Source organism: Populus nigra, chromosome 6 (genome assembly GCF_951802175.1).
Source record: "Populus nigra chromosome 6, ddPopNigr1.1, whole genome shotgun sequence".
Classification (NCBI taxonomy): domain Eukaryota; kingdom Viridiplantae; phylum Streptophyta; class Magnoliopsida; order Malpighiales; family Salicaceae; genus Populus; species Populus nigra.
Window position 1 is genome coordinate 14,692,246 of NC_084857.1, and position 144,179 is coordinate 14,836,424.

Consider the following 144,179-nt stretch of genomic DNA (forward strand, 5'->3'; position numbering starts at 1 on the left):
ATTATTCACTTTAATTAGTGAAATCAATGAGAATTTAAGTAGAAAAATCACACAATTCTTCCCCCTCTCTTTGTTTAAAGCTCACGGCTAAAAGAGAAAAAATAGAGCATTTATAGTCTAACTTTTACTTATTTACACATTGGCCCTCATTTCTTCTCATTTCTATTTTTGTCACTCAACTCTTCTTATTACTTAATTCTCACCTTAACATCTTATATTTTATTCTATTGTATCCAATTACAATACTTGAAATCCTTTTATTTAATCTAAATGATACTTTATTTATTTTACTCAAATTATAATTTAGCGCATTTTCACAGATTACCTCAATGTGCATACTACCTTATTAGTAAGATAAATATAAATAAATAACATTCAACTCTAAGTAGACTTATCCACTTAGTAAGATTAAAAGTTAATTTGAAATGAAAAAATTATACAAGCGGTGTTAATTTTTTTTAACATCATGAAATACTTAATTATAAAAAAGAAAAACCAATGTGTATATTTAATAAAATAAATTAATAATAATCTATACCAATAAATATTAAAAAGAGTTGTTAACAATAATACGAAAAAAAATCTAGAAGTTCTGAGGTAAATTCACATTAGAATATATGATCTTGTGTCACAAAAAAGCTGTTCAATTTTTCTCATTCAATTATATGTTAATATTTTTTCTTAACAAAAGTAATAGTTTATTGAAATAAAATAATATGCTAGCATAATCCCTTGTTTTCTTATTAAATGTTTTTCCAATAAAAAATATAAATTTTTTGTTCTATATCCTTTATTTAATAAAAATAAAAAAAACAACCAAAAAAATATAAAAATTATTTGGATGATGTAAAATCAAAATAAGATATTCTTCTTAATCTGGATTTTTTTAAGCATAATGCTTTCTTAGAAAACATGTTATCATAATTATAAAATAAAAGTAAATTTAAATTATATAAAAATAATAATGCTTAGATAATTTTGATGCGAATGTATTAAAAAATATAAAACTAATACACTTCTCATGCATTGTCTTGGAAAGCGTTTTGACGATGTTATTCAACTTAACCTTGACTGCATGATCAACCTAAGGATCTCCTATCCTAGCTCTTCTCCCATGCTTCAAATTAAACATGGTTTAAGTTGATTTTATGTGACTTGATTGACCGAGTAGGACTAAACGTGACTAGGTCAGCCCATTCAAAAAGTGATCTGACCCTAAAAAAATATATACGGTTTTGTTTTAGCATTTAAACAAAAAATATTGAATCGATGATATTCAAGATTGATCCAAGTTAAACCAGACTAACTCGTCAAATCCATGACCTGCACCGCTCGTCTGGCTTGTATATATTTTTTTTGTTAAATTGGATAGACAACACATCATCTAACAGTTGACGTTCTAGTCACTTTGAATGGTTGGAAAGTCAAGACTAAATCTCAGGTGCCAAAAAAAAATTCATTTTTAACCTTTTTTTTTCCAATTGAAAACACCAAAGAAACAATTTAGAGATCTCAACAAGTCCATTTTGATTCTAAAATCAACATTCAATCAGTTAAAAAAAAAAATAAGTAACCTAAATCCAAAATAATTTTCGAGTGCCAATCTACTTTCTTTGAACAAAATGACGGTTCTAAAACACCTATATGAAAATTCTCTTGTTGAATAGAACTCATTGACACAAAAATTGATCTATTTGTTATTAGAAAGTGGTCACCAGACAACTTTCTCTCTCTTTCATTATTTTTTAGCACTTTCTCCCTTCTCACCCAAACTAAGAAACTAAAAAATGAACAAAATGAATTTTCGGATCAAAAGTAAAACTCAAACTAAAGTGATTGTAAAAGAATAAAAAGGAAAATTTGTGAACTAAAAAGGTTTGTTTTATGTGAATAGAAGATCGGTTAGGTGGCTGTCTTGTTTTACAGTTTGATCATTTTTTTAACCATTCCTTTCCACTACAAATGAAGATTATAATTCATTAAATTGGACACCAATAAAATTTAAAAATATGAAAAAAAATCCCTTTAAGTCAACATAACACACGAATATAAGGGACAATTAACTCACAAATGTCCAAAATAGCTCACAAAAAATGCAATAAATATTTTTTGATGACTAAATTGGAAAAAAAAATAGCACTATTAAAATCCATAGTGAAACATGAGACAATATACATACATCCTATCAATAAAGTTTTTTATTTTTAATATTGTATAAGAACAAGTGATCGTCATATATTGAGTTTTTTTTATATTTTTTGCATTTATCGACAAACAACATTGTTGTTTATAACTATCTATTGACCGACTATTCTTTTCTTTTAATCTTGATTTACTTTATTTTGTTAACCATTTTTTTTTTGTCTTTTTCTTTCTTTCATTATCATACATCTCTTACAAGAATTTATATTACTTTCAACCTATATTTGATTAAGTGATTTAAACGCTAATCCTATAATTTAGTATCATTGTTTCTTATTGTCCTTAGAATCACAATTTGGAGACCCTTTTTTATTATGACTTTTATGGCAATTCTCTTGTTTATAAATTACTAATTTCATGTTATATTTTTCAAGATACAATCTCTTGTAAAATTTGATTTGGATTTTTTTTTATGATCTACAAAGAGTTAAATATTTACTCATAAATTATTTTTTCTTTGGTTGTTATTGGCTGCCTTGGCCTATTGAGGTTATTTTTTAAAATGATCATCAAAATTTCAATATTATCTTTAAATATAAATATCAAACTCATAAAAAAAATTGTTAAATCTCTAGAAATTTGAAGGGGTGCATTGAAAAAACAAATCAAGATTTTACATTTTATATTGTAATACAATTATTGATTAAAAATCAAGTATTGTCAAATAATAAAATAAAATAAAGAATTGAAATAATTGAAATTTATTTTTATAATCATTTTATTGTATTCTTAGGAATATGATTGTAATTACATGTATTATCAATAAAGTTTTTATTTTTAACACTTATCTCTTTTGTTACTATTAACAAAAACTAAAGCTTATGGTGTTTTCATCGTACATAAAATCATTGTTCAATTTCTTACAAATCACCGTGGATTAGAGCAGTGATTTAAAAAAAAAAATTAATTTGATCGTCAAAATTTTTCTTTGCGCAATTGAGACTTTTTAAGCCAAAATTAGCACCCAATTGCATTTTTCTTGAGAGAGAGGATTGAATTGAAAGGCAGGTGACTGAAGTAAAATACACAGGTAACATAAGTGGCACTTTTAAATTTGTTTGTGAAGTACATTTTAGCCCTCTAATGTTTTCTGTATAAGGTGACCAGTCCTTTTAATTCTTAAAAAATACATTTTGATACCAAATTCCATTCTCCTTATTTTTTAGTCCTTTTTTTCATGGAATGAGAGAGAAGAGTTGCCGGATTCCAGTGAAAAGAGAGAAAGCTCTTCGTTGGTGACGATTCCGACCACCAAACATGTTAAAATTAGTGTCAACAAGTTTCATTAGGTGAAGGAAGGCTTATGGTGGTTGTTTTAAACCTCAATATAACCTAAAAAACCAAATCTAGGTCAAGGATGCAATATTTTTTTTCGGTTTGATTTAGTGGTTTGGATCCTTTTTTGAGTTTAATGAGTTGATAGGTTAATTTTTTGGTGTTCTAAGAGTATTTGTAGGGTGTTGAAAAATGAGTTTTTTGTGTGCAAAACCTTAGGCTTTATTTTTCGTTTACTATAGTGGTGGCTAGAATTTGGACTAGCAAACAACGCGTTATCTATCATAACGGGTGACATGTCGTCTACCTATTTTTTCTTTAAAAAATAGGTTTGCCACTTTAAAAAAGAACAAAAATAGCATGTCCACACACGTGTAGGCCTAGACTTTTCCTTTTTTTGTATTTTTTTGTTTTTTAATTAATACCCCTCTTATTTTATTTTTTTAGCTTATTTAATCTTTTTTAAATAATAATTATTTTTTTAATTATATTGGGTATCTTTAATTTTCATGAGGTTAGTATAATTTATCTGTAATTTTTTATATATATTTCATATAAACTAAATTTATTTTTATAAATTAAAAATATTTATTTTTTATGATATTTTTAATATGTGCAATTTTACAGAATATTTTTTTATTCAATAAATTTTATATGTCTGTTAATTTCTATTAAACACATAATTTTTACTTATTTTATGTTGGTATTTTCAAATAGCATTATATATATATATATATTTTACAACGAAATCATAACTAAATGTAGAGGTTCGAAGCTTATGGATGGAATGTGACAACCTTAAAGTTTTGTTTTAACAAAATCACCCTCCATTATTCATAAAAATTCTTTCTTTCGTTTATTAAGTCACTGGTTTACTTCACTATGCAGGCTAGATTATTATTATTTTTAATGTTAAAAATAATATCTAAGTTATGGAAAAAAAATTTATCATTATTATTAAATTTGGTCCTCTAAGTTAAATTTTAAAATTTTTGACTTTGACTTCATACCTAGTGTAAGTTTTAAATTAAATTATTCGGAATGCAACATAATCAACTTGTTAGGTTCAAATACAAAAAAAAAATCAAAAGACAAAAAAACTAATATAAAAAAATACAAATACAAAACTCGTTGGTTTAAAGGCAATATAGATAATTAGTAAAAAATAGTTTAACTTAAATAGAACAAAAAATTGAAGCTAATATCTTTATTTTTTAACATTGAGACGATGGAGTATTGGATCAATTCTGGTTAATTCAGGTCAACTTGTCAAACCTATTATCCATTTAATGAACTTTAATGGGTGCAATGATTTTTTTATTTTAATTAACAAAAAAATAAAAAACTAATTCAAAATTAAATCAATATTAAAACATGAGATTGAATAAATGTTTTTTTTAAAAATCATCATAAATCCAATATAAAGATAAAATAGAAAAAGAAGAGGTCAGATTAGGCACGTGGACCTGAGTGGCCCAACGTGTCAAGACCTTAAAAAAGACCAAGTTTACAGGCCTAGGCCCCCCCCTCGCGGCCATATTTTTTTTTTCTTTCTTAAGAAATTTAACATGTTAACTACCCTCACTTTTTAAAAAAAAACAAAAACAAAAATAGGTGATGTGACCTAAAGTTGCCCAGCTCAGAGTGCAGCTTTTATTGTGATGGTCGGAAAATCATGAAGTAGGGTTTTTTAAGTTGAAAATCAATTTTTCAACTTATCCTTAACCAAAAACTCCTAACACTATCACAAAAGCCTTCCTAAACCTTATACTAAACTCAAAATACCCCAAAATTACCCAAGAAAACGATCAATTGAACCTCAAAGATTAAAAAGAAACTCGATCTTCTTTTTCATACATGTTTGTAGGGAAAACTCATTACCATCGAACTCTTATTGTTGAATGGAACCCGTTGACAATAAATTTGGCAATTTTTGTTGTTGGAATCGCGACAACCAATTATTTTTTCTCTTTTTCGTTATTTTCCAGCTATTTTCTTTCTTCTTTATCTAGCACAAGGACTAAAAATAAATAAAATGAACTTTAAAATCAAAATAAAAGTTGTCATGAATTTGGGGTGAACCATGTATTTTCTTGGTGTTTTACATTTCAGTCCTTTGCCTTTTAGCTTTGTAATTCAACTATAATTTAGAATCTAATTTTATATAATTAGATTGTAAAAGGATGCAGTTAAAAAGAAAAAAAATATTTGACCATTATTTTTTAATTTTATATTTTTACTGTAATTTGAAACTTAACTTTAATTAGACCATAAAAAGATGCAATTAAAAAAAGGGCAAGAGGTTCACTGTTAATGTGAACAATGACCACCTCCCAAGTTTTTTTTTTAATTTTTGTTAATTTATTAACTTTCATGTATTGAAGAGAAATTTCAAATATTAAAATCTAAAAAAATAAAATAAAAATAATATATAAGTTTTATATTGTAAGCAAAATACTTATCATGTCGACTAAAAAAGTGACTAGGAAATATATAATTTTTATTTGAATAAAAAACAATTTAGTGTTAAGCAGGGCTGACCGATTCCCTCTTTAAAACTTTGCTTAATAGATGGCTTAAGAGTATGAATTGGTATTGCAATCATATTTTTATTTTATTTTTTAAAATACTTTTATTAGGTTGAGAAACATGAAATAAATGTATTTTTTACCCAAAGTGATTGTAAAAACTATTTTCAATCTTATGCACAAATCAAGTAAAAAAATCACTCTACAGTTTATTATCGTGAGTGAAAAAAAAATAATAGTTTTAGAACTTAGACATTAAAAGTTCTTAAATTATTTTTTATTAAATTAAGGTATTTTCGGGATAGCTTTTACATATGATCAAGCCTCTCCCTATTTAATTAGATCTTATACATGTCTTTCTAGATTAATAATTTTAATGTGTTATTGTTAAAAAATAAAAAAATAATTTAAAAAATAAATTATTTAAATAAATTTTAAAGAAAAAATACTTTAAAAAAACATGATATATCACGATACTAAATATAAATAAATACTTAACTGAAACTTATAACGATAATTTTAATATTTTGAGAACTTTAATGTACGCAAGTTGGAATGATTTTTTTTTTCATTAAAGCCTTCATTCACACAATAAATAATATTGTATCTCATTGATATTTAAACGGCTGGTGAGGAAATTATTTGCAAGAAATATACATAATATTTAGTAAACTAATTATAATATTGTACGTATGGACTTCTCATTTCGTTTATTTATTTATTTTTATTTTGAGATAAAAATGATAAATCGCAACATCATTGAAATAAAAATACTGCAAAAACAAATGAAAACCCAAAATTAAATTACTTCTTTTTTAAATTAACATAAAACTATATTAATTAAAGTTTATAGATGAACTTCAAAACATAATAACTTACATTAAAAAAAACCGGATCCTCCGTCAAAATGCAATGTATTGACTTAAAATAAAATTTAATAATTATTCATTTTGAGAAATACTTTCATGCCAAACAAAAATAATAAGAATTTCTCCTCGAAAATAATAAAAGTTGTTATAACATGTGTCGCACGTCGGAAAACACCCCGCGCGCGCGGCGTCGGCCCGTCCTGGCGATGGCGGTTTTTGCTCTCTCTGTTAATTGGAATTGATTTTGTTGGGAGTCGCCACCTAGTATTTAATTGAGGGTTACTAGGAAACCCGGGTTGACTGGTCTTGTCAGAGATTCGCGGATAAGGGACTGATTGTGGCTAGGGAAGGTATTAGCACCCCTAACGCACCCTACCTGAGGTAAGCTGCTTCGTGACTTTGATGTGTTAAAGAAGTTTTAAAAATTTTGTTTTTTCATCGGATTTTAGAAATACAACTTCCGTACAAGTTTGTACCTCTACACCGTGATCCAATCAAAATATTAAATCCTTCTTTATTCTTTTGCCGTCTTGTTATAAAAAGATCCCTGAAATAAATACAAACATGCATTTTTTATTCTTTTCTTTTTCTTGTTTTTTTTATTTTTCTTTTTTCTTTTTCTTGTTTTTTTGTTTTACATCCACAATACAAATTATAAAATTCAAAAATCAATAAAAATTACATCAAATAATTCCAAATTTACAAAACAGTACTAAAAGCTCCAGAAATTGCAAAGGAATCCACGCAGGAACAGCTGGCGGCGCGTGTTCCAACGCGCCACCGTCACTGGCGGCGCGTGGGCTCACGCGCCGCCGCTGATGGAGACCAAAAATCAGTGGATCGGGAACGTCTTCTTCTTCCCTGTCTTCCTCCGCCGGCGGTGAGAGTCACCGTCACCTGCAACAGCAAGAAAAACACACACAAAGCAATCGGTTTTAGTTGTTCTTCATTTTCTGTTCTCGGGTTCTTCCCCTTTTTTTCAAATCTGTCCCGTTTCTCTGCCTCCTCTGCAGATCGATCGTCCTCTTCTTTTTTCGGTGGCAGATCCGTCGTGGAGGACCCGGCGTCGTGGATGAGGAGGCGGGTTGATTTGGCTTCGATGGAGGCCGATCTGTGGGTTCTACTCCGTTGCTGTTGATGGTCGGTTGAAGGAGGAGCCTGGTGGCGAGGCTGGAGAGATCGGTTCGGTGAGGAGGAGCTGCTGCTGAAGAGAAGGCTTCGGTGCTGAAGGTTGAAGACGCCGGGGAAGACTGTTCAGAGGGAGAAGGAAGGAAAAATGGAGGTGGACGGCTGCGGGTCGACAGGAAAATGGAGAAATGGGGAATGGTTTGCAGCCGAGAGAAAAGATGAGAAGGAAAGGGAGAAGATGATGCTGCCGTGGCCGTCTAGGAGAAAAAATGGAGGCTTGTGCAGGGAAGGGAGTCCGGCTGGAAGAGAAGAAGGGAAAAATTCTGCAAAAACAAAGGAGGGAGGGGGGCGGCGGCTCCCCTTTGAAAAATGAGTTTGCAGGGTTAGGTTTTTTTTTTTAGGGTTTGTTCTCCCTTTTTTTTCTTGTCAAAAATGCCCCCCCTTTATAGCTGAAAATGAAGACTATTTATAGGCAAAATAGTTTTTCGGGCTTCAAAATTGGTCCCTCAAGTTTTGTGTTTGGCCCTTGATTTCAATTGATTCACTTGGTAAAAATTAAATTGGGTCTCTTAAAATTCCGATCTTTTCAATTAAGTCCAAATTAAGCCCCCAAACTTAATTTTCACCAATTAAGCCCTCCAATTAATTTTGACCCGCTTAAAGTATAATTAAGTCCTTGCACTTAATTAAATCCTTCAATTGGACCCAAATTAATTCTTGAACATAATTAAAATTCAATTTGGCCCATGATTAAATCAAATTGGCCCATTAAAAATTTAATTATATTATTGGACTTAACTTTTATGCAAATTCGTCCAATACTCAATTAATTTGACCTTTGAATTTGCACTTTTCTATTTTTGGGCATAATAGGGTACAATTAGACCTTGAAATTCTTCCGAAAATTGCAGCTTGATTTTCGCCTATTTTTGCAGCCTTTCTTGGTCAGCTTTCTCCGCATTGCCAGCCTTTATTTTATTTTATTTTATTTGATTTTTTGATTTTTTGATTTTTTTGATTTTTTTTAGGAATCACCCAAAATTGGGTGATGACAGTTGCCCCCCTCTTTACAATTCTTACGGTAGAAAGTCTCGTAAGAGACTTTAGATAGTAAGTATTGTAAAGAAGAAAAAAAAGAGATGAAAGATGATTGACTCACCTTGTTGAGGAATGATGAATCCTCTTGAGGGTTAGAAAGCGCATTAAAAGGAGGTAAGGTTAGAAAAACACACTACCTAAAAGGTTAGGACTCGAAGGAGCTCTTAAAAAGAGGCAGGGTTGGACAACGCACTACCTAAGAGGTGAGGGCTCGAAGGCACATTCAAAAGAGGAGGCAGGGTTAGAAAAACACACTACCTAAGAGGTAAGGGCTCTAAGGCACACTAAAAAGGAGGTATGGTTAGGAAACACGCTACCTAAGGTGTGGTGGCTCGAAGGCACATTAAAGAAGAGGCATGGTTGGAAAACACACTACCTAAGAGGTAAGGGCTCTAAGGCGCACTAAAAGAAGGTATGGTTGGGAAACACACTACCTAAGGTGGTTAATGGCTCTAAGGCGCACTAAAAAGGAGGCATGGTTGGAAAACACACTACCGAAGGTGTGATGGCTCGGAGGCACACTAAAGGAGGTATGGTTAGGAAACACGCTACCTAAGAGGTAAGGGCTCTAAGGCACACTAAAAGGAGGTATGGTTGGGAAACACACTACCTAAGCTGGTTAATGGCTCTAAGGCGCACTAAAAAGGAGGTATGGTTGGGAAACACACTACCTAAGGTGGTTAATGGCTTTAAGGCGCACTAAAAAGGAGGTATGGTTAGAAAACACGCTACCTAAGGTGTGGTGGCTCGAAGGCACATTAAAGAAGAGGCAGGGTTGGAAAACACACTACCTAAGAGGTAAGGGCTCTAAGGCGCACTAAAAAGGAGGTATGGTTAGAAAACACACTACCTAAGATGGTTGTTGGCCCTAAGGCACATTAAAAAGGAGGCAGGTTTGGAAAACACGCTACCTAAGGTGTTTGAAGGCTCTAAGGCGCACTCAAAAGGAAGTAGGGCTCGAAAGCCCACTCGAAAGAGGAGGTAGGGTTAGAGGACACGCTACCTAATATGTGAGGGCACGAAGGCCCACTTAAAAATGGAGGCAAGGTTAGAAAACACACTACCTAAGAGGTGAGGGCTCGAAAGCCCACTCGAAAATGGAAGTAGGGTTGGAAACACACTACCTAGGAGGTGAGGGCTCGAAAGCCCACTCAAAAGAGGAGGTATGGTTGGAAAACACACTACCTAAGGTGGTTAATGGCTCTAAGGCGCACTAAAAAGGAGGCATGGTTGGAAAACACACTACCTAAGAGGTAAGGGCTCTAAGGCGCACTAAAAAGGAGGCATGGTTCGAAAACACACTACCTAAGATGGTTGTTGGCCCTAAGGCGCATTAAAAAGGAGGCAGGTTTGGGAAACACACTACCTAAGCTGGTTAATGGCTTTAAGGCGCACTAAAAAGGAGGTATGGTTGGGAAACACACTACCTAAGGTGGTTAATGGCTCTAAGGCGCACTAAAAGGAGGTATGGTTGGGAAACACACTACCTAAGGTGGTTAATGGCTCTAAGGCGCACTAAAAAGGAGGCATGGTTGGAAAACACACTACCGAAGGTGTGATGGCTCGGAGGCACACTAAAGAAGAGGCAGGGTTGGAAAACACACTACCTAAGAGGTAAGGGCTCTAAGGCGCACTAAAAGGAGGTATGGTTGGAAAACACACTACCTAAGGTGGTTGAGGGCTCAAAGGCGCATTAAAAAGGAGGCAGGGTTGGAAAACACACTACCTAAGATGTGAGGGCTCGAAAGCACATTAAAAAAGAGGTATGGTTGGAAAACACGCTACCTAGGATGTGAGGGCTCGAAAGCCCACTAAAAAGAAGGTACGGTTGGAAGACACGCTACCTAAGGTGTGATGGCTCGAAGGCACACTAAGAAAGGAGGCAGGGTTGGAAAACACGCTACCTAAGATGTGATGGCTCGAAGGCACATTAAAAAGGAGGTATGGTTGGAAAACACACTACCTAAGATGGTTGGTGGCTCGAAGGCACACTAAAAGGAGGTATGGTTGGAAAACACGCTACCTAAGGTGTGATGGCTCGAAGGCACACTAAGAAAGGAGGCAGGGTTGGAAAACACGCTACCTAAGGTGTGATGGCTCGAAGGCACATTAAAAAGGAGGTAGGGTTAGAAAACACACTACCTAAGGTGTGAGGGCACGAAGGCCCACTTAAAAATGGAGGTAGGGTTAAAGAACACACTACCTAAGATGTGAGGGCTCGAAAGCCCACTCGAAAAGAGGTGGATAGGGCTGAGGAGAGCACGCTACCTAAGGTGTGAGGGCTCGAAAGCCCACTAAAAAGGATGATTGTAAGACACTGATCTGTCAAGATGAAGGTTATGCATCATGATCAATATGCATGTATACTTACCTGAGAAATGTAGGTCCCCTTTTCTTCATGGTGTCCTCCTTTCTTCATCTCAAGAGTTTGAGTCTCTGATAGTAAGCTTTGATGGCTCCTCTCGCTCTTGCTTACTCGAGTCGTATCTTGTGATCTTGACCCCTAGAAAAGACTTGATGTCATTATACTTCTTTGTCCACCGCCCCTTTATCTCGAGGGTTGCCAATTTTGCCCAATAGTTTCTTAGAAAGGGGATCATGGAGCCAACTCTACCAGATGTTTTTTATTGCACTCCAGCTTGATCATGCCCCCAAGCATTCAATTTGGGTTTGGGGATAAGGATATGTGAAGGAAGGTCTGGTTATTTACAAGGAGTTGTTTTCATGCAGAATTTTTGGAATTTCAAAGTTATTCCAGACACAGAAATCATTTTGACATCGATTCAAAGCAGAACTCATTCTGACAAAATTCAAGTGATTCCTATAGAGAGGTTTTCAGAAGTGATGAAAACTTTTGGTTTTGATTTTGGTGAAAAATATGAAGTGACATTTGGATGGTCACAAAAGTTTGGAATATCAATTTGAGGGTTATTGAGAACCGTCTTTCGACGAAAATATGAAGAAGTGACATCTAGTTGGTCACAAAAGGGTTGAAATGTCAATTTGAGGGTTATTGAGAACCGTCTTTCGACGAAAATGTGAAGAACACGAGGTGACATCTTGTTGGTCACAAAAGGTTGAAATTTCAATTTAAGGGTTATTGAGAACCGTCTTTAAAGCATTCATTTTGTTTGCATGAATAATGATTTTGCTTGCATGAGAAAGCGCTGCCTACCGATCCAGATTGCTTGCCTTTGATCAGAAAGGGCTTGATTAGGCACGTAACGTAGGCTTTGGCTCTTGGCTATGAAGAAAAGGATATTTGTAGGCTCAAAAGGTGTTTAAGGGACTTTAAGACTAAGGATCACAAGTGCTTATATCCCAACCTTTTTTGTTCATACATTTCTGGACCTTGGAATTTGATTTGTAAAATGGTCCACGGTGCCCCCCAGTGTTGGAATTGGGCTCTTTCTCATTTTTTTCTTCATTTGATTTTGAGCATCATTGTATTTGCTTTTTTTTTGCTCAAATTTTTTTGGATCCTTTGGATTTTTCTTTATGCCCCCCAGTATTGTTCGGGCACTTTCAATCATTGAGGACTTTTTCGTACCCCCCAAGAGTTATTCAGGCATTTTTAGTCATTAAGGATTTTAGCACTTGCCCCCCAGTGTAGGGTGTGATCCTAGCCAAGGTTATTTTTCAAGAAAAATTTATTAGGCTCAAAAGGGGACTGCAAAGGAGATATTTCAGCCTTGCGAAAGGATTATCAAAGATGGCCTTTCTTCATCTCAAATGCATGCACTTAGGATCGATAAGCCTTGCTTTCATGCGAGTATGCAGAGTGATTTCTCATTATTCATGCAAATAAAACTCAGCTTTAGAGTCACTTCATGGTGTTTTTTTTTTTTTGGTTTTTTAGGTGTATGGTTACCTCTCTAAGGAATCACCTGAATTTCCAAAACTTGTTTGTTTGAACAAACACCAACAGGATTTCTGTTTTTTGTACTAAACTTTGATTTCCCAAAAATCCTTGTGAAAACATGGGGTTATGCTGCTTGTTTTGGGAAAAAGGAAAAACACGCCCAAAGATTCTTGGCGCAATGGTTTTGTAAGTACAAAGGTGTGCTTAGTATGTTATTTGCATGAACACAAAAAAAGAAAACACATGATTTTATTAACAGGAAAGGCTCATTTCACAAAGAAATTCTTGTGGCATTTTGAGCCAAATTACCGACAAAAACTGGGATAGGTTGAAACAATCAAGAAATTTTTAAAGGCATGATCAAGCAGGGGTAGCAACTGGCTCGCCATTTTGCGGTGCAACTCCCCTTCGGATTGTGTCAAGGCTTTTGATATATATTTTTTTTGGGGCAGAACAAGAACAGACTCCATTCTGCCACAGATGTGCAATTCCCCTTCGGATTGTGTTTAGGCTCTTGACCATGTTTGCCCCCCAGTTTCTTTGGGCTGAGTTGTTGCTGGGGTTTGAACAAAGATGATAGGTCAGTTGGAAGGAATCAGTTTTTGCTCGAGTAAGCTAGAGGCGAGTCAAGCTTTTGTTCAGAGACTCCAACTCTTTTTGAAAATGAGTGTCGCGACGAGCACATTTTTTATCTCCCATGTTTTTCGCTCAAAATTGGGTGTTGCAGACTCATACGGGACCCACCTTTTATTCTGGTGCATGCATGAGAAAAAGTATGAACATGCAATCTATATGATGAACTTGCCCTTCGAGGGGTGACATATGATCATCACTTTTGTATGATGAAACAAGAATATTGATTCTTGCCCAAACTCTACAATGAAAATTTTCGGAGTGACGATCATTCTGTCACCCACAAGTCTTGAATTCAAGATGTTTCAAGAAGGGTTCGCCCCGATGCAAATAAATGATAGCACATACAACCTCAGGACAGGTTCTATTCATTATGTGAACATGGGTAGGTTTTCTACCTGGTCTCAAAAGGGTCTATGAACCGCCCAGTGACCACCTCATGTGAAGGCGGTATAGGGGTTTACAAGGAATGGTCAGGGCACCCTGTGACCGCCATTACCGAGTAAACACTCAGCTCATAGTTGGATGTTTCACAAATCTGAACCCCGACTGAAAGTCATGAGGCAGACCGCTACTCCCCTCCTAACTTAGAGGTTTGTGTGTGCTTTCAAAAATACAGGTGATGCATGAAAAATTCTAAAACTGCATGGATAAAATAAAGCAAGACACAAATGGAAAAATTTAAACACATCAAATACACAAAGCTTAGTCCAATGTTGTTAGAAACAGTACCTCCCCAGTGGAGTCGCCCACTGTCGCACGTCGGAAAACACCCCGCGCGCGCGGCGTCGGCCCGTCCTGGCGATGGCGGTTTTTGCTCTCTCTGTTAATTGGAATTGATTTTGTTGGGAGTCGCCACCTAGTATTTAATTGAGGGTTACTAGGAAACCCGGGTTGACTGGTCTTGTCAGAGATTCGCGGATAAGGGACTGATTGTGGCTAGGGAAGGTATTAGCACCCCTAACGCACCCTACCTGAGGTAAGCTGCTTCGTGACTTTGATGTGTTAAAGAAGTTTTAAAAATTTTGTTTTTTCATCGGATTTTAGAAATACAACTTCCGTACAAGTTTGTACCTCTACACCGTGATCCAATCAAAATATTAAATCCTTCTTTATTCTTTTGCCGTCTTGTTATAAAAAGATCCCTGAAATAAATACAAACATGCATTTTTTATTTTTTTCTTTTTCTTGTTTTTTTTATTTTTCTTTTTTCTTTTTCTTGTTTTTTTGTTTTACATCCACAATACAAATTATAAAATTCAAAAATCAATAAAAATTACATCAAATAATTCCAAATTTACAAAACAGTACTAAAAGCTCCAGAAATTGCAAAGGAATCCACGCAGGAACAGCTGGCGGCGCGTGTTCCAACGCGCCACCGTCACTGGCGGCGCGTGGGCTCACGCGCCGCCGCTGATGGAGACCAAAAATCAGTGGATCGGGAACGTCTTCTTCTTCCCTGTCTTCCTCCGCCGGCGGTGAGAGTCACCGTCACCTGCAACAGCAAGAAAAACACACACAAAGCAATCGGTTTTAGTTGTTCTTCATTTTCTGTTCTCGGGTTCTTCCCCTTTTTTTCAAATCTGTCCCGTTTCTCTGCCTCCTCTGCAGATCGATCGTCCTCTTCTTTTTTCGGTGGCAGATCCGTCGTGGAGGACCCGGCGTCGTGGATGAGGAGGCGGGTTGATTTGGCTTCGATGGAGGCCGGTCTGTGGGTTCTACTCCGTTGCTGTTGATGGTCGGTTGAAGGAGGAGCCTGGTGGCGAGGCTGGAGAGATCGGTTCGGTGAGGAGGAGCTGCTGCTGAAGAGAAGGCTTCGGTGCTGAAGGTTGAAGACGCCGGGGAAGACTGTTCAGAGGGAGAAGGAAGGAAAAATGGAGGTGGACGGCTGCGGGTCGACAGGAAAATGGAGAAATGGGGAATGGTTTGCAGCCGAGAGAAAAGATGAGAAGGAAAGGGAGAAGATGATGCTGCCGTGGCCGTCTAGGAGAAAAAATGGAGGCTTGTGCAGGGAAGGGAGTCCGGCTGGAAGAGAAGAAGGGAAAAATTCTGCAAAAACAAAGGAGGGAGGGGGGCGGCGGCTCCCCTTTGAAAAATGAGTTTGCAGGGTTAGGTGTTTTTTTTTAGGGTTTGTTCTCCCTTTTTTTTCTTGTCAAAAATGCCCCCCCTTTATAGCTGAAAATGAAGACTATTTATAGGCAAAATAGTTTTTCGGGCTTCAAAATTGGTCCCTCAAGTTTTGTGTTTGGCCCTTGATTTCAATTGATTCACTTGGTAAAAATTAAATTGGGTCTCTTAAAATTCCGATCTTTTCAATTAAGTCCAAATTAAGCCCCCAAACTTAATTTTCACCAATTAAGCCCTCCAATTAATTTTGACCCGCTTAAAGTATAATTAAGTCCTTGCACTTAATTAAATCCTTCAATTGGACCCAAATTAATTCTTGAACATAATTAAAATTCAATTTGGCCCATGATTAAATCAAATTGGCCCATTAAAAATTTAATTATATTATTGGACTTAACTTTTATGCAAATTCGTCCAATACTCAATTAATTTGACCTTTGAATTTGCACTTTTCTATTTTTGGGCATAATAGGGTACAATTAGACCTTGAAATTCTTCCGAAAATTGCAGCTTGATTTTCGCCTATTTTTGCAGCCTTTCTTGGTCAGCTTTCTCCGCATTGCCAGCCTTTATTTTATTTTATTTTTTTTGATTTTTTGATTTTTTGATTTTTTTGATTTTTTTTAGGAATCACCCAAAATTGGGTGATGACAACATGACCCGATCGACTTGATAAATAAAAAAAAACTCGAACAATTAGTAAAAACATAATTTAATTTTAAAAATATTTTTAAGATTACATATTTTCTTAAAAAAAATATTGAAAAGAGTTGTTAACAATAATACAAAAAATATATATATACTAGAAGTTCTGAGGTAAATTCATGTTAGAATATATAATCCAGTGTCATAAAAAGTTGTTGAATTTTTCTCATTCAATTATATATTAATATTTTTTCTTAACAAAAGTAATAGTTTATTGAAATAAAATAATATGCTAGCATAATCCCTTGTTTTCTTATTAAGTTTTTTTTCCAATAAAAATATATAAATTTTTTCTTCTATATCCTTTCTTTAATAAAAATGAAAAAACACAACCAAGAAAATGTAAAAAATATTTGGATGATGTAAAATCAAAATAAGATATTCTTCTTTATTTGGATTTTTTTAAGCATAATGCTTTCTTAGAAAACATCTTATCATAATTATAAAATAAAAGTAAATTTAAATTATATAAAAATAATAATGCTTAGATAATTTTGATACGAATGTATTAAAAAATATAAAAATAATACACTTCTCCTGCATTGTTTTGGAAAACGTTTTGACGATGTTATTTAACCCAACCTTGACTGTATAGTCAACCTAAGGACCCCCTATCCTAGCTCCTCTCCTAGCCCAAACTTCAAATTAAACATGGTCTAAGTTGATTTTATGTGACTCGATTGATCGAGTAGGACTAAACATGAATAGGTTGGCCCATTCAAAAAGTAATTTGACCCAAAAAAATAAAATATAGACAGTTTTGTTTTAGCATTTAAAAAAAATATTGAATTGATAATATTTAAGATTGACCCAAGTCAAACTAGACTAACTCGTTAAATCCATGACCTGGACCAACTCATCTAACTTGCGTGTGTTGCCCTTTTTATTTATTTTTTTTGTTAAATTAGACTGACAATATATCTAACAGTTGACGTTCTAGCCACCTTGAATAGTCGAAAAGTCTAGAATAAATCTCAAGTGCCAAAAAAATATTATTTTTAACCTTTTTTCCAGTTGAAAACACCAAAGAAACAATTTAGAGACCTAAACAAGTCCATTTTGATTCTAAAATCAACATTCAATCAGTTAAAAAACAAAATAAGTAACCTAAATCCAAAATAATTTTTTAGTCCCAATCTATTTTCTTTGAACAAAATGACAGTTCTAAAACACCTATATGAAAATTAAACAAAATGAATTTTTGGATCAAAAGTAAAACTCTAATAACTAAAGTGATTGTAAAAGAATAAAAAGGAAAATCTGTGGACTAGAAAGGTTTGTTTCATGTGAATATAAAATTGGCTAAGTGGTTATCTTGTTTTACAGTTTAATTCTTTTTTAACCATTCCTTTCCATACAAATGATCAAAGATTATAATTCATTAAATTGGACTCCAATAAAATTTAAATTTGTTTGTGAAGTATATTTTAACCTCTTCAATTTTTTTTTGGTGTTCTAATAGTACCCGTAGAAAAATGAGTTTTTTGTGTAAAAAACCGTAGGCTTGATTTTTCGATCACTATAATAATGGTTAGAATTTGGGCTAGCAAACAACACGTTATCTACCATAACAGGTGATATGTCATCTACATTTTTTTTTCCTTAAAAAATAAGTTTGCCACTTAAAAAAACAAAAATAACATGCCCAAGCATGCAGGCCTAGGCTTTTTTTTGTTTTTTAATTAATACCCCTTTTATTTTATTTTTTTAGCTTATTTAATTTTTTTAAAATAATAATTATTTTTAATTATATTAGGTGTCTTTAAATTTTTATGAGGTTAGTATGATTTATGTAATTTTTTATATATATTTCATATAAACTAAATTTATTTTTATAAATTAAAAATATTTATTTTTTATGATATTTTTAATACGTGTAATTTTACATAATATTTTTTTTATTCAATAAATTTTATATATTTGTTAATTTCTATTAAACACATAATCTTTACTTATTTTATGTTGGTATTTCACTTGTTAATATAACTTTACACATAATATTTTTTATTATTATAATCTTTTTTTTATCAAATTAATCATATCCCAACTAAATTATTAAACATCTTTAAAAGCATGAGCGAGCCACCGGTCTAGTTATTATCTGTCTAACGTTCTCATTCGGCACACCTCATGCTTGCAACCCCACTACATAAAGTTATGTACAACAGTATCCTTCGACTCCCAAATTACCAGTTTCTTCTACAATCTGATAATTAATAGTAATGGAGCTGCCCAGCTCAGTCTCTGTCGTCTCTATCTTTACTTTGTTACTTATTTCGCAGTGGGTGGCGTTTGCCACTTCTCCATGTCATTTCCCAGCAATCTTTAACTTCGGAGACTCAAACTCAGACACCGGTGGATTGTCTGCAGTCTTTGGCCAAGCTCCTCCTCCGCATGGAGAGTCTTACTTCCACCACCCCGCTGGACGTTACTGTGATGGCCGCCTCATCATCGACTTCATCGGTACTTCCTGCTTTTCTTTATTCTTACTAGTTACTCCTGATCCTAAGAAAAGAAAAGAACTTGCAATATTTATAACCAGTAGTGTGAACTCCAGAAATATTTAGGAGTAGAATAGATCTTGAATCATTTATTATCAATCTTGCATACATACATATATATGGAGGTTAACAGCTACAATTTACTTCATTGATGATTTGGGGCCTGCTGTCTACGGAGGTTAACTGCTACTTAATTAAAGAGTTGGAGTTAACTCTCTGACAGCATGCATTCTTTAGCAGATTTTATTCATGTTTAAGATAATAAAATTATACATACATACGAAAATACATAGGGTTTATTTTATAAAATATTATTATTATTATATATACATAGTATAAATTTATTAACACTGAATGATTAACGATAATAAGTAAGATTTAGATATACGAGTTTTGTCAAAATATTTAGGTTTCTTTAATCCAAATTCGACTAGAAACCAGGTATATACTTTCCTTTTTAAACATCTATATATTTACGATTGGGCAGAATTTTGATGTAGAGAATAAGGTGAGATGACAGTAAAGGTAGTTTCTTTAAGAATTTTTTATTTTAAAATATATTTTTTAAAATCAAAATATTTAAAAAAAAACAAAAAAACTGCCAAAAAGAATCAGACATCGTACTGCGTGTAGAAATGAACACGTGAACTAAAAACTTATCAGTACTGTAATTGTTTAATTAAAAGTAATTGCCATCCATTAATTAATAAACCTAGAAAGACGAGTCCCGTGGAAAAAAGTAAAGAAAGAAAGAACACAGGAAGGAATAAGCTAGGCTTAAAGAAAAAGAGAGGAACAGAGGGGGGACAAAGATATATATGCCGCAGAAAATAACCTGACGTTTCCTGGATCACGTGAAGAATGGTCTGGCAGACATCATTATTGTTTTTTGTTTTGCCCTTGGAAGGTGGGCTGCTGCAGTATCTGAACGAAACCCACCGACGGTCCGAAAGGGTTAAATAATTAAACTAGTTTGAGAAAGCGACACCACGCTAGGTAGCTCCATCATACAACTAGCTATGGGTCAGGCACCCCATGCACAATCGCACATTCTGACGTGATGTTGATAACTGTTGTTTACAACTGTTATTAGAATATCGGTTATTAACTATTTGAGGAATTCATATTTGAAAAAAATTTTAGGAGGCTAAGAAAAAGTCATATTAAAAGAACCCTACTAAGAAAAATCCTTAAAGAAGTTGAGGAGAACCCATGTAAGAGCCCATAAAAAAAAAATTAAAAGGTCAAGGGAGAATCATGAAGGAGATGATACTTAAAAAATTTCTAAGATATTAAAGAACTTATTGAAAAACCAATACTTAGAAAATCTTTTAGAAGGCTAAAAAGAATCTATATTTAAAATTTTTTAAAAGAGGTTAAGGGGAACCATAGAGGAGCTCATACAATGAACAGTTGTTCATGATGATTGCTTGAGTCACGGAAGCCCTTTAAAGAGTCGAGCTAATCAGAGTTTGTACTAGAGAGTGCAAGGCTTATAGCCTTCCTAACGATGATGTAGGGGCATGAAAGCCCTTCATTAGAGAGTAATCACAGTAAAGAGAGATCTGAGATCATACTTAGAGATATCGTGAGGTCTAGAAGTCCTATTAGAGAATCATACAAGTCTAAGAATGCATTGAAGAACATGAGATTCGAGATCTATCCCTAGAGATGGTATGAGGGTCAGAAGCCCCATTAGAGAGTCGTGTAAGTTTAAGACTGCACTGGAGAGCAGGAGATCCGAGATCAATCCCTAGAGATGATGTAAAGCCTAGGAGCCTAACTAGAAAGTTGTGCCAATCCTAATCTGCATTAGAAAATAAAAGATCTAAGATAAATCCTTGAAGGTGGTGTGAGACCTAGGAGCCTCACTAGAGAGTCGTGTTAGTTTGAGACTGTACTGGTGAGCAAGAGATCCGAGATTAATACTTGAAGATTATGTAAGGACTAGAAGCTCTACCAAAGAGTCGTGTTAGCTCAAGACTGCACTAGAGAGCAGTAAATAGAAAGTTTATGTTAGAGACAATACTTTTATTTTAGAAATAAACTTTCATTCCTATCGAGGATAATGCATCCTTAAGTGATCTGAGTGCTAAGCACAAGGAAGATCTTTTCCTTCCATATCTTAAAGGTGGTAGGTATTTGTCTTGATTATCCTGATAACTTTGAATGAGGCATCCTATTTTGATTTAAGGATGTAACAAACTTTTAGGATACACTATGGGTTAAATCTTCCTAGTTCTTCCTTGAGCTTTCCAACCTATTAGGAGAATAATTCTGCTTGAAAGGTTTTTCATGTTGATTATCCTTGTAAAAACAAGAAGGTCTATGTTGTAGCATACTTGTCCCTTCCACCTGTATATAATTTTTCATGACTTGTTTTACTTTGAGCAATCTTCTATCTAGTAAGACATAAACTTTCTCCATAGAGCACACTTCTTTACCCCACTTATCAAGACCTTTAAAATCACTAGTTTAACCAACTCTTTCACTTTGAGCATTTCCTCATCAAACCTTTTCAAGTATACCCGCGTGGATTCACTCTCCAACTAAGTAACACCAAATAACTTCATTGAGCTTTTCTTGATGGGTATATTAGTGCTAAAATGTTTCTCTAGCTTGACATGGAGGTCATTAAACCCTCTAATGGAGCCTAGCCTTAAATTGTTATACTAGGCACGCCTAGACCTTTTAAAGGTTATGAGGATGATCTTACACATCACATCACTATCATGGATGACCAGCTTCAAGCTATTACGCATGTTTTGCACATGCTCTCTCAAGTTGGCGAGGCCATCATAGTTGTTTAGGTTTATTTTTCTAGAAATATAGTCCTAAAGGATTCGAGTATTCAAAACTCAAGAGACCCTCGCACTAGATGAGGTTTATCAATATTATTTTAGAGTGTTCAAATACAAACTATCTTTTAATCCTTTATTAGTGGGGATCTAAGAAGCCCAAGGAGTTTGGCTTGGAATGACCGGTTCGATAACTGATGTCAATCTCATGGTATCCAATAAAAGTACGTTTATAGTGCTTATTCTGAGCATAAGTATGGCGCGAACGACCTTTTAAGGCACTTGACAGACATTGAGGGAAAAAAAATACTCTTATAAATGTCATTTCACCCAAACTTCTTCGAGTAATGCAATTGTCTATGGGTATTGAGAGCGATCGAGGGCGATGGCATTGAAGTTTTGTGTTGTTAAATGTGCTAAAACTTGCTAGGGTGACAAGGCTTAGTTTTTCCCTTGGGTTGCCAACACAGCTTGAGTAAAGACTTGCACCTAATTGATGAATTATTGAGAATATAGTTGGTCAGAAGTGCTTGTGGTTACAAGTAGATCTGTCACGTATTCTGCCCTAGGTGTGTCTTGGTTGTCTTCCATGAAATAACCTAGAAATGTAAAAAATGAGTACTAAGGAGAAACTAATGGGTTTTTTATTATTATTATTTTCCATAGACAAAGCCAATTAATGATATTTTAAAATCCAAGATGCTTGGAAATAAGACTTATGCAGTTGGATAATAAGTTGATCATTTAGTTCTTACAATCTGATCCATTATTCTTAGCCAAAGTAGGTGGTAACTCGATGTGGGAAGCCAAAACGGGTGGTTACTTAATGTGGAAAGTTAAATATCATTAAAAGGTCTCATTTAGTAGATGCGAGGACTTTCATATGTTTAAGAACTTTTGTAGAGAAGGAGAAAATAATGATATTTTAGAGAAAAAACTTTGAAATATTTATGCAAATATGTAAAAAATAGAGATTGACAACTTTTATCTAGGTGATTCATAGGGTATTTATAGTTCATAAATCTTGTTCTTTTGTTTGAGTAAAGGGATTAAAGAGTAATTTTTCCTTGATAACATTAATAAGAGATAAATATCTCGTACATATATATTAATAAGGGATAAACATCTCTTATACAAATATTAATAGGATGTAGAGGTGGTAGGCCATGCAAGATTTTTTTATACACCTAAAGTGTAGGGAAAATGGGATCCAAAATCTATTTAGTCAGTAAAAAATCTTGAGGAATTTCCATGAGGTCCCAAAAAAATCAAGTTTAGAGTGTTGGGCTTAGACGCGTGTCCTGAGCCCATTAAGGGCAAAAAAAAGCTCAGACGCGCTACTTGGGAAACTACTAATAAATTGTTGTAAATAATAAAGACTATTTTAAAAGGTTTTTATCTCCAAAAATAAAAATTTTATCTAGTGTTTATATAGTGAACTTTGATATGGAATAATGACCAACAAGGAAAAGATAGGTGGGCTCACGCGTATAAAATTGAGCCGAGCAAGAGAAAACCCTCTAATTGCACCCCCTCATGTGCGAGGCAACACCTATACTTTCTGAACCTTTTTGTCTACTGAAACCATAATTTTTTAAACACTTGAAATTAATTTTCTAACAATCACAAAATCCTAACAACTAATTTATTTTAAAACTTTTTTAACAACTACAACTCTTTAATTTTCTAACTTTTTTATTTTTTTAACTGTTGTAATAACTCTTTAATTTTTTATTTTATTTTCTACTTTGTTTTTACATGTTAGCAGCCTATATATCATGCACTTTTATAGTCAAAGTGTGTTAGAAAACCATAATGTTCTTTTTTTTGTGTTTGCAAGGCTTGCTAGTATTTCCTTTTGATCTTGGTCTAGCTATTTTTGTAACCCTCATTTTAGAGGAGGAACTTGTTGAATCCTGGATGATAGTCTTATGATGAGAAAATATCCTTAAAGATAGTGTTTGTACACGCCTCAAGTTATATTTTGTTTTTATTCTTCATTGTATTTTTTCACAACTAACTTAAGGATATTTGAATAACATGGATGGAAACACTATTGGTGACAACATTGTTGCCCTTGACAATGTTGTTATTGAGAACTCTGCAATTATCATCTCTCTTGTCACTAATTTTGTTGTTGTTGTCGCCATTGTGTCATTAGCTAAGTCATTCCTTGATATTTCAAAGATTGAGTTTTTTGCTAGAGAAAACTTCAGAAGATGGCAAGAAAGAATTTTTGGTGTCCTTGACATGTATAAAGTTGTTTGGGTTCTTATCGATCCCAAGACCAATGACAATGTCGAAGCATGGACACATGAGAACAAGGTTTGTAGACAAACCATTTTAAGCACCTTTTCCAATTAGTTGTGTGATTTATATTACAGCTATAAGGAAGCAAAGGAGATATGGAGCAATATGGTGACAAAGTATACTGTTGAAGATGTGGGAAAACAAAAATTGTCATTGGAAAATTTTACCAATAGAAAATAGTGGATAATAAAGATATCAAAACTCAAATTAATGAATATCATAGACTGCTAGAGGACATAAAAGTTGAAAATATCAACATTCTTGAAGGATTCGTTGCTGGAATATTGATCGAAAAACTACCCAACTCATAGAGTGACTACAAGAAACAACTCAAGTACAAGCATAGACAATTATCTTTAATTGATCTTATCACCCATATCGTCATTAAAGACATAAATAGAGAGGAATTGCAAGCTACTAGGAAAAGGGAGATGACCACCGAAGCAAACTTAGTGGAATAGAGTTCACATTAAAAAATATATGACCATAAAAGATGTAGAAAAAATGGTTTACCTTGGAAACTCAAGAACTACAAATGTTCTTGGTAAAGGCAAAGTCCTGAAATTGACTTCAAGTAAGATGTTGGCTTTGAATGAGGTGTTGCATGTCCCTAATATAAAAGAAAATTTGGTCTATGTGGCTTTGTTGAGAAAATTTAACATTAAAATGTCATTTGAATCTGACAAGATTGTAATGACTAAGAATAATATATTTGTGGGGGAAATGATATTGTAACCGTAGACTTTTTGTACTTAATATTACAAATGAAATGAATGCTAATGCATCTTCTTCTGCTTTCTTGCTTGACTCTATTGATTTATGACATGCTATATAAGGACATGTTAGTTTATCGTATCTTAAGAAAATGAATTCTCTTGGTTTAATTTTTTGCTTAAATTCTTTATCTATGAATAAAGGTGAAATATGTGTAGAAGCTAAAATTACTAAGAAAATATGTGCATTTATTAAAAGAGAAATTGAATTACTTGACTTAATATACATAAACTTAGGAGATTTAAAACAAACTATGACTAGAGGATGTATGAAATATTATGTGACCTTCATAAAAGATTTGTCGAGATATACAAAATTTTACCTACTTAGAAGTAAAGATGAAGCTTATAACATGTTCTTATTATAAAAAGCAGAAGTAGAAAATTAACTAAATAAAAAAAATCAAACGAGTTAGATCTGATAGAGGAGGTGAGTATGTTATTGTCGCATGTGTGTGGCGTCGCAACAATTATCCTCCTATATCGAGAATGGTATGGTGGAAAGGACAAGGAATTCTTGTTCTTTATTAGTAGAAAGAGAAAATGAGAGTCACCACCTAATATTTTGGTCACTAGGAACCCTAACTGGTCTTAGGTTTCAGGTAAAGGGATTGATTGCGTAAAAGAAAGGTATTAACACCCTTAATATGTCTTACCTAAGGTAAGTTGTATTATTTATTTGTCTGATATGAATTAAGAAAATGTTGTATTTTCTAACTGTTGGTCTATTTATGATTAAAGAAAAGACCTTCTAGTAAGGAGATCCTTATCTTATCAAATTAAAAACCTAATCATTCTAATGTAAAAAAAGAACTATCTTTATATTAATATCACAAATACGTCCTACATATAACTTTATTATCTTGGATACTAACAAAAAACAAAACAGATTTTTTTTCAATTTAATATCAGAAAAAATCTTACATATAAGTTTGTAATCCCATGTATTAAAAGGAGCAAAAGTAATTTTTTGTTATTTTTTGAAATGTAGGTTAAGTTCTCATGACTTTAATAAACTAGTTATTAAATAAATAAAAACATGCCAAATAAAAAAAAATATTCTCTTATGACTTTTTAATGTGAGGAAATTGTATTTTTGAGACACTTAACCATATGCAAATTAAAATAAAAATTGTATTTTTGAAGGAAAGAATTTTTGTGTTATTTTTTTTGTGGGAGGAAACTGATTTGTTTAATATCGAAAAAATACCTCGCGTGTATGTCACAATTTCAAATATTAAATATGAAAGGGTGAAAATATGAAGAACTCAAAATTAATTGAAAAAATGATTACTATGACCTTGTTTGGCAAAACACAAATAACATGTTTTTATCAAGATATTTGAATCACGATGTCATTTCAAAAAAAATTATCGTTTATCGACTCAAAACCAAAAAATGCCAAACATCCACACAAAATTTATTAATGTCACCTACTTGTTTAAATTTCATGCTAATCCAAATAAATCCATACCGACCTTAAAACAACTCATGCACCAATATGTAACATCCATAAAGTAATCACAACCCTAAAAATAAACTTATAATTCAACACAAGTAATCAAATTATTTCAAAAATCCAAACACAAATCAAACCAAATTAATAGTCCAAACATTACGCAAAATAGTAAGTATTTGATTTCAAAAAAATCACAATGTTATATCAATTTATCAAAAAAAAGTTTGAGTTTATAGATCGACCTTCCAAGGCGTTTATCGAGTAATTAAAGCCATGAGAACTTGGTTTATATTTCAAATCGACCAGCTCATTCCAGCGAACACTGACTTTGAGGAGAAATCCTTTCCTGAATGAAGGTGATGCTATTTTGATCGAAAAAATTAATTTTATTTCCTTAATAATATGTGGAATTATGAACTTATATTCCTTATATTAAATTAAAAAAACATCAAAAATATATTTTATTTTCTGTTGATATATGAGATTATGAACTTATACATAAAATGTATTCCTGATATTAAGTTAAATGATAGTTCCTATTATTTTTATATTGGCGTTAGAATGGTTAAGTTTTTAACCTAATAAGATAAGAATTTCCTCACCGAAAAAGACTTTTCTTCAACCATAAACAAACCAACAGTTAGAAAACATAATATTATTTTAGTTTATATCAGACAGATAAACAATGTAGCTTACCTCATGTAAGGCGTATTATGAGTGCTAATACCTTTCCTTTACGCAATCAGTCTCTTTACCCAAACTCCAAGACCAGTTAGGGTTCCTAGTAACCAAAATACTGGATGACAACTCACATTCCCTCTTTGTACTGATAAAAGATAAGAATTTCTTGTATTTTCTTCCCATACCATTCCCAATCCAGAAAGATGATCGTCATGACGCCGCACACGCACAATAATTCTAATGAATGATTATTGTGAAAATGAAGGTAAAATACATGAAGTTACTTCACCTTCTTCACTCGAGTTTAATAGGGAAGCCGAAATAAAAAAATAGAACTTTAAAAGAAATGATGAATGTTATGTTAGTTAATTCTTCAACACCTAATAATTTATGGAGTGAAGCTATTTTATTTGTATGTCATTTACAAAATAAAATTTCTTATAAGAAAATTGGTTTAACACCTTATAAATTATGGAAATATTATTCTCATAATTTAAAATATTTAAAAGTGTAGGGGTGTCTAGTTAAGGTTATGTCACCTGACAAAAAAAGACAGATAGGTTCAAAAACTTCTGATTGTATGTTTATTGGTTATGCTAAAAATAGTGTTGCATGTATGTTTCTAGTTTTAAAGAGTGATGTGCTAGATTAAAATACTATTATTGAAGGAAAAAAAATGCAAAATTCTTTGAACACATTTATCCATTAAATGAAAAGATTTCTCATGCATCTGTTAATGATAATGAAGTTGATGAAACTCACATTGAGGAAGTGAGGAGTAAGAAACAAAGAAAATAAACTTTTTTTTTTAAATGATTTTTTCACTTATCTAGTAGATAAGGATCCAGTGACCTATTCCGAAGCTATCTTTTCTTCTGATATTTTTTTTGGGAAAGAAGCAATTAAAGTTGAAATTGAATCACTTTTACAAAATCAAACTTAGAAGATTGTTGATGTGCCCTCAGGTGCAAAACCTATTGGTTGTAAATGGATTTTTAAAAGAAAAATATTTTCCTAATGGTTTTATAGATAAATACAAAACAAGATTAGCTACAAAAGGTTTTACTAAAAACAAATATGGATTATTTTGATACATTTTCACATGTAGTTAGAATTTCTTCAATTCAAGTGTTAATTGCTTTAGCTTCTATTTATAACCTCTTTTTACATCAAATGGAAGTTAAAACTGTTTTTAAAATGATGATCTAGAAGAAGAGATGTATATGTTACAATCTAAAGGTTGTATAGTTCCTGGTTAAAAGAATAAAGTTTGTAAGTTGAAAAAGTCTTTATATGACTTAAAGCAAGCTCTTAAACAATGACATTAGAAATTTGATCAAGTTGTTTTAAGTGATGATTTTTCTTCAGTTAGTGTGGATAAATGTGTGCATACACTATGATGCTAACACTCAATTAAAAAAAAATAAAGGTGAACCGGTTACTCAGCTTGAGTATGTTTTGATTATTAGGAGTTTGATGTATTTGATGAACTTCACTCAACTCGATATAGCAGGCGTTATGTGTAGATTGAGTAGATATACACAAAATCTCAATCGTGAGCATTGGACGACAATAGTCTGACTAATGAAACATTTGAGAGGTACCATAGATTATAGTATTCTATATAGTGGATTCCTCATTGTATTAGAAGGATATAACAATGATAATTAGATTTCAGATTCAGATGAGATTAAATCCACTAATAGTTATATCTTTATTCTTGGTAGTGGTGTAGTGTCTTGGAAATCATCCAAGCAAAGTTTAATTGCTCGATTTACTATACAGTCAACATTTATAGCTTTAGAATCAATATGAAATGATTCTAGTTGAGGAATTTCTTAACTAAGATTCCAATTGAAATGAAACCAATACCTTCTATATCCATGTATTATGATTGCCAAGTAGCAATAGTCATTGCTAAGAATAAATCTTTTAATGGTAAAAATTGACATATTCGATGAAGACATGATGTTGTAAAACAACTGTTAAAAAATAAAATTATTTCAATTGATTATGTAAAGTCAAAAATGAATTTGGACAATCCTTTGACTAAACCACTTGGTAAAAAGATAATATTAGAAACATTAAGAGAAATGAGACTAATGTTTGAGTAAAAAATCAAAATGATGATAACCTAACCAATGTGATTGGAGATCCCATGAATTAGGTTCATATGAGTAATAACATAGTTATTTATGATTTTGTAGCACTATAAAATAAGTCATTTTCTATTATATGAGAATAATGCTAGTCTGCAATTGAAAAGAGGATGAGCTACAAAGTTTTTAATGAGTTCCATATTCCTTATAAATAGTGTTCAAATTACAATGTACACTTGATACAATCACCTATATGAGTGTGGAGTGGGGTCGGTCTTATAAGATATTAGCAAAATCTCTAGAGCATTCATGAACAACTAGGCATGTGCATGGCCTATTAAGCGTAAAATCGAGTCAAACAAAAAAAAATAATGGGGGTATAATGTGAATGGTGAGATACCTAACTTACAATATAAAAAAAATTATTCATAGAAATTAAAAAAATTTCACCAATTATTTAGTAAGTTAAATCCCATTCTTTAAATGATATGATTCATAGTCTAAAAGATGCTAGATTAGATTAGATGTATTACACTCAATATATAGAAATCCAGCAGGTATATTTTTATTTCAAAATTCTTTTGAAATATGTGGGGTGTTGTTATAAATAATGAAGATTATTTCAAAAAACTTTTATCCTATATTGAAAAATAAAACCTTTATCTAATGTTTATATGATGAACTTTGATATGGCATAGTAACCAACAAGGAAATAATAATGAGCTCGAGCACATAAGATTGAGTTAAGTAAGAGAAAAACATTTGATCCCCCTATATGCGCATAAGATAATACCTATATTTTTTGAACTTTTTTGTCTGATGAAACCATAATTTTTTAAACACTTGGAATTAATTTTCTCATAATCATAAAATCCTAACAACTTTTTTATTTTAAAATTTTTTTAATTGCTACAACTCTTTAATATTTCCCTAATAGCTCTTTTTTTTAAAATTATTGTGATAACTCTTTAATTTTCTAATTTATTTTATGCCTAGTTGTTACATGTTAGTAGCCTATATATACCATGCATTCTTATAGTCAAAATGTACTGAAAAAATCATAGTATTATTTTTTTATGTTTGCAAAGTTTATTAGTATTTCTTTTTGATATTGGCCTGACTATTTTTTAGAGGAACTTGTTAGATTCTAGAGAATAAACTTGTGTTAAGAAAATATTTTTAAGGATAATATTTATATACGTTTTAAATTATAATTTATTTATGCTCTTCGTTGTATTTTTTTTCCTACACATTTTAGTTTTGAAATTTTATAGTTATACATACAAATCCTTAAAGTTGTCTTTTCTCTTACAACCTTCATAGAACTACATAGGTAACAAGTACGATCCGATGCTTGAATTTAAAAATAAACAACCATGTCATTATTTATCCAAATTAGAAATACTATTACATTATTAGTATTATTATAAAATAAAAATTAAAAAGCATGATATGATAATTTCTTTTTTATTCACTTCCATAAGCTTCATCTCAACCGGCATTATGTTGAGTTGATTGTACCCTGTCAGGTATATTTGCCATGCACCTGAAAGCTGTGTGGTCGAGATATTTATCACAATACAAAAATAATTCTGCTATAAGTTAAACTGTTTAATTTTAATTGAGTGATTCCATATACCTCATCAGTATTGAAATATCTCGTCATGTCTTTTATATGCTCTTAAATAAACATATTCTTATATTGTGATTGGTTAGTATGTATTTTATGATAAAAATCATATATATATATATATATAGAAAGAAAATAAATATTTTTATTGGAAAGATATAGATAAAAATATAAAATAAATTTGTTTCTTAAACAATTTTAGAATAAATTTTTATCTTTTTAAAATAAGAGATACATGTTTTATTTATATCTATTATCTTTGTATCTTGTATGTATATATCAAAATAATAACCAAATGCTAACCAAGCATTTTTTTTATTAAAAAAAAATCCAATTTATATATATAAAACAATCAAAATAATAAGAAAAAAAATTAATCACTTTTTCGTTGTCTAACCATGAAATCAAAAGAAAGTAATAAAACCAAAATAATTTGTTTCCTTTGGAGTGCCTTACATTTATTGATAATTAGATTAATACTGCTGAAATTAATTCTTTAACCATGAACTTTCAGCGAAGAGCTTTGGACTACCATATCTAAGTGCTTACCTTGATTCAGTGGGTAGCAACTTCACTCATGGAGCCAACTTTGCAACGGCAGGATCAACCATTAGACCCCAGAATTCAACTCTCCATCAAAGTGGTTTCAGTCCTATTTCCTTGGATGTTCAATGGAACGAATTCTATGATTTTCACCGCAGATCCCAGATTATCCGTAGCCAAGGTATATAAATATATTTGTCGACACGCATACTGATAATGTCTCTGTGCAGTACCTTTTACATTATTCAATCAAGAACATGAATCCGAGTTAAGTTATTTGGTGCAGGTGGAGTTTATAAGAAATTGTTGCCTAAGGCTGAGGATTTCTCTCATGCTTTGTACACATTCGATATTGGTCAGAATGATCTTACCAGCGGTTATTTCTCGAACATGACTAGCAGTGAAGTTAAAGCATATGTCCCAGATGTGCTCGACCAGTTCAAAAACATTGTTTCGGTTAGTATATTTATGCATCTGCTTGAAGTTAATTTTATCAATTGTTGTTGTGGGGATGATAAAGGAGAGGAGACGTAAAATTAATATGTTTCTAAAACAGTTTTATAATACTTTCAGAAGAAAAAATATAGCGAAACATGTTATATTTTTGTCTCTATTTTTTCTATCTTTTATATATCATCTTTTATGTACGAGAGAGTAACGTTATTATTTGAAGTTTTTAGCATGCAGAATCAGAATTTAAAACTGGTTAATCTAAAATAAATGTGCTTTAATTTGTTGATATTTAAATTCACAGTACATATATGGTCAAGGAGGAAGGAACTTTTGGATTCACAACACAGGTCCATTTGGGTGTCTAGCTTATGTCTTAGAACGCATTCCAATCTCAGCTGCGGAGGTGGATAGGAGTGGATGTGGAACTCCATTTAATGAAGTGGCTCAATATTTCAATCGTGGATTAAAGAAGGTTGTCTTCCAATTAAGGAAGAAATTACCACTGGCCGCAATAACATATGTTGATGTTTATTCAGTGAAGTACAAACTCATAAGCCAAGCAAGAAAGCACGGTGAGGACAAGTTCAATCAACTCATTCGATATCTTCTGTGTTTCTCGTTTTTATTTTATGATTGTTTTTGAGAAATTAATATATTCTTGAAAATGTGAGTTAAAATAAAATCGCAGGGTTTAATGAGTCGTTAAGAGCTTGTTGTGGGCATGGTGGAAAGTACAACTACAACAGGCAGCTTGGATGCGGAGCAAAGAGAACTGTGGGTGGCAAGGAAATATTAGTGGGTAAATCCTGCAAAGATCCATCCAAATGGATTAGTTGGGATGGGGTGCACTACACACAAGCAGCTAACAAATGGATCTTCGACCGGATCGTCGACGGCTCCTTTTCCGATCCGCCAGTTCCATTGAAGATGGCATGCCAGAGGCAGCCAGTCCATTGATGTGTACTCTCTCAGGAATTTGCTGGTTCGTTCATTTTTAATGTTTTTTTCTTTTGAATACAATCCAGAGAGTGAAAATGGATGGAGAATTAGTATTTTTGTTTCGCCATGATTGGATTTTTAAGAGTTAATTGATTAAAAAAGACAAGCAAAACAAGTTAACGTGAGAGATTATTGGTTAATTGGAGAAGAGTTTCTTAAGCTCAAGGAGTGGGTTTAATGATATAAAGAAACAACAAAGAAAAACGTTCCCAAATTTGAAAATTTGAATTTGTAGAGAAAGCCTGGGATAGTGCATATTTAGAATCTGTGGCTTCAAACTTCAGCCATGGAGCCAATTTTGTCACTGCTGGGCCAACCATCAGGCCTCAGTTATCTCTTCCATTTCCTTTGACGTTCGATACTCAGTTTTCAATAAAATATCCCAGAGATACCGTAGCCAAGGTGATCGATGCCATCAAATGCATATCTCCAGTTCTTACAATTAATGTTTTGGAAAAGGAAAAGGAAAATCTGAAACTATTTCTGCTGAATAATGTGTGAGACAGGAGGGATATTTGAGACTTTGCTGCCAAGGAGGCAGATTATTTCTCCAAAGCCAGCTTATACACCATTGACGGTGGCCAAAATGATCTCACTGGTGGTTACAGGCTTAACATGACCACAGAACAGGTCGAGGAAAATGCTCCCAAAATGTTAAGCATTGTCAAGGTGAGGCAAGCCGGAATCGATGGATCACCTTTTCTCTCTGTATACGTCAGTTAATTCATGTTTATACGCAGATACTCACCTTCTTTGATTTGATTATAATTTATATATATACGGGCAGCAAATTTATGCTGAAGGAGGAAGATGATTTTGGATAACATAACACTGGATCAGTGGGGGCCGGGTGCCTGCCATGCATGCTCTTTGGACAAGCTTCTAAGCACACAGACAAATTATATGGGTGTGGCTGGCAGCCCATTCATTCAATGAAGCATCTCAGTTTTTCAACCAAAAACTAAAAGAAGCTGTGGTTCAGCTCAGGAAAGATCTTCTGCAGGCTGCAATTACTTGCCTTGATATCTATTTACTCTAATCACCCAAGCTAAAGTACGTAAATGCTATAATTAATATACATAATTTTTAAAGGGCAGGATTCGGACAGCCTTTTGTAGCATGTAGCGGTCAATGTGGGAAATATAAGTATAGCAGTGCGAGAAGATGTGGTGCCAAGATCACCATGAATGGGACGGAGTTGGTGACAGCTAATTCATGCAAAGATCCATCAAGATCTCTACATAGTATTGCCAGTTCTATATAAACCACAACGTAGACATTATACAATTACTTAAATAGCCTGCCCATTTTGCCCTTGACAAAAGCACTCCTATTGGTTGCCTTCGCAACAAACAGGGGTAACATTGTCATTTATGGGATACAAACGTCAAATGTATACTTGTCGAAGGGTCTAGATCTTATATCTAAAAAGGTCATATAGGGTTTCAGTTTTTCTATTTACAGATCTTGTATTTGAGGATGAGATACCAAAGTTTTAGCATCTTCAAGTGTTCTGGTGGAAAAGAAAATAACTAAATCTGTGCAAATTTCATTGCTAATCATCTAGTACTCCCTGCAAATCTTGCGTGCGTTGTAGGTTCGAATTCACCCAAACTTGTTGAGGAACACCATCTTTTCTTATCTTTTTAGCATACGTGGATTTGATCCTTGGACACCTTTTCAAGATTAGTTTTTTATATTTGTTTAATTTTTTATTATATTTTAAATTTAATAATTAGGTTGTATGAGTGTAATGTTTTATATATACTTGTATTGCCTTTATATAATATTATCTTTCTGATAAAAAAAACAAAAAAACTACATTTACCCACGTATTTCTAAATCATAAAATTGTTTTATGTCTTGTTTGTTTCCGGTAAAACATATTTCTATAAACTATTTTTTTTATTTTTTTTATATTTAGTAAACATATAAAAAGATAGTTAAAGGAAAATAAATTATGATCAAAGAAAAAATTAACCTACATCGCATAAAAGTGTTTTTTTTTTCATAAAAAAAAATATTTTTTTTCCTTTACAAAAATCATAACATCATCTCAAATGCGTTTCTCTCTCTCTCTAATCTCTTTACAATCTATGCTCTATTTATTGACTAGTTATTGAAATTAATAGAATAAGACCACATATCTTTTTCATGTAGTGTTAATTAAATCATTTTGCAAATATAAATTATTAGAAATAATTTTCCTTTTTCTTGAAAAATCTCATAGCTTTTCTTGTCAATCATATTAGAGAGTAATTTAAGCTTGTTTTGTGATTATAAATGAAGAAAATCAGTCCACTTTTATGGTTATAAAAGAAGAAATGCCCAAAACCTTCGTTAGGCCATCACCACATGAGGCTAGCATTAAACGTTGGCCATAATTTTTGTAATCTCTAGTTTTATAGCTTGCAGCCACTTAGAAAAATGACATTGAAGGTAGACTGGAAGGATCTTATTAACATACCTGAATTCATGTCAGCTCGAGGAGTTTTGCTTCTGCTGGCTGCTCTGGTAAATTGCTTGACACATTTAGTGGCAGCTGTCTTAAAAGTTGGTGAAAAGAACTCGCGTAGCACCAATATGCATGAATACTAAAACTTAATGAAATGGATGAGTTAGAGCCTCTCATATGTATCAATATGTTTTAAAATTTTAATTTTTAGTTTAAATTTATATTTAAAAGAGTTAAAATCACCCAGTATTCTTAGGTTTAGTAGAAACTAAGGCCTAAATAATATGAGTCTAATTTGCTTTCAAACTTAATATCATTAAGTTTAGTTAAGCGCTAAATTCAAGTAAATATGGTCTTACAAGCTATCAGACCCAACATCTTGGATTCAGCTACACATTGCGTCTAAGTACATATGAATTTGGTAAGCTATCAGATTCAATATTCTTAAGTTCAGTAATGCGTTGAGCCCAAGTACACATAGGTATAAGGAGCAGGTGAACTATCAACCCAACATCATTTGGGTTAGCAATGCACTAAGCCCACATACACATGAATTTTAGGAGTTGCCTAACACAACATCCTTGGGGTTGGCTATGCACTAAGTCTAGGTACATATGAGTCTGACAAGCTGCTAGACTCAACATCTTGGATTCAGTTACGCGCTGAGCTCAAGTAAATATGAGTTTGACGAGTTGTCAGACTTACTGCTCGTGGGCTTTGGTATCATACTAAGTTTAAGTGGATATGAGTCTGATAATCATTATAGGCCTCATGTTGGGTCATAAGTCTTCGTTTGTTTATTCTTATGACTTTTAATATAAAATATTAATGTCAAGAATACTTATCTCTCTATACTTCTAGGTGCATAGAAATCTCTTAAGAACCCATTATATTTTTATCGTCAATAATATTATGTAAGAGATATTTATCCCTCATCCCTTATTTAATGTTGTGTAAGAAATATTTATCTTTCATTAATACTATTAGAAAAAAATAACTCTTCAAACCCTCCATCCCCATAACATGACAAAGTTCAAGGATATAAATACCTCTTAAACCATTCAAGTAAATGATTTACAACTTATATTATCTAAGTATTCATAATTTTAATTCTCGGAGTATTTATCATTCAAAAACAAGAACAAACATTTTTTTTTTAGAATTTAAACTTTATTCTCTTATTTATTATAACCTCTTACTTAAAAGTCATTAACTTTATCATTTTATGGTCTATAAATCCCACCATAACAAATTGTTTTGCAGGTATTGAACTTTCTACACCAATCATTTACTTTCTAAACTCCAAAGACGATAAGTTTAACATGAACGTGTAATTACTTATCATCTAAACACTAAAAAATCTCATGAACTATTTTTACTTTTCTATAAATGTGTTTTGCTAGTGTATAACATGAATAATCCCTTTAACATAACATAAATTATATCATCTATTATCGCTATTATCTTTTAAATTTTACCATTGAGTTTCACAATAAATAGAAGAAGTTGACTTATCTTTTATATCATCTATTTTATTTTTAATTTTTTTAAAAAAATTAGTTAATCTAAATTAATCTATCTAATATGTAACTCAAATTTAATCTCAAGTCTAATTTAATATAAACAAAACTTGGGTTTGCTTTATATAACCTGCTGAATTTAATTGAAAGTAGAGTGTAAAAAGAATGGATCTCTAGTTCCCTTAATTGTTTCTTCGAATCACCAATTCTCTCGTACTTTTATATTAAACTTCTAAAGAAGTTTTTCGAAAAGTTAGAAAAGGGGGACATCTTTTCAGTTTTGGGACAACATGGTAACGAGAAATAGCTGTCAGCTGTTCTGCTGGGCCTGCTTCTATCCACCCAGAATGTAGCCTGTGTTTGGTAGTGCATGGTCCACCAACCAAGCCCAAACTATGTAGTGGCTCTTTATGCCTCTGAGGTTACATGCATTCACGTGGCATGTCTGCAATGAGCCAGACTGATCAGCACAGGAGGCGTTCTTTTTTGACATCTTTTTTATACTATTTGGAAAACGAAAGAACTAAATAAACAATCAAGTTAAAATTCAGACACAACAAGTGAAACTGAGCTTTACATGTAACCATGCTTATGAAACTGAATGGATGAAGACCAGCAATATTTGTTGCTTTTCATGGTAAGCACGACAAACACTAGCCAAAAAAGATGACACCCTTGATGTGATATTTCAATTTCTTTCGAGGACAAACGAATGGTGCTGAAAAAGATGTGTCAAAAGGAGTTGGCATGGCACAATTTTAATCAAATTAATATTAATCATGGAATATAATTCAAAATAAATGAGCATGATTGATTTTGACACACGCAAAGTAAAAGTATAATCATACATTTATACTCTTTTGAGAACATTAAACGGCATAGTATTATTAATTTTTGGTATAATTTGTAGCTAAAGCTTAAAACTATAAAACAAACAAGAAAATACCATTTTAATCGATGCAAAAACTAATACAAACCCTCTGGAGAGTCGTTAATGGTCGAATCATTCCTAGATAATGAATGTCTGGAAAAACCAAAGTTAGCAAGTTAAAAATTCCAAAATAATTTTATGAATATCGAATAACCCATGATGACCCATAACTCAAGCACTACAATTATTACTCATAACTCAGCACAAGCTTAAGTATAAATCCCTCTATTTAATATCAAACCTTTAATTCAAGAATCCAAGCAGTCTCTTAATTAAAGGATATAGTATTAAGTATTAAGAAAGCAACAACATTGAGAAAAAGGTAGCATTAAATTATCAAAGATTACAGTGCGCACATATATCTACAGAGCAGAGGCTCTTGATTAATTCGTTGCATGATTCTATCTCCATCAACTGCCTAGCATCCCAGGCATCATCTGCCTTGGCTGGACTCAGTCACTCACACATTCCTTCATGAAAACAGGGTTGACCCTTCTTGACACGCACTCATAGAAAAAGCAGGAAAGGAACCAAAAGTAGGGAAATTATTAGGCATTCATACATTATCCAATCTGGCCTGTCCATTCTTGTCTGCATAGCTACGACAGACTTCCAGCTTTAATTGGACCCGCTTGCTCTTCTCCAAGCCAACCTCTAACCAACCTCCCTCTCTGTGACATCTGCCTAGCGACCTCCCCTTCTTGGAGCTCAATCTAACTGATTACATTCCCATTCCAAAATGATCAGTGATAGATGTGACATCCTTCTTAATTTAATCCTGAGCTTGGAGATCATGGACAGATAATTTCAGGGCTGATATTATATTGGTGTTGATCATGCATGGTACTAGCTAGTAGGCAGCTTATGGATTCGTTATTCTTCTTTCCAAGCATGCAAAAACAAGCTAAAGCTGGATGACCCACCTGTATTATCATTCTCTAGTACTGAGCCGTAATTCTCTTCTTCTTGAGTCAACAACAATGATGGAGATGATGATGATGATGATGCAGAAACTGCCTTAAATATAAATAGACCTTGCCTTGGGCCTGAACCAAAGAGCCAGTCATGCACATCCCAATAAACATCCACTCTAGTGCTTTTATTCACGTGGATGGACTCATTTCCTCTAAACTTCCACTGAAGATGCTTTACAAGAATGGCTAGTTCCCCATCTACCTTTATCTCTAGTCGAGGATCAAACCGGTCACCAATAATATCGCTGCCACTGCTACCGCCATTGATGCATTCAATTGAAATCCCATGGAACTTTCCCTTCTCAATAAACTTAACTCTAGTCTTGAATCTCTTCTTGCCAAATACGTGTTCCTTCCTTGACACCAGCATCGGCTCAATAAGAGCAGGCCTACAGCCTGTCTTTCGGTAGGCATCTTTCTTTAAATCTCCAACAAGTAGAACCACCTCTTCTTCGCAGACAATAGCAACATAGTAGTCTGATTGTGGCTCCGTCTCCCCATTGAACTTTGCGGCCTTAAGGTCCCAGACCACATCAACAGCCCTACCATCTACTATGAATTGCTTTGAACCTTGTTTTCTCCAAAAGTTCCATGGCTTAAGCTCGACCTTGCACTGATGATGCTCGCTTCCATTCGTTGCTTGAACAGAAATAGACAAGCCATGCATCAAGAGATTCTTGCACCATGTAATGATGATCAAACGGCAGAGACCAGCTAACTTTGTTCGATACACAGACATAAACACACTCTGGCCTGACCTGGTTACATTAGCCCCTGGCTCAACAATTTGCCTCTCACCAGAGGAGAAGCAGGCAGGGAAACCTAATGAATCAGGCATGGTATATGCTCTCTATACACTACAAATAATAAGATAGAAACGGAGAATAGATTCAAATGCTTGATTAAACTAACTAGAGGGAGACAAGGTTCAAGAGATATGGGTTTGATCAAGATCTCTCAGTTTCACCTCAAGGTCTGTTCATGGATGCAACTGGTTAGTTGTTTTCTTAGAAGAATGTTAGATATCAAGACTCGAGAGATCGTCCTTACTGCTTCAATAACCAATTTCCAAACTCGCAGTTATTTTGAAGATAGAGGAGTAAGAAAGAAGGAAAAGCAACACATTTTATAAGCCATTATATACTACTCGTGCAAGCTTTTCAATCTCTCCCTTTTGCTTTTACTCCTTTCTGTTTCCAATCAACTTAACTTTTTCCCCGTTCTTAAAGTGGGTTTGGCTTCAATCATAGGTTTCTATCATATTTTTATTTTATGTATGGTAAAAAGGAAGAAAACCCTTTTCCTCACATTTGAGGCTTCTGATGAAAGTGTACTCCGTAAAGAACAGAAAAAGGTTGGTGTGGGGAAGAGGGTCAAGCTACTTTCAATATGGGAGCATGTGGGAGGAGTGAAAAGAGGCTGCTAAATAAGATGTGGAAATATATTTAGATTTTCCACACACACACACATATATATATATATATATATGTGTGTGTGGGGGGGGGGGGGGGGGGGGGGGCACGCGCACGCGCTTTTCTACCTCTTTACCTGTAGTTTTCCTTCAGTCATTAACTTCCCCGGAAGAGTTATTGCAGGAAATTAATTAGACAAGGAATCTAGATTCCAGAAACAACAAATGCTGAAAACCAGAGGGATCTAAGGCTGGCCCAGCTCTTGGTTGCCTCTCTACCTAGAAGACAAGCACGCAGAGAGCAAAGAAGCCTATATGATGCGTAAGGAGATAATTACTTGTCAAATTAGAATTTGAATAATAATTTCCAGACTAGAGAGCTTAATTCACCCTTATGCCTATATTATGAACTTGGGTAAGACCTGATCTGTCTCCAAGGCTCTCCTCTTGAACCTTATTAATTTCATCAAATAGGACTATTGTGATTTCTGAAAATAATTTCAAGCAAATTTTAGGCTTTTTGCATAACCAGGTGGAATCATGATACAAATTAATCCTTTTGGATTGATTTCATCTCCTTTTACATTGATTTCATTTACATAATACATACCATCAGTGTTTGTTACACTGGGGTCTGAAGCATGCTGTATGATCTTTCAGCCATACCTGGAAACAGAGTATCTGGCAGCATCCGCATCCTCATCCTCTGATCCCGCTACAAACAAAATGCTCAGACAAAAACTTCAAATTTGATCCTTTTGGATTGATTTCATCTCCTTTTACATTGATTTCATTTACATAATACATACCATCAGTGTTTGTTACACTGGGGTCTGAAGCATGCTGTATGATCTTTCAGCCATACCTGGAAACAGAGTATCTGGCAGCATCCGCATCCTCATCCTCTGATCCCGCTACAAACAAAATGCTCAGACAAAAACTTCAAATTTGATCCTTTTGGATTGATTTCATCTCCTTTTGATTTCATTTACATAATACATACCATCAGTGTTTGTTACACTGGGGTCTGAAGCATGCTGTATGATCTTTCAGCCATACCTGGAAACAGAGTATCTGGCAGCATCCGCATCCTCTGATCCCGTTACAAACAAAATGCTCGGAGAAACACTTTAAATTTTATTAATGTAAATGGTGATCTGAAACAGACCCTGAGAATATTGAAAATTCCAAATGGCTCATCCTAATTCATGGCAGTACAATTAACTCGTTTATTAGACAGCAAGATTGGTGGCCCCGAAAAAAGCATCAATATCAGTTGCTAGCATACCATCACAAGAAGTTCAACTGAGCTGGAAAGCAGATGGAAGATAAAGACTGAGCTGGAAAGCAGATGGAAGATAAAGGAAAATACTAATGGAACTTGCTGCCTCATTAGCAGTTCAAAGATACTTCAATTTTCTATATGGACTTTTACAATTAGGAGTCTCAAACCTAGGCAGCGCACTTGCAAGGTTGCAGGTGTTATAGCTAATAATCTAGATTTCGTAGGAAGCAACACAGTAGGTTCTATTAGCCCACAAGATCAACTGCTATGTCTGAAATGATGCAAATCAATTATCATTACTGTAATGTCATCCAAACTACCCCTACTCACAGCAAGGTTCACAAGCTCCTTACAAGCATTCTCAAGCACCACAGAGGCAGATCTCTTCTTGTACCAACTATTTTCTTTAATAGGAGACTCAGTCTTGATGTTTATTCGCTTGACCAATGAAATTTTTCTTGACTTTGTTGGAGGACTTTCATTTTCACATGCAAAATCATCTTCATTGTCTTTCCAGCTGCAAGCCGCCTTCTTATAGCTTGGTGAGTGTCTGGACTCTTTTTGTTGCTTGACAAGTGAAATCCGCCGCAACTTAGATGAAGGGCTTACATTTACACAACCATAATCAATATCATTATCTTCTGGAATATCTCCTGTGGTTCCCACATTCATCTCAGCCATACACAATGATTTTACCATGTCAACAGCTTCTTGGTTCCCAACCTAGGGCACAAATTACCAAAAATGAGTTAACAGCCACATAATTCCATAAATCAAGCAATGAAGTCAATGCCCTCATAAACCATACAAATGTCAACTCTGTCTGTCAACTTCAAGATGCACTACTGGACCTTAATGTTGCAAAAGTAGAGAAAAGGTGCTCAACCCTGTAAGAGATGGTTTTATACTAGTAATTGAGATTAAAGCGGGCTTCAATTTTCACAGTTAGTAGGTTAGGTCCAAACTTAAATGAGTGATTATTAAGTAAAAATTTCAATCCCATAATTTCATGCATTTGAAATGACAAAGCATATTATTTTACCCAGAGTTCACAAGCAAAAAGAAATGAATTTAACAAACGAAGCAAAGGATAGAATAAAACAATTTTCCATTACCAATATTTATGAGTTAAATCCAAGATCAAAGTTCATGCATAGAGTTTCCACAATGAGCATTGGCCATCTCACCTCATCCCACAGTCCATCAGAAGCTAAGACGAGAAATTCCATGTCCGGACTCAGCTTCAGGATCTTTGTATCCGGCTCAGCCAGTACCCAGTCCTTCAGATGAGCATCTCCAATGCTTCTAGAAACAGAAAGTATCCCATGAACTCTCCATGCACCTCGATGAATCTCAACATATCCTCCCTGTATCACATTATTAATGAATATCACAAGTAATCCACAACCCCTTTCAAGCACTGCTGTATATACTACCATGTTTCGCCATGGTATAAACCATACCTTATCCTCTATCCTTTTACGTTCATCCTCCCGTGCTGCTCTATGATCTTCTGTAAGGGCTTCAGCTACTCCTCCTCTACAAAGAACAGCTCTACAGTCTCCTAAGTTTGAGATAACAACCTCCTGCCCTTCAATTAAGGCTGTGACACAGCAAACACCACTGACTAAACCCTGCATTATTGACAATATACAGCCATTCTTCTACAGTTGATCAAGAAAGATAATTGGAGTGGTAAAAAAGAAGAAGATGGATTATTGTTGCACTTGTACCAGTCTACTCCCTTCTTTTTCAAGTAATATACACAGCAGGATATATATAAAGATGGGATAGAAGGACGATGTCCAAATGCAATCTCAATAAAGAAAAATATTTATCATCACAAACAAATTGCCTTCAGCTTCACATTTAGTCTTTTGAACAACCAGTCATACCCTCAAGTTAGTTGATTCACCATTCAAAACCAGTTTTGTAAGCCTTAATCAGATAGAATCAATTATGAAATCCATAAATAGGATTGGTGTAGCCAGTACTCCAATGGTCGGTGTAAAGCTTAGCTGAGCCTGACATCTGAGTAGACTACTTATAATCAAGTCCTTGAAGGTTTTAGGGAGTTAGACTGACAATGAAATCACAGAATTCTGCATCACGACACACAAGACTTACATCCAGTTTAGAATGAAGAATTAGGACTTCCAAATAATTAAGACTGATATAAAATTAAGTCAAGTTGCACATAATCTCTTGTTGCTCACAAATTATTCTTTTTCAGTCAATTATCTTTCTCCAAACTATAAATAGCAGCAGCTTTTGTGGACCAAGAAAACCCAATAATCTGCAGCTTCCCAATTATGGACAAGTATAGTCAAAATTCTAATTAAAATAGTTTACCTGCGTTATAAGCTAGAAGCAACAGTTGACACAAAATTTCAAATGCATTCCAATTTGCAAGAAGAATTAATATCATCAAACATTAAAATTTACAGATTTCCAACGATTAGTGAACAAGAAAGAAAGAGTAAAGGGATGATGATACCTGTTTCAAGAAATCCTGGTCAGTTTTCAAATACCCAGCTTTAACAGCTTCCTCTTTGGAAACATTCCCTGCATCAAAATTCACCATCTTTTCAAGAATATTTACGTGCAAATTCTCTGCAACAAACTCCACTGCCTTTTTGCCCCCATGCCCATCATAAACTCCAAAAAATCCCTACACATTACATTACCCAAAAACAAAAATCAGAAAAAGAATATATAAATATCAAGTTGGAAAGCCGAGAAAATCCAGTAGTAAGAGAGAGTATTACTTGGTTTGAGTTGCCATGCAAGCAAGAAACAATCTTGTGGGTATCTTCCATGAATTTTTTCTTGCCTTTGATAGCAGAAACACCAACACCATTCCCACTGAAAGAAAGGGCAGTGTTCCTGGGAGTGAGTTCTTGGAAACGGTGTTTCGTACTGGTATGACTATTAACAGTGTGGATTTCTTGGAGCACATTTGGGATCTCAATCATGGGCGGTCTCTTTCGCTTCAAAGAACTACAAGCAGCAGCTATAGCTAATGATGATTCCTTGGTGGGTTTCTTGTCCATTTCTGCCTGCAACAGTTAGGTAGAGAGAAAGAGAGAAGAAGAGTTGGGCTGCCTTCAACGGCTATAAAAAAATAAAAAAGAAACGGAGAGAAATGGGAAGGATTTTGGGACTTGGGAGTCAAAAGTAAAATGGAGAAGGTGGGTCAAAAAATCAAAAGAAAATATTTTTTGGGTTTGAGCCGTTAGAGGTAAATAATGGTCAAGACTTTGAATGTGTACTTAGTTGGACTTGGAGGGAAATGAATGTGAGTCTAGTTTTGGATCCAGTTAGGGCACCCTTAGATGAGAATTCCAATTTGGTTTTCGTTAATCCATGCCTCTTTTGTCAGTGATTTTCTTTTTTCTTTATCTCAAAACACTTATATTGTAAATATAGATGCATCACACACGTTATTTGATCCAGAGCTTGAGAATTTCTCCAAATTTTTGATTGTTTTTCTTTGTTCTTTTATTGTTTTAATTTCAAAAAATAAAAAAATATTTTTTAAATATATTTTCAACAACCTAAAACACCGTGATTGGAAGGAAGGGTCGGGGAGTCGTACGAAGTACATAACATCCATTGTCGTACTCTTCTTCCTTGGTAATAATGACCACAGTTCCAACTAGTTTGACCAAATGAAACTATTTCTGAGTTATCAGACCAGAGGCCGGCAGCTAACAGAACAGAGATTACAGGCCTCCTAAACACAAACTCCAGATTTTCCAAATTTATCAGCTGCGACATGCTATGGAATCAATGGAGTTCAAATAAAATCTAAGACTTGAACGCTTTTTATATACAATCAACTGCATATACGGCAAATCTATACACCAGTTCATGTTTCGGACCATGAATGAACTGAAAGAAGTTCCAACTCCTTTGACCATGACCACCTTGTTATATCTATAATTTGTAACTTTTTTTTTTTGGGGAGGGGGGGTGTTCACACTGGATCCGGCAAAGACCCCAAAATTACAAAATAAATCATCTAGCATACAAACCCCTTTCTTAATTTCAGGGCAAGTATCCAATCTTGCCACTATCAAAGCCATTTTATTGCTAAGCTTCGTGAGCAAGGTCATTTTGATCGGACGAGGCAAAAGAAGGAAGCCAGAGTTCTATCCTGGTTCCCCCAGTTCCAAGGGCTGCGTCTGAGACTCGAGGTGATATGACACGAACCACACAACCATAATTCTCAAGTATCTCACGAGCAACAGTCAGCCCAGCAACAAAATTCCATGTCATGTTGTCTTCGACCATGTTTTCTGAGAAGAGCTCTGCTCCAAATGGTATAAGCGAACGCATCTGGGTCTGCATCCACATTCACAGGCAAATCACTTAAATCCAATCAACAACACAGGCTGTATTTCAAGCACAATTGAAAAAGGTGCTCTGTGAGCAATGACATGATTTTGTCCATTTCTTTTCTCACATTTTTCAAGTAAGTATCCACATGGAAGGTGTTTCTCGTGAGACATTACGTTGTAACATTTAGAAAATGAAAGAAGAAAAAAAAAAAAAGAGCAGCCACATTGTATACAGACAATGCAAGAAAATTTTGATTCAAAAAAGACAGTTCTAAAATCAACAAACCAATTATGTGGGCTATAAGAGTTGGGAATGCATGCAAAGAAAAATATTTTTTGCATGATGAACACTTGACATTGTTAGGATCCCAGTTAATGCATAGCAACTAAATACTAGAAAGTGTGTTGAACCACTTTCTAAATTAAAACCAGAAAATTGCAATTGACCTTTGCTTTGCTATCCTTCCAATTTATTCTGAAGTACACTTATTTGGTATCATTCTTTTGATATGCCTCCCATCCTTCCATAAGCAACTTTATAAGGATTCAATATGTGCACTGTTTGGTATGTCAAAGCATCACAACCCCATGAAGTGAACAAATAAAGAGAATCCAAGAGATTCACAATCACTAATTTGAATAAAGAAAATGTACTTGGAGTGAAAGTGGACCGTTACCATGTAGTGCATATCAGGGCCATCATCGTCAATAACTACAAGAGCACCACCTGCTGGTGCTCCAGTAGATACAATTTCAACTTTGCCACCAACATGTGTACGCAATAATGCACCCTCAATTAAATTGCTCAGAGCCTGGCGTAAAGCTGGTTCTTCTATGGCAACTTGCAGAGATTGAGAAAGTTCACTGAGTTCTAGAATGCGTTGCTGCTTATTGGCAAGAGGTATCGCTGCCTCAACCAAATCTGACAGCACCTCAGAAACATTGCATGGTCTTCCTGACACATGACAAGCATAAGATAGAGGATTTTTTTTTCCAAATTTAAAGGCAAGGATGAAACAAAACTTGGGTAGATTTAGATTTCAAATGCTCCCCCCACCGCCAAAATACAAATAAACAGACGTGCAACCAAATAGAAAATAGAAACTTTATTGTTAGCATTGGATCTCGTGTCACATTTCTTAATGTTCAGAGCCAATTCAAATACTATCAACATGTATCACTCAAGTTGAGGATTTAATGCAAGGCTAGAACCTACCGTATTCCATGTTGTTGTAGAGGAGAAAGAGCCAAAGGTGGCATGGGCATCTCCATGTCCTTGGATGCAGGATTTAGAAAACGTGGTTTGCCAGGAGTTTGCAACTTATCGCTGCTATCATTCAAGAAGTCTTCTGGTAATTGAGATCTCATTGACTCTGGATGGGCATAAGCTGAATTGTGAATTTTCTTTAATGTCTCTCCATTGTACCGCAGTATATTGGCCTATAAAATCACAAAAGAGAAATTTAGTTTTTCAAACTCCACAATTTCTACACCATCAGCAATCTCACTATGAATTTGTAACTCCAACTACAATAGGCTGTGAAACTTAGAGACAATTCAACGCAATGTAAAGTGAAACTATACATCAAAACCAATGGCATTTATAGGAAAGAAGTAACTAACCAAATAATCCTCAATAGAAAACAACCATTTTGGGAAAAGAAAAATTGTACTTTGGAAGAATGCTAAAACAAAATTCACAAGGCATAGACTGTGCACACCACACACACACTCAAAAGAGAGAGCGAGAGAGAGATAGTGCCTTTGTCAAGTAAACAGCATCCTGGAGTTCTTGAAGGGCATCTCTCATACTATCACCTTGAACAATTATGTCTTCAACAATGTCATAAGCAATCTGCAAGAATATAACTTGTTCACATGTATATAACATCAAAAGGAAAGGGAAAAAAATTAATTAAAAATCCAGGACAACATAAAAGCATACCTCGCTTCTCTTCGTGTGAATTGATAACATTTTACTTAAAGTTCTAATGCTAGAGAGAGGACCACGAATCTGTGAGAATTTTCAGTCAAAAGGAACCACCAGTACATTTCTGTGAGAATTTACTATTTGATTTCCAAAATTAAAATGTAGAAAAGAAATATTGCAAGATAACTGGAAAACTACAGTTTACCTGCTCAACCAGAGTAGTCATTCTGACATTATTTTGCCATGAAGATTGCTGAAGTAACAATGCTTTCTGTGGAACCAATAAGTGAATAAGCCAAACTATTGATAAATTCAGATGAAATAACAAACAAGAGCATCATATACCTAACACGCCAATTAGAAAAACCACCTTTGTCCACAAAGAACAACCAAAAACACAAGATAATGCGGAGGGCCAATAAACAAGGATAACCAAATCTGAGTGAAAGCAAATGAAGGGACCATTAACAAACTACTAGAATTGAGCTTAAAAATATCTAGAGGAATCTGAAAAACTAAAAATAATTTTTATCATGCCAATGCTGTCGGTCCTGCACTTGTACGTGGATTAATTATAACACATAAAATTCAAATACCGCAGTTTAAAGGTAGGCTAGAATACATCCATGAAAAAGAATAAGCATTTAAGATAGTCCATCAAAGGCAAATTAAAAGCTTAGCATTAGGGCGTGCATCTTTTAGTATCTGAAAATGAAGAGATATACAAATGGATTTCCATGCATATAGAAAAACCAATATTTGCAAGCTGATTTAAAATAACAGTGGAGTCAGAAAAACAATGGAAGCTACCTGATCCATAACATAAGCCATGGCTAGAGTATGTGAAATATTAATAGCATTCAATCTCTGCTCAGCTGTAAAGTTAAACATCCTCAATGGCTCATCATTTAAAGTCTGGATGCTCCACGATTTTGATTTTTTAAAGGAGGCAGAAGGCGAAGCATAGGCTTCCTCTGGAGAAATCAAATCACTTTCCCCATTTGCACATGGTATGTCCATTTCCATCATCGGTAGCTCAGCAACCAAGAACCCAACAACAAAAGGGTGCTTTACCATTGGAAACACAACAGCTCTATGCTCAGCCACGCATTCTGCCTACAAAAAGTACAAATCAACATTTACCCTAAACAATAAGGGAAATGTTTAGCACCCCTTGATGCTGCAGCAACTTTCGGTCACGCTGCAATAACTTACCGATTCATGTTGAACCTGCGAAATGTTACTGCAGAATGACCAAAATTACTGCTACGATTCATAAAAGCTACTGCAGAATCAGGGGATGGCAGCTATGGGCGTTGCCACCCACCCGTGTAGCCACGAATCATTGTCCAAAACAATAATGAACAGTCATTGATTAAGATACAAATTATTAGTTAATTTTTTTAAAAAAAAAAAAGAAGAAGACAACCTACTTGTTTACTAGAAAATGCAGCTTCTGCAGCACGTAATCCAGTTGGGATATTGAAATTTGCGACTAATATCACAATATCTGATGCTGATGCATTCACTCCGGGATATGACGTCACTCGACGGAGCTCTAAACGGTCCATTACATAACTACCTGCTGGCCTCACATAAACCTGCAAAATTAGTTAAAAAATAAATTAGAAATAATAAATAATCAGCCAATATTATGCAAAGGAAATGAATATTAATGGAGGAGTAAAACAGGACAGACGGAGAGAATAGCGTCGGGATCGACGATTCTGTGAAAGAGGTCGAGTTGTTGGACGCAAAGTCTCTGAAAATCAGGGCTGGGTAGCACCAATTTGGTCTTGTTGTTGTTGTGACCCTTCTCTATTTTCTGTACAAACTCCACTGGTGAACTAGAACCACTTCGAATAGCAGAAGCAACGGCGGATGCCGACGACACCAACCCCGATCCTCCTCCAGCTTCCTCATCGTCATCTGAGAGCGAGTGTGTCACGTGATGGATAGGATTTTCGAGATTGCCGTTGCTGGCGGTTAGGGAAGAGGCAGAGGGGGCTCGTAGGAGTGGCTTGAGGGTGGTGGCGGTGGAGAGGAGGTTAGTAGCAGTAGCAGATGAAGTGGAAGTGGAAGTGAGAGTGTGATTGCGGAGGAGGAGAAGAGAGTTTGAGCTTGAGCGAGGGATTGCGGAGAGGAGCATTGCGGTTTGCTTGTTCCTTTCTTCGGGATTATTGGGACCGTTGTCGTTCGTTGCTATTGCTGGAAGCTTGGAATTTGGAAGTGAGAGTGGATGGACGGACGGATAGACGGAAGGATGTATGGACGGACGGATGGCCAACATTCTGTTGGGAAAAGGATATTTTTATCCCTCAATTTTCACCCAGTTCTCAATTGGGTCTACAAACAAAAAACAAAAACAACTTTTTCAATTAGGTTTTCATCAATTGGACATTTCCGTCTTAATCCTTGCCCTGATTTTTTTTTTCCTTTAATTCTAAGAAATGAAGGCGCGTGCAAATGCTGCTAGAGTCAGGACTCGTCTAGCCTAAAAGCTGAGGGAGAAGGGATTTAGACTTGGGCTATGATCCGTATTGTTCTGCCTATTATTTTTTAAAATATTTTATTTTTATAAATATATTAAAATAACATTTTTTTATTTTTTTAAATTTATTTTTAATATTAAAAAATTATTTTAATTAAAAACATAAATAAATATCTTTTTATAAAATAATATTTATACCGCCTTTCCAAATATTACCTCTCTAAAATTTAATACACTTTTTATTTATTAAATAAGAAATGTGTCATATCAATTAACAATGAAGCTATTTGCCATATTAAATGAATCTTGTATAAACCTTGTTTATTTTTATATTTTAAAAGTATTTTAAAAAAATTAAAATTTTTTATTTTTTTATTTTAAATTAATATTTTTTTAGTATTTTCAAATTATTTTGATGTTTTGATGTTAAAAATAATTTTTAAAAATAAAAAATATTATTTTAATATAATTTCAAGTAAAAAATATTTTAAAAATTAATCATAAATATACTTTAAAAGAGGCTATACTGAATTTGCTGGTTGAAAGTAGTGAAATCACTCTCTTGCCCATAAAGTGGTAAAAGTTTGACAATTTTGTATCAAAACCATAGTTTTGAAACCCGACCTGGTCAAGTGATCGGGTCAAGGGTCAAATGAGTTGACTCGGGTCAAGGGTCAAATGAGTTGACTCGGGTCAAACCGGGTCAACCCAAAAAAAATTGGAAAAACCATACAATTTCTCTAACCAATTAGCTTAATACCATCATTTTCCTGTAGTTTCTTTGTTGTCATTATAAATTGCCATTGTCGTTCACTGATGGAGAAAAAATTATGGCAACTGTGATCAAATATATTCAGAGAGAGGTGGAAAGGGCATTTTCATTTGTTTTGCAAGGAAATTGGCAATCCATCCAAATATAGGCAAGGAAATCAAATTGACAAAAGGTGAAATGAACACATCCAAGTCATCATAGAATCAAACACGCTAACAATCAACTCCACATTTGATTGTCATTAATCATAACAAAATTTTGCTCAAACACATCCTCTAACTCAAAAGACTTCACTTCATCATTTCGAGACCTGTTTTTCCTTTGCCTTCTGAATCTTCAAAACCCTCTTCACAATCTTTTGCTCCTCCACCAAGAAAGCCCCGGATAATTCTCTCCTTAACAGCACTTCCAGACAAGACTCCACCATAGGCATGGTTCACAGTCCTGCGATTCCTTGACAGTCTAGACCTCTTATATTCAGCAGGTCTCAAGTGAGGGATCCCTTGAATCCTCTTACCAGTAACTGGGCACTTGGGTCCGCTAGCCCTCTTCTTGGTGGTTTGGTAAACCAATTTCCCACCAGGGGTTTAGACCACACGGTGTTGGTTAGATTTTGTGGCGTAGCTGTGACGCTTCTGGTAAGTCAAACGCTGCACCATTTTCAGATCACGAGCTCTTAAGTCTCTGGGTGGTGTGATGGAGGATAAAACTGGGTACTTGGGACCCTCTTGCTGAAACAGGCTCTCGTGATTGTGATGGAGGATAAAACCTGAGAAGCGGAAGCTTTTGAGCCCTTGATTAGTTGCCCATTTTGACCCCTGTTCTCCATCTACGTGCTTCCATGATCAAATTTCTCTGCTCCTCAGCTGGGTTTCAAAGAGTAACATTAATTAGGTTATTGATTTTACTTCTTTATTCTTCACTCTTCAGTCTTCAGCGTTTTGGCATTTTAGAAAGCCAAAAACGACGTCGTTTAATGGCAGTCAAAATAAAAAAAATTGACCGGGTCTCATCCGGGTTTGACCGGGCGGATCGGGTCCCGGGTCAATCCTCCGGGTCGACCGGGTTTTCCAGGGCCAATTTCCGAGCGGGTTTTTGCCTCCACCCGGACCGGTCCCAGGCCCGAGTCGGCCGGGTCCCGGGTCGACACGCCGGGCCGGGTTTTAAAACACTGATCAAAACCAATCATGCCAACCCTAAGGTCAGTGAAAGAAGTATCTTATTATTTAAATATATCGTTGTTATCCTCTTACTTTAGCTGTCCTTATTGTTGTTGCATAAAGCGAATGATGATTACGGGTAGATATTGTAATTTAAAGTATTTTTTATTTTTAAAATTTATTTTTAATATTAATATATTAAAATAATATATAATTTTAACCATGATTACAGACAGACACTACTATACTCTTTCTAGGTTTCTCTAACGTCGAGGCCTCGTGGAGATTCCTTTGATATCATACGAAAGAAGAGCACATGGCCGGCATCTGTCAAAGATCCTCCTTTTGTTCGCTGTAGCGGAGATGAAGCTGCTGAGTACAACTTCACAATTATATTAAAAGACGCCGAGGTAAGGAGAACTGATCCTTTTCATTTTGATTATTAAACTTAACGTTTCTGCAGATTCTTTATTTATTAAGATTTCTTTCTTTAGCTTCGCATATTGTACTATATTTTAAAAATGTCAGAAAAATATTGTGTATTTATTATGGATATAGATTTATTTAACTGTTTCACCGTAGAGATAGTGTATGTCATATCCAGACATTATAATGATTAATTAAAAAATTTCATCGAAAAAAACAAGATATTTAACATTTTATTTTTTTAAAAAAAAATATAGTTCAAGGAGTTATTATTTAATATTATAATCACTAAAAACTGAAATTCTATGGTACGGAATTAGTTAAGTGAAAGAAAACATATTATCACTTCTTAAGTGTTTTATTTAAGACAAGTTACATTATTGGTTTTGTCTTAAATTATTATGAATTTATTTTTCTCTTTTTCTTTATCTTCCTATAATGTTTCTGACTCTAGTATTTTACTTATAAATATTTCTAATTCTAATGTTGGTAAATATTACACAACCCAAAAAATATGATACTTCTCAATTTAGAGTCAATAAATAAATCTATAAAATTTAAATTTTTTTAAAAAATTATTATTTTTAGTGGATTTAGCCTAGCTGTACAGGTTGAGCTAGACCCAGTGACCCGGTTGGGCAGCTGGGCACATTGAATTACATTTCCCATGCACTGTAACGGAGTGAATTAAGTTATGCATGCACAGAAACGAGATGAGCTTACCTGGTACAGAGACGAGGCTGGTGCTCGGGGATGAAGACGATGGGTGGCGTCAACCGGAGTGAAGCTGGTCGCACTGCTGGGATGCTGCTACGGCTAATACCTGCTCCCGGTACGTGGTTGAGGGGCTGCAAGTCAGTGATGGCTGCCAGAGCTGACGACGACTCCCATGTTGTAGCCGGTGCAGGACGACTGGGTTGTTGAGAAGCGCTAATGAAGATTCCAGGTGAGGGGAAGGGAGAATGCAAGAGGAAGAGGGCGTCTGTCGCAGCAGCAAGGTCCCTGTTTCGTCTTCACTCATGCCGGCATCTCACAGGAGCGTCGTGTTCCTTCCCCTGGTGCAAGAGCTCTCTGCTTCTTTTGATTTTTAACAGAATGAACGTCCTTCCTGCTTGTTGTGAGAAGATCCTTGTTTGCGCATTTCTGCTGGTATTTGTTATTGTCCGCGTCTTCTCACTTCTCCTGGAGTAGCAGCAGCCATTTATGTGTGTTCTGCTTTTTAGTTTTTACGATAGCGTGAGGTTGAAGATGAGAAAATCCTTTATCTTTTAATTTTAAATTTTATATAAAAAAAATCAATTAATATTTTTTCTTCAATTCAAATTAATATGTTTTGATGTTTTTGTATTATTTTGATGTAATGATATAAAAAATCAATTTAAAAAAACTAAAAATATATATACTATCTTAATATATTTTTTAAAAACAATATTTTAAAAAAATAACTATTACATCTATTACGTAATAATATAATAACTAGCATATAGACCCGCGTTCCACAGCGGGTTAGCAATAATTTTTTTTCAAATGTAAAAATGCTTAAGTTGAGTTAAAAATAAGGAATGTATTTGTACCATCACCATCTTCAAATAAAGTATTTCCTATAGTAGCATCAAGAATAACCCATCTTGACTTGGATAAATTCATTCCTATTGAAGAGGCTATGCTTTCAACTACAAATTGTTTACAACAAAGAGGTTATAGTGTCTTAAGTTATCCAACAAGTCATGTAAACAAGGAAGAAGGTGGATCAATTTGGTGATTCTCTGTTCCATGCTCCAATGATATGAGATGTGTTCTTAAATGATATTGGGTCCGACTGACAGCAAGACTCAATGTTATTGGATCTTGGCAACAAGATCTAATAACATTGGATCCTCCTATGTAGCAGGATCCAAAAGCGCTAGACATGGGTTCCATAATTTTATCGCAACCTATCTACCTGAACTATCTGCCTCACCATTTATTCTCTTAGTAACTTTACTCTTTGTTTGACAAAGTTTTACAAAGTCTAGCTTCTTCATGGCCTGATGGATAAATTGATCTTGTTGGGTCAGAAAGCTATTCAAACTCGGGGGGGGGGGGGGTGAGACTTATCTTGGGTAACATTTAGGTTTGATAAAGCTAGCAAACTTAGTTTTTTGAGTTTATCCATCACGAAGCTATCACCCATCAACTATACAAGATGCAGTGCTAAACCCATAAGCTACTTATTGCTATATGAGGACACTAAAAGGCATTTACAGAAAACCTCCATTAGGATTGTATTGGATAAATTCATTCATATTAAAAAGGTTACCCTTTCAACTGCAAATTGTTTACAGCGAAGAGGCTTTAGTACCTTGAGTTGTCAAATAAGTCATGCAAACAAAGAAGAAAGTCAATCAATTTAGCGTTCTCTGTTCCATGCTCTCATGATATGAGATGTATTCCTAAATACTATTGGGTTTTACTAAAGACAGGACCCAACACTATTGGATCCTAGCAGCAGAACCCAATAAATGTTGGGTTGGTAGGAGGACCCAATAGCGTTGGACATGGGTTCTATGATTTTGTCATAACCTATTTGCCTAAACTACTCGCATCACCATATGTTTTCTTAGCAACTTTACTCTTTGTTCAATAAAGTTTTACAAAGTTTAGCTTTTTGGTGGACTGATGGATAGATTGATCCTTAGGGTCAAAAGGCTATTCAAACTTGGGGGATGAGACTTCTCTTGGATAACATCTGGGTCTGATAAAGCTAGCAAACATAGTTTTCTGAGTTTATCCATCATAAAAACTATCACTCATCAACTGTGCAAGATGTAGTGCTGAACTCATAAGCTGCTCATTGCCACATGAGGACACTAGAAGGCATTTACAGAAAACCTCTATCAGGATCGCGTTGGATAAATTCATTCATATTGAAGAGGCTATGCTTTCAACTGCAGATTGTATACAGCGAATAGGCTTTAGCCTCTTGAGTTGTCCAACATGCCATGCAAAAAAGGAAGAAAGTTGATCAATTTAACGATTCTTTGTTCCATGCTCCCATGATATGAAATGTGTTCTTAAATGTTATTGGGTCTTGTTGGGCAGCCAGGCCCCATAGCATTATGGCCGTTAGACCTAATAGTATTGGGTCTGGTAGACATTTAATATATTTTTTTACATTTAATTTTTTTTTTGTTTTTGACCCATTGTGAAGCGCGGACTAATATGCTTATTTTCATATATGCTAGGTGTTAAGGAATATTTTAATGTTGAATTAAAGATTCATTTTGTAAAATAGAATTTTCTTAGAAGTTGAGACTGGAGAGAGTTGCTAAAAAATATCAAGAAAAAAGAGTGATTGAATGCCTTATTTTGATATTTTCAAGGGGAGTTAGCGAAAATGATGTTACATTTTAATCATGCTAAAAAAAAATGATTCATAAAGTTTTTTTTATTTGTTTAATTTTTATTTTTAGTATACATGTCTAAATTAAAGATGTATAAAAAAATTAAAAGGTGAGAAAAATGAGTTCCTAATATTTTCCTCTTCTTGTTTTTTTTTCTTATCATCGTTATTTTCATTATCTAGCTAGAAAAATTTAAAGATTAATATGGATTTGTCACACTAACCTTTCTATAAATACACTTTGAACATAATTATATATATTATAATTTCACGAGTAAATATAAATTGGAGATTATGAAAATGTAAACTATCCTTGTACATAGTTATTAGACCTGATCTAACTCAACAAGTTGAACCAAGATCTAAATAATATAAGACCTTACCCAGGCCTGAAAAAGAAAATCAAAGTTGCATTTGATATAAAAAAAACTTGGGCGACTATCGGGCCAACCTAGAACTCGCGTGATCCACTACAACTCAATAAATACCCGCTCTTTTTTTTCATCGGTGATGCTCCCCATATGAAGTTAATTTCTTTTCCTTACAAGCCAAAAAAATTAATGCACAAATACCTATCCTCACATTTATTTTTTTTGGTGGATGCTCCCTAAGACAAAGCATGTAAAATAGAGGGTTTTATTTTGAGGGTGAAAAACAAATTATTAAGAAAAAAAGTAGGCGTTGCCTTGCACGCAAGAAAAGGGGATTTTATTATTTTAAATAAAACCAAATGAGACCTCTATTTTACTATAAAAAAAATAAGACCTTTATCTTCTTAATTGAAATGTAAACAAGGAAATAAACTATTTTTTTTTATTTTTCTGGAAATTAATTTAGGAAAGTGAGAAGAAAAAAACAAGAAAATCATTTTTATGTTGTCATGTTTTAGTGAAACAAGAGTTTAGTTATTATGCTTCTAAGATTTGGCGATCAGGCCAGTATTTCTCCCGAGGAATGGAGCATGAAGGGATAGTACTGCTTCATCATAAAATCTTATCTTAAAGATTACTATACAGCAAGTCTGAGAACGAAGGCCTACTTACGCTAAACAAGCTTAAGAATTATTTTAAATGGAAAAAACTGCTTTCAAAAGTAAAAAAAGCACCCTTTTTTCTTCCTCTCCTGCAGATTCTGTATACATGGAGGGATCCATTGCTGTCGAGAAACTTGCATGCTACCAGTCGCAAAGGATAGCACACCGAACCCCACTACCTCTGTGCTCAATGGCCTTGCACCTAAGAATTGCTTTTCATCAAATTACAATTTGTAGCCAATAAACCCCATCTGCCCTTTTCACGTACAAGCTAAATCAACCATACCTAACACCTAGCTCGCCCAATTCAATTTGGCATCATGAGTGGAGTGGGATGGAATCCAGATCTTCGCTGCAGACTCGTCGATGTTTTCGCTAGTCAGTGGCTAGCTGGTGTGTAAAATAAAGAAGGTTCTTATGCTGAAAGGGAGGAAATGAGAGAGTGGAAGAACAGTAACGATAAAGGAGTTATCAAGGAGCGTTTTTCATGAGAGGAGAAGAGAGTTGGGAAGGATATTCTCATATGATCTTGGAGCTCAAAACTCTATTTACAATCACATGTATGTTGTCCTTAATGAAAATAGTATGGCCTTCGATTTTTTTAAAAAAGAAGAAGCTAAGGCCTAAAAAAGTATCCAATCTAGGAATATTTTATGTTTTTAAAAAAATTTCTAAGAAAAATAATTTTATTTTATTTTATTTTTCTTAAAATTATTTTTTTAGATGTTTTGATGTGTTGATGTTAAAAATAATTTTTTTAAAATAAAAAAATATTATTTTAATATATTTTCAAGTAAAAAACATTTTAAAAAACAATAGTGGTAAAGGTATCTTAATTTCTGCATGTAAAATACCGCAAAATGTCGCAAACGGTAAGAATTTGCCCAAAAAAATGAAGAAACAGAAGCACCAACCAAGATAAATAATAAAAATTCTTGATATGAACCATTTAGTAGGTGACCAAGTGGTAAGGGCTTGAGACCAAGGGGTTTGCTCCATTGTAGTCTCAAGTTCAAGCCCTGTGGTTGCTAATATGATGGTCACTGGAGGCTTACATGATCGTTAACTTTAGGGTCCATGGAATTAATTGAGATGCGTACAAACTGATCCGGATACTCACGTTAATAATACAAAAAAAATCTTGATATGAATAAAATAAAAAGAATTAGATGTTGTTGTAAATCAAGTGCGGTGATCTAGCCACGCGGGCACATTTGTTATTGTCACTAAGCAATTAATAAATGTTTGGCCATAACATGAAAATCAAGAAATTTTAGTTGTTAGTATGGTTGCGGTTGCTTTTCAAATAACTTTTCGTGTCAAAATATATGTCAATGATTTTTTTTAAAAAAAATTATTTTTAATATTAGTATATCAAAACGATTCAAAACATACAAAACATATTAAATTTTAATTAAAAAAATTTAAATTTTTTAAAAATACAATTTACCCCACATTTCCAAACGGTGTCAAACTCCTTGGATATTAGAGCTTGTTTGGCAGTGTGGTTGCGGATGCTTTTCAAATAACTTTTTGTGCCAAAATACATGCCAATAATTTTTTTATTTTTTAAAAATTATTTTTGACATCAGCAAATTAAAACGATCCAAAATATACAAATCATATTAAATTTTAACAAAAAAAATTAATTTTTTTGAAAACACGGGTTGAACCGCGCTCCCAAACATTCTTAAATGGAATTGGGGTCTCCTTGATTGCCCGAATCTCTTTATTCATCATTAGCTTCCTGTCACTAATGCCTCCATTTTGCTCCCTTCTTTTCTCATTTGTTGATGGAATTGCAAGATAATTTTTGTTGACCGACTGTGGAGTCGGCCACAAAACTTAAATCTTACACCCATCTGATCACGTGGCAGGTCAAGTCCTTGGATTAATTTCATTGGCCCCCTCCTTGATGGTCGGCTGCTAGTATTCCCATCTGCCGCAGAGGGCGTTTTTGGCGGCCGAAACAGCGTTGCCTTAGAATTTGAATTTTTTTTAATTATTTTTAAATTATTGTAATTAAAAATATATTTTTTAAAAATATTATTTTAATATATTTTTAAATAAAAAATATCTTTTAAAAAAACAATAAGAAAATAAAATATTTAACTTCATTTTTTTAAATTATTTTTAGCTTAAAAGTATTAAATTATTTTTTAATTATACTAAACGGATCTTACTATGTGAAAATATAATGTTTAACTTTATTTTTTTAAAATTGGTTTTATCTTAAAATTATTTAATTATTTTTTAATTTTAATATTAAAAATTAAAAAATATTATTTTAATATATTTTTAATTAAAAAATATTTTTTAAAAATATTCTGAAACATTATAAAATACATTATTATTCCTCCAATAGAGAAAATTGTGTGTTACGAAAGCTGCACTTCAAAGAATACTTTTTTAATAATTCTAAGTTTAGGTAGCAAGTGTGTTTTTGTTAAATTATTTTCTATATATTATTATTTTGATTTTTTTTTCAAGAATGACACGTATTATCTAACAAAGAAAAAATTATTCGGGTTCAAATTCTTAAATAAAAAAGACAGGAGGGATTTGTTTTTAGCACGGATGTAAATAATCTATTTAAAACAGCATCTATTTTCTTGACACGTAAGAACCCGATCCAAGATATCTGCTCAATAAAACTTGGAAAAAAAAAAAACATGTACTCGCTTTATTAAATAACAAATGATTTGGTATAAAAATTTAAAAAGCACCAAAAAAAAGAATGAATGCCGAATTCTGAAAAAAAAAAAAAAAGAGGATTGGTTTGTATTTACTTAGTGGATCTTCACCCACTTTAATTTTTTATTTTTTATTTTTTATCATGGCATAGGGTGGTGGGTGGATGAGGAGAAACAACTAGTAATTCGCAGCCGCTGTATTTGAACGTTAGAGACGTGGCTCGAAGCCCTTTACCTTATAATAAAAAAAAAGTATTTAAAAATTCATGATCGTTTTTTAAAATATTTTTTTATTTAGATATGATATTTTGAATATAAATTATTTGTTTAAAATTTAATTATAAAAACAATTATTTTAAAATTAAAACAGCAACTTAAAAAATTAAAACAGGTGTACAAGACTCGTGCCATTCAAAGATTTACGCTCTTGGATTGCACACGACAAACACGATCACGAGTAACGCAACTTTTCAACATAGGATGGGGTTTATTTATTTATTTATTATTGCCAGGTATTTCATCGTTTGAAACTCGTTTTTTGTGATTAATTTATAATAATGCTACTTTCATTTTATAATTATTATTTCTACTCCAAAATTTACCTTTTCTTTTGAAGTATTATTAAAATTTAATAATTAACCATCTAGTAGATGATTCAATAGTAAATAACTCAGTAATAAAAATTTAGAATTAAGAGATTTACTCTTCTTGTGATTTTAAGTTTGAGTCATATGATTGTTAATATAATAACTATTGGAGATTTACATAGTCGTCAACTTTAAAATCCATAAAATTAATCGAGGTACATACAAGCTGACATAAACACTCATGTTAATAATTTTTTTTTTATAATATAATGAGATCTAAAATGTTTATTATACTGATTTCATCTTAAACCCCTCTTTTTTTATAATGTTTAGTCTAAAATTATTAATATAAAATAGTTATCCCAAACTTATTTATTTAACTTTAACTTGGTTTATTTATTAATATAATTAATCTCATCGTGAAAAAGCAAAATTAAATGATTTAGTCAATGATTATTATGGTGTTGTAATGGTTTTTTTTTAATTATTATTATTGACTTGGATGGATAACTTTGTGTTGTTATTTAAAAAAACTTTATTATAGAAAATATCATATATCATATGAAGAATCTATTACAGAAAAAATCAGACATCAATATTTTTTTTCTTTAAAAAATCTCAAATAAAACCTATAAAAGCCATTAAAATATTACTTTGAATTGTGTTTTAAAAGGTTTTTTTTTACTTAAAAATATTTTTTTTACTTTTCAGATTAATATATTTATATTAAAAATAAAAAATTATTATTTATATATATATATATATATATATATATATATATATTAAATGTTTTTTTTAAAAAATTATTATCCCAGTACAAAACCTGCTAAGAAACAACATCATCAACAAAGGGTTATCACTTATCATCATTTGACCAAAAAGGAGTCTATATATATATATATATATATATATATATATATATATATATATATATATATATAAGGAATTAATTTAATTTAATTTAACTGAAATCCAAAACAAATTAGCTTTGGAGAAGTAGCATAGCATGTACAGGCAGCTACAAGAAGAAAAAATAAGGAGGAGAAGGCAAAGTAAGATTAGATTTATTGAAATCTACGTTTCTTCTATCAGCCAGTCTCTCCTTGTTTCTTTTCTATCCATACCAATCCCTCTTCCACGATCTTGTTGCTTCTTAGCTACTGCTTCACCTGTAAAACGCAACCAAAACAAACACAAATCAATCTCATCTCTCTCTTCTCCTCTGCGTTTTATATTTATATATATTTAGGGAGGAGTAGGGAGGCGATCACGAGTTTTCTTCGTTTCAGTTCTGAGAAGAACTCGTGATTTCTTCTACGCTTTCTGTTTCGCCCGATCTATCTCTCTCTCCGCCTATCTTACTTTTCATGTGCGTTTCTCTTCTCTTGCACAATTTTAATTATTATTTTTTTTTAATGGTTCGGCTTTCATTCAAGTTCAATGAAGTAAACTACGTATTTAGCTTTGATCGACCAAGGATTCACTACTTAATTTTTCTTTTCATTAATAATATCAAGTTGCAGTGATTGATGTTTTATTGAACTCCTAAAGAGCAGCTAACGTCAAGGTCTGGTTTATGTTTCTGGTCGTTTCCTTCTCTATCCTCGAATCTAAGCAACCACAGCTGTTTTTTAGGAAAGAAAAGGGTAAGGTTTAAGAGTTGTTAGTCAAAATAGGCATGGGGATTACTTGATAATGGAGGTACTAAGCTGAGGGAGTTAACCAAATCGTAGGCAGGGAGCACATGCTTTTGTTTATTTGATTTGATTTTCAAGCGTTTTCATGCCTAGTTGGTGTGTATGGTAAATTCAACAAGTCTGGATTGACTTGAGATGTGGTTTGGGAAGGGAAGTTTCGAGGCGCTCTTTAGCTCTGTTTCCTGGCGATTTTTGTTTCCCTTTTCTTTTCCGTTGTCACTTTAGGGCAGGATTACCATCTGCTGATATTTAAAATAATAATAATTAATTCAGTGGTTAGTATTGCATTATGTAGGAATAACAAATTTAAAATCTTCAAGACTGATTTTTCTTTTTTGCTGTTCTATTCATATCAGGTTTGGCGTTCCTTTGACCTCCTTGTAAGCAGACAGCTTTCTCCCTTGATACATTTAGATTCGTATTTCTAGTCATTAATTTGATCTGGAGTTGTAAACACAATGGGAATCCTTGCACTCAGGTTCAGACTTCTGATGGTTTATATATATATATAGTTTTATTGTCTCTTCTTTGGACAAATTTTTCTTAGGTTTAGATTTGATGACAACCTTACCAATGAAATATTTGCATATGTTGTGTTGCAGTGCTGGTAGTAGAAAACCAAATGAGACCATGAGGATACTCTTAACTACATTTTTTGGAGTAGTTTTTGGCTTTTTGATAGGAGTATCTTTTCCGACCTTGTCATTGACTAAGGTATACAATTTTTAAATTGCTTGTGTGATTTTTTCTTTCTTTTCTTTTGTTTGTGTTCTCTTTTTATCATGTTATATGGATGACTATATTATCTAGTTTAGATGCTTTCTTTTAGTTAAGTTTATATTACATTTATGGGGTCTCTGAATTTTGGCAGTCAAATAAGTCATCGGGCTTCTTTCCTGTCATTGATTTGGCATACAGCGAGGACAAATCAGGATCTAAAACCGTTTTGAGCCCCTGGTCTTCTATGAAGGGCAACAATAGTAGCTCAATGCAAGCACCAAATTCAAAAGATAAATCCAAGGTATGCCTCCTTTCTGGAATCTTAACATCATTATACAGAGATCCCCTGCATGATGCTTTCGGTACAAGATGGAGGATGTAGTTGAATCAAGAAAATAAAAATAAAAACTGTGCATCTGGGATCACATCAGGAATTAGCTCTAACTTTGTTTTAAGTTTTAACTAGCCTTGAGTCATTGAACTATCACCTAGCTCCAAACAAAACATGTTGCACTGTTTTGTACTTTGTTGGCCTGACTTTTATTCTCATTCTGGACATGAATGGACATGGATGCTTAGTTGCAATCCTTCAAATATATGGGAAAATGTTAAAATAAAAATGTATTTGTGTTGTCTAATTGGGTTTGTAATTAAGTTTCTGACATCCATACCTGTGCTGGAGCAACACAGGTTACGTGCTTTTAAGATAAATGATGTGGCTACATACAGGCGTCCATATCATGGTTTTTAAAGAGCATATTCCTTGTGGTAACCATATCTTGGGTATATTCATTATGTTTCTCTTTTGCAGTGTGAACAATATATTATCACAAAACTCTTAATAGTATGAGCTGTATTACGTCCGTTGAATGAATATTGAACTCCTCAAACAAACATGGATACTTAAGTGTTCAATATGATCTCTTAATTAGAAGCAAGAACTCAGAAAAAAAAACTGAACTGACGCATGTGAACATGGACTTGTATCTGACTCTATCCAAGTTTGAGCAACATAGGTACAACTGTTGTATACTATTTTAGATCCGTTAGATGCAAATTCACTTACGAAGTATAATTTTTGTTGTCAGATGATGTTTGCATAACTTGAATAAGAGTGTTCTCATATATGGAAAAACTAAAGTAATATATGTGCTCATTCTAAATTTTCATTGTTACCCTTGTACTATACACAGATTTGGGTCCCTTCAAATCCCCGTGGTGCAGAAAGACTACCCCCAGGATTTGTTGTTGCTGAGTCAGACTACTATTTACGAAGATTGTGGGGTGATCCCAAAGAGGTGAGCATTCTACAACCACTTTTTTTATGTAATATTCAACCTTTAGCTCCCTCATATGCTACATGCAATTTTCTAGTGCATACTCGTTTGGCCTAGCTGCAGAATGTACAGACTGCTCTTTTGGTTTTGAATGATGCAACAGTTGTGATTAAGTTTGATGATGACAATCTTAGTTCACTTGTAAAATAGTACATATTGATTTTATTGTTAAGATAAGGGAGTTACCTGGAAAATGTTGCATTTAATAGAGCTACAATGGTACTATGACCCATAAAAAAAAGAAAGAGAAATGAAAGGGGGTGATTGCTATGAAGAGCTATCTCTAGATCCTTTGCCTAAGACACTTTCAATGGAAAAAAGGAATTAAAATATGCCAAGGCCAAGTTATATTTTAGAATTTAGAATAGCAACTTATGAAATCTTCATTCAAGTGGATACATAACATTGAATTGAAGCAACTAGCTGACTATTATCACACATACCATTATTCTAAAGAAAACTTAGGAGGGGCAAGAGTATTGTCTCCCTTCTTTACCTTTCTTTTTTTTGCCCACAAAGCCAATGTTATGCTCTAGAATCCATTAAATGATATTGTTGATGATTAGATTCCCTGCTGTTTACTTTTGTTGATTTTATTCTTTTCATGAAACAATATCCTCCGTTGTTTAATTATAATAACAGGCTAAACATCCTCAAATAACAGTAGTGGTGGTGTAGTAGTCTTTAATTGCAATTTTGAGATATTTGATCAAGTTGCATTTGCAGGATTTGACCAGTGCTCCAAGATATCTTGTAACCTTCACTGTTGGCTACGATCAGAGAAAGAATATTGATGCATGTGTTAAAAAGGTCAGTCCTGTGTGGTGTGTGCATGTTTATGAGCTCATGGTGATCTTGTATGAGCATGTGAATAACTTTGTCTCTATCACAGTTTTCAGAGAACTTTACTATCCTTCTATTCCATTATGACGGGCGAGTTTCTGAATGGGATGAATTTGAGTGGTCGAAGAGTGCCATTCATGTGAGTGCCCGGAAACAGACTAAATGGTGAGTAGCTATTGCTGATTTCTATTTAAAAATGTAAGTTCACAAATTAAAGTCCCCCATTGACTATCACAAAGGGAAAAAATCCATTTTAACTCATGGCCTCAGTCTTTATTTGACTAATGCTCATAAGTTTAAGCTTTGAATTTTTTTCTAGGTGGTATGCTAAGAGGTTTTTACATCCTGATATTGTGGCACCGTATGACTACATATTTATCTGGGATGAAGACCTGGGAGTAGAGCATTTCAGTGCAGAAGAGTAAGTGTTAGATATAAAATAGTTCTTTTATGCTTATGCCAGCTCACTAGACTAAAAGCTTTGCCACGCTTTCTTGTACACTTTTAGATATATAAAACTAGTGAAGAAGCATGGCTTGGAGATTTCACAGCCTGGCCTGGAACCTAACAAAGGGTTAACATGGCAGATGACAAAGAGAAGAGGTGATAGTGAAGTTCACAAGTAAGAATGATGGAATACTGCCCCTGAAAGTTATAAAAGAAAAGGAAAAAGAATGATGAAATGCTCATATTTTTTTTTTAAGGAATGATTATTAGTTGATTAACATATTTTTTTTTTATAGAAAACAGATATGGAATTATGATTTATTTATGAACTAATGGTTTTATCCCTTTGCCTGAATTTATATCAGGATAACAGATGAGAAACCAGGCTGGTGCACTGACCCGCATCTACCACCTTGTGCAGCGTATGGGCTTCTTTAACTATTGATTTTGTTATTGTTGTTTTATGCCCTGGCTCTTTAGTTTTTATTTGACTATTTTGTAAAAAGGCTTAAAGAGATTATCCTCTTCTGGACTCAGGTTTGTTGAAATCATGGCTCCAGTGTTTTCACGAGATGCTTGGCGCTGTGTGTGGCATATGATTCAGGTATGGATTGCTGTGCTACAGTTTCTCACTTTATCACTTTTAAGAATCCATTCATTAACTCTTTCTCCCTTAGTATATGGCACTAGAGTTTGATTGCATTATGGAATTTGCAGAATGACTTGGTCCATGGTTGGGGTCTTGATTTTGCTCTTAGAAAATGTATAGAGGTAGCCGACCTACATCCATCCTCCTCTATTTGTTCTTTATTTTGAATTCTTATTGGTTACATCAACATGAAACTCTTTAATTAAATTTCTCTTTAAAAAACAGCCTGCCCATGAGAAGATAGGAGTTGTAGATTCTCAGTGGATTGTTCATCAAACTATTCCCTCTCTTGGGAACCAGGTAAATGGATATGACCAGCCTCAATGAATTTCCTCTGTTTTAACCCTAGTATAAACTCCAAATACATGCTGGAATGAAATACTTATCATCGCTTGATTGCTTCTCCAGGGCGAGTCACAAAATGGGAAGAAACCGTGGCAAGGGGTAGGCAAATATTTCTATCATCATCAGTATTCCTTTTCATTTCATTTTGTTTGCATTTCATCGTCCAGTGTCGCTTGCTATTATAATTTATAACCTCCAAATGCTCAATATTCTGTCGTTGAGTGACCGTACAAAAGTACAAGAATATCTTTCACCTTTTCGTCTCTCTTAGTGTCTGTTTTCCAGACTAACAAATTCACTTAGAGAAATTCAGATTTGCTCGTCAAAACCAGAGCAAACTGGTCTGTTTATCAAATATGATGACTTTCTCTGCTGGTGCCAGGTAAAGGAGAGGTGCAGGAAGGAGTGGACTATGTTTCAGAACCGGCTGGCCAGCGCAGAAAGGACATATTTTAGGACAGCGGGGCTTGATCCTCCCAATTCTAATGGTCACTAGAAGCTCATAACGACTACACTGATTAGGTTTGATATAAATCTGTACAATTTATCATTGTATGACAGCTATTTATTAGTGAATCACAGTTATTTAAATCTGTAGAATTTAAATACATTTTAAAACACTTGTATTGTGCACAGGGGATTCCTTTTCCCCCCTTAAATTTTCTTCTCCGTCTAGGTCTAGGGCCTTTTTGGTGTCGATCAATGTGTAGGACCTTCGCTTTGAATAAATTAGACATCTAGTCCTGCACCAAGATAAATTTTTCACATTTCCAGGAGCTAGCCAATTTAAAAAAAAAACTGGCGCGCCCTGTAACAAAACGCGTCTTTCTGTGCACATCCATTATTTGACATGCTTGTCTTTTTTAAAAAGGTTAGCGTTTTTTTTTTTTTGGGAAACTAGCATGGGTTGAATCGTTAGGTGCGAAGTGCGAACTGTGTCTTTTGAAGATGATATTTTTGGTATCATAAAAAATTTTATGATGATATTCTCGGTATTATTAAAAAACTCTTAATAAAATGAATTTAATATCATCAACGAAAACTAACTGGAATGACTTGCTTGTATTGTTTAAATAAGCTTTAGTGTATCTATTAAAAATGTTGAAATTATTGACCATGATTTTTAACAGTTAAACTATGTTATTTTTCAACAAAGTTATTTTTAACCAATTTACCAAAATATTTCTTAAACTATATTATATAGGAAAAATACCCCCTTTTTTTAGCATTCTAGGTTTGAAAACAATAAAAAGTTTCAGGCTGACTGACTGTCTTACAAAAAGGCAGGTTGTAATTGTTCTCTTCACTAGATGCAAAAATGATCTCGTGAGAAGTAAGTTCACCATTAATTTTTAATGACTCCTAGGAATATCTTTTGGTCCTTTCTGTTGTAAAGATAATGAACAGAATATGACAGATAAAACCTGAGATGTGCACAAACACTGTTGTTCGTATGGATATTTTTCCACACAAGGCTACCCTTAGGATTAAACAGGTTCTTCGTTGAAAGGAGGGATGCAGACACAAGAAGGAAAATGACGGAAAAAAAAATCCAGCAAGTTTAACTGTTCTAAGTCAGGTGATATTTTGTTAATTGTCTCGAAAAGTTTAGGTGTATATATAAGCTTGTAGCCCAATACAACACAAAAGAAAATAAATAGGAGAATTAAAGTTTGCAAAAACTAATTAGAAAAGAAAACAAATGGTAGAATTAAGGTGTTATTTTGTAACTAGTTGATGTTACAACAGTTTTTCAAAAAATAGCTATTAGAAATGTTAAAAAGCTTTTATGAAACATATAGCGATTACAAAATTAATTCTAAGAGTTTAAAAAATTGTAGTGTCATTTTAAGGGCTAAAAATAAATTATTACTAAAGATAAAAGGTTCAGAAAATATAGGTGTTGTCTCACGTATGGGGGGTTAATAAAAAGTTTTCTCTTACACGACCTAACCTTATATACACAAGCCTACTACCTTATCTTTGTTGGTTACTAGCCTACATCAAAATTCACTTTATAAACATTAAAAAGAAGGTCTTATTTTTCCAATATGGAATTAGAAGCTCATTAATATATATACTTTCTGTTCACAAGGAAAAAATAACTTAATCTCTCAAACTTTATTTTTATAACAATCCCCAATATATTTCAAAAGATTTTTTTGGAATAAGAATATGCTTGTTGGATTTCTATCTATTGAGTGTAATACATCTAAACTGGTGTCTTATGAACTATAAACCAAATCATAAAATTTAACTTATAGAATTATTGGTGAAGTTTTTAACTTTTATAAACTAAAAATTCTTATTGTAAGTTAGGTATCTCACCAATCACATTATAGCCCTATAATTTCTTGTTGTTTAACTCGGTTTTGTGCTAATAGGCCATGCATGCGCTTGGTTATTCATGAATGCTCTAGAGATTTGTTAGTATCTCATAGGAGCGCCCCATTCCACACTTATATAAGTGATTCCATCAAGTATTCACTACAATTTAAAAACTATCTATAAGGAATGTGGAATTTATTAAGAACTTTTTTAGTTCATCATCTCTTTAATTATAAACTAACAGTATTCTCATATCAGAGTAAAAGACTTGTTTTATAATGCTATTGAATCATAAATGACTTTGTTATCACTCATATCAACCTAATTCATAGGATCTCCAATCACATAAGTTGAGTTACCATCATTTTGATTTTTTAATTAACATTAGTCTTATTCATCTCGATGTTTCTATATCATCTCTTTACCAAGTGGTTTAGTCAGAGGATCGACCAAATTCATTTCAAACTTCACATAATCAATTGAAATAATTTCATCGTTTAACAATTGCTTTATAACATCGTGTCTTAATCAAATATTTTGATTTTTACCATTGAAAGATTTATTCTTTGGTTATTATCATTTGTCAATCACAATACATTGATATAGAATGTGTTGGTTTTACTCTCAATGGAATTTAAATTAAAAGATTCCTCAACCAATCAACTTAATTTCCTACTGATTCTAAAGCTATAAATTATGACTCCATGATAAATCGAGCGATTAAACTTTGCTTGGACGATTTCCAAGACACTACACCACCATCAAGAATAAATATATAACCACTAGTAATCTCATCTGAATCTGAAATTCAGTTAGCATTGTTATGTCTTTCTAATACAGTGAGAAATCCACTATATAGAATACCATAGTCAATGATACCTTTCAAATATTTCATTAGTTGGACTATCGCCGCCCAATGCTTATGATTGAGTTTTTGTTTATATTTACACACATTGTATGCATTAGACTCCCAATAAGCTGAGCATACTCAAGCTGAGCAATAACTTCACCTTTATTTTTCTTTAATTGAGTGTTAACATCATAAGAAGTACTCACGAGTGTCACATAAAAGTAACCAAACTTCTTGATAAGTTTCTCTACATAATGTTCTTGTGCTAACATTATACTATTGTCTCTTCTTATAATCTTAATATCCAATATTACACTAGCTTTACTCATATCTTTTATATCAAATTTAGAGATTAAGAAATGTTTAGTGTTATACATGACATTCATACTAGTACAAAAAACAAACATATTATGTACATATAAAATAATGATCATATATTTATTATCAATAGACCTAGTATACAAACATTTATCCACTCTAACTAAAGAAAAACCATCACTTAAAACAACTTGATCAAATTTCTCATTATCCTATTTAGGAGCTTGCTTTAAGCCATAGAGACCTTTTCAACTTACAAATTTTATTCTTTTATCCAAGAACTAAACAACATTTAGGTCGTAAAATATATATCTCTTCTCCTAGATTACCATTTAGAAAAGTCATTTTAACATTCATTTGATGTATAAAAAGGTTATAAATTGAAGCTAAATCAATTAAAACTCTAGTTAAAGAAATTCTAGTTTCAGGTGAAAAGATATCAAAATAATCCATATTTTATTTTTGAGTAAAATCTTTTGTAACTAATCTTACTTTGTATTTATCTATAGAACCATTAGGAAAATATTTTCTTTTAAAAATCCACATGCAACCAATAGGTTTAGCACATGGGGAAAAATCAACAATATCTCACTTTTGATTTTGTAAAAGCGAATCAATCTTAACTTTATTTGTTTCTTTCCAAAACAAAGGATCAGAAGAAGAGATAGCTTCAGAGTAGGTCTTTAAATCCTTATCTACTATGTAAGTGAAAAAATTATTTTCAAATGAAGTTTTTTTTCTTTGTTTCTTACTCCTTCTCACTTCTTCAATATAAGTTTCATCAAATAACTCATGTGAGATAGTGTCATATATCATTTGTTTCCTTGTAGTTGTAATACATACAAATTACTCATGGGAGATAGTGCTTAAAATGAAGTTTCTACAAACCTTGCTCTCATGTGTCCATGGTTCGGCATTATCACTAGTTTTAGGATTGATAAGAACATAAGCAACTTCATTCATGTCAAGGACACACAAAATCCTTTTTTGCTACCTTCTAACTCAATCCTTGAAATACTAGGGAATGACTTAGCTAATAACATAGTGGTAGCAGCAACAACAAAGTTAACGACATGAGAGATGGTAATAGTAGAGTTCTTAACAATATTAGTGTTGAGGGCAACAATGTTATCGACATCAATATTTTTGTCCATGTTATTAAAATATCCTTAAGATTGTTGTAAATAAAATACGATGAAGAATAGAAACAAAATAAAACTTGAGACGTGTACAAACACTGTCCTAAGGATATTTCCTCAACACAAGGCTATCCTACAGGATTCAACAAGTTCCTTCTCTAATATGAGGGTCACAAATATATCTAGCTCAAGAGCGAAAGAAAATACCAGCAAGTTTTACAAACACAAGAAAATAAAATGATTTTCGGCACACTTTGATTATAAGAGTGCATGGTATATATAGGCTGTTAGCATGAAATAACTAGGCAAGAAATAAATTAGAGAATTAAAGAGTTGTAAAAAAAAAGATATTAGAAAATTAAAAAGTTGTAATTGTTAGAAAAAAGGTTTTTTTTAAAAAAAGCTATTAGGATTTTGTGACTATTAAAAAATTAATTCTAATTGTTTTAAAATTATAGTTTCAGTTTAAGGGCCAAAAACAAAGTATTGTTGGAGACAAAAAGTTTAAAAAGTATAGGCATTGCCTCTAACATAGGGAGGGCAATCAGAGGTTTTCTGCTTGCTCAACTCAACCTTATGTGTGCGAAGCCACTATCATTTCTTTGTTGGTTAATATCTCATATCAAAGTTCATTATATAAATACTAAATGAAGATCTTATTTTTTTAATGTGAGATAAAAAGCTTTATACATACTTTATATTCATAGGAAGTAAATTATTTTTTTCAACGTGAAATAAAAACATTATGAAATAGCTTTTTATTATTTACAATATATTTATCCTTTATATTTTTAGAAAGTGTTTGTTTTATGCTTGTATTTGTTTTTGAAATTGTTTTTTACCCCTAAAATTATTAAATTGATTTTTTTATTTTTTATTTTTTTTATATGCTCGTATAAAAATAAATAAAAATTTAAAAATATATCATTTCATATATTTTTTATTAAAAAACATTAAGCACCGTATTGTCAAACATAAACATTCTAAAACGCTAACCAAACCAAATCTAAAATTTTTTTAGGTCTCGCAGCAAACTGATTTATAAACTTGCTATATGTTCTTTGACAAGGTTTGCAGAGATAATCGTAATCGTACCTCTCATCCTCAGCTTTGCTCAACAAAACGCATCGCATGGTAAGAGGATTGAATTACAGACATCAAAGGCGGGTCCCAGTCCAGCTCATTAAAAGGTGGGACCGAGACATCACACCAATCCCAGGAATCAAGAAACTTCCACTTAACTGAGAGGTCTCTAAACTTGCCATCAGGCACAACATCATTGGCCTACACAAAAGCTCAAAGACACGTGCCCCCATTTCTCTCTTTGCGTGCCTCATGCTGGTTTAAAATTTAAATCACATTCTTATGTGGTCCCTCAAGTTTCACATTCTGGTCAAGGTTATCCCTTACAAAAACAATTCATATATATATTTAATCAATTATTTAAATCACTCTACAAAAATGATAATTTAAAAGTAAATTAAGAAATTTAAAGATGCCTTTTTATATGAGTTCTTAAATATAATTTTCATTAAAACATCTATGATACACATCACGAACCCTTTTTTTAATGATTGGTTTGATTACTATGTCTCTACTGTAGTAATTATTGTTCTTGTGTTAATTTTGTTTGTCAGTGGCTTTGTGTTTTTCCATTGATCATTATGTGAAAAAAAAATTAATTTTTTAAAATTTTAATTAATAAAGAAAATCAAATTATTGGAATTTTTACTTAATTTTAAAAAATAATTTTTTTTTTGTGAAATTAAAGATTGTGATTTCTTTTAAAATTCAACCGTTAATTTCATTTGATAAAAATCATAAGATGTTGTTTTTAAACACGGTTATCTATTTTTAATAAATTGTCATATTTCCATAAAAATTGGATTCTTTTAGTTTTATTTACCTTCTAATCTAAAAATAAATTATCTTTTGCTACTTATTTTTATTCAAATTATTGTAAACTTAATTTTGTTATTTGTTTTCAATCTTTATGTACACGTGGCATTATCCTGTGCCTTTTACCAATGGATCCGGACGGAGGGACACGCGTGATATTGAAAGTATAGTTTCGGTTTCCCAATTGTTTTTTAGTATAGGTGCTTGTGTGACCAAACAATGAAGCTTGAGGGACTACATGTGTAATTTATCCTTGAAACAATCACTCATCAATCTCCACTTCCAGAAGCCCTACACGTGTCGCCACGTGTAGCTCGTCATGGTGAGGCCAATGAACCTGGGTTAACATACTGGTGGTTTAGGATGGGCCTATGCATTTATATCGAGGATCAACCTAATTCAAGGACGACTGAGTTTATAATTCGAGCTCGGTTTGTGGAGGTGACTAATTTGCTTGCGCAGATATTCCTTGCTCTGTCCTCTCGCCAGAATTTACAAGACGGGTGCTTTTCTTCTGCCTTGGTGGGCTATTGAAACATTAGGAGAGAGCTGGATATATATATATGGGGCTCTCAAGTTTCCCTGGTGCAGCTGAAGGAGTGCTGCCTGTGCTGGTAATGAACACAGTCTTATCAGTTGCTCTGCTGAAGAGCATGGTGAGGTCAGTGCTGCAATTAGTGGTGGGTGCAAATTGGACTCCGCCAGATCATGAGGAAGAACCAGACGAGTATCGTCGAGAAAATGCGAGAGAGAGAAGAATATCAATAACCCAGTTCAAGTATTTGAACCAGAATGATGGCGGTGCTAGGAATAGTGCAATGGAATGCTGTGTGTGCCTTTGTGGCTTTGAAGCTGAAGAGGAGGTGAGCGAGCTTTCTTGCAAGCATTTCTTCCACAGAGGTTGTTTAGACAAGTGGTTTGATAACATTCATGCTACCTGCCCTCTTTGTCGATCTAACCTTTAATTAGATTCATAAATTTTGTCTTGGGTCATGAGTGTTGAGGATTTTTTAGGAATATTAATGGTACTGTTCACTTTTATGTCTTTTTTTTTTTTTTTTTTTTGGCTGTCGTCGTCGTCGTCTTAGTTCACGAGTGTTGAGAATTTTGGAGGAATATTAATTGTGTTCACTTTATTTTTATTTTTTTTAATAAAAACTGTAACTGTGTTTTTTGCAAAATTAGAGAGAAGGTTGTTATGATCTTGCTTTTATATTATGTGGAAGCAAAGTTGTGTATAAGGCTACAAGCACACACAAAAAAAAAAAAGCTAGGAGTATAGAAAAAATTAAGGGGTGTGAAACATTTCTTCAGAGCTAACTTAGGTTAAATGAGTATATAATATAAAACTATATAAATGTGATTTTTAAAATATTTAAGAAATATCTTTTTAATATATATTTAACAAGGGGGGTTTCAGGCAATTTTTATTTCATACTCAAAAGTTTTTTCGTTGAGTATAAATAATCTTTATTTTTTATAAAGTATAATTAATAAATATATTTTATTTATTTATTTGGTGAAGGTCTTGGATCATTATCCAAGTGATCCTTGGTTTAAATCGGCTCTGTATCTTGTACATATCTTTTATGCTATCGTTCAAACATTTTTAGACTGATGAAATGTGAAAAATATATTTTGTATTTTCAAAAATTTTTAAAAATCTTTTAATTGCTAACCATTTTTGTTTTTGAAATATTCTATGATAGAACTTATCCAATGATGCATCAATGAAAATTATATTCAAGAATATTTATAATATATTTTAGACTTTTTTTCCAAGCTTCTAATTAAATTCAGCTGGGCCGAATTCATATTTAAAAATCAGAAAGGAAAACAACCGAAAATGAGAGGAGGAAATCATATTTAAGAAATCACCATTATTGATGATCACTAATTAGTACAACATATGATATGAATATCATTCTCAATTATGTATGCGTACCGCATGGACTAGAAACATATAAAATTATTCAGCTGGATATATAATCAAGGAGCAGAATAGAAATACATGACAGGAAATTTAAAGTGGGGTGGAAGCCCTTGTGTCTTTCAAATTCACCCAGCTTTCTTTGACATCCACCTGCACAATTCGAACTTCTTATGCTCTAGCTTGATGAACTCCTCGGCTTCATCGTCGACATTTTCATCAAACTCACCACCCTTAACGCGTGCTGCAGGGGCTCTCTCATGCTCTACAACTCGGCCGTGCCCATTCGTGGTCTCCCAGTTATTTCTAGGGTGCTTGGCATGATTCTGCTTGGCACGTTCTGGAGAGTTTGTGAATACCATCTTGATGGTTTTATATCTTGAGTTTTTACATCACCAGTATCGGTTTTAGGCAGATTTATAGCCCAGTTTTATTCTTAAATGATGATAAGATCGAATCCGATGCCTCGCCTTTGATTTTTGAAATGACAAGTCTAGCATGAGAATAATTATGTTCGGCCGACCTCGGTGCGTGCTAAAGAATATAGAAAGTGAGGAAATAAATGCGAAAAATTTAGATATTTTTGCGGCAGAAGGTATCTCTAAACCAGCTGGAAGTTTATTCGATCCCTTGTCGAATATTCAACGCAAACCAGATTTTCCAGGCCCTTGAACCTAATTATTAATTACGATGGAACAATTTACAGATGAATTAATGCAACTTCTATTAAGGGAGGTGATGGAGGTGTTGAAATCTCATAGAGAAATTGAGCTTTTCACGACTGATTGGGCTTGAGTGCTTAGCCTAGTTACTAGACTAGGAAGTCTAGTTTGATGCTTTCCTGCAAAACAAGCTCCTGATACTTAAGTTAATGATGAAAAAATAGCTGAGAGAGAGATCTGAGGGGATGGTGAGCGGTGGCCCTCCTCCCGATGAGTGAGTGTGATGATTATCTATTCATTTTCTTGACTAGTAAGAACTGGACAAACCTACATGCAACCAATAAAAATATTTGACAGTGCGATGGATATTCTTTCACTGGGACATGAACCAATAAGCATATGCATGCATGTGTGATATTTTTACAAGCACAATTACTTCTTAAGGAGAGACGTCATGCTATCTCTTGAAAAATGTAGACAACGTGGCCTTATTTTGTGTGCCTGTGATGACAGATTGTCGTGGTATGTCAGTTTCTGGGTTCGCCTGGTCTGGGAACGTTTTCTGGCCACTTGAGACTGGCCTGAACAGCTAGCTACGATCTCTAGCTGTTAGAGTCTGGCATAGACGGCTATATTTTATTGTTTTTTGAGGGCCATCAGGAGGTGGCCAATTTTCTGGTAAAGTTTTTATCAAATTCGTTTGTGGTTTATGGTAACTTGGATCAACTTGCCTGCTTGTTACCTCAAGCAAGTCAGGACGAATCACACCTAATCCAAGTTTGAGACAGGATACTCTAGTACATTCCTTGAATATGCCATCGGAGTTGGTTTCAGGGGAATGGGTTTTGAACAAAAAAAATATAAATAGAATCTTTTATAATATTTAAAAAATATATATATTTTTTTATTTTTATATGCATGTTGATAAGTGAAGCTTGGATATTTTTTATTTTTAATTTAAAGTCTTTTTTTAAGTGGGTCAATTTTCATTTCATAAAATATAATTGATAATTATATCTTTCTTATTCTTTGGATCTTTTTTTAAATGGAGGTCTGGAACCATTATTCAAATGATTTTTAATTTAAGTGTAACTCTATTTCTAGTTGAAAAACAAATAATTATCAGTCTTAAAATAGAATATCCATCTACCTTAATTTTAGATTGAATGATTCCTTTGTGGAATAATGCAAGAATGAAGGTTTTTTGTTTAATAAAAGAAAGAAAAGAAAGGATCAAAGCTTTGGTGCGTCTGGTTGAATATGATATTGATTTCAGATGGCCTTGATTATGCATCTATGTGATAGCTCTAATGTTCTAACCTGAAATTTCTACACAAATTTTGCGTAGTATTGACGAGGTTCCCAGAAAATCTAACATGAACAACTATTTTTAAGGATGGTGAACGGACTGGGAGATTGGTTGTTTTACTATGCGGTAATTTTTATTTTTTAAATTATTTAAAAATATATTAAATTAATATTTTTTAATATTTAATGGAACAAAATCTCATTCATCATCACATATATATCAAGAATTAAATTTCTAACCATCTAGGTGGTGATCTAATGATAAGAGCTTGGGATCAAGATATTTGCTCTCTCTATGATCTCAGGTTTGAGTCCTGTGGTTACTCATATGATGGCCACTTAAGACTTACATGGTCGTTAATTTCAGGATCCGTGAGATTACTAAAGTTACGAGAAAAAAAGAATCAAATTTCTGTGCTATGCATTTGAAAGTCAGTCCTGTCGCTTTATTATGCTTCTGAGTTGAAAGAATGCATCATATTCTCATACTTCGCAATGACACTTATGGTTTTCGTCTCTCTCTCTCTCTCTCTATAAAGGAAATATTCGAACTCGAGATTTTTTGAAGGAAGGTGAGCATATATATATATATGGTCTCTTTCGACTTCCATCTGTCTAAGTATAGTTGCTGAATGATATCACTCTCTTTTTAGGTATTAAAGCCAAAGAAAACAAGTAAGAAGCAGAAGGTGGGATTGTGATTTTGATTCCATCATTCCTCTTTCTTCCTTCAATGTGTTTTTTTCCCGGAGGAAGCTTGGTGCGCAAAATAACCAAAAACAGATTAAACCAAAAAAACCAAAAAAAAAAATCAAAAAAATCGAATCGTAAAAAAAAACCGATTAGAATTTAAAAAAAAACAGACCAATTCAGTTTTATAAGCCTAAAATCGAAAAACAAACCAAACCAAACCTAAAAAAATGAGTCAAACCGAAAAAAACCGAGTCAAACCGGTTAAAACTGGTTTTTGCCAAACAAATTAACTTGTAGGAATATTGATAAAATATATACACAAGGAGGGATGCAGATATTTATTTATTTATTTGATATTAAAAAGAGATGCCATGCAAGACAATCATGTAATGTTGGTTGACATAAAATTAGGCCTAATTGTGATCTGCACCCAGAAGTAGGGTCAATGGCCATCATCACCCGCTAAATAATTAATTATTCGAGCAGCAGCTAACCAACTAAGGAATAACTTGGTATCAACTGCCATTTGCCACCGCCAGCTTCCATGCCAGAGAGGCATGGCGTTTCTGTCAAGGTTCATCTATATTTTGAAAAACATTATGACATTGTGCATGTTACAAGGCAAACCACGACAAAATTTCTGCTATTTATTTGTCTCATGAACACCATGTAGACGACAGCTTAACGATAACCTCAAAGATTACAGTTATGGAAACAGGCAGCACGTCCGTCCATTTAGTACACCAAGACTGCCTGGCAGGGGTTGATAAAAACAAAATTAAAAAACTGATGAAATCAAGAAAATAAAAAAATTAACTGAGAAAATCAAATAGAAAAAAAATTAAATTAACTAATTAGAAAACCAAAAATAAAAATCCAGTTTAGTTTATTTTCAGTTTTAAAAGTCTGAATCGATTGAATCGAACCGGTTCAATTTCAAGTTTCAACCCCAGTTAAAACCCAAATATAAAAAACTTTTTTTATTTATTAAAACTTTATTCCCCTAATTTCATTTTCTCCTGAAAGCCACAACCACAACCACCCTCTCCTCTCTCTAATTTGCTCACATTTCCCTCACCAACCCTCCTCCCCCCTCTTCTCTCTATCTTTGATTTCTTAGTTATGTGCGGTTGGAAATGAGACAACTCAAGTACTTTTCATTGAAAAAATTGATCTGGGTTTTAAATAAGTTTTTTTTATTCCCACAACTTAGCTTAATGTTAAATTTCTCATCAGCTTTTTGTTTGAAGATTGTTGGTTTATAAAGAAGGAACAACTTGGTTTTCAAGACAGGAAAAGCATTTTCTTATTGTCTTTTGTCCTCTTCTATTGGTTTTCTGCCTTAAGTTTCACTCGGAAATTATTCATTTGTTATAGTTTGGAAAAACAAGTCCAATCAATTTTAAAAGAAAAAAACCGAACCGAATTAAAATAATTGGTTTGAATCAATTAGTTGGTTCAATTCAATTTATTATTAAAAAATATAAATTTTAGTTTGGTTAATTTTTTAGTTCAAAACAGAATCAAATAAAAAATAATCATCCCTGCAGCTAGAATGTGCAAAGAACTAAAAAGGATTGTAATACTGCCCTAGATGGAATTCATTGCATTGCAGAAGAGGGAGGACGAAGAGCTTTGTGAAAAAAGGATTACAGAACAATCTTGCTTTGTTAACTTAAATGACATTAGAATCTGAGAAAAGAATCGACTAATAAATGATTTAAATAAAATAAAAATAATAAATAATATAAATCAACAAATTAATAACATAAAAAAATAACATGTTTTAGAACAAAACTTCCCCGTACAGGAGAAATCACTGAAACCTCATACTATTTATCGAGCCTTTAGAGATTCAGGTTATACAAATGATAGGAAATACACATAAACCTAGTAACAACTTGGTTATTTTCAATGTCTCATCACAAGAAGTTCCCAATTAGTAAAACACCAGGTTAAATGAAACCCAAATTCCAGAAGAAAGCTATGTACACAATGTGACCCCAGAAAACTCAAGAATTTTCCCACCTCTTCAGACATTTTCCAATTTCCATATCTAGTTTGACATTTAGCATGCTGTACCAGTCACTTGCTACAGATCGCAAATGTTCGACTGAAACCTTAAAAAGGAGTCACACAAACTGCATCTCCACGTAGCCTTTACAAAAACAGATAACGAAGTATCTAAGAAAATCACCCACTTTCTCTTAAGCAGTTCCCAGGCAAGAGAAATTTATACTTGTCCGCCTTCTCCAGAAGATATGATGGAAGATGAACAGCTGAGTAGGAATGAGGAATTGGTCCCATTTTCCCAATAATTTCCTTGAATGTGTACTCCTCTGGAAGCATATCAAATAAATCAGCACCCTTGCAAATTACTCTCTGGATTCTTTCAGGGTTCAAGTAACGTTTGAACCTGACTCTATCAAAATGACTGTAAGCTTTCATCTTAAATATAAACTCGCTTATACGGCGGAAACAAAAGCTGCAGTGCCACCCTGCATCTGCCAAAATGTCATCTGCCTGGCGATAATGTGCATACTGCGTCGTGCCTGTCTGATATCTGTGGACTGAAGCTCTCCAGCTGTTATTGTCCACGAGAAACTCAAAAGAGTAAAGATAATTTTTCAGCCGGAGATGAAGAACTGAAGGAATGTCATCGCACCACCTCAAAAGATTGATAGTGTGTCTGCTTGGTATCTCATCAACATCTGACATTATAAGCAAGTCATCATCAGAAATCCCTGCTATTTTGATAAGTCGATCCAATGCCACTCGTTGGAATGCCTCTTCGATAAAAGGGTTTTCCCCTTTCCTAGACCTCCCTCCGACGGTTCCATAGGTCAACCTGGGCTCAACAAATTTGAACTGATCTCGATGGTTGGCAAAATAGAGAAGCTTTTCTGTCCCGGTGAAGGTTGAATTAGACTCAAGGAGAATGAACTGTGTGATGTAAGGGTACAATTCTTTCCATCGCAAAGTAAGGATGTCCAGTTCATTACTGAATAACACTGCATCATAAACACGTCTTGGGAACTCACGAATTCCCCAACCGTGGAGTTTGCAGAGGTTCTCCATTGACACATTCTCATGATAATAGTGTGGGATTTCATTGAACTGTTTTGGTGGAGATTCCCATATCGGCCGCAAGAAGTATGAGATCTTCTGTCCATGCATGTAAATACCATAGACACATGGTGGCACGAGTATAAATAGAAGCAAATACATCTTTAAATCCATGCCACGAAGGATACACCTGATTCTGGACATACTCAAAACTCGGCTCGAGTCCTGCAGATCAATGAATTTCACAATGTAAGTCAAAATGATTTCAGAAAGAAATACAAAGCAAACCAAATTACTTGTAGATGATCAATGTAATAAATTGTCATATAAAACCGATGTAAAATGAGCATGTAGAAAAAGAATATGTAACAGAAATAAATAAATAAACAACAATTTCTCCTAAAAGCAGAATGCCCTGTTCGAGTCCAGTATGGATGAGAGAATGCAAAGAAAATCATTCAATAAACCAGCATCTCAAATATTCTCTCTTCTTAAACACAAATTATCCTTGAAACCAGATAAAGTGGAGACATTTTATAATCAGAGCTTCCAGACGGCCAAAATCGAAAAGGCCCAGATTGAAAATTCATTATTTATTAAATTAAAAAAAAAGGCCTTATTCTTTTAGATGCCCGACCTTAAAATACCTCAACCGTGATCCTTTCAAATCCTCAAACAAGTCCCAGATTAAATCAAAAACTCAATAAATCTATCTACGAACAAGAAAGAAAAATCCAAGAAATCCCAAGTCCGATAACAAAACATCTATTTTTCATGGCATAATCCAGAATTCAAAGAACAGGCATGTATAGTTATCAGATATATATATATATATATATATATATATATATATATATATATATATATATATACAAATGCAAAAAACGAAAAGGCCTAAATAAATCTCATACATATCAAAATGGGTTCGAAATTACCTGGCCACAAAAATCACCACAGATATCATCAGTCTTCTTAGAGCAGTAATGGCCGCCATTTTCATTCATCATCCACCACATTTTTTTAAAATTATATATTTTCTGTTTTTCTACAACTGCTCTAAAAAAATCAGATCAAAACCCAAAAACAAGAAGAAAAAAACCAAAATGGTTTTTCTCCACTCCCTGCAATAACTATCTTTCGAAATCGCCCTCCTCGATCTCCGCTTGTTTCTAGCTAGCCGCACAACCAGTAAATTTAGCCGTTTATGCCCCTCTCTCTCCAAAAAAAATGGTTCTATTTATAAAAAAAACGATAAAAACTTTTTAGCAAAACAGATAGAATCCCTCGATCATCTCCAAGATTAACGAGCTTAATTATTTTTTTTTCTGAAAGAACAAAGTAACGTAGCTTCTCTGTAAATTGGGTGGCAGTTGTAAAGAAAAAGGGCCCTCTATTCTAATTCCATGCTTCGATGCGTCCATCAAAACATATACAGGGAGGGGGAGATTTTAATATTAAAAAAAAATGTTAATCGTCAATTGACTAAAATCCCCATCCTTTTGTGGTCTTGACTCCCTTCTGGAGGTTAAATCAGCGTGGACAATTCGGGAATTTAGGAAATAGTTGGACTTTGGAGACTGTCGTTTGTTGCCTTGCCTTGCCTTGCCTTGCCTTGCCGGGCTTGATCCCAACGCGTCTATTGACTTGTCTTAAATTCAAGAACTAGGCAAACAACCAAGTCTTTCTTAATTTGCGTGACCATTTTCTTTTTTTCTTTTTTTTTTCTTGTTCACCTATCATTTTTGTTGCATCATTTTACTTTTAAATTATAGTGTTTGAAGAGTGGAAAAAAAATAATAATGTATCAGGCTTGGATTTTAATGCGTTATTTGTAATGTGATTTTTATAATTATTTGAAGATATTATATTTATAATCCTGTTAAGTTGCTCATTATTTTTACTCAAAGTACAAATATTTTATAATTATACTACTGATTACAATGATGAAGAAAAATAAAAATATATTATTACCCTAAAAAAAAGAGAATATTGTTCAATTCATAACTCATCGTATGCTTATGATCTACAAAATTTATTGAAATACTCAATGTTTGTAAAGGAAAGAAATTCGAGGTTTATAGTTATTTTTTTTTATTAATATGGATGTTTGGGTCAGTTTGCGTGTACTTCAATTAATTATATGGACTCTAAAGTTAACGATCATGTAAACCCTCAGTGACCCTGAGGTTTATGAGACTTGAATTGGTGACCTTTAGGGAATAAACCTAGAGTTTGACCAGTTATTATTATTTCATCAAATTGATATTTATATTTTTTTTATAATTTGTTTTAAGATAATTTAATGATATTAAACGTGTTGAATTGTCTTTTATCTTTGTAACATGTATGTTTTTTTCATAATATATGACACAAGAAAACCATGCCCATCAATTTTATTCGAATGTTTGGTTAAGTCATAGTTAGACGGTACATTTGCATAATTTAAAAGAACAGGGACTAGTTTGAAATCTCTAATCAATAGCGGCACGACTAATCCGTTGTGGTTACTTTACTAATCCTATTCCTTGTGTATCTTGACACATGTCATGTGTGTGCTGTGTTTAATGGGATTTATGTATTATTATTAGAAGGTATTTTAAAGTATTTTTTATTTAAAAATATATTAAAATAATTTTTTATTTTAAAAAGATTATTTTGATATTAATTTAAAAATATATAAAAATTAATTTTATATAAAAAAATTTAAATTTTTAGAAAACATGTTTTGAACTACGCTCCAAAGATTTTTCTGAACTTATTTTTTAAATTTTATTTTTCTTGAGAGGACTTTGAATTGTGATTAGCAGCACATGGCATAATTAGAGACGAGAGGAAGTGTCTTTATTGACCATAATATTTTTTTTCTACCACTTTTTTCTTCAATTACCTTAATCTTCATTTATTTGAAAATTCAAAACCAACTAAAATGAAAAGAAAAATTAAAACAATAACCAATAACACGTTGAAATGTGTTATTTTTTTTTTGTGTGAGACGCTATATTTTAAAATATGAGAAATTAATTTGTATATTAAAAATTGTAATTTCATTTTTTTATATAAAAATGATATCCATGAATAATAATAAAATCTCATGTTTATGCATAAGGAAGGAATACAATTTACAAAATATTTAATAATCTTATATACATGAAGGAAAGAAAAAAGGAATCAAATCTAATAACTCTATTTCCGAGAGAGCAAAATATGTCAAATTTAAATTTATTTGGTGGAGGCTGCAATTATATTTAGAATATTAATGTTGTTGCGGTTATTTTTTAAAATATTTTTTATTTAAAAATATACTAAAATAATAATTTTATTTTATTTTTTAAAATTTATTTTTAATATTATCATATCAAAATAATTTAAAAACACATAAAAAATAATTTAAAATAAAAAAATAAAAAAAATCAATTTTTAAAAAACCCTTGAAAAACACAAAAACAAACCATCTAATATATCTCCTTCAACCGTGGCCTGGGCCTATCCATGTGGCATAAGTTGGCCACAGACACGTGTATATTCCAGGGCTAAGTTTTCAAAAGCTTAACGCGGAGGGGTGACTGGCGGTGCAAAATTTCCTTGGAGGTTGAGGATGCTAAGTTTATAAATACTCTTTTCTTTTTCTTTTTTCAAACCACAAATTCATCGTGACTGAAGTATTTGGAAGGCCTTGAATGTGGATCCATTCAGTAATCTCCATTCTCAACCATGTTTAATATTACTTCCTCCTTTTCTTTTCTTTTATCTCAAAACCGAATATATATTATTCAAAAAAATTTTGTTGAAGTGATTGAAAATGTTTTTATTGTATTTATAAAGCATTTAGGGCAAATCTTAAATCTTATATAAAGAGAGTCGATCAAAATAGACAAGAGTTTGTTTCGAAGTGTGGTTGTAATTGTTTTTTAAAGTGCTTTTCACTCAAAAATATATTAAAATAATATATTGTTTTATTTTTTAAAAATCATATTTGATATCAGCGCATCAAAATGACTTAAAAACACAAAACAATATTAATTTGAAACAAAGAAAAAAATTTTATTTTATTTTTAAAATATTTTTGAAACACAAAAATAAAAAAATAATAATTCATTACCCTCGTTTAAATACAATCCTCTTAGGACCTTAGATTATAAATTTTCTTTAACACTCCTTCTTTTTCTTATTCTAAACAAGTTAAATCCAAATCATAACTTTTCATCCCAAAATTACTTCAAATTCTCTTTCTGTTTTTTTTTCCTCGAGGAGCTCTCATTCTCTATAAGGTTTTTCCTTTCAATTCTTATATTGCTACCTTAATAAATGCCCTTTGATCTACACTAACCTCTATTATCTCCAACGTATGTTTTGTCAAATCTAAAAATAATGTCTCTTTCATCTATTTATTGTTCTATTTCCCCCATTTCTTTTTTATTTTGATGGTGAAAAGTGAGTTTTAGTTCAATTTTTCTTGATATCTTCCTTTAAGGACTTGTTTTTTTTTTTTTTTCTTTGTGGGTTTTGTTTATCTTAAATGCTTCAATGTTGTGGTTAATGTAAATTCAAAGTTTAAGAGTATAGATGAAAGTTTAAAAGTTGAGTAACAAGTAAGGTCAGTCATAGAATTTCATCGAGTTTTACCTGGTCAACCGGGTCACGAGTCAACCTAGATTTTAGGTTGAGTCAACTCCTTGCCTTGCTTTTTCTTTAACCCAGACCGGTTTAAATCTCGGGTCAATTGAGTCTAAAATTAACTTGTTAAACCAGTTCGAGTTTGATAATTAAGGTTTTTATGATGTCTAGTAAGACAACAAGTGTTTTCAAAATTTTATTATATCTTTTGAACAAAACTCAAATAGTTATGATATATGACTATTTGCAAAATTATAAACAAATATGCAATGTTTCTTCTATTTGTTTCTCATAAAAACAATTAAAGCAATTCTTGGTATCGTTGTATAATTACAAAAATGCTTTTTTTTAATCTAATAACATTTTTTTGGTAATGAAAATGAATGACACTTTGAAAATAATGTTATTTCTCATGGAAAAGACAAACAAATTTCAAATTCTTCTAATACTATTTACAAGGAATTTATACAATGAATATTAAAGGTGTTCATGATTTGGTTTGATTAAGTTTGGGTTTCAAAATCCAATCAAATCAGGAGATGTTATTTATTGAAAATATATCTTATATTCAACCAAAAACCAGTTCAAACAAAACTAGTTTGGTTAAGTATATGTTAGTGTTTTTTGGATTAAAAACCAGAAAACCTAACATATATTAAATGAGATTTTTTTTAAATGAACCTATATTAAATTGGGCTTTAGTAATTTCTAGTTAAGTTTTGTTTTTTATAAGCTTTTTAAGCAAAATTTTTTTTATTAGGCTTTTTAATAAAACCATTTCAACTCCATAACTAAATTGAAAATTGAAATTAACAAGAATCCAATTAGATATTTGCATTTTTTTCCCTACAAGGCCAATTCACTACACTATACAATATGAATGATCAAATTTGTGTTACTATAACTCTATTGAGCCTTTTATTTTTTGTTTATAGGTGTATATAAATTTTTAGTCTAATAAAAAAGACCATACTCTAAAGACTAAGAAACTATAGACAACTCATATTAATAAAGATTCATACTAGAAATAAGCAAATACATTAGCAACAGATAAGCAAATCTAATACAAAAAAAATCTAGATTAGCATAAATTTAACAAAAACATCTAGCACAGTTTAAAGAAAAAAAATCTAGTAACAGTAGAATCTAGAAAATCCAACAACAATAAAAGCCAAAATATCATGCAAAGTTAATGCTATAAAGAAACTCTAACAAATTAGCAACAAATTAGATTTTGATTAGTAAAAGAATTAACAATGCAAAATTATAAGGGAATAAACAAGGTAAAGTAAGTCAATTGTCCACAATAATTATATTCCATCATTTCACCAACATCATCAACATTAGTTACAATCATTATAGAATTTCAACTTTCATCAAATTCTGCAAAATCATAAATTAAACATGTTAGATTAAACATATGTAAAGAAATTATAATATAAAATAACTAATTTTAAATTTATAAGACAAATCATCTAACTCAATCATATCAAAATTTTCAATATAATCCATGAAGGCTCTAATGTTGATTGGAATTGGTGTTAAATACAACCAATTCTGATAAAAAAAAAACAAGTGCGTGCTAATTTGTTGAAAAAAAAACAAGTGTGTGCACCACTGATAAAGAAAAAATAGATCTAATATACAACCATTAGTGTTGAAGTTTACTTCAGGAAAAAAAATAGTAGATACTGACATTTCCACCACATGTGCTGCCTTAAAAAATATCTTATATTTTATAGCATTACAACTTTATCAACCTAAAATATCTAATTTGAAATCATTACGATCATTAAAAGCATCATCTAAATACCTCTCAACCTTATTTTTTTTTTCTCTCCACATCATCTTCCTCCTTTAAATGTTTTTTAAATTGAAAAGTCAAGTCATTTGACATATCATATATCATAATCAAATCAACATTAACATCATGTTTATTTCTACTAATTTCAGTAACATGCAGAATCTTAACTTCCTCATCAACTTTCATATAATACTCATACAATCTTAACAAAGTATCTGTAACTTTCTTTGTGAAATTTTCAGCTTTTTCAACATCATATAATCGTCCAGAATAAAATCTCATATATTTCAATTTGAAACATGTTTCAGCTTTTTCAACATCATATAATCGTCCAGAATAAAATCTCATATATTTCAATTTGAAACATGGATCTAACACAGTAGTTCATACAACAACAAAAAAATTTATCTTCACCCCCCCAATATTTCTAATACTTTATTATAATATTCTTAGCCATTTCACCTAAAACAATATCTTCATTTCTACAAAGTTGAGATATGTCTATGTGTATGGAAATCAATTTATGACAAAAAGAATCAGATGTCACATACAAGAAGTTAGAAAATTTAATTATAAGTGTAAAATAGTTTCAAGAACTTCACAAAATATTTAATATTTTCCTACTTTTCTAAAGTATAAGGACCTATTTTTTTTTCCCTTTGAATCAACCTTGAAGTAACTCAAATACCTAGAATCAATTTCTTTTAACCTAAAAAAAAACCACCTTAAATGTTTTAGTAGTTTCTAGCATCATACACATTGAGTTTTATCTATTTGCAACATTTAAGCGAACTGATTTTCTACTCCCAATTTTCAACCTCTTTGCACATTGATTAAATACAATTTGCATAAAAGGAGAAAATCTAATAAATCTTATTGCATTCCTAATCTTAACCACAAACTCATCAATATCTTATAATCTCGCAAATACAATAAGATTAACAATATGTGCATAATATCTAACATACATGAACTCATTTGACAAGATATTAGTTGCTCAAACCATTTATTACCCTCTTCAAATATTTAACAATCAAATTATTTGAACTTGTATTATCTATTGTAACCATTAAAATCTTATCAATTTCTCATTCTAACAAGAAACTCTCGAACGTTTAGCCAATTGTCTCACCTTTATGATTAGAAACTTGATAAAAATTTATAATTTTCTTATTTAAGTTCCCATATTATCAATTTAACAGGTAGTAAAACACTTAAAATTAATATTTTGGATTGATGTACAAATATTAGTTGTTAAACATACTCGTTAATCCCTAAGAACTTTCTTTAATTTTACCTTCTTATATAATCATATATGTTTTCAAATAATTTCTCAAAATCATCAAATGACAAGGAACTTTAAATTTTGGTTGCATTAACCGACAAAATGACTTAAATCATTAGTTCTCTATAAAGTTAGAAGACGACTTATCAAGTATAATCATTTTTGTCACGGCTTTCCTACACTCATTATAATTATAACATATTGTCTTAATAATCACCAAATCTTCCTCTCCCTTATTATTCCTATTTATTTTAGGCTTAGGTTTTAAAACCAAAGTTTTCTTTCGTTCGATCAATCACAAAAGAAATTTTTTTGCATACACTTAGACAACTCCACATATTACTTATCCCATTAAGTATAGTATAACCAGTATAGTCTTTTTCGTAATATATAAATACAGTTTGAGGAGTTTTAAGACATCATATTTTTAAAAGTGATCCTAAATTTAGAATGTTTTTTTTATTAGATCTAAAAGGTGGATGTTATTACCTTTAGTATTACTATTTGTACTAGAGGTAGTAACTAGAACAAGTGAAGGATTGGATTCTAAACTTGAAGGATTTGATTCTTTTGGTGTAGGATCTTTTGATTATCCATCTGGAATAAAAAACAACATTCATAATATGAATCAACTAATAATTAATTGTAAGTTTAATAAAAACTATGGAACAAAGTTATTAAAAGGTTAGGAATGTTAACACGGTACTAAAATGCTCGTAGAAATAACAAATACCATTTAATCATACTATCTCATTAAATCAGGTGAAGTTAATATGTATTAGATAAATGCAACAATAATAATGCACCTTATAAGAAATGAAACCCATCTCTCTTATATGCCAAATTTTATTAGTGAAAATTGTAGCTGAATCTTACATTCAAATCCAAAATAATAGAGGGGTGGTGAAGACGAAGAAATATACATATTATTCAAAACTAACATGATTTTAGGTATTCTATTAAATTAGATAATTACAGAATCACTAATAAAAAAAAGACATTATTTCATGCATTATATAAAAAAATTCATTATGATTTTTTGCATTGATTTTGATTTTCTTTCTGGACCCATATTAGGTTCTTGTCATCAGAATAATATGAAGAGATTAGAAATCTCTTTTTTGCATTCTTAGCAAGTTGTATACTAAGAACAATAATACCATTCCAGATTATTGTTAGCCAAGAAACTCAAGTTATCAAGAATAACCCCTTTAACATTTTCAAATATTAACAGTAAATGTCAAAAAGAAAGGTAAGCATTAAAATCAATGGACTCCTCATTCCATGACTCAAGAACTAGACTCAAGAATGACAACTTAAATGTTATATATAAAAAAGAGAATTTTACACCTTACAAACTCAATGTAAACCCCAAATCTCAAACCTTTCAAGCTCAATAACTAGACCCAAATCAAAATCAGTATTATTGTATTTTTTTCAATTTAGATCTCACAAAAATTGATAAGAGATAGGAGAAAAAACATAATAGTTAAATTACATGAAATAATTAAAAATTTTCAAAATAGATTTAGAAAAACCATAGCTATTAGTTCAAATCCAAATTAGAAAAAACTAAAAGAGAAAATGCAAGATTACCTTAGATAAAATAACTTTGTGTATGACCCTTTATACTCCATATTACCTCGGTGTTATGATTGTTTGACATATAAAATAGTATTGATTGTGTGACTTTTCCTCATTCTTATAGGCTTAGAGGAATTGTGTATACACTTAGATGGATTAACATATTTTGTTTTTGTATGTATTTCTATACACTTTTTTATGGATCAATATATTTTGTTTTTGTTTTTATTTTATTTTGGTTTCTCATTTAGAGGAACCAGAGGCCGAGTGGTAACCCAACATCATTGGGATCGGCCAAGCATTGAGCCCAATCATGTATAAGTTTAGCGATCTATCAGATCCAACTCTCTTGGGCTCAACCAAGCATTGAGTTCAGGCATGAATGGGTTTGGCGACTACCAAACCCATCTCTCCTAAACTCGGCCAAGAGCCGGGCCTAATCATGTATGGGTCTAACGATTTGCTAGACCCAACTCTCTTGAACTTGGCTAAGATTATAGCCCAATCATGTATAGGTATGATGATTTGTCAGATTCAACTCTGGTTAGCTTATTTAAGTGCTGAGCCAAAACATGTATGAGGTCCAACGATTTACTAAACCCAACTCTCCCGGGCTTAGCTGGGTTTTAAGTCCAAGCGTACAAAGATATTCTCTTTGATCAAGTGAGATATATTTTTTCTCTTAGACAAAGGAGATGATGGGTTATAAAGATCCAATGGAATCCTTAAAAGAGAAGGTTCTTGATCTCCATTTTTCATTGTGAATTTATTTTAAGAGTCTCTCTCTAAAATATCATTGTATTTTCTCTCAAAAAAATATTTTTGTAGGTACCAAGTACCAGCTACCTTGGCTAAAAAAAATAAATTAGATTGTCAGAATCATGAAATTAACCGATTGTCCAATACATGTGTCTTATTCTTAAGTTACTTGTATTATCATCATTTTCTTATGCATTAAATTACGAAAATCAACTTCCTATCATATAGTCAAAATCTGAAGGATAGATGGAAGACAAATAAGTGGTCCAGTTGTATGATTCATCTTAATGCAAGAAGATGGAGCCACTTCCATGGAAAATTGAACATGCCAGCTCTTGATTAATTAGAAAGTTCCAATCATGCCTTAAGTGGGGGTGGTGTCCGTTGTAACGGGCGATTTGGTCTGCCCACGGAACGACTTGGGTGCCCACAATGGTTGACACGTGACACATTTTTACTAAACTGAGATTGGACGACGCAAGGGCTGCTTCACTTCTAATCCTTAATTACTAGGCGGAGCCCACGCGTCACAAAAAAAAAAAAACAAAAAAAAGAAGAGGAAAACTGCACCAAAATCCCATCATTCATGTATTTGCGCAAACGTATACACTAATACATATTATTAACTAATTAATTAATTAAAAGAACTTAAAATGCTTGGGGAATTTAATTCACTGTAGCTTTTTTTTTGCCGCCTCTCATATTTCACTATAAATTATAACAATGCCATTTTTTAATTTTAATACTCGAATATTTTTCTTTTTGATTTGATATTTTTATGATTAATTGCTTCTGATCTATAAAAATAAAAAAGAAAAATTTAAAAATAAAAAACCAAAGTGAAAAATATAGGAAAGTAGATGGCCATTTACAAATTGGTGCTAAAAGTCTTCTTTGGTCCATGTATTATCTTGTGAAGTTCTTTTTAGCCCCTTAGTTTTTGAAAATTTTGTTTCAATATATATCTTTATTTTGTTTAATTTTTAGTTTTTGAGTTTCAGAAAATAAAATGAAAATCATTAAATTATAAAAAAAGTGATAAAAAATCATTGGTCGGCAAGATTTCAACGGCAAGAAAAATCAATCTTAATTTCAAAGAGTTGTTTTCAATTAAAAAAAAAATCTATTATATGTTTTTTCAATCTTTATCTAGCATGAAAAAGATAGATTATAACTATGGGAGTTTTTAATTAAAGTTGATTATTGGTTTTTTAACCAATTGTTGGAAAATTTAAAGCCATAAATGGTTCTATTTATGTTTTTCAGCATTTTTAGATCTTTTGGAATATAAAATTGTTGAAATTGACTTTTTTTCTCCAAGAAGTTGAGAAAATCCGGGATTTTTAATTTCTTTTTAAATTTATATTTTTTAATCCAAAAAGTTAAAAACCTAACTTTCTAGCCACCTAAAATATCACCTGCTCAACTAGAGATGAAAAGTCATCTAGATGTTCTTATTAAAACAAAAAAATTGGACGAATAATGCCTCGTCTGCCCCCAACTTAGCAAAAACACATAAAAAATAAAATGAGCGATTGCGCGGGCCTGCCCACCTTAAGACCTATAAGAACAATAAGTGGGCCAACTTGGAGCTTTAAAGGGCTGGCATCTCCATGGGCCTGAACTTTCAGTAAGGATCACTTTCCTATCAAGGTTTCGACTATGAACAGCCCATTTACTCTTCTGTTTGTTCTGGCTATTCGCATTCATTTCCTCTGTTTTAAATTTGGTCAGTCGCTCTCTGTGGTTTTTTTTTTTTTTTTTAATTTTGTCTGGTTTTAAAGCTAGCCAATTAGGCCTTGTGTCCTTTGATTTTGTCCAACATTAGAGAACACAAGGTCTGAATGACCCAAATTAAGAATAATTGAAGGGTCTCAAGGACTGCCTTCCAGATAACCTGATATCTGATCATTTTAGATCAACTGCGGCATGCTTATTTACTGGAAAATAATTTTTTTTGAAAATAAATTTTAAAAAGGTAAATTCTAGAAAAGTGAATTATTTTCCGATGTTTGGTAGTATAATAAAAAATAAGTTGGAAAATATTTTCTAGTATTTGGTTATGTCATGGAAAATAAACTGGAAAATAACTTACTAATTTTTTATTTTTTTCAAGTTTATTAAAATAATAAGGAACAAACTTGCAAATTAAAAAGTTGAATGAGAATGAAATTGAAAAAACAAAATTTCATAAATTATCTCAAATAAAATAAATAATAATCAAAATAATAAAGATCAAATTTAAAAATGAAGAAATTAAAATAATAATAATTTCAATAAAATAATAAAGATGAAGAAATTAAAATAATAATAATTAAAATTTCATAACTTATTTCAAATAAAATAAGTAACAATTAAAAGAACAAGGACCAAATTTAATAAATAAAAAATTTCAATTAAAAAATATAAGGGAAAAGCAAATAACAACTATAAAAATGAGAACCAAAATTAATATAAAAATTAAATTCTAAGGGATGAAATTAAAAAATAAATATTCAAAACAAAATATATATAGCAATCAAAAGTTTGATGACCAAATTTGATATAATCAGCAAATAATATTACATTTCTAAATTTTTTATAACTTCTGAAAAGTGTTTTTCACCTAAAATAAAAAAAAAACACTTTCCTGAAAATCAAACTAAATTTTTTTTATTGAAAAGTGTTTTTCGTTGACCGAAAAATATTTTTTATTGATCAATTTTTTAATAACAAATAAAAACAAAAAAATTTAAAAAATAGTTTTCAAAAATCATTTTCAAAAAAACAAACACGGCTCGGGACTGTATGCACTTTGAGAGAACCAGAACGCAATCAAACCCTGTTTTGGTGGGCATGTCCCTGTCAATGTGCCCTTACCAATTGCTACCGGCCACATGCATGGCTCTCACTGGCATTCTGGCTCTAATACGAACAACGCTAGAGCCTAAAACCTGAAATTTAGAGTCCTTAGAGACGATCTTCACATGCTTGAAGGAATGGTGTTTGTCTCATGGGTGTTCCAGTCTTGTCCTTGTACAAACACACACTTGTCCATATTCATAAACGTAAGGCCGCATGGTAGTGGCAGTGGGGCTGCCCTTTTTTGGGCATCAACAGCTTCTATTTCCTGTCAAATGGAGCCCAAATCCTGATCATAGTGCTTCGAAGCTTACACTCTGGCCCTGTGCATGGTACAGGTGTTTGTTCTTCTCGCTTGTTAGCACGGGCTTTTGATTTGTTATTTATGTTCTGACCATTATGCGAGCTAATTATCCTTGGAGTACAGGATACAAGGATAGAATCAAGCTCAAAAACCAAGCATGCTTAAAGTGGCGAAGGGCCATCTACCTTGTCTTGGAGCTTTGCGGGTAATAAAACAGATGAAAAGCAAGCACCCCGAGGTAAATCCTTTGAAAAACACATCAATGCTTGAGATCATGTTTTTTTCTTTTTTTCTTTCTTTCCCATTTGAGATAATTTGCCCCTGAAAATACAATCTTAACTATTAAAACTTGGGACCTCAATTTCACTTGAAAGTTTTTTATTCGAGTTCTAAAAAGGATGGAATGAAATTTTATTAAAAAAAGAGTTATCTGTATCATATAGTTCAAGAATCATAGAATATTCATGTTCCATAAAAAAACAAAAAAACAATATATGATCTTGACCTTGAACTGAGAAAAATAACATAAAATATATTTGCAATTTAAAAAAGATTCCATCCTTGATTTTCTCATCTTAAATTTACAAGAGTAAGTTTAAATCCCTCTTGAAAATCCCAATCATTGATTCTCAAATGGATTCAAAGAACAGCATGTATCTTGTTCTTGAGAAAATAAAGAAGAAAAAGCTGGGGATAGATAACTCTTACAGAAAAGAAAACCTTATTATAATGAAATAAAGAATACTTAATTCAACGAGAACATTTTTCTTTTGGTAGAAACCTTTTTCTTTCTCCGCCCCTCCTTTTAATAAAAAAAAAAAGTTGACCAACATTTGCTCTTCGATCGGTACCACTTTGTCGATGGATCCTCATGATTATCCTTCTCTTTTTGCCCTGAGGGTATATACTCAGGTATATACATATACATACACATATCAGTGCTGCTAGCACACAGGGCTTGAAAATTGAATATTCCCCTACTCTTCTTAAAGACTTGCTTTCTGCAACGAAAATAGACAACTCATGTTACACCGTAGAATCGCTTTCCTTGTAGGAATCTCCCACAGGCTTACGAAGATTTAAGCATACAAGTTTCATGTTTTTTGTTTTCCTCGAAGAATCTTCAAGAAAACGACATGATGTAAATCTTAGTTGATATATACTAAATAATTCTTAATCTTGACACTGTGTAATGTACCCTTTTGTAGACTGCCTTTTGCAAACGAAGGAACACATCACTGTATCAGCAATAGCATTTGTGATTTATGACTAACGTAATGATTGGACAATATCCATAAAGCAAGCTCAGCCAGACTCGAACGACACGTCTGCATGAGCTCACCATCGAGGTAGAGTTTATCTTGGCCACTGTTAGAGCAGAGATCATCAGCCATTGTTATCTTTTTCCTTATCGTTTGATTATCTTCGTCAAACATTGTTAGTAAAGTTGATATGAAGCAACCCACAGCACAGTAGTTTACAAAAGAAGGTCAATTCCTTTTCCTTTTTTTTACGAATGACGACGACCGAGCTGCAGTGATTTGTTGTTTGTATCTCCTAGCAGCAGTGGTAATAATCTCCGATTTCACTGGTGCTGATTACGCTTATTACTCTAGTAAAAACAAAATGATTGGAGAGACAAATTCCTTTCTTTCCTCTTATTATCTTGCCGTGATACTCCTTCCTGACTACCGAACAAATCAGTATAATGTAAGATCATGATTGATATTTTAATTGATACCACTTTTCAGAAATACTGATATCTCATCATTTTTATTTTACTTTTTTTATAAATGGTCGAGGTGTATTACTTGTTAAGAATTAGATAGATGATCCACTTTTCGCTGCTACCGGGTTAATTTTTTTTATAACTTAAAAAAACAATGCTCATCAAGTTCTATGATTGTATTTTAAAGAATGAAAAACAATTCATGACTCGGCATAGTAGAAAGAAAACTTTAAAAAATAATGATTATCAATTTCTAAAAATTAAAATACACAAGGATAGAACTGGAAAAAAAATCAATGTAAAAAAAACAAAGCACCATAAAAACCAAGTGAGATTGTCAAATCCTGCAAGTTGGATCATATGGACAAGATAATCTAATAAAAGGTAAAACATGAAAAAAATAAAGTTTAGTTTTAATTTTAAAAATATTTGAACTTCAAAAGATAAAATAAAAAAAATAGAAAAAACAACTTCAAAAGAAATTGAGAGAGAATTGATTAAGTGTAAGACGAGAAAAAATCTGGTTGATCTATATTTCGATTAATCCAGAAAAAATCAAGCCAAAACTCGTCGATTATTTTTTAAAGCATGGAATGGAGGAGTAACAAAACTAAATTTTATTTTTTTATAGTCTAATTAAAATGGTATCATCTTGAATTCTTAATATATTATGAAAAGAAAATTTTATTTTAATTGATATCCATGTATATGAACTAATTAAGATCAACTTTCCCAGACCGATTAATAAAAGAAAGGAAAAAACCAATTATAGGAGAGAAACAATCTAAATTATTAAAGGTTGGTCGGGCTGGCTACTTAACGATTAACAAGTAAAGGATTAATATTTCCACACTATTATACGATCTTAATTTGAACACTCATGCTGTGTAACTAGAAAATTAGTGAGGTCTTGATGGGATTCTACCATGCCTAATTAAAAGCCATCAACGCCGTCTTATCATGCTTCTCCATTTCCACCACTGACTAAGCACCATTTCTCCATGCCTGCCTCCTCCTTCCTTCGGGAAATATATATATAAACTTAAATATGTGAAGAATGTGATTTTCTTAAGAACTAAATTAAGACAATAAATTGTTCTTTTGGGGGATTCTTTTTTTTTTTAAAAAAAATGAAGCCGAATGAGAATACTGTGTGCTGTCGACCCAACTTAATTAAGCCCCTAATTTAATTAAAAACAAGTGGAATTAACCGAGCGTATGAAAAGGAATTAAAATAAAAAGAAAGAGGAGGATGTATTCCATGTGAAAAAGGAAAGAAAGAGGAGGGGGACATGGATGATTGGATTAGTACTAATCATGCACAAAAACATCTCAATATCAACTTTCTTTTTTCCTTTTTCTCCACGGTCAATAATAAGCTAAAGCTGAAACGCATTTTTTGTCGTGTCACACTCATCTGGCCTATCCATGCAGTGCACGCGAATCTTTGACAAACTGCAGATGAAGATCAAGGTGGGTATAACTCGGGGAACCGCAAGTTGTGTTTTCTCATCATTTACCAACTACAATTGTGATTTTCAAGCTTTCTTTACCTTTTTTTTTTAATTGTTGACTAATTGTCCTTGGAAATCCTCCATTACTTGTCCTTAACCCACCTAATATTCGACATTAACAAGACAAAGGGATGGTAAAGCACTGTTTCAGGGTAAATATATCATCATTAATCTCTTTTACGGGAGGAGAAATTGTTGAATTAAGCCTGCAATATTCCCATTTAGGCAAAAGACTTGATTAATTCTTTAAATCTTAGCTCATTTGACATTAGTGTTCTTTTCTTAAGAACTCGAATACGTAGTACAAACTTCATCTATAGCTTTTCTATTGTATTATTTTTAAAAAATAAAAAACAAGATCTATGCAGCCTGTATATGTATGTTCTTGTGAAATGCATGAAGAATTTAAAAAGACGCCATAAATCTCTCAGATTTATCCTCACATGCACGTCTTCTTCGTTAATCCACTCGCTATAGAGCCCCTTGCACAAGGATGACATGACATGCATAATTATTCGAGAAATGGTCCAATTAATGCTGACAGGATTCATTACCAAAAAGTTAATTTTATACGGTCCTGCTGATATTATATTAATTATAAATTTATCGATTAATAGCCTGAAGGATTTGGGAACGTTCTTCATTTGCCCTTGATATTGTGATAAATACTGCCCATATATATATATATATATATATATATATATATATATATATATCTGAATAGAGGGCTAGATTTTTTCTTCAGGACAGAGGATGGGGATATTGGACTGATATATAAAATGGCGAGCCTATGAAATCATGCCACCGAATTATATATATAAAAAAACGGAATTGTCATATGGCATAATAATATTTAAGGGGGAAATTAAATAATTCATAAATTATGACTAAATTAAACTTTGAAAATTAATAAAACCAGTGGAAAACAGCAATTTTGATTATCCCTCTTCCATCAGACCACATTATACATAAAAAATCCACAACCTTTTCCTTTTTATGTCCTCTCTGAAACCAAGAAAAGAGCTAAATCTTTGAACATTCAAATTCCATTACCAAAAGTCTGGTTTTTTTCCTGAAAATCAGACCAAAATAACGGCTGGACATAAAATAGAAAGTGTACGCTGACTGTTGATGCTTAATTGGCAATTTTACCTAAGATTAGACTCATTAGGCAACACGAAGTCCCCACAAGATGTCTGAGTAAATGAGAAAGGGTACCACTTTGGAAAGCTGAAAGTGAGTTCTGGATCATCCATGGCCGGATATTGGTGCTAATATATCGTTCCTGCAGAGGTTCTGAGGTCCCAGAAAATGTGAAAGATACAATTCATCCTACACAAAACAAAATAACCAGCACGCAGTATCGACCAATTTGTCGTATCCTAGCTGTGGGGATCGCTACTTAGTGTGCCACTATATATTAACTTAACTGTTGTTGTAAAATGTTTTTTATTTTAAAATATTTTTTTATTTTTAAAAATTAATTCTAATACAGGACATCAAATCAAAACGATATAAAAACATAAAAAATAATTTTAAATAAAAACATTTAAAAATTTAAAAAACACGATTTCAATTATATTTTTTATATGCTACTTATATTGTATTGTATATATGCCCTCCTTAATACGTACAAAATTTTCATCTCTAACCAAGGACTAAGCATATGACACGGATATATAGTGATCGTAATTTATACTACATGGTACAAGTTCATATTTGACCATACACTAACCCAAGGCAAAGACATTTTCTTGTGTTAGCTAGGAACAATTCCTTTCTCTGTCCCTCCGTGCACTGACTTCATGTGAAATTGTGATTAATAACCATGTGGTCCATCTATATGCATCTGCAGCCCATCTATATAATATAATATATAGTCCTGTCATTTCAGTTTTTAGGAGGTGAGTGCTTAGATTTAACTGGTTTATTCTTGGACCAAAAAAAAAATTTGTGGATCACAAAAAGAAATAATATTTAGATTTTCACAAATTTTTTTATATTAATTTTAAATTCAACATAACAATTCAAACTTCAAAAATCTTGAATTGATTATTTACTTAGACTGCACGGATTTTAAATTACATTTTATTTCTTTCAAGAGTTACTAACAAGGGGGTCGCTGTGTTTTCTTTTTCTGATTTTTTTTCCGGTCTAGCGGTGATTTCTTGAGTGTGTGTGGATCCACACACACAGATATATCTTATTTGAGATAAAAATTATTTTTTAAAATATTTTTTATTTTAATTTTTAAAATTTATTTTTTACATAAAACGATTAAAAAATATATAAAAAAATTAATTTAAATCTAAAAAAATATTCAAGAATATTTAAAAGTATAGTTGGACTGCAATGCTAAATGAAAGCTATAATCTCATTAAAGACTTCAATTTTTTTGATTTATTTGGTATTGCGGCGTAATCGTGATTTTTAAAAAATATAATTTTTTATTTTAATATTTTTAAATTATTTTAATATTATAATATAAAAAATACCATTTTAATATATTTTTAAATAATATGCTATCCGAAAACATCAGTCATCAAGTAGCAAACACTCACTTCGCTAATGGAAGATGAGGGAAAATAAATAGCTTGCTGGAGACTCGAGACAGGCCGAAGGTCAAGTCCGATCAAATCTGTATGCAAACTGTAAAGCGTCCCAACCTGTATTCGAAAGGCACAGTGGGTCCACCAGGAAAAAGAAAACTCGTGGGTCCCAAGGTGGGTCCCAAAAAAGAGACCATTGTCTGCTGGCCACCCCGTTGGGTAGCATGGAGAAGGACCATTACAGGCAGCATTTGTGAATCAGCCCCTTTCCTACGTTTAGTTGACATCAAGTTATGCCCACTGCCTTTTTAACTGTACCCAACACCACATGATCCCACAACTTTACCCTCCACCCACTTGTGAAATATCAAGATTGCCACTCCAAAGTCCAAAGAGGCTGGCCTGCTGATCGAGCCACCACGGGGTTCGGGTCCTGGTCTCTTGCGGACATTGATTAAGCCAGCACAGGTCGGGTCTTATCTCCCTAGTGATCATGCACAGATTTTGTGTAACATTTGGTAGACAATCTCCAAGACATCACCAATATTTGACATGTCCAGTTCTTCAAGACCGTAACCCAACTAACCTATATGTTGTCTGATTGCCAAGAGGAAGGCCCAGAAGATTTGGATGATATACAAAAGTTTGACACCCTTTCAGCAATTTCATCGAGACCCAAAGGAAATATGCCCACTATGGATTCTTGGGTGTGTGTTTTCTTTCCTCTTTTTTTCATTTTTTTTTCATTAGGCGTGTAATTCCAAGACGAGGGAGGGATATTGGGGGTGGACCATGTCAAAGCGGGCTTTTTGAAAAAGGATAGAGATTCTGGATTATCTTTGCTAATCCCCTCTTATAATTAATCAAAATTGCGTAGTGCTTGTGAAAGAGTTTTCCTCTCCAGATTTTTACTTTTGCTTTCATAATGTTCAAATCTCGATGCCTATCTCGTCATTGTAAACCCCATAAAGGGTATCTTCTCCTATTTATGAGCAATCAAGCAGCAAGACGAGGACAGAAAGTCTGCTAAAAAAACGCCTCTCAATAATTTCAGTTTAGCTGGAAAACCAGGTTATTTGACTCAACAGGTTATGTGGGGCTGCCGAATGCCTATACATAGCTTAGGCAAGAATTGATGGGGGTTTTAGAAGCTGACCCAGTTCTCTAAATTAATCACAATATTCATATGATTCGTTGGTTTTGTTGCTAACTTTAGATAGATAAACAACAATTCTAGTACCACTCCTGCTATATTGGCCAAGTGCAAGAGTTGAAGGCTTCCATCCTACTAACATCATATGCTGATCATCATTCGTAGGTTTGCTACATCAATCAACTATGGCCCATGTTCCCGTGAATCTCAATAATAACTTTGAATGTCAAAGAAAAAAAATTGTAAATACATTGCCAAAAAAATAAATTTTAAAATATTTTTTCAAGTTAAAAATATTTTAAAAACAACTGTTTTGCCATAAACCTGAAAGTGTTAGAATCCGATATAAACTAGTTTGAATGACCCTTAACCGCCCAAAATACGACCCAACAGCCTTCCCTTGCCTTGTCTAATGAACATAACTCTGCAGACAAGTGAAACGATCGGGTTCTTCCATTCACACCAATAACATTCGAAGGTTTCATGGTCACGGACCATCATGCAATAAATGTTTGCAAAATTCTTCTAAGTAAAACAAAAGGGCACTTTTATTGTTCATTAATAATATCGGTGAAAACAGCTCTGATATATATATATATTGTGAACGCCTAGTTTACGATGTGAATGAATGAATGAATGAAGTGATTGCAACTATACATTTGTCGGCCTAAATCTCATCCCAAAAAACACTTGGATGACCGTGTCATCGATTCTACTTGAATCAATAATTATTTTTTTTTATCTAAACCATATTATTTTGTATTTTACTAAAAAAAATATGTTGACCTAGTTGAGGTTAACAGGCAAATAAAATCATAATTAATTGGATTTAATTTTTTTTTTTCAGTTCAAATTAAGTTTCATGTCTTAAATTTCTCAATACAACATTATATCGAAGTCAAGTTTAATAATTATAATTAAAATTTGATGAATCATCTCAGTTCTAAAAACCAATTCTATAACATAATTGAAATTAAATAAAAAACAAAAGAAAAAATAGTTACCCAACATTGATAGTGATTAGTGATGAACTATCCTTTTTTCTTTTAAAATATGTTTATTTTGCGTAAAATATTTTCTAAATTTTTTTGTATTTATTTCTAAAAAATATTTTCTTGTGTTTTTTTTTTGTAAAATATTTTATAGAAAAATTGGTTAATATAAAATATTTTACATTAATCTTCAAATTTAGTTCATTTATAAGAAAATATTTTTAACTCATAAAGTTCTATAAAATATTTTACAAATAATAATTTACTTATAATATTATCCAATTATATCAATCATCACCTCTATCTCATAATTATCGTCACCTTTTCCTTCACCATCATCTTTTCTTTTACTAGTATCTTTTTTTCTATCACCACCACTATCTCATCACCTTCTTTTTTTTTTACCATTATTATTTCACCGTCATCTCTTTTACTACCACGACGCTACTTACTATTATTTTGATTATTATTTTATCATCATCACTATTGAAAAATATTAGATGTATAATGTTTAACAATAAGTTTTTTTTTAAATTAAATATTGAAAAATATTTTAAATTAAATATTTTTGCAAAACAAACATACGCTTAGTATTTTTTTAACTTTTTTTTCCTTATGCTTTAACACAATCCATTTAAACAGTTCTTCTTATTTTTATTTTATTTAACAATAGCTTTCCTTTTGGGGTATTAATAATGGAATTTGAGAGGCGTACGAACGATGTTGCGTATAAAATAGTGTTCGACTAAAATAATCGAAGAGGAGGCCCTGCAAGAAAAAATAGAATTTTGGGGGAATGATGAGAGAGGGGCACAAGTGGGCGCAGGATAAGCACGTGGGCGTCGCCTTTTCTCATTGCACGCTGGCATGGCCATGGAAAATAAGCCTTAAATTAAAACTCTCCGCCTTCCTGTTCTAGCTACAAAAAAACATTAGTATTTTACTTCACAGATTTTAATATTTCAGGTCCTTTCTGTCTGTCTTGCTGTATATGATTGGCAGCTTATACTTGTTTGAGCATATCAAGAAGAACATTAGATTTCAGGTTGCAATCTTGTATCTTTCAACCATTCTTTATTTATACGTAGCATGCTCCTTCTACTTAAAGCAAAGTAACACTGATGTGCATTCTTAATTTGTAAACTTATTCTACAATCTGGGGTTCGGTGCTTTTTTTTCTTATTTCTTTTTTTCTTTTTACTATGTTTGAGGTATATCTGATCTTGATGGGATTGCAGCACTTTGATTCTTTGGTTGCATGTCAAAATCATATGGGGTACAGAATTTGACTGGAAGGACTTAGACTTTGGAGTGTTTGATCTTCTGGGTTTGCTTCTTTATGGAAAATTTATGCAAGTGGTAGTTCTATTTATATATACACACACACACACACACAGATATTGGTGTTACACCCACAATAAAAGCTCTTGGTATTCTTTTGTTCTAGCATATCCATTCTCCTCCAAGAAAATTATATCTGTTTCCTTTCTCTCTTTTTTCTTGAATTTATGAAAATTAAAGCTCTTGATTGTCTGGGTTGAGAACTTGTCGGTTTGCTAAGTAGTAGTGAAACTATATACAGGAAGCAGGTTGTATTATTGAGTTCTGCCTTCTTCTGAGAACATCTTTTGCTTGCTGTTGAAGAAGGAAACCTTTTGGAGCTTCGCCTGCATTGAATGGGAAGCTTATGTTGGTGAAGGAGTTCGGTCTATCTGATTCAACTATACCTATAAAGCAAATTGATGAACATATAATCAAGAAGAAAATCAAAAGGATTAGTCATGAAGTTTATGAAACTCGGATCCCGACCGGACACCTTCTACACTGCTGAGGCTGTCAGGTAAAAATAACTATGAGCCATTCAACAGGATGCAGATAATGTCAGATTACATATATTTTGAAGGAAAGTTGTGAGTAATTTAATTTCGCAATGCAGGTCTGTCTCCTCTGAAGTTTCTAGTGACCTTATAGTTCAAGTGACTGGAAGTAGATATTTGCTTCACAAGGTAAAGCTCCATAAGTTTTCTAGAACAAAAGATATTGCTCATGGCATCTATTCCTCCACTTCAATTGGATTATAATCTCAGTAATCCTTATGCTGATTTGTGCAGTTTCCTCTTCTTTCCAAGTGTTTGCGCCTACAGAGACTATGCTCTGAATCCCCTGAATCCTCACAACACCAAATAGTCCAGCTCCCTGATTTTCCCGGTGGGGTTGAGGCATTTGAACTCTGCGCAAAGTTCTGTTATGGTATTACAATCACTATTAGTGCCTACAACATTGTTGCAGCGAGATGTGCGGCCGATTACCTGCAGATGACAGAGGATGTTGAGAAGGGGAACCTAATATACAAGCTTGAAGTTTTCTTCACTTCTTGCCTACTTCATGGGTGGAAAGATGCTATTGTCACTCTACAGAGCACCAAAGCATTTCCTTTGTGGTCAGAAGACCTTGGAATTACAAGCAGATGCATTGAAGCTATTGCCTCTAAAGTCTTAACTCATCCCTCAAAGGTGAGTTTGTCGCATAGTTACTCTAGAAGGGAAAGGGATGATGTGTCTTGTAATGGAGCAGAGAGCCAGAGGCTTAAACCAGCAAGCAAAGGTTGGTGGGCTGAAGATATGGCAGAATTAGGCATAGACCTATATTGGAGAACCATGATGGCAGTTAAATCCGGTGGAAAGATACCATCTAACCTCATTGGGGAGGCCTTGAAAATCTACGCAGCTCGATGGCTACCTAACATATCAAGAGAACGAAATTTTAATAAGCAAGTAGGATCTGACTCGGATTCAGACTCGACCAACGAGACAACTTCAAAGCATAGGCTGTTTCTAGAAACAATAGTAAGCTTACTCCCAGCAGAGAAAGGTGCTGTAACTTGCGGTTTCCTTCTCAAACTTTTGAAAGCAGCCAATATTCTCAATGGCTCCTCATCTTCAAAGATGGAATTGACCAGAAGAGCGGCACTTCAATTAGAGGAAGCAACAGTAAGGGATCTGTTAATACCCTCCATCTCACTTGCAAATGATACAGTGTATGATGTAGACTTGGTCATCACCATATTGGAGCAGTTCATGTTACACGGGCAGAGTCCTCCCACCAGCCCTCCAAGATCCAAACTGGGGTTTGAAAGGAGGAGGTCTCGGTCAGCAGAGAATATTGACTTGGAGTTTCAAGAGAGGAGGAGGTCTTCTTCAGCATCACATAGCTCAAAGTTGAAGGTGGCTAAGCTTGTGGATGGTTATCTTCAAGAGATTGCCCGAGACGTGAATTTACCGCTTTCGAAATTCATTACACTTGCTGAGGCCATTCCAGATTTCTCAAGGCTTGATCATGATGATCTCTACAGAGCCATTGACATTTATCTCAAGGTAAATAACAGATTGATAGCTTTTTAGTCTGCAAAATTAACCATAACCCAAATCAAGGCTTGATCATTAATATTCTTCATGGCAGTTGAATGTTAGGACATATTTCACTATCACTTTAATTTCTAGGCTTATTTCACTATCAAATTCTAGGATGTAGGTCCCCGTTGTCTGGTAGATAACCAACTCTCTTGACCTCAGGATATGTCAAGCTCACAAGTTATTGGCAGTTAGGATTAGGCTGACCAGACTAATTTAGCATGGAATTTATCACTAAAAAAAAAAAAACAAATTCAGCATGAACCACTCTGTTGCCAGCAGTCGATTACAGTAAATTTGTGGTTGCCTTTTGTTGCCTTCATGTCATGTTTCCTGTACTTTATACCATATAGCATCTCTTCTTAACGTTTAGACAGTTAATCTCTGGGTAAAAATCAATAGTCTTCTTTAATGTCCAAGACTGGTGAAGGGATTCGTTTTTCTTTTTTCTTTTGATAATTGGAAGGAAAAAAAGAAAGATGAATTAGACCTCCTACCTTATGCATACTAGCAAATTTTAAGATGGGTACATGGTCACAATTTTCATGGTCGAACATCCAGGCACATCCAGACCTAAACAAGAGTGAAAGAAAACGGTTGTGCAGAGCCCTAGACTGCAAGAAACTATCGGTCGAAGCCTGCATGCATGCTGCGCAGAATGAGTTACTCCCACTGAGGGTGGTGGTACAAGTTCTCTTCTTTGAGCAAGCTAGAGCAGCCATGGGTGGTGGCAAAGTCACTGAGCTGCCTAGCAACATCAAAGCACTACTTGCTGCACATAATATTGATCCATCAAGGCCAACAGCTGCATTAAGCACAACTACTAGCATTCAAGCAGATGACCAATGGAGTGTCTCAGGCTTCAAATCACCAAAATCTAAGGTTTCAACACTAAGGATGAAAATGGCTGAAGATGAATTAGATGTAAGTGATCTGCAATCAGATGGACTAGGGAGGAGTTCCAAGTTTAAGGCTTTCTGTGCTCTTCCAACGAGACCGAAAAGGATGTTCAGTAAGTTGCTGTCCATGAATAGAAATTCCAGTGAAAAAAATTGAATTTTGTTTACTTCCAGAAGCAGATGGTAATTTAAAGTGCAACTTATACACTATCTTTCTTGTTTTGCTCTTCTGAAATGCCTTGTACTTTGTAGCTCAGAAAGAAAAAAAAATTCTAATGGTGATGTAATCTAATATAATAAGAAAGAAAATTTTGAGGACATGAGAGAAAATTAATCTCCTGGCTGATCTCATTATGGGAACTGGAAGAAAGAGGACTCTTAATTACTTGTAGAACATCAATTCTGGGACCAATTTTCTTGATTTGCGTCCATAAATCTGCAACATCTACCTTTGTCTCCTTTCATCCCACTGGATTCTCACCTGTTAATTAATTGCAACTAGTTTTCCTTATTCTTGTCTGTCATTATATCTTATTCTTTTGTTTTTAGCCATTATGTATCACTTGGGATTTCGTTGGATTAAACAGAATTGAAATTAGGATTAAATATAATATAAAGAGTTTGCCTGTCACCATACAAGGATGACTTGTCAAGCTTCAAGTCCTGCCCATGATGGACAGAAAATGTCAAGAAGAAGCGAGTGACCAATTACAAGACACAAGAAGCCTGATACAAGCAAAATCACTTAGATTGGATTACTAGTGTCAAAAGGGGTGATAGATTTCCTTCTTTCTTTGGAGGTTTAGAGGTTGGTTAACTATAATTCAGTTTGTAATCAAAGGAATTATTCTACTGCTGTCGACCATGATAGTGGACAGCGACTGCATGCTGGAAATTAAACACACCTCTCTACCTGGTAAAAGGGTTAGGCAGAACTTTTCAAGGCAGGTCAGTGAGAGATCAGCAATGGTATGGCCATCATTGTTGTCATCATGATTGCTTCCATTATTGTCATTATAGCTTTTCTCAATAACCTTTCTGTTTTCAAGCAACAGCGAACGCCTTTTACATCATACTTTATTTTTGAACTCGATTTTTTTGTCTGGTATTTTAATTTCCACAACAGAGCATGTTGCTTGTTAATTGCTCAAGGTAACATTTGAAATTGAAACAGGTAAATGGAGAAATCATTGATTCTGTCTGGCCATTCCAATCTCTAATTATGAGTGTAACGAAGACCTTAGGGATCGCCATTATCATCCATTCCTAACCATTCATGATCAAATAAACTAACAGCCGCATACCTGCTAGATTTCATATGCCAAATAAACTTTAGGTGGGAGGACCAAAGTCGAAAATGTAATGCTTGTACTTCTTGACTTAAAACTTCTATATTAATTTGAGGTTAAGACTCCATAACTTATGCTCGTTTTTCCATTTAAACTACCTGTACTTGGGCTTCCTTACATGTCTACATTCTCACCGCTGCTCACAGAATCAGGTTTCAGTAGTAGTACTCTTTCAAATATTTTACAGGCTGTGCAATTATTAGTGATCATGTAAGTGCGTGGGGTCTTTCTTGGTAGTCAGATGTCTTCATGTTTGATATTAAAAGGTGGAGATTTCTTGAGTCACTGTGTGGCCAGCACCATGCTGCACTTAGAGGGTACTGAGCTCGAGCCTCAAATGAAGCCTCCAATGTTTTTTTGACTTTCCAGGTCTTGTTTATTTTTTAAATTCTCTGCTGATGATACCAGGTGTTTGGATCATTTCATCTACCTTTTCTTTTCTTTTCTCCCTAGCACACCATTTGCTGACAGAATTAAAATTTAGAGGAAAAAGGTAGATCTCTATAATCTATGTATAGAGTCCCTTGGTGAAAGCTTTAACTTATTAATACACTGATCAGATCTAGACACGCACATTAATCGTTTAAGCTTGAGCAAAACACTTCAATCGTTAGTAAATCACAGATTAAAATTCAAATTATACAACAAGAATGAATTGAGGGCTAGCTAGTGTTCAAATAAAACATGGGATTGATTGATTCGTGTTGGCCACACTGCTAATGTTGGTTAACAACAGTGGTTCTTCAATCTGATTAGAATCTCTAGAAAACGTTGATGTATAGCCTGGAGACCGACAGTAATAAAAACTTCTGTTGGTAGTAAGTCTCGTTCCTTGCAATCCTAATAAGTTCATTTACCAAATCAGCTTCTAGGCTCACCTCTAGTAAAAAGACATTAATCAACTGCTGGCAAAACCTTTTTCTGTTCCTGATCTGAAGGAGAGAAGCGGAAGAGATAGAAATAGGTAACCATTTTACTTATACAAGAGGAAAACAAAGAAAATAGCAGATGTACAACTCCAAGACCATTATACATGCTAGCAAACAACCGCAGGTAGCAACAGCTAGCACACTTACAGTACATTCAATACGTTCATGTGAATTACTGGGACTCAATTGTGTGCATTACTAGTATCATCAGCTGTCGTGTTGATATTAGTTTCTGAGTCTCTCAGAGATGCAGAGTCAATGCTTTTGGTTCGTTGAAGGCTCGGGGAACGGTGTAACCTGCACCGGAAAGAACCAGCATGGGAGGTTGGAGAGCATAAGCAATTAATCTTTGAAGCGCTTGTCTGTCTTTGAAACCCTAAAGTAAACTTTGTGCCACCACTGGACATGCTTTCAGTCTCTGATGGATTCTCTACCTTCATGCCCTTGTTGACCATTTGTCCACTCTCCATCCTTTGGGTCCTGCAGGCTTAAGTCAATATCATATAATCAAACACAAGAAGGTAACAAGACTCGGTATATAAAAGAAATGTTGAATGCTTGAACCTCCAAGGATTCTCTGATTATTTACCTACAACTGAATGAAGATTGAGGATTGAAAACTGAAAAATGGAAGAAGCTAAGAGATTGAAATGGATAAAGATACGAAAGGTGATGGGTTATGGACTGTGTTTTTAAAACCTGTAGAAGGACATGATATATCTCTCCTTTTTTCATTTCACGGGTATGCTAATCATCTCCATCAATGCCCCACCTGCATTTAGGTAGGGTAACTTTTCTTAATGCATCAACCACTCTAGAAAAGAACATGTCATCAATAGGATGACCACAGTATCCCGCCATTAGCTAATCTCCTTTTTATCTTCTTCCTCTCTGTGTTTACTTTGAGTCATGATTCATGCCACTGAAAAATCTCTTTGAGGGTCCCCATTATCAGTGCAACTGGCAGACATTCTCGTGGATGTCAACTAGCTTATCTCTTTTACCAGAACCCGTTCATGACTCTTGTTCCACTGTTGAGTGTTCATGCATGGATTTATGTTAGTTGTGTGAGTAGAATTCACTCTAAAAATTTAAATTATTAGGTGAGCATATGTATCCACTCAATTTTTTAAATAAAAGTTTTTTAAACTTGAAATTTGCTCGAACTTATATTTTTTATGTTTATTTTTTATCAAATAAATAGATATGGTAAAATTTAAACTCGTGATTGTTTGGCCATCATGATTTTAATATCATATCAAAAAACCATCTTGATCTAATAACTTAAACTGTTAGATGAAATTCTAAAAAATAATTTATATTATTCTCTAATGTTTATTTTTTATTTTTTTTAAATCTAAACCATCAAATTAAAAGGTAATGTGTATAATTACTTTATCTTTTTTCTCGATTTTGTAACATATGATTATGTTCTCTTCAAAAACCCTATTTTTGTCTTGAATGAACCACTATTTATATCAAAACAAAAGCAATATTATTGAGAGTTAGGCCGACGACTAACCTTCCATATTTTAGGACTTTGATGAAGAGAAAATGAAAATCTTTCCTACTAGCTTCCTTGTACAACTCAGATATGAAGCTAGTTTGTTTATGGCCAAGAGTTAATTCTAAGCCAGTCCATTGAGTTTATAAAAACTAATTAATTTTTTATTCAATTATAAAAATATTTTATTAATAAGATTTAAATAAGTAATAAAACAAACTAATTCTTATTTGACCAATATTGGCCATCCTTAGTTTACTAAATTTTTGGTTATAAAGTTTTTTTTCCTAATGTATTCTTCTTATATCAATTGCTTCTTCTTCTTCTTCTTCTTTTATTTTTTCAAGAAATAAAAAATAAAATAGATTAGAAAAGAAAATGGAGTTGAGAAAAGGACTAAAATACTAACATATTTAAGAATATTAGGGGTAAGAGAATAGGTCTTGAAACTACGAGGATTGCCTCATTAACTTTGTTAAACAACGTAAGACTTAAGTTTTAATAATCAACTCTCCCATTGAACTAAAGCCATATAATCCGCAAGCCCAGTTACGAAGGACATGGAAGGAAGGGACCATTTTCTCCGATCAGTGTAAATAGCCTTCAGGCCGGACTACGGGTCTCAAACACATCTCAGATGTCCATAAAACAGCATATGCGATAATTGGGCTGGCCTGGATTTTCATTGTATTTAAAAAAACACAGAGGGATAAGAGAAATAGGCAACGGCCAATCACCCAAAAATTCATGTGGTTCCAACACAAATCAACTCGTAAAAACTTTAAAAATTTAATTTTTTTCATATAATTCTAATAAACCATAAAAATTTTAAGAGTGGATTTTAGTGTACTACTTTTAGAAAATTATTTGAAATATATAAACAAGCAAAAATAAGATTCAAGTCAAACATGCTTTCAACATAAATATAATAAAAAAAATAATAGCATGTATATTAATCATATATTCAAACTTATAATTAATATAAAATTAAAGCCCTAGTATACATACTAAAAATAATTATGCTTAAATTAAAACAAACAAAGGTAGTTTCTTATTGCAAGTAATGAAACTTTTGTTATTGTCAATAATGGACCTTTTGTCATTTGAACATTTATTTCTCATCACTTATGCAAATAAGATGTTTGCTATATGTCTTCCAAGATTTGAACACTTTGGTTTAGATGCATTTATAAATAAGGTCTTTAAACTAAAGTAAAACAAACTCAATTATTTCTCAATAAAGTGAACCTAAGATCTAGATTTGAAAAAAAAAATCAAAGCAAGAAAAGAGAACAAAATAATAAAAATAAGGTAAGGAAAAGTGTGTAAAACTCTAGAAAAACTTCTTTCGAACTCTTCCTCCTCACAAACCTTTTTTTATAGTGGAGTTTAGGAGCTAAAAAGTTGAAGAATTAATTTTGGTAATCATCAGAATTAATTCTCATTATGATCAATCTTAGATTAACCACCATAAACCAAGAATTAAATCTCAACATTGTGACCATAAATCTATATTTTTTTAGGTGAAAAAACTATTTTGATATACAATAAACGCTCATATAAGAGACTGTTATCATTTATGGACTAAAAGAAATGATTCTTCATGGATCAAGCCCTAGTTTAAATTTTAGTTGGCAAGAAAAATTAATTTTTTATAGCCTAAAATATTATTTTACATTAAACTCATACCCAGGTCGAAGCCAAAGCTCAAGTCAGGTCGGGCCAGCGCGCGAACGTATGGGTTTAAATTCACAATTCACTTTGCCTATGATAGATAGAGATTTTTTTAGAGGGTTTTGGGGTTTACTAAAACATGTCAACAAATGGTTCTTTGAGATCAATTTCATTCACCTAAAATAAAGACATTTTAATGTTTCATGTTAAAGAACTTATATTAGAAATTAAATTCCAACAATTTTTAAACCTAAAAAGTGAGAGGATCCCATTTTTAATTTGCAACAAATATACCTATCAACTATATTTAATAAATTTTCCAACAAAAATCTCTATAAATTTAAAATTTTATCAAACTTAATTTTAATGATCCCACAACAACAAAAAAAACCCTTTTATTAGTCATAACTATTTATGTTTGCTCCTTTGAAACATTATGGATGGCCTTTTAACATCAACCTCTTCCTTTCTTTTCCTTTTTCCCCTACAATGATGGTTATGTCCCATATTTGATTACATCTATAAAGTAATAGAGACAATTGAGTTTGCCTCAATTGAACAAGTTATGCACAATATACTAACGCTAAATAGTGAAAAGCTAAGTCAATGCTCGTTTATTTAAAAAATCTGAGTTGATGGTGTAATTATTGCCTTTTATTTTTGACATGGTTATGGAAGGTTTATGAATTTTGTTTAAGAGAGCTTTAGCTTCTAGATTGTTTAGAGAAATTATTTGTGGAAATGGAATATATCTAAGTCATTTGTAATATGCAGATGATACCTTAGTGTTTGTTACTAATATCTTCACTTTGTTAACTCATGTTAAGAGGATTTGAGGTGGTTTGAATTGGCTTTAGGTCTGAAGGTTAACTTTCATAAAAATTCTCTGGTTGGCATCAACCTAAATGATGAGTTTTACGGAAGGAATGGCAAATACAATATATTACAAATGAATACACTACATGTCTAATACTTAGGAATTCCTTTGGGGGCCAACCTAAAACAACTCTCCACTTAGAAACCTGTGATAAACAACATCTGTACAAGATTAGAATTATAGAAAGAAATATTATTGAGCATGACAGATAGAGTTTGTCTAATTAAAACTATGTTGTCCTCATTTTCTTTGTATAATATGTCAGTCTTTCTAATGCCAAATATAGTTGCTCAAGTTATTACTTCAATCCAAAGAACGCTTTTATGGTCTAAGGCTTCTAGTGACAGAAGAACATATAAGGTGACTTGACAGGTGGTTGTTAGAGAAAAAATAGAGGGTGTCTAGGTGTTGACTCTTTATAAGGAAAGAATAAGGTAATGCTATTTAAATGACTTTGAAGACTAAGATATCACAATCTTGAAGGTTGATAAGAACTTATTAATGAAAGGTATCAGGCTACTAATGTCAATGGCCTTCTAATTTTAAGGTTTTTTTTTAGAAACATGGTAATCTATATACTCAATTATCAACTTAGATTCCAAAACAATTAAGTTTTTGAATAATAAATGCTAGTTTCATGTTGGCAACATGAGTTACATTTATTTTTTGACAGAAAAATGTCTAACAAGTGGGTTGTTAAGGTATCTTTTTTCACGTCCATATTCCTTGTCAACTACACCATCCTTCTGCTTAGTTGCCATAAAGGATTATGATATGGATCAATAACAATGGAAGCTTAACTGAAAGTGATGGCTATGAACATCAGAAGATGAACAATTATAGAGACTTATTCAATTGTTAATAAGGGTTACATTATGGTCCAACAAAGTCGATAAGAAAATATAGGAAGATGACACAAAAGGGTTTGTACTATCAAGTCTTGCAACACTTTAATAAACATGTTTATATTTCTAGACACTTTCTCATTCACACCATTATTGTGTGAAAGTTTTGCCCCACCAAAGGTAGAAATGTTTGAATGGATGCTCCTCCAAAATATAATGTGTTCAAAGGCCTTTTTAACAAGCTGATGTTTAATAACTTGTTGTTTGGAAATCTGACCATTTTACGAAGAAGAAATAGAGCATGTTAGTCAATTTTTCCTTCATTTATACCACATAGATGTTATGGCAATGTTTTCTGAGCCGGTTTGGTATCGTTTGGTGTGTGCCAAATAAAATAGAAAAAATAATTTGGCAATGAGGTGTCATAGTTAAAGGAGAGCTCCAACAAAGAGCTTTTACAATGTTATCATATGAAAATTTTTGCAACATTTGGTAACGTTTCAACTCATCCTTCACCGTTTTGCACTTTGGTTAAAGGCTTGGAATAATTTCTCTTATTCTAGGAATGATTTGTTTACTGGTCCTGATGAAATTTTAGAATGGTATAATAGGTGATGATTTTTGGTTTATAGCTTTTTATTACTTGTCATTTCCTATGTGACTTCTTTTTTTGTTTCTTCTTTGAATTCCAGTATGCCATAGTCTTAATAGTATTTTGGTATTAACAATAAATATCTCGATTATTATTAAAAAAAATGCTTCAAAGTATTATTTATTGGCTTTTTAGTTTTATTTTATATGTTTTAAATGATGATATTCATAGAGTTAGTACATATTTAATGATAGTTTTTTCTCATTTTAGCAAGCATATCATATACATATGTTTCCATAAATTATTCCTAATGCAGCTAATTCCAATATTTTATGAATTTGGTCAAACCATTGGAATCAAATATTGGGCACCAATTTTTTACTAACACCATACTAGTCTTCTTATTAACATGTCAGTAAGTGTGTGTTAGGCATATGATATCTTTTGCTGTTTAAAAAAATAGGTTTAAGAAAAAAAATTTAAAAATATATGTTTGATTAAAATTGTCATGAGATAGGTTTTTGCATGAAAAATAGTTCTTCGTAAATGAAAAGCAAGTTATTTTAGCTTCTACAAAACTAAGGTTTGAAACGCAATTATGTGTGAGATCCAATGCAAAACGCAGAAGCTATTTGGCTAACCAAATAATATTTTCTCTATAGTTGGACAAAAAACAAAAGCTATCACAATACCAAACAATCCTTAAATATCTCACTATATGAGCCTGAAAAGAGGGGAAAAAATCTTTTATGAATATATGGTACTGGTTATGTTGCTCGTGCTCCACTATCGGTATGAATTTGAGGTGTAAGTAACATTATTGCAAGCAATTTTTAAAACAATAGGTGGAAATTCACATTAAACAAAATTGAATAAGTTGAAACCTAAATTGACTAAAAAAATCATAAAGTGATGCTCAACAAACTTTTTTTTTTAAAAAACCCAACAATGTTGTTTTATTGATAAAAAAAAAAGCATGTCGTGTGGAACTCTTTGACACTTTCTTTAAATATTGTTAGATGGGTTAACATTGAAACTCTTGTCCTAATTCCTTACCTAAGTTAACCATCAAATTAAATTGTCTGAAAGTTGCTACAACTTGACCTAATCAGTTTTTGGGGTATAAAGGCAATAGGAATGACCGGTGAAAATGCAAATTGGCCTTAAAGAAAATTAAGAATGATATTGTTTTTTAATATTGTGGCAATAACATATTGAATCGACCGTAATCAACATGAATTAACTTTGAAATACACACCTCAGGTCATAAAGATGACCACAATGCACTAATTCGATTGGCGAGTCGTCTCTTTCTTTTTCTTTCCCTTCTTCTCTCATTGTTTAGGCCTTATTTACGCTTGGGTTAAATGATATTATGCATTAAAGTGAAGAGTTATTAGAGAATGAGAGATTAAATTAAAAAACCAAAAAAAAAAGAGCTTGGATCTTGTGGGATAAATTTTAAGACTTAATTGAAGAGTTGTTATAAAATTAGAGAATAAATTAAACATAAAGGATAAATACGGGTTGACGCGTGTAGTACACGCGCTAACATGTGAGAGGTGTCGTTGTGCTTAGGCGGTGTATGTTACCTCCTCTGGCCTCAAAAGATGGTCTTTAGTGACGCCTTTGAAATCATCTCGTCGTTGCAATTTCTAAGGTGGTGTATGTTTTAGATGGAGTTTTGTTGTGGCCACAACGACCATTTTTTCTTCCCTTTCTTTTTCTTTTTTTTCTCTCTTTTTTCATCTTCCCTGCATATGATATTTCTTCTCATTTCCTTTATGAATGAAAAAGGGCAAAGTGTTTTTTCTAATCTTTGATGGTATTCCCTTTAGTTATAATGGTTTGGAAAACAAAAAATCAAAATATTTTTTTTGCAAAATCAAGCAACAACTTAACGATCAAATGTTTTTTTGAATGGGCAAAAACCTTACATAAAGACCAATCTCGAATAAAATCAACATTAAAGAATAATATTAAAAAAGTTACATCAATAAAAAAACAATTTGACATTGTGTAAATTTACATTACCAATAAGTATCTGTTTAGGCCGCAGTTGCACCAACTTTTAATGAAACTTTATTTTTTAAAAAGAAATAATTTTTTGTATTACTAGATTGTTTTGGTGTGCTGATGTTAAAATAAATTAAAAAATTAATTATTTTAATAGGTTTTTAAATATAAAAACACTTTAAAAAATAACATTAACCATACTCCCAAACAACCACAAGTCAGGCATGCAGCAACTGCAACAGTAAATTGCTGAGCTTCTTAAGTCTATGTTAATAATAATAATTAATATTATTACTACGAATATTACTATTACTATTACTATTATTATACTAGCTAGTAGCATGAGTGAGTCCAGGAAGTAACGTAATTATAAGCTTAAAGAGTTGTTATCAATAAATACTTTCGGGCAGCTAATCTTTTGGGCAGCTGTCCAAGTAGTGCTTAATCCTAGCCCAGGCCCCTACCAATTCCATTTATTAAGGTAATACGTCCTCCTCGTGATGCCTGTCACGTGACAAATGTAAAATCACGTTTTGACAACTAGCTCTTATGTATCCTGCGCCTTAGGCCACTGCTCAATGAAATTGAGCTTCATATATATATATATATATATATATATATATATATATATATATATAATATTTGAGCTTAAAAATATATAGTGATAATGTGCTCCGGCTAAAAGATCTTGTCTTTAACAAGAAAAAAATGGATTATGATTGTAGAGTTCTTTACACTCTTGTTTTTGTATTAAAAATACCCCTTCATTTTTTTTAATACTCATGTTATCCCTAAAAAAACCTCCTCGATTATCTCATTTTTCATGAATATTGAATGAAAATAAAATATTTTTTCTTGCAATTTTTTGATGGAATTTTTACATGATCTTATCACTTTTTTTTCTTTTTAGTCACTTACAAAATATTGAGAAGTTGTTTTTAAATTCATGATAGTTTTTTATTATAAAAACAATACTTACAATTAATAAAAAAAAAGGTCTAAATTGAAGAAATACATTTTTCATCGATAATTTTATTTGTTGTTTTTATTATAAATATCTATTTTTATAATTATTTCATTAAATAAAAAATAAATTCTAAAAAATAAAGTTGTTGAACCCAGTCTAGGGCTATGCCCTAAGTCATAGGTTGAGCAGATTAACTCAGTTTAATATACGTCAATCTAAATTGTTATTGTCTCAATATTTTTTTTATGTTAAATCGATGTTATTTTTAAAAACTTTAAAAAACAAAAGATAAATTAGGTTTTCGCCAAGTGCATCAAGTTATAGGCACACCTATTAGATCAACTAGGTTATATTAAATCAACTTTAATTCGATATATTTTAAAACTTGACCTGATCTAGAGATCAAATCAACAGGCTATCCTATTATGCTAGAAAATATAGCTAAGTTTATTAATATTGCAAAAAACATTATTTGCGGCAACACGTGATCAACTTACCGGTACCTAGTACCTACTGTGGATTTGAAGAATGTGGATTAAGAACACTATTGAAATCATGTTTTTTAAAATTTAAAATTTATTTTTTACTTATAATTATTTTTTAAAATGTTTTTATATCGTTTTGTATGTTAATGTTAAAAATATTTTTTTAAAAAATAAAAAATATTATTTTAATATATTTTTAAATAAAAGATATTTTAAAAAACACTTCTAAAATACTCAGAGGAAGGAGGCCTCTCTTACCTAGTTATGGGATCTTCCCTTTATAAGACCACCGTTACAGATATCTTAGGCCTTCTTTGTTTTCTTTTCTTATATTGCTCGCTCATGAAGGACTCTTTCCTCATTTTGCCCTCCAGCCATCTGTCTGAACACTTAGCTACAAAAAGATTGCCCGGTGCCCTTTCTTTGCTCGCCGGTGAAGGCCCTAAATTGTGTTCAACAGTAATTAACAGTACTTTAGCAAGTGGGGAAATTTTCGAAACTGAGATTGGTGGACAGGAAAAGAAAGGCATGTCGTTCCCTACATGCCTAAACCTTTATACTAATATTATTTTTTTCTACTTTTTACATTCCCAGGCAGGGCATACAGTCTCTGTGCATAAAGTATTTTAATCTTCTGCGTAAAAAAGCTGATCGCTCATTGATTCTATTTTCTCTGACATGATCTCTTCTTGTCGTTAAAATCTTGGTGCCCTTCTCTTCCTGGATTGGCGTCTCTGTCCTTCAAATTAATATCCCCTCACCGTCATCCTCTCTCTCTCTCTCTCTCTCGTGCATTATTAGGGTCAAATTTCTTGACGTGACAGGAACTACTAGTTTAATCACCAACCTGAAGAACTGGATACAAGAGGGAAGCCACTGGTTCTGTTTTTAAGATGTTAAAGAAATATGATCATCCTCAGAGTGCATCAACATGGCTGATAAGAACGAATGGCATATGCACATCCAGATGGGATTCAAAATGCAAAACTTCTACTTAGAAATAGAAGAAATTATCTTTATTTTCCATACATTTCGATCTGTTTATTTTCAATTCATGGCAATTAATACTTGAAAATGCTCTTGCAAGGCAAGCTTGCCAAGCCGGGATGATCATATAATTTCTCATATTTTAGTTTTTTTTTTACAGTTAGGAAAATTCTTAAAACCAATTTGTGTAATTCAAAACTAATCCTTTCTTCCATCAATATTAAAATATAAAAAAAATATATAAGATTTTTTCAAATAAATGATTTTTAATTTTTTCCAAAATAATTTATTTCTAATCACTTGTTTCCATGTTACCCATTTCTCCATTTTCTTTCTTGTATTAAAAAATATATATATATAAAAAAAATATAGTTGACAAAAGGAGTAAGTTTTAGACAAATCTTAAAACATTGGATTAATCACGTAATATTTGAAACCATGAAGATTAATTAATTCCATTAAATTAAAAAGGTCTATGAGGGAATTTATTTTGAAAGCATCAAGTCCATGTAGATAATATCTTTATAAGATCATTTAAAATAAATAAATAAAATAATCTTAATTAATGTTTAAGTTAGACATCTGAAAATATCAATTAAAAAAGAATTAGATTTGAATGTTTTCTTTCACTCCCTTGACATGCACATTACTCGTGCAATATGGGCTTAAATAATCAAAAGGTTTTAAACCGCTGCTTCTTATTCATGTTTTCTTATCATACTATGTATAAGCTCACTCCAATTCATAACCAAATGCACGTTTGATTTGATGACTATATGTACTCGATCACATATTTTAGCGAATAATTCTAGTGTCTTAGAATTAATATAAAAATAATCCTAGTGTCTTAGAATCTAATTATAGAAATTAATTAAAATATTATTTTTTACTATATGTTTTTGACAAGTATCATTTCTCTATCAAAATCAACAACTATATTTTTTAAAGTAATAAATGATCCAAAATCATTTGGTAAATTACAAATGATCTCCTTGTATACAAAGACCATCAAATTTTTTGATAGAAACCCTATTTTGTATTAGAATTGTCCTTAATTATAATTTAACTATACATGATTAAATTATAAATAATCAGCATATAAAAGAAATAATACTAAAATAAAATCAAAATTGACCTAAATTAAATAGTGAGTTTATTATTGTTCATCTATAAAAACAAAAACCCTACCCATTTTTTTTTTACATTTTCCCTAATTTTTCTAAAGTTCTTAATCTAACTATTTTTTTTATATTAACTAAGGAAATTCTGAAAATAAAAGGGTAATTTTATAATATTTTCTTAAACTTGGAGGGAGATTTTATGATATCTTCTAAAATTTTAAATATCTATATAATTTCATGACAACTCAAAAACCTTACGGTGATTTCATCATGCTTCAAGTGGATTTTTTTATATATATAATAAGAGAGATGAGAGAGTTTGTTGTTGTAAACTTCTTTGTTATATACTATTTATAAAAGCATAAAGCAAGATTTTGGTTTCTATAAGCCTGATGAGGAGATGAAGTTGAAATAAACAACTCATGTTTTACACGGTAAATAAATACGGAAATAGTTAGACTCTACCTACGTGTCCCATATAATAGGAATTATTAACTGAATGAAGTTTGACAACTTCAACTATAACTCTAACAACCCCAACAATTCCTTCCCTAAATTAATTGCAGTAATGCTTTCAGTTTACTCTTAGTACCACACATACACCTAGTACTCATGCAACTTCAAGAACACGTCCAGCTTATAGTTTTGTTATAATAACAAAAACTTGTTCATGTGTGCCACAATGCTTCAGCCCAACAACTCCATCTTTGGTCAAATCATGCAAGAAATGAACCTTATGTCAATATGCTTGTTGTATCCGTGCATAGCTGGGTTCTTGGATAGCTTAATGGTAGAACCGTTGTCACATAACACAATGGTACTCTTGTCTTAAGAGTGACCAAGCTTCTCCAATACTCTCATCATCCGCTCCCTTTGACAAACACAAAAAATAGCTGCCATAAACTCTGCTTCAGTAGTAGATAGAGTAAACATAAGTTGCTTTATAGAGGACCATGACATAACTTCTTTACTAAGTAAGAACACATAATCAGAAGTACTTTTCTTGTCATCTACATCTTATGCATAATCATTGTTTGTATATGCCATCAACTCTTGGTTGCCTTTCTTTTGGTAAAGAACTTCCAAATCAACAATACCTTTCAAGTATCTTAACACCCTTTTCGCAACTTGTAAATGCAACTCAGTTGGACTTGTCATTAATCTGTTAATAAGACACACCACATACATCAAGTTCGTCCTTGTTACAGCTAGACACATAAGACTTCCGACCAATTATTTGTACATGGTAGCATTCACTTTGGCTCATTCTTCATCCTTCATTAGTTTAACACCAGGAACAATGAGATTTTTCACACTATTACTCTTCTTCATCCTAAACCTCTCCAAAAAAAAATTTGTATACTCTTTGTCTAATATAAATGCCTTCGGAATTTTGTAAAACCTCCACATCGAGAAAATATTTCATCTTTTCTAAATTAGTCATATCAAATTCAAGTTTTATAGAATTCTCAAACTTAACAAACATACTCTTATCATTACCAGTAAAAATTAGATCATCAACATATAAGCAAACAATCAAAATTTTACCGTTATCTCCTGTTTTTATAAACAAGGTATGTTCACAGTTGCACCTCTCAAAATTGTTTTTGACAAAGTATGCTTCAATCTAATTGTAGCATGCACGAGGGGTTTGTTTAAAGTCATATAATACCCTTTTTTTTAATTTATACACCTCATGCCCTTCACCTTTATTCTCATAACCTTGTGGTTGCTCGACAAACACTGCTTCATTTAACTCTTCATGCAAGAAAGCACTTTTGACATCGAGTTGAAACACACTCCAACAGTTTTGAACCGCTAAAAATATTACCATTCAAATCTTATCCCACCTAGCCAAAGGGCACAAACACTTTAGTATAATCTATGTCACTATCGTGCATACCCTTTTGCCACCAACCAGCCTTGCACTTATCAACCTCACCATTTTCATTCTTTTTAATTCTTTCGTGCAATCCTATCAGCTCCGAAGTCCTATTCCTTTTGATCGCTTCTATCTCCAAGTCCATTGTAGCTCTCCATTTGAAACTCTAAACAGTTTTTGAAAATGTAGTCGGATCTGCAGTTGAGGTAAACATAACCAAATTATGCTTAACTTCTTTTGAGAACTCCCCTCATTCATATAATCTTCTATCCAAAATGGTACTCTTTTGTTCCTCCCTTCTAGTGAGCTTTCTTCAAATTTTTGAGAATTGTCTTCAGGTGACTCATTTGAAGGTAAGCTAAACTTTCATCCTTTTTCTTCTACTGTCACCTCCTCTTTAGATTCTTTTTCACTTTGATCATTTTCACTTCCTTCTTCATTACAATCTTCCCCACTCGAGGACATCAAGTCTTGCATCTTTATTACTCCTCCCTCAATTCCAGCATATATTTTCTTCAAAAACTACATCTCTGCTTACAACTATCTTCTCGGACGCTGGACGATAAAGTCTATATGCTTTAGACTTTTCACTCACTCCTAGAAACACACACTGAAAACTCTTATCATCTAACCTTTTTTTTTACTACCTTTTTTTTTATAGTAATCGAGTATATTATAAATAAGGCGACCCCATTAAGAAGATGAGGACTACAAAAGGAAGATTACAGGGGGGAATTAAAACATAAAGAGAGCGAGAAATTTACAACCCCGACTAGTTAGTCCAGTTCATGATACATTCAGGATTTCTATAAAGATCAGAGCCTGTGTAACTGAAATTTTTAATAGAGAACTTTAACCAAAAGGCCAACCGATGAAAGGTGAGGTCAAAAATCACATCCCAGTCTGGAGTTTTGGAGTCGAAGATCATATTGTTGCGCGCTATCCAAATTGACCAGTATAATCCTTTACAAAGAAGGGCAATTGCTTGACGTTGAAAATTTCCTTTTAACAGGCCGGACCATTCCTGAAGGTTATGATTTGGGTCTTTTGGCAAACAGCCTACACACCCAAACCAACTAAAGAGTCTACCCTAGAGAAACCAAGATGTAGGACAAAGATGGAAGAGATGATGTATAGTCCTAATCTCCTTGCAGCAGAAAGGGCAAAAAGCTTCCTCATAATTGATGATTCTTCTCTTAGCTAAGAAATCTTTTGTGCAAACACTGCCATTTAGGAGAAGCCATATGAACACATCTATTTTCAGAGGCGCAAACCCTTTCCAAAGCATAGCAGGGGAGTGAAGGTTTGTTGAAACAATTAAACCATCAAGAAGATGGCACCCTGAGGAGACTGTGTAAACGTTGGAGTTGTGGGATTTCCAAATCTTGTTGTCTTCACCATCAGAGAAGACTAGACCACGTTCCACTTCTGCTATCAAGCTTTCCCGCATGTAGAGCTCGCGGGATCGAAGGGGTTTTTTCCAAGAAAGATTGATTGAGTTATCACTTGGGTTATGAACTTCTGCAATGCTTAAAGATTGCTGTAGGGAGAGGTTGTAAAGCCTAGGAAACATGAACTGGAGGGGGGCTGCGTGGCCTAGCCAGGAATCAGACCAGAACCTGATGTTTCTCCCATCGCCCACCTTGAACCCGATATTGGATTGGAGGGGAGCGGATATGCTATGATTTAAGGAAATTGTAGATACCATGCCACGTCAAGTTGGAGATAAAGAGCCTGCAAACACAGGAAGGCCATTTACGAAGTATGGCTGGTGCTTTCGTATGATAAGATCTTGCCAACCTCCTACCACTCTTTTATCAAGGTTCCAAAGCCATTTAAACATCAGAGCCAGATTTTTTTTTTGAATAGAACCCAACCCAAGACCTCCAAGGGGCTTACTGTTAATTGCCTTATGCCAAGCAACCTTACAAATACCATGTGAATTTGAGGTACCCTTCCAGAGAAAACAACGATTGATGGAGGATATAGCCTTTGTAATGCCCTTTGGCATAGTAAAAACAGACATGTAGTATAGAGGTAGAGAGTTTAAGACAGATTTAATAAGACATATTCTCCCAGCCATGCTCAGAAACTTCCCTTTCCATTTGTTTAACTTTGCTCTGATTGTTGACAATACCGGTTTCCAAGTGAAGAGCCTAGTTGGGTTAGCACCAAGAGGTAGCCCAAGGTATGTGACTGGGAAAGTGTCACTACAACAGAAAATTGCGTTAGCCAGGCTTGAAGTGTATTCGTTGTCCAAATTAATTCCTATAAGTGAGCTCTTATAGAAATTAACTTTCAGTCCGTAAATGATCTCAAACCAGCGAAGGATCCTCTTGGCATGCAGAAGAGAGGAATAATCATTTGGCAGGAAAATCAAAGTGTCATCTACATATTGCAAATGGGTTATGTGATGCCTTGGAAAAGCTGCAAGCCTTTGAAGTAACCCGAATCAGATGCCCTGTTGAATAAAACCGTTAACCCCTGAACTGCTATGTCAAATAGGAAAGGAGAGAGGGGGTCCCCTTGCCTGAGACCCCTCTCCACACTGAATTCTCTGCTAGGAGAGCCATTTATGAGGATGGCCAATTTAGATGTGGACAAACATTCAGAAATGAGTTTCCTCCAATGAGAGCCAAAACCCATATAGCCCATAATAGAATTGATGTGCTCCCACAAAATCGAGTCGAAGGCTTTATGAAAATTTAACTTTAGCAAAAACCCATGGTCTTTCTTGCTGCGAATAGCATGGACAAACTCGTTTGCTATCATGAACCCATCTAGAATCTGACGCCCAGCAATGAAAGCAGACTGGTTTACACTTATCACATCTGGCAAGACGCTTCTGAGCCTAGTGGACAATAGTTTTGCCACTATTTTATATAACCCATTAATCAAACTAATCGACCGAAATTGGGAGAATCTGCACGACCCCTTAGTCTTCGGAATCAATGTTACAAAGGATGAGCCAATCCCCTTTGGTAATTTACCTGTTTTGAAAAACTCTTTGACCATCACAAAGATGTCGGAGCTGATAAGATTCCATGTCTTTTTGTAAAAGGAGAAGGTGAACCCGTCAGGACCGTGGGCTTTTGAACCGTCACAATCCCATACAGCTTGCTTTACTTCCTCTAATAAAGATAATCTTTCTAACCAAATTGATTTTGCTTTTAAGATTTTAGAGAAACCAGAGCCTCCCATTTCAATTCTTTTGCATTATGGCTTGGCAAACAGAGTTGAGAAGAAGTTGGCAGCACCCTATTTGATGTCATTTGGAGAGACTAAAAATGTATCATTCAGTTCAATCTTGATAATGTGGTTGCAGTCATTCCTCAAACTTGCTGAAAGGTGGAAGAAACAGGTGTTTTTATCCCCTATTTTACACCAATTTTGACGGGTTTTCTGTCTCCAAATATCCTCAACCTTCCTGCTAACCTCCCAAAGCTCAAAGTTCAGATTCTTAAGCTTTGTTTTTTCAGTCTCAGACAAGAGGCGCACCTCGCTTATATCTTCGATGGTTGTGATAGAGTTCTGAATGTCTTCAAGTTTTGTATTTTGATTACCGAAAGTGGATTTGTTCCATTGTCTCAGTTTTTTCCCCAAAGTGCCTAGTTTCTTTACTAATCTATAGTCCCCTGGAAATTCCTTGCAGCTATCAGACCAGAGGATCTGAAAATCAGCTAAGAATGAAGGGTGTGACAACCAACAGTTAAGGAAGCGGAAAGGCTTCCATCCCCAATCAACCTTTGGTGTCTGAAGAAGCAATTGACAGTGATTAGACATCCCCCTAGGGTAGCGGCAGATTGATAAGAATGGAAATTGAAGGTGGAGCTCTAGAGATGCAAAGGCCCTATCGATACAGCTCATGGAACCCCCCTAAACCAAGTGAAGTGGCTGCCCTGTAGTTTGAATTCAATCAGAGCACAATCGGATAGGAATTTACGGAGAGCAGCTGACCCTGAATAATTAATATAGCCGCTACTTCTCTCATGAGCATGAAGAGTTTCATTGAAATCACCTATCACAACCATTGGTAATTCAAAGGCAAACTTCAGAGTGGTGATGTCTTCCCACAGCTTAGCACGGTCTTGCACAAAAGATGCAGCATATACACCAACTACCATGCAGTTAAAGGAAGAATTAACATGTTTGCCGCTTAGGCTGATCCATTGGCCCCGAAATTCTATGGAATCAACCTCAAAGATAGAGCTATCTCACATCACTATGATCCCTCCTGATTTGCCAACAGACTCTAGAAAAGCCCATTTAACAGTTACAACATTCCATATATTTATGATGAAGGAATCGCAGCAGTTATCTTTTTTTGTTTCTAATAGAAAGCAGATGCTAACATTACTGTTGAGCAACCTATTCCAGATGGAATATCGTTTATTCAACATACCCAACCCACAACTATTCCAAGCAAAGATATTCATAGATATAGCAAGACCAAGGCTGATCAAACAGTAAGGTGAGGAACTTACAATTGATTGGCTGATGTCCACTCGTCTACTTCTCTGTCAATGTTCCCCCGAACTCCCTCTTCATACCCTATAAGATCTTGGCAGATTCCCAATCCCAGAGCCGCTGCATCATGTAACATTTCCCGAGTCTCCTTGACTCTATCAAAACCATCAGCCTGATTATCCTTGTAGGCTGCTTCAAACCGAACATTTCCTTGCTGAATTCCTGAATTGAGGGAATCAGAAGAGACACCTTTCTCGGTAGTGTTGGCTACACTACCACTAGCTTGCAACAATTTCAGTTTGCTTATTTTGCTTCTAGCATTCCTGTTGTTTTCTTTGATCGCTTCTGAGGAGGCTTGTTGGCTACACTGAGAGCTCAAAGGGCTTGGTAGACTAGTCTGTGCATCACTAGTCTCTGTATCCATGGAGGCATGATATGAGGTAATATCTACATGTTTATCAGAATATGACTTAATAGTAGGGGATGAGCTATTGTCTTTTAGATATGTGTTTCTGTAAGAGTCAGGAGCAACATTTGCTAAGCCTCTGTTAGCCAAAGCATGTTTGTTTTTCTTCACTTTCTTCCTTTTTATGCATGTATATATAGGGCCAATTCTTCTGATTTGTCTAAGCTTCTTCCTTTTTCTTTCCTTTAGTTCCATATCCACTACTTCTTGAGGTTCTGCCAGATCACGTATGAAATCCGAGTAGGAGTTCTGCAATTGGTTCTGGTCTAAATTCAAGGTTCATGCTGTTTTGGAGGAGGACCTTAAAACCTAGGCTGAAAAAGTGTTAGATAACCTTATTCCTTTCACCTGGCCTGTGATGCCTTTTTTTATAAGGCCCACTCCTGTAACTGATTGTACTGGGACATCTGTGCTGCTGTCACTGTCGGCTACCTCGTGCATGTTTTCCTTTAATCTGTTATTGTGTGACATTGTAGGGGGTTGCTAATATGTATCAATGTGTAGTTGATGATCTATCGTCTAGAGGTTATGTGTTTCATCTGTTTCAGGGAAAAGGCAGGTGTTTTTTAAAATTGTGTCAGTATGATCCCAGTTATTTGTTGGCCTAGTGTGCCCATGACAAAAGATGAGAGAGAAATCGCTATCCACATCTGTCTTTTGTTGCTCTGTTATAGTAGTGTTCGTTGCACAACGGTCACCCCCAGGGTCAGTAGTCTTTGAGCCCGCTGTCGTAACCTCATCTGAAGTTGCAAAGTCGCTGCATGACTCTTCATCTAATGTTGCAGTAACATCTATTGAATGTTTGATTGTAGACAGTAGGGGACAAAAATCCAGTTTCATTTCCATGATTGAGATATCAAATTCATCGCCATCTAAAACCAGTAAGACATGCTCATTTAGAGTTTCAAATGAAGTTGTGCTCAACAACACTTTTACTCTCGTGAGAGATCCTTGGCTCACGCTGGTGATGTTGTAACCAACCATCTTCCCTGCTTTCTCAAAAATGGATTCAATACATCTGCGGTTCCATCCTATCAAAGGTAATCCTAGTATAGACACCCACACAAATCTATATGTAGCTTTAGCTCCCTTTTTCCTTGGTTTCAGATAAGAGAATGATGTTTTCAAAACAGAGGATCCATTAACCAGCTCTTTCTCCATAGATTCTCGATTTGTAAAGGTAATGACTGCTTGGCTTGCTCCTAGAAAACGAAAGCCCACTATCTGCCTAATATTTTTTAGAACCATATGCTCAAGGTGAGCATAGTCCACGTTTGCGTTTATGGATCCCACTAAACTTCTCAGAAGCCATTCTTTGTCATCAGGGATAAACTTATAGAACATCGTCTTCTTTGGGTGCTTTGTGATAGAGAGAGCTTTAACAAATGTCCGGGAGTCCCTGAAGGTGAGTTTAGGCATGGCTTTTAGTTGTGGTTTTATAACAAGGTCTGGTTTTTTCCCCTCTAGAGGTTTTTGAAATCTGACTAGGTTTGCACAAATTTTGTATGAATCGAACCAGATAAGGTTCAAGTTGTCACAAATTTTTTATTCTGTTAACGTGGAGAGGAAGGAAACAAAGCCAAACTGTCTCCCTCGTGATGTTTTCTTCCTGGAGACAAAAAGATTGGTAACAGGATTAATCTTTGAAAGCCTCTTTTTGAGGTCATGATAATCTAACCATGATGGGAAACGTTCAAAAAAGAACTTAGAAGGGGTAAAGGCTGGGATGGTTGTGTTAGAAGGAGGATTGTTATTCTGGACGTTTCTAGTTTGGTGCACAGGTGTGTCGGGAGGCTTAGTGTAACAGGGGGGATGGAAGGTTGTTGTGGGTGTTTAGGAGGGGGAGGGTAAGGATCTATGAACTTGAAAGTTGTTTTGACCGGTATTTGAGAGGCTAGATTATTCAGAGTCTGTAGAGTTGCAGGAGTCTGGTTTGCAGGGGTGATCGAAGGCTTTTTGGATGGGAGCATCTTTGCAGGTAACACCTTTACTTCTCTATTTGTGGAAATCATCTCTGAAAATTACATGAGCGTCCAAAACGACTAGTCTAGCTTGTTTTGGATTTTTAACAAACATGTGGTAGACATTATCAAAACAGAGAACTAAGTTTCCCAGCAGTAGCTAGATGCAAAGTTGTATTCCCATCATTCCTGTGAATCGAAATTCCTTGAAGAAACAAATTTGATCATTTTCTAGTAAGACAACTTACCTGGATAAAGTTGTTTGCTTCCCTTCTCATCAGATCTGATGCTCCTCTAAACTCTCACACCACTATTCATATATAACAAAACTCAAAGCAGCTCACTATCCTTCCCCTCAAATTTCTCTCTCAAAATTGGAACTCTTCTAGCTTATCTCTTTCTCTTGGTTCGTGGATTTTTCTTCTACAGGTAACAGATACGACGATTGTGTAGCTTCGGGCTACTGTTTAGGAGAACTCACAGTTCTTCCTCCTCACCTCCGAAGTCTCTCAGACTGGAGGTTCAATCTGATTCTCAGATGCTTCAGATGCATATGATGGTGATGGTCTCCAAACTCCTAAGGTTAGTAGCTTCTCCACAATCTTTTTATTCGGTCTTCCCTACCTGACACATGAATATGACCGATGTATCCAAAAACCTGAAAATTATCAATATTAGGTTTAACACCACTCCAAGCCTCTTAAGGATTTATGTTTTTCACTACCAATGTAGGATTTTTATTGAGCACATGTGTTGTCCATTTTACTTCTTCTGTCCAAGAATTCTTTAGAACTTGCTTCTTCGATAACATGTTTCTAACCATGTTCATGATTTTCCTATTTTTGTGCTCAGCTACTCCATTTTATTAGGGAGTGTAGGCTGTAGTGAGCTGCATGATAATACCATTAGCTTCGCAAAAGGCATTGAACTCGAGAGATGTGAACTCTTCACTCATATTTATGCGCAGACAATGAATAAAAACTCATGTCTCTTTCTTAACAAGGTTTTTATAATTCTTGAAGATAGTAAAAGCTTTAGATTTCTTAGCAAAACAAAATATCCACACCTTAGGACCGTAAAAATTAATATAACTTATAACATACCTTTTCTTACTATTGGAAACATGTTTGATGGGCCCGCAAATGTCAATATGTACCAACTGCAGTCTTTGTGATACTCTTTATAAAATCCTCTTTAGAATTGCATCCATGTGTTGCTTTTCCACCATGCAATCAGTGCATACTTTGGATGATGCCTTCAACTGTGATAACCTTCTCACCATTTGCTTATACTACAATGTTCTCAGACATTTGAGACTTGGAAGCCTATATCTGCATTGCCACAAGTGAGTGTTGTCTTCAAGATTTTTTTGGAAACAAGTGGGAGCTTTTGATAGAAATCTTACAAGGAATATGAACATCTTATTTGCAGACATTATTGTTTGCACAATAAGCCCTTTCTTAGGATGATAAACTCTATATACTCCATGTTGTGTTAAAATAGCTACATCTTTTTCTTGCATTTGTCTAATACTAAATAAATTATTTCTTAACTCATGTAAATCCCGAGATAATCAAGGTTGGATTAAATTAAAGAAAATAAACTAAACTAAAAAGAAGTGGGGGAAAAACGAATACATTTAAAGAAAATGAGGTATATATACAAATAAGAATAATTATAGAGCATAAATACTACTCTTCTTACCAAAAACAGATCTGCAACTATCATGAAGAAAGAAGAGAGGGAGTTTTGGTATCTATTTTTATAGATCAAGAGAGAAAGAAACACCAAATTTCAAGAACCTATCCAAGATTAAGAGTTATAGGTAAAAATAAACAATAGTAGGCAAGGGATTAACAAGAAAAAAATTGAACAATAAGAGAAGAGGGGAGGGTCGGCTGTCATTAGAAAGAAAATGAGGGATCGAGACCTTGATTCGTATCGGGTAAGATATTCTAAACATGCTATTATGAGTTGTTTTAAAGTCGATTATGAATTGATTTCTGGATGTTAAATTATAGATTGGAGTTCTATAACTCTAGATATAGTTAAAAATCTGAGGAGAGGTCAGATAGTAACAGTTCAAAAACGGACAGTAACAGTCTAAGTGTTTGTTGATGAGTAATTTTGACTATCTTAGAGACAGAACTAGGTTCTCCTTAAATCATAAAACTTGTAGCCTCATGTCTTTGCTTTCCAACGACATAAATTTCACTTGAATCGGAGTTCTATAACTCCAGATATAGTTAAAAATCTGAGGAGAGGTCAGACAGTAACAGTTCAAAAACGGACAGTAACAATCGAAGTGTTTGTTGATGAGCAATTTTGACTATCTTAGAGGTAGAACTGGGTTCTTCTTTAATCATAGAACTTGTAGCCTCATGTCTTAGCTTTCCAACGACACAAGTTTCACTTAAATTGGAGTTCTATAACTCCAGATATAGTTAAAAATCTGAGGAGATGTCAGATAGTAACAGTTCAAAAACGAGACAGTAACAGTTAGATAGTGACAATCTAAATATAAAGAAAGGAATAATAACTAGGATTGGACAAAGAACGACAATAATAATGAGTGAAATGAGAAAATCATAAAGTACTAAGAAATGACAGAAAGAAAGACTTATTGGTTATTGATATGGTGATTATAAAACATATCCTTGAGTGAGAAAAATTTATGAGATAAACCTGTGATTTGCAGGAGGGACCATAGGCGTGGTGCAACAACAGCAATAAGGGAGCACGAGTAAAGCTTATATTGTATGTAGGTGAATCACACATTTACCTTCTACGTAAATTCCATGTTTTAATATATATTACTGATGTGAAATGTTAATTACCGAATGTATGAGTACTCAAAGGGAAAGGTTGTTGTGTGAATTGCTAAGTGATGAAATTATCACTGACAAATGAAATATGAAAAGTGTGATTTAAGGCATAAACTAGCATACATTACATTCAGTGTATGTTAGGATCCCAGGTAAGGGGATCGCCATGTTTGGACTAGCATACATTTAGTGTATGTTAGGATCCCGGGTAAGGGGATCGCCATGTTTTCGGCTAGCATACATTCAGTGTATGTTAGGATTCCGGGTAAGGGGATCACCCTATATCGACTCCTATGGGATGATGTTGATACTAGTGAAAGGGGTATCAGAAATGGGTTAAATGAAGATAATCATGTTTGATCTTATAAAGTCTGGAATAGAGGTTAATAGTGAAAATAGAAATGGTTATTAATAGTTTGAATAAGAAAGAGATTCTAATAAAAAACACAAAGGAGAAGGGAACAAAATATAAATGCATGTTACCCTTTTAAAATTGCTTGATATTCATGTTATTTTTTTTATGTGATAGTCACCTTTCAATAATATGTATTTTGTTTCAGGAACATCACATGCACGACAGGAGTAGATCCTAGCTTATGTTTCCCTTCTTGTAATTTAGGTTATAGGGGGTATACTCTTATATTTTGTAAACATGAAAATGTTTATATAACTTAATTTGTATAATTAATGTTTAAACTTGATTGAATAAACTTAATCTCTGTAGTTCATGTAACCATCTTTCATGTCTAAGTATTTACTTTTTTTTTCATCCATAATGATATTTTGTTATATAATGTATATCGTGGATAATAGGTGTAAGAATATTGTGGAAATTGAAACTCAAGACGATTGGGTCGAGATTAAGTTATAAAATGCAAGTTATTAGCAGTGTAAACAGGCTACATATCAATAACTTGGGACCTTCCGGTATAGGGGGGGCTCTGTCAAAATTTCGGTAAATTTTAATATGAAAAACCATGAATATATATATATATAAGAAAAAAAATCTCTGTTTTCGGTTGATATGAGAGTGTTGTTTTTTTATCTCCAAGTAGGGGATGTTACAACTCAAGTATATAGAACACATCAATGATTACCTGAGTAACTCCAGCAATTTGCAACTTAATATTAACTTTTCCTAACACGGCCATCTTTGAATTATTCTTGAGCTTAAAAGATTATGGGAATTCCAAGTCAAGATCTGAGAATCACTACTTATTTACACACATATGATTGTTACACCCTGAGTCAAGGAACCAAACATCCTTTCTCATTGATTGATTAAGCTCTACATATGACATCAACAACATCTTTTCTTTCTCCTTAAGCTCAATATAATTTGCTTCCTTCTCTTATTTAGGACACTCATATTGAAAATTTCATGATTGATGACACTTGTAACACTCAATTATAGCTTTGTTGAATGCTTATTTGCCTCTTCCTCTAAAACTTCCATGACCTCGATCGCCTCTTCTTCCATAAAATTTATCTCGTAGGTAACCTCTAATGTCTGTTCGTCTTTTTCATACCCGTTCACCCTCTGCTAATGTACCAACAAGTTGCTCTGCAACTCATTAATGATTAAAGTGTCTAAGTTATTAGACTTTTCAACTGAACATACAACATAGTCGAACATTGAGGTCATTGATCTTAATATCTTTTCAATAATCACCACTTATTTGCTATGATGAGTGTTCAAATGAAGTACTCATCAACACTCTTCCATTTGTAGAACCTCAAACTCCTTCTGAAGAACCTAGAGTTGTGCTCTTTTGACTCTCATGGAACCCTGATACTTCTGCTTCATAGAATCCCAGATATGCTTAACAATGTCTCTATTGAGAATGGTCTCCATAATAGTTCGATCAATTGTTTGAAATAAATAATTCTTGACCTTCAAGTCTTTTAGCTTTTGGTCTGGAGTTGATTTTTGTTGTGCTTCAGTATGTTCCACTCTTTTTTTGTTATAGAAGGGATTCAATTCTCCACCAAACTCCAATGCTTCTTCGAATGAAGAAAACTTTCTATAAACATGGACCAATGATGGTAATGGCCATCAAACCTATAAATTGTTGGTTGAACAAAATTATTTTCATCCTCCATACTTTAATTCTCTCTCTTCTTTTCTGGTCTTTCTCTCTTTTCACTCCTTTTCTTTTTAAGAAATTATAGTTTCTTTCCTCTCACAATCAGGCCCCGTGAAGGTGCTCTAATACAGGATTGTTGTAAACTTTTTTGTTATATACTATTTATAAAAGCATAAAGCAAGCTATTGGCTTATATAAGCCTTACAAAGAGATAAAATTGAAACAAACAACCCATGTTTTACATGGTAAATGGTTAGGGAAATAGTTAAATTCTAACTACACATCTTAAATAATAGAAATTATTAACTAAATGAAGTTTGACAACTTCAACTATAACTCTAACAACCCCAACAATTGCATGTTATATCTATATATGAGATATACATTAATGTGGTGGTATATTCAATAAAATATATTTTATTAAATATGAAATATATATAAAAAGAGTGGTGCTAATCTTAATAATAGTCTTTTATAATTCAATTAAAAAAAATAATAACTGTTGGATAGGTATTTTATACATTAAATAAGTGAATTTCAATACTAATCTCATGAATTTAATGGTTGATATTTTTCGACAACTATATAAGACTACTATGTACTATTAGCATTAAGAAAATAAATTCAGGTAAGAGAAAATCATCTAATAAAATCTTAAACCTTGATTTAATTTAAAGAATTAAGATTAACACTAATATGACATATTGTGAAGACTTGTTACGTGTATTCTTTTTCTTTTTTTAAAAAAAATACATTTCTAGTGCTTAAATTTTTTTGCATGAGATATTATTTGAGATGAAATGGAAGTGTATTTATTAAGTTTTTTTCAAGAGATTTGAGGTCAAACTCGTTATCATTTCAAATGAAAGAAAAACCATAACAACAACTATAAAATATTTAGAAAAAAAACCTATGTCCGATCTCATAACGTTAGAGAAACTTTTTTTTTTTAATTCCGCTTGATGGATTGAGATTAACAATTGATAAAGAGTAATTTGTTTTTTTTATTAAGAAAAGTAAGAATAACATTATATATACGTATATTCCTCACTCAATAAAGAGAAGATCCATCAATGTTTTTTTTTTTTAAAAAAAAAAGTAATTCTCATCAACTGGCTACCATCCCATCTTCATTGTCGTAAATGCATGAAGCATTAAGGATTTGGCCTGGATATATATATATATACATATGCATGCATGCATGCATGCATGCAGTGTTGTACACTCTCTCCTTGTTCAGAAAGGTTTTAACTTTTGTTGCTAGTCTTTGAGTTGATGATTAATCTGCTGAATTTGTGAGGTTACGAAAAGACGAGAGTATTTGATAGTTGCGATTGAACTTTGAAGGGTAAGTTAGAGGAGCGACGGAGGTAAGTAGTGGAGGAGGCTAACTTTTTGTTAATTAGGAGACATCGCCACCACTTTTTCTGACTTGAGGTACAACCCCACAACAACTTTAGTCTCCATCTGCCAACAGAACCCTAAAACTCATCCCTTAAATACCCTATTAAACACGCCTACACAAGACAGACAAGTCCATGTGACCATAAATCCTTGGTTTTTGAAACCCTAATACCAGCGCAAAACCACCATGAAAATTGCAAACATATGCCAGCAAATATTAAATTTAAGGAGAGAACAAAGAAACAAAAACCAAAGTGGGAGAAACAACTTCTGAGCGCCGCCAGTGTAATCATTCAAAATGATAATTACAAGGGCCAGAGCGTGTTTCTTCAACTTCCTAGAAAAGTTTCGAGATCACATAAGTAGCAGCTTTACCTCCCTCGCCTGAAAACACCAGACTCCTTTATCCCTACCATGGTAGATGCAAACACACACACACACACACACACACACACACACACACACACACACATATACATACGTGCGTGTGTTTTTTCCTCTTCAAAATTCCCAAAGCACACCGATTCCATAAAAGGTGATAGAAATTAAAAAGAAAAGAAAAAACCCTTGCAATGACACTCAAATCATTACTCCTAATAGTTATCTTCAAACTGAATCAATTACCGTCTATAATCAGTTTCTCACGAACCCAAAAAGACAATCAAAATTTTCACTGTTTTCGATCACACTCTGCTCTTTATTGCTCTTGGAAATAGTCGAAGACAATTACTTTGCATCAGAGTTTATAGCTGGCATAGGTGCAGAGTTGACAATTTGGCACATTGCCAACATCTAATGCATTTGCTAATTAAAGTCTTAACTTACTAAAGTAAATTAGGACTCTAATACATTTTCCAAAACAAAAGGTGACGTTTATATCTAGTGCAGGTAAATTCTCCCATCAGCTAGATCCAAAAAAGAGATTATCGCATTTACTTTTTTTTTTTATTAGAATATATTGTTTTTATTAATTACACTAGCTAACTCTGGCTACTTAACTTTCAATGTTAACAAATTACTTTTCTGAAAATAAATATGGTCAAGCAATGGCAACACCCCTCATCTTTAAAAGTGTCCTTTCACGGGGGAGGGTGGTCCAGAGTACAAAATTAGGGGGGTACAAAATTTAATGGTCACATCCCGGGAAGAAAAAGGAATAATAAATGGTAAAATGAGAATAATAAATTTTATCTCCAACAGTTTAGCTTTAATTGTAGAGCCTGTTTAAAAGTTTTTTTGAAAAAAAATAATTTTTTTATTTTTTTAAATTTTTTTAATGTTTTTAGATTATTTTCATTGCTAATATAGGAAATAATTTTTAAAATAAAAAATATTATTTTAATAAATTTTTAAATACAAAATACTATAAAAAATTATTATTATCCCAACACCAAACTGTCTTTTCGATATTATGAAACCATATTTTGTCTTTTACAACTTCGATAGTTTTCATGTTTAAATTAGGTATGGTAATTATTGTCTTACAATAGTCTTTAATTTTCATGTTGCTTGTCGTATTCATTTTCGAATTAGGTTTGAGAATTTTACTTAATCTTTGATAATTCATAGCTATGTTAGTTTACATTCTAATCTAAATCCCGTTTATTTATTAAAAAGTAATTTTTTTTAAAAAAATAAATTTTAAAAAAGTAAATTATTGTTCAATATTTAGTAATATAATGAAAAATAAGTCGAAAAATATTTTCCAGTATTTAGTTATGTTATGAAAAATGAGCTGGAAAATAACTTATTAATGTTTTATTTTTTTAAAATTTATTAAAATAATAAGAAACAAATCTTACAAATTAAAAAGTTGAATAAGAATGAAATTAAAAAAATACATAATTTTATAAATTATCTCAAATAAAATAAATAATAATCAAAATAATAGAGATCAAATTTAAAAATAAAAAAAATTGAAAGATGAAGAAATTAAAATAATTAAAATTAAAATTTCATAAATTATTTCAAATAAAATAAATAACAATCAAAAGAATGAGGACCAAATTTAATAGATAAAAAATTTCAATTAAAAATTGAGAAGGGAAAAGCAAATAACAATTATAAAAATGAGGACCAAAATTAATATAAAAATTAAATTATAAGGGATGAAATTGAAAAACAAATATTTGAAACAAAATATATATATAACAATAAAAAATTTGAGGATCAAATTTGATATAATCAGCAAATAATATAACATTTCTAAACTGTTCACAACTTCCGGAAAATATTTTCTGCCTAAAATAAAAAAAAAATACTTTCCTGAAAACCAAGCCAAATTTTTCTTTGACTGGAAAGTGTTTTCCGTTGATCAACTTTTCTAATTGCAAACAAACACAGGAAAGTTTGGAAAGTAGTTTCCCATAAACCATTATCCGAGAAACAAACACATCCTTAAACACTTTTATTTTCTTTTATGACTAATCTCCTGCATATACAGTGTTTCATATTTAAAATTAGATAGTTGACCTTCATCAAGCTGCGATCAAAATAATATTTTTTTTGGTAAAAAAAGTCTTAGCTAGCATATTTTTTAATAAAAAAATATTCAAAATTATATAGGAATTAGCTTGATATGATATAGTAGACTTGATGAGTTTAGAAGCAACCTAAACAACCAATAAAAATATAAAGTGACTAATTAAAACATCAAAGATTATATTTGTTTTAAAAAATATTAAAATGTCAACATCTTGCATTGACTTGGAACAATCAAGGTTAACACACTGAATTCATGATCTAGGTAAGTAGACCATGATAATTTATAGAAACAAATTATGTAACTTAATCCCAATTAATCCAATGTTGGAAGATAAAAATGAAATAAAAAAAATGACAAAAAATTTGACTCAATTCAACATGAGTTAACTCACTAGACTCGCAACCCAAGTTATGAGACCGTGATAACCGTATAGAAGACAAATAAAAACAAACTATGAAGTCCAACCTCTAATTAATCAAATGTTGAAGGATGCAATTGAAACAAAATGGACAAAAAAAGTTAACTCGAGTTAACCCGCCAAATTATGACCCAGGTCATAAGACTGTGATAGCCTCATAGAAAACAAATAAAGTCTAGTTCTCGATCAATCTCATGTTAAATGATGAAATTAAAAAATAATTCTAAAAACAAAAAACAAAAAAAGCTCGAGCTAACCTAGATTAAGCTGTAAAATTCATGACTTGTATTACGAGACTGAAATAACCTATATAATTATTTATTTGAATACCATTGAATAAAAAAAGAAGCAAATAAAAAAAAATGATGGACTTGGTAAACAAAGGGCAAGTGCCTAGGTTTGGGCAATCTAACATGCTTGACCCAAAACGAGAAGGTCTGGCTCGCATGTTAGGCCTCTTTATTTTATTTTATTTTTTTGCATCATAAACCCTTTAATGTTTTTTTCTTAAGAAAGCACCAAAAAAGTGTCATTTGCTGCTCCAGAATCTAATGATTTGAGGGTCATAAAAAAGTTTGAGCATTAATATTTTATATCCAAATATTTATTTTTTAGATTATTTTTTACCTAAACAAACATAAAAAAAAACATATAGACTTCAATAAACTCATTCATGGCTTTAAACACACCAAAAAATCAGTCATGAATTAAATAAATAAACTCAAATTTAAAAACTCATGGAGGTCAGATCTACTTTTCTCAGATAACGTGGAGTTCAAAAAATACCATAGTGGAACTCCTCTTATAGAATAGAACTCGTTGATATCAATATTAACTTTTTATAGTTATAATTGATGCTAACCGATGATTTTTTATTTCTACTACTGGAATCCGACAAGTCTCAGATCTAAGAAAATAAGAAAAATAGAATGTTGGATCAAAAGTGAATTTTCAAAAACTAGAGTGACAAAAAATTTATCAATTGAAAAGTTTGAGGACTAGAATTAATGTTTTGTGCTAATTTAAAAAAAGCCATCTAATTTCCTTTTTGTTTTTATTTTAATCCTTATTTTGTTAATCTTGTCACTTCTTAATAAATCAGAAACAATTGACAAACATTTTGGCCACCAAATGATTATTTTTTAGAGAAAAAGATTGATAATTAAAATGAAAAAAAAAGAGCCCCAATTCATCATCAATACGGAGAGAAATAATTTTCCCACACCTCTGAGTTTTTTAAATTGTAATTATAATAAAAGTGAAATAACTTTTTTAAAAAGGAAACTCGGAAAAAGTTCAAAGTCGTCTGATTCGAGGACGGTTGGACCAGTAAAAAATCCTAGTCACTTCCAGTTTTTTTACTCACCAGGCAACACATAGTATCTTTTGCTCCCCACCTTCTTTCTTTTTTGTTCTTTTTTTTTTCCTGTATCAATTTTATGATGCCCCATGCACGAGTTCTGTCACTTCAGTTTTCAAGACCCCCATATCTCTATATTTGAGAGTCATCCCCAGCTATAAATACAGGAGGCAACCCCAGAGTCCAGGTGCCAAACTCAGTCTTGAAATCGCCGAAATCACATCTCTTTCTTCCGGTCAAGCTTGTTTTTCTTGTTCAATTTCATTTGTAAAGCACCTATCTTTACGAATCCTCCAGTTCCAAAAATATGGAAGAAGCACTTAGAAGGCTCAACGGAGTGCCGAGCCATGTGCCAGAATCCATCTCGTACGAACCCATAATCGCCGACCTCCAGAAGAAGTCCGCGCCTACCACCACAACAAACAAAAGGTCACTGAAAGAAGGCGGTGGCAATAGTGGAAACATGAGGTACCGTGGCGTCCGCAGGAGGCCATGGGGTCGTTATGCAGCCGAGATAAGGGATCCTCAGTCTAAGGAACGGCGTTGGCTCGGGACTTTTGACACTGCTGAGGAGGCTGCTTGTGCCTATGACTATGCAGCTCGAGTAATGCGAGGTATCAAGGCTCGTACTAATTTTGTGTACCCTGAGACTTATTCTGCAACAACTGACTCTCATAATTTGCTCCCTCCATTTACTTTTTCAAAATCATCTCATCATCAGCCCTCTCGCCAGTATAATACAGTGCCCTCTTCAAATTGGTCTTCTCTCGGTCACTCTCATGTGGGTGACTTCTCTGCTGGTGGGTCTGCTCCACAGAGGAGTACTAGTGGCAGTTCCGCTAACACTTCTACTCTGAACATGCTTTTTCTTCGTGATTTCGTAAACTCCTCTTCAGGTTCGTCGTCTCAAAATCATTCTCAACCGTTATATGATCACTTTCCCTGCATCAATGGGTCCTCCTATTCTGCTCCTAGTACTTTCGCAGGTGGTTCCTTGGGGAACCCTTCTAGTAACACCAGTAGTGCTAGTCCATATAATTTCTCTGGAACTTTGGCAGACTCAACTGTCACTAGTCTACCCCACACGGAGTTTAATCAGAATTATACTCCTGGAGTCCTGAATAGTCCCAACTCAAAAGCCGAAGAGTTGGAATTCTTTCCACAAGAACCATCTGGCTCTGGTTTGTTGCAAGAAATTATTCAAGGGTTTTTGCCTAAGCACTCCACTGAAAAGATTGACTTTTCAAAAAGCTATGGAGAGTCAATGGTTGCACCATCAGCTGAAATAATATCTGGTGGTCAGTCGCTAGATGGATTGAGAAGGAGCACGAAGTACTTCGTTAAAAATGAGCACCATGGTGCTTATCTTGATCATGAAGGAATAAAGTCATCAGGGCAGCCCGAGGGCTGTTACCGTACTGGGGTTAGTTGTCATGACCAAGTACCATATGATAATGAGATGTCACTAAATCTTCCAGTGGGTCAGGACTCCTTTTTGGAAGACATTTTTCAGTACCCAGATCTTATGAGTGCCTTCGCAGCTAGGTTCAAGAATGCTTGAGGTCTTCTCCTGGTGCAACCTCTACATGCTGTTATGCAAGTCAAAGATGTCTAACGAGCTGCCTGTCGCTTGTTTTATTGACTACAAAATTTTTACTTAATTAACGCTTAATTCGTTGGTATCCTCTTTAACAGATCTCTAAGGTAGCCGATTATGTTCGAGTTAATTTCATGTTTTGCTTTCATTTATTAGCTCCCTTCTCTATATCACATCTCCATATGATCTCTTCGTTTACTTCGGAACTGGAAAGGCTGTGTTGTGTTTGATTGATTGATTACAAGTGCCGGTACATTTTCCTTTTTGTTTCTTTCCAGAGAAATATCAAAGTAAACCCTAAATGGGGGAGCTGAAAATCATTCTGCGGTGTTACCAGGTATAATAAACTAGCTACTACGTACCTGGGGAAAGGATAAAAAGATCGGCGGCACCTTTCATTTTCGAATGGTGGTCTCTGTGCCTGTCCGAGTTTCTTTTTTCAATTTCAAGTTTTTACAGTAATACAAGATAAAAAAGTATATATGGACAATAAAAATTATATATGAATAATAAAAAATAAATCTAAAATATCCTCAACTATAACGTACCAAGTATCAAACAATTGCCATGCGGTGTTCTCATTAAACAGTGGGAGCACCTGCTCCCCATAATAATTTGGATATCCTTGGATCCAAGGAAAAAAACAAAAGACGGCAAAATTAAAAGCAAGAGAAATTGAAAGAAAGAAAGCCCAGCTGCTTGCGAGGAGGTAGCCACCCAACAAACCAAACTAAGCCAAACTAAACTAAACCGGGTTTGGTCAGTGTCATTGTCAGTGTCTCCTTTTCTAATTCACAGGTGTAGCAGAGTGATCGAAGTCTAGTTGTGAATACAAAACGGAGCACAAAAGCAAACAAAAAGCACTCCTTTTAGTTCTTCCTTGGTCATTTTGAACGGGTCGGATATTTTTGTGGGATTTCAAGTTATTGTTTAAGGTAATAGAAAATATAATAATATTAAGAATGCATTTCACTATACATGATTTTTTTTAATTGAAAAACATAAAGATACTAAATAAAATAAAACATAAAGATACTAAATGAAATAAATTTTAAAATGTATGAATGGATAAAATGAGAAAGAGTTATTAATACTAATCAAATTCTAAAATTAAAAAATATATATTTTTATAAAAGATAAATATATGATATTTAACCCTAATTTTTTTTATTGTAAATGATTTCTTTTTATCTTAAAGGTCACATTTTCTTGTCAAGAGCATGCAATTTTTATTTTTATAAATGCATCATGAAAATAAAGTTTATTTATATAAAACATAAATGAAAAAAATATAGATAAATTAAAATAATCTCTTCAAAACATTAAATACACTAATAATAAAAAAACAATTGTTATTTAAAAAATATAAAATAAACAATCTAAAAAGTGAGAGAGAGGAGGTATTGGTTTAAATATAAATAAAAAAATTAATTCAAACAAAAAACATAAAAAAAGTATGAACTAACCAAAAAAAAATAAAAAACTAAAGAAAATAAAAAGAGGCCAAGCACTTGCTTTGGTGCTTAATTTTTTATATTTGAAAATGTAGTAGACATGTCATCAAACCTAATTTTTTTTTTTAAAAAGGAAGGCTATTCATCCATGGTGGTAGAAGATTTGTTTGCATTTTTATTTTTTGACCACCAAAGAGGTGATTCAAAATAAGATATAGTGTTTTTTTTTTAAATTCATAATTTAAAAAGTAAAAGGATCAAAATAAATTTTTTAACCCAGTTTTTTTTTTTTAACTTTACTCCTCTATCTTTAGATTGTGTTGTTCCTCATCAAATTTGCTTTAATTAGGGCTTATAAGGGTGTGATTTGAAAAAATAAATCATGGATGATAAAAAAAAATAAATCACTATAGTAATCCATGTGATGTGTTTATATAAATAGTGGCAAGGTGAATATTATTTTCACCGTTGATCTCTAAGTTTCTTCTAACTAGCCAGTGGCTCATTGGCTACTCTCGTGTTTTTTCATATAATATTATTTATCCCAACTATGCTCGTTGGCCTATCAGTAACCTAGCAACTTGCTTGACCAAACTAAAATTTCTTTTAACCTTTCTAAATAAAATTTTTTAAAATTATTAATTTAATGTTTTTTTATAAAATAAAAATACAAAAATAACAACATATTAGATTGATCAGGGTTAAACACTGTTAATTCACCTAACTCGTGACCTCTATCATGTTTTTTACTAGGTTTAATAACCTTGTATTTTGGAATCCATTTCTTATTTAATCTAATTATTATAAAAGTAGACATTTGCAAAAAAACAAAAACAAAAACAAAATTATCGAGGAGAAATGTATTTTTTCAACGTATAGTCCATTTCATTATCAATGCATGTCTTGATTATTTGAATGATATTATTTTTTCTTATTGTAAGCATTATTTTTTAAATAAAAACCTATCATAATATCAAAAATAAAATTTTAAAAACAATTAAGACAATATTTCAATATTTTGCATGTGATTAATGGGGGAAAAGCGATGAAATAGTGTAAAAAATGCATCAACACTTGTTTTAAATTATTATTTTTACATAGTAGTTTCATAGTAATTGAAAGGAACTCCAATACAAATCTATAATATTATTTAAAAATCATGTCAAACTATTTTTTTTTCATAGTGCATTTCAATGAAAAAAACTAATTTTTTTTTAAAAAAGAGGAAGGAGCTAGATGTATCTACATGCCTAACTCAATAGAAAGAAAGGTCTGGGCTTGCAAAGCCAAACCTGATTGCATTTTCTTTTATTTTCTTAAGCGAGATTGACATGTTATTCGTCTTTTATTTGAAAAAATAAAAGAAATGATTCGCCATCTTGTATCTCAGATTTCAACTACCAGAGAGGTGATTGGAAAACCATGCTAGGGTTTTTGGATCTCAAAAAACTATTTTAGCATATTTTCATTTAAAAACATGTAATAAACACTTTTAGTATCTTAATAAACTAATTCATCAACTTAAAACACCCTTAAGTCGGATAGAAACACAATATTAAAATAAAATAAACCCTGAAACTTGATCTTCTTTTTCTTGCAATATAAAAGTTCAAAAATATCTCAATGACACTCATTTCTTAAAGTGAATCAAGATTGACTTTTCTGTTCATGAAATTTTGGTAACCGAACGTTTTCTCTCTTTTTCATTAATTTTCAATGACTCTTTCTTTTCTCTCAAACTTAAGGATTGAAATGTGAACAAAATGAATTTTTGACTAAAACAATAATAAAAAAATCCTAAAGGATTTTTTTGTTAAAAAAAGCATTGGATGAACAATACTTGAAAAGGAAAAAAAACACCTTTTTTCCTTACCATCAATCTTGGTCTTGAAAAATTTATTTTTTAAAAGGCAACAAAAATTAATTTTTTCATGAAAAATTAAGCATCAATCCAATATTGGGAAGTTTTTTTAATATCATGATAATCCAATAGAAATCAATTTAAAATAAATTATGAAATTTAATTTCAAATCAATACAACGTAAAAAAGATAGAATTGAAGAAAAAACAATAACCAAAGCAAGAAAAAAAATTAAAGAAAGAAAAATAATTTTAAAATTTTAAAAACTTGATTTCTATGTTAAGGATTCGTGTGTTGAATCACATGTTTTTTTATAACAGAAAAAAGACAATTTTTACAAGGGTTTGACAAATCGAGGTAACCGTCACATATTTACCAAATTATTTAATATCCCAAACAATGAAACAAATACATCAAAATGTCCAAAAAATAAATATACAAAGAATAAAATGATCGTTTAAATATATAAAAAATAAAATTGTCATTTATGTGAAATGATCCAAAAACAATACATATATAAAATCAATGACTTGGATAGAATGACCCGATGAAAAAATAACTTTATATTTTCCTCCATCTCCTGAAATGAAAATTACCAAATACCTTTTTCAGAGGATTATCTAATTAAATTTTCAAATGCTTTGATATACATTTGCACTCGGTTACGTCGTTTGGGAATCCTCAAAATTAAAGGCAAAAGAAAATATTTATGAAAAATTAGAAGTCATCTTCTAAAAATTAAAAAAAACTAAAAATTTTAAAATATATACTGGTTTTAGATATTCAAGTAAAGAGTTTGTTATATTTAAGAAAAGAATAACATTATCCTTAC

At 32.9% G+C, this 144,179-nt stretch overlaps 8 protein-coding genes, 1 long non-coding RNA gene and 1 pseudogene across 14 annotated transcripts; 5 read left to right on the plus strand and 5 right to left on the minus strand.

The window, feature by feature from the left end:
* The first annotated feature begins 18,519 nt into the window (after positions 1–18,519).
* On the plus strand, positions 18,520–32,832 carry LOC133696110 (alpha-L-fucosidase 3). Its single transcript, XM_062118159.1, has 5 exons — positions 18,520–18,890; positions 31,193–31,402; positions 31,508–31,677; positions 31,976–32,246; positions 32,363–32,832. The coding sequence occupies exons 1-5, from the start codon at positions 18,650–18,652 to the stop codon at positions 32,629–32,631; spliced, it is 1,161 nt and encodes a 386-aa protein (XP_061974143.1). The 5' UTR covers positions 18,520–18,649; the 3' UTR covers positions 32,632–32,832.
* Positions 32,833–37,890: 5,058 nt separating this feature from the next.
* On the minus strand, positions 37,891–44,476 carry LOC133696216 (probable protein phosphatase 2C 14). The gene is given in 6 exon segments (XM_062118330.1): positions 37,891–39,375; positions 41,504–41,972; positions 42,437–42,616; positions 42,713–42,883; positions 43,747–43,920; positions 44,018–44,476. Coding segments are annotated over 6 exon segments (2,202 nt in total). The 5' UTR covers positions 44,303–44,476; the 3' UTR covers positions 37,891–38,452.
* Positions 44,477–45,053: 577 nt separating this feature from the next.
* On the minus strand, positions 45,054–49,845 carry LOC133697695 (chloroplast sensor kinase, chloroplastic). Of its 3 annotated transcripts, none has more exons than XM_062120429.1 (9): positions 49,222–49,845; positions 48,956–49,123; positions 48,333–48,638; positions 47,728–47,793; positions 47,538–47,606; positions 47,355–47,447; positions 46,809–47,032; positions 46,270–46,543; positions 45,054–45,596 (listed from the first exon to the last, which is right to left on the minus strand). In XM_062120429.1, exons 1-9 carry the CDS (start codon positions 49,810–49,812, stop codon positions 45,345–45,347), a joined length of 2,043 nt encoding a protein of 680 aa, XP_061976413.1. In that variant the 5' UTR covers positions 49,813–49,845; the 3' UTR covers positions 45,054–45,344. The 3 variants fall into 3 exon arrangements, with proteins under 3 accessions (XP_061976413.1, XP_061976412.1, XP_061976414.1); XM_062120428.1 differs by having other exon boundaries at positions 48,333–48,634; positions 48,952–49,123; XM_062120430.1 differs by lacking the exon at positions 45,054–45,596 and adding an exon at positions 45,907–46,150.
* A 1,083-nt stretch (positions 49,846–50,928) lies between these two features.
* On the minus strand, positions 50,929–51,580 carry LOC133695884 (large ribosomal subunit protein eL34-like; annotated as a pseudogene).
* Positions 51,581–61,021: 9,441 nt separating this feature from the next.
* Positions 61,022–66,871, plus strand: LOC133697893 (uncharacterized). Of its 3 annotated transcripts, none has more exons than XM_062120718.1 (15): positions 61,022–61,118; positions 62,120–62,241; positions 62,366–62,477; positions 62,635–62,784; positions 63,677–63,781; positions 64,547–64,630; positions 64,713–64,828; positions 64,983–65,084; positions 65,172–65,285; positions 65,476–65,532; positions 65,648–65,714; positions 65,828–65,881; positions 65,985–66,059; positions 66,168–66,203; positions 66,487–66,871. In XM_062120718.1, the coding sequence occupies exons 2-15, from the start codon at positions 62,222–62,224 to the stop codon at positions 66,598–66,600; spliced, it is 1,206 nt and encodes a 401-aa protein (XP_061976702.1). In that variant the 5' UTR covers positions 61,022–61,118; positions 62,120–62,221; the 3' UTR covers positions 66,601–66,871. The 3 variants fall into 3 exon arrangements, with proteins under 3 accessions (XP_061976702.1, XP_061976700.1, XP_061976701.1); XM_062120716.1 differs by having other exon boundaries at positions 61,031–61,435; positions 62,120–62,143; XM_062120717.1 differs by having other exon boundaries at positions 61,038–61,435.
* A 6,141-nt stretch (positions 66,872–73,012) lies between these two features.
* Positions 73,013–73,819, plus strand: LOC133698041 (probable E3 ubiquitin-protein ligase XERICO). The gene has a single exon (XM_062120917.1). It carries the CDS (start codon positions 73,202–73,204, stop codon positions 73,601–73,603), a length of 402 nt encoding a protein of 133 aa, XP_061976901.1. The 5' UTR covers positions 73,013–73,201; the 3' UTR covers positions 73,604–73,819.
* Positions 73,820–79,015: 5,196 nt separating this feature from the next.
* Positions 79,016–81,720, minus strand: LOC133697861 (uncharacterized). The gene is made up of 2 exons (XM_062120672.1): positions 81,233–81,720; positions 79,016–80,522 (listed from the first exon to the last, which is right to left on the minus strand). The coding sequence occupies exons 1-2, from the start codon at positions 81,311–81,313 to the stop codon at positions 79,425–79,427; spliced, it is 1,179 nt and encodes a 392-aa protein (XP_061976656.1). The 5' UTR covers positions 81,314–81,720; the 3' UTR covers positions 79,016–79,424.
* A 20,476-nt stretch (positions 81,721–102,196) lies between these two features.
* On the plus strand, positions 102,197–106,052 carry LOC133696212 (BTB/POZ domain-containing protein At1g67900). 2 transcript variants are annotated; one of them, XM_062118326.1, is made up of 5 exons: positions 102,197–102,470; positions 103,008–103,265; positions 103,362–103,431; positions 103,537–104,799; positions 105,397–106,052. In XM_062118326.1, the coding sequence occupies exons 2-5, from the start codon at positions 103,207–103,209 to the stop codon at positions 105,889–105,891; spliced, it is 1,887 nt and encodes a 628-aa protein (XP_061974310.1). In that variant the 5' UTR covers positions 102,197–102,470; positions 103,008–103,206; the 3' UTR covers positions 105,892–106,052. The 2 variants fall into 2 exon arrangements, with proteins under 2 accessions (XP_061974310.1, XP_061974309.1); XM_062118325.1 differs by lacking the exon at positions 102,197–102,470 and having other exon boundaries at positions 102,502–103,265.
* Positions 106,053–108,035: 1,983 nt separating this feature from the next.
* LOC133696213 (uncharacterized) lies at positions 108,036–109,039 on the minus strand. The gene is made up of 2 exons (XR_009842639.1): positions 108,602–109,039; positions 108,036–108,499 (listed from the first exon to the last, which is right to left on the minus strand). It is a non-coding gene; the product is annotated as an uncharacterized LOC133696213 (long non-coding RNA).
* A 29,703-nt stretch (positions 109,040–138,742) lies between these two features.
* Positions 138,743–139,996, plus strand: LOC133696786 (ethylene-responsive transcription factor ESR2-like). The gene has a single exon (XM_062119063.1). It carries the CDS (start codon positions 138,743–138,745, stop codon positions 139,994–139,996), a length of 1,254 nt encoding a protein of 417 aa, XP_061975047.1.
* Positions 139,997–144,179: the final 4,183 nt, after the last annotated feature.

What these genes read in the sequence shown, in the direction of transcription:
- LOC133698041 (XM_062120917.1), top strand. Translation starts at nt 73,202, where the DNA reads ATGGGGCTCTCAAGTTTCCCTGGTGCAGCTGAAGGAGTGCTGCCTGTG.
- LOC133696786 (XM_062119063.1), top strand. Translation starts at nt 138,743, where the DNA reads ATGGAAGAAGCACTTAGAAGGCTCAACGGAGTGCCGAGCCATGTGCCA.
- LOC133696110 (XM_062118159.1), top strand. Translation starts at nt 18,650, where the DNA reads ATGGAGCTGCCCAGCTCAGTCTCTGTCGTCTCTATCTTTACTTTGTTA. An exon ending in AGTTCAAAAACATTGTTTCG is followed by an intron (nt 31,678 to 31,975) that starts GTTAGTATATTT and finishes TTAAATTCACAG; the next exon opens with TACATATATGGTCAAGGAGG. An exon ending in AAGCCAAGCAAGAAAGCACG is followed by an intron (nt 32,247 to 32,362) that starts GTGAGGACAAGT and finishes ATAAAATCGCAG; the next exon opens with GGTTTAATGAGTCGTTAAGA.
- LOC133696212 (XM_062118326.1), top strand. Translation starts at nt 103,207, where the DNA reads ATGAAGTTTATGAAACTCGGATCCCGACCGGACACCTTCTACACTGCT. An exon ending in TACACTGCTGAGGCTGTCAG is followed by an intron (nt 103,266 to 103,361) that starts GTAAAAATAACT and finishes TTCGCAATGCAG; the next exon opens with GTCTGTCTCCTCTGAAGTTT. An exon ending in GTAGATATTTGCTTCACAAG is followed by an intron (nt 103,432 to 103,536) that starts GTAAAGCTCCAT and finishes TGATTTGTGCAG; the next exon opens with TTTCCTCTTCTTTCCAAGTG.
- LOC133697893 (XM_062120716.1), top strand. An exon ending in GCCCGGAAACAGACTAAATG is followed by an intron (nt 64,829 to 64,982) that starts GTGAGTAGCTAT and finishes ATTTTTTTCTAG; the next exon opens with GTGGTATGCTAAGAGGTTTT. An exon ending in GGAAGAAACCGTGGCAAGGG is followed by an intron (nt 66,204 to 66,486) that starts GTAGGCAAATAT and finishes TGCTGGTGCCAG; the next exon opens with GTAAAGGAGAGGTGCAGGAA.
- LOC133697861 (XM_062120672.1), bottom strand. Translation starts at nt 81,313, where the DNA reads ATGTGGTGGATGATGAATGAAAATGGCGGCCATTACTGCTCTAAGAAG. An exon ending in GTGGTGATTTTTGTGGCCAG is followed by an intron (nt 80,523 to 81,232) that starts GTAATTTCGAAC and finishes ATTGATCTGCAG; the next exon opens with GACTCGAGCCGAGTTTTGAG.
- LOC133697695 (XM_062120429.1), bottom strand. Translation starts at nt 49,812, where the DNA reads ATGTTGGCCATCCGTCCGTCCATACATCCTTCCGTCTATCCGTCCGTC. An exon ending in TGACTACTCTGGTTGAGCAG is followed by an intron (nt 47,607 to 47,727) that starts GTAAACTGTAGT and finishes AAATTCTCACAG; the next exon opens with ATTCGTGGTCCTCTCTCTAG. An exon ending in ATGCTGTTTACTTGACAAAG is followed by an intron (nt 47,033 to 47,354) that starts GCACTATCTCTC and finishes GTGATTTTATAG; the next exon opens with GCCAATATACTGCGGTACAA.